The following is a 144,179-nucleotide window of genomic DNA, read 5'->3' on the forward strand; positions in this document are numbered from 1 at the left end:
TGAAGCCCAATGTCACCAATCCCATGGCAAAGAAGTGTGAAAGAAGGACCACAGTGGTTAAAGAAAGAAGGTGGTTTAAGGAAAAGAGAGAAGAGAGACCTGGGAGCAAAAAACAAGGAAGGCCCTTTGGTTTTGCCAATATCCTGCTGGCCAGCTGAGAAGCCTATCTGTGTGCTGCTTCATAGAATCACAGAATATCCCAAGTTGGAAGGGACCACAAGGATCACCCAACTCCTTCATGCACTGTCTCAGCTGCCTTTGTGCAGTGAGGCAGCTGCCTTGCTCATGGTCGGACAAAGCTGGATTCTCCAACTACAGGACCCGAAATTCACAGTCACTGAGTAATTAAAAACAGGCAAACATGTGCACGCTCGTTAAAATACAGCATTGCGCTTGTAAATGTAATTGAGCTGTGATTAATTCCTCACATTTCATTATAAACTAATACAAATCCGTTACAGGGCAATGAATGGGGCCTGCTAATAGCGAGTTCATCTCTTCTCTGTTCTGCACAATCTGCAGCCGCACACAACTTTGCAAAGGCCAAGCCAACACTAGCATGATGATTTGGTGGCACTTCCTGCCTCTCTTCCACATATGAACGGGACACAGCAAGCTGTCAGTATGTTTAGTATCAGAATATTAGCAGATCTTGAAAGTCTTGTATGTATATTTCTAAATATATCAAAGCATTCCTGCTGTTCCTGAGCTAACGAGAAACTTGTTTTCCTCTCCCTTGAAACAAACCCTGTATCATCATATCATAGTATCATAGTATCGTGCGAGTTGGAAGGGACCTTAGAGATCATCGAGTCCAACTCCCAGGTTTTGAGCCCCCTGTGTAGCGAAGCGGCACTTCTACCCCCTGCGCCACAGGGGGGATTCGAACCCGGGCCCTCAAGTGCCGCAAGCAGCAGCTTAAACCACTGCGCAGTAGGGCCAAATGGATATTATCTTATTGCCAGTGACATAAAGGCAAGATCTCAGATATGGATCACCTCAGTTATCCTTCCTGACAAATGGGTTGTGAAGCCATTATTTCATCTTTCGACAGTTTCCAGTCATACCTTAGCCAAACGAGCACCAACAAAGTCTCTGTAACACTGACCATAGGTGTGTATTTTCTTTCCCCTTTTTTATCCTTTGCATTTCAGGGTTTTTCATTATGTTGGGTGAAAGTTATATGCATACATTAAGCACATTTAGAGGGCTTTAGGAGTTCACTGTTTGGTTAGCTCAGTGACATACAGAATCACCCGCCAACTATTTCACCAGATCCACAGCCCATCTGCATGCAGCCCTGGCTAAGAAGTTCTCCAGAAATGCCCGTGCTCTGCTAAATACACTGACTCTTTGACAGTGACTTCCACCATTTGCTTCTTCCCCCCCAAATTATTGCACCCAGTTTTACTCCTCAGACGTTTGGGGAAGCAGAGAAAAGCACAAAAGGAAAATATATATATATATATTGAAGTGTATTTTTAGTTCCCTTTATTGCATTTCAGTACAATTGCTTTCTGGTTTCAAAGGAAGTATAACTGAAACTCAGTGCGGTTTTAGAATAAGGAAAATGTTAGATAAAAAATAACATTTTAAATCAGGGAAATGATCTCTGAATTAAAATACTTTCTTCTTGTGGCTTTCCAGAATCACCTTCCCTTTGCCTTTAGGGAAGTCAGAACAATTTTCATGCCAAACCAATATTTGAATTCTTGTTCTTTCCAAAGCAAACTAGTGGGTGGGTTTCTGTCTGGGAGCTAAACCAGAGAATTTCCCTAGGGTTTAGCTGAAATTCAGCTCTGGGGAGGCCAGCATCCTGTCCATCATGCTGGTTTCCATCAATAACTGCACGTAGCGTCACGTAGCAGACACGGGAGAGCTTTATGCTAAAACTGTTATGAAGACTGCTCTGAAAGCAATGCCTCCTATTTTGTATGTTAGCCCACAACACCAGAGGCTGATGTTGGTGGTGTGGTTGTAGAGACTGAACCTTCCCACTAGCATGCTGTTCCATTTTGGTTGCCGTGTGACAGATGGCAGCAGAGGGGCACTCAGACACAATGGTGACTGACATGGAAGCGTATGAAGCAAAAGTGTGTCACTGAATTCCTCCATGTGGAAGAAATGGCACCCATTGACATTCATCAGTATTTACTGAACGTTTCTGGAGACCAAGCAGTGGATGTGAGCACACTGAGGTGGTGGGTGGTACCTTTCAGCTATTTTGACAGCAACAATGGGACATCAGTGCAGACTGTTACAAGCACAGCATGCAGCCCTTGTTCATTGCAGATAATGGTGGTGACTGTGTTGACAAACAGTGTTTTCTGTCTGGGTTTTGCTCTATCAAATAGTGTTGTTATGCTCTTTGTATCTGCTGTAGTTTCCATGGAAATAAACAGGAGGCATTACTTTTGGAGCAACCTATGTACAATGCCTCCTTTCCCACTCATCACGCTAGAAATGCAGCAAATGCTGTTCTTTATTTTCAGGAGTGGTCCTGTGCTTTCGACTAACATTCAGCCATGAGCCGTGTCTTTAATCGACTGCTATTGCTAGTCCAACCCTAAAAGAAAGCATTGAGAATATTCAGGAGAAAATATCCTATAGTGAGTTCAGCTTTGCTTTTTGTTTGTTTCTTTGTTTTTGCTCTGGCACAGCTAACAAAGGGATGATTAGCAAAGATTAACAACAACATTATAGTCACTTTGGGCAGCTGAAGCTAACCACTTAAGTGCAGCATACCAAGTCAAGCAAGGAAGGGACATAAAATTTGCCCTGTGGAAAAAGAAGAGAAGAAACACCCCTCACGTGCAGGAAGAAAACTCTGACTGGATATAGCAGGGAGCTTGCATGAAAAGCAGTAAGACAAATAGAGCTGATCTCTTGGTGGCCCAGGTCAAAATTCCTCTTGATGGCTGCAAGACTGGGATCCAACCGGGATCACTCAGCTGCAGCTGCCAGGGAACACTAGTAACCTGTGCACATGAATACCTTTGTGTTTCCTTCCACTTGGTGCATCTTCCAGCAACGCACCTCTTGTTGGGGCAGGGCAGTTTTTAACTCTGACCCTGTCGGTGTGCTGTTGATTGTGCACCAACACAAACTGGGGAACCAGCTGGACACAGATCTCACCAACTCTTAGATGCATTGCAGATGGAGCACAGAGGCTCTCAGACTCTAAGATGAGATATAAATCCTGAGGCAAAAGAAGACCTGAACCCTGAAACTGGAGCTTTCACCATCTGACTGACTTCCTCTATAATCTTGCTGGATAACGATGAAAATTAAGCCTGTTTATTTCACCAATAATCTAATAACACAGAATTTGTATCATATGCATATGCACACACATGCAAAAGATAGAAATTCATTTGTATTTATTTTTTTTTAGGTAGTATTTATGACCGAATGACTTTTTATGTAATATATGCACTGTTTCTGTAAATATATATACATATGCTTTTAAAATGTGCTAGTATGACACTTGTATGACATGTCTCTCAATGAAGAACTAATATTTCTTACTATTTTTCCCCCTTCCTTTCTCATTGCAATGCACAAGAAAGCAGTTTCGACTTATTTTGGCGGACGTGCGCTTAGAAGTGTGTAGCATTTATTTGCAATACTGCTCTCACAAAATGCTGCCATGCTATGGCACTTCTTTGAAGTTCTTCTCTGAAAGGTTCTTTGCAAAGGCTGTGTAGGAGGTTTTGCAACAGGGAGGTTTGGAATTGTTTTCCTGAGAATTATGCTGAAAAGTCTGTCATTTTCAAGGTGCTGGCCAGGTGCACAGCTGTTTTCCTCTGTCCATTTTCTTTAACTCTGCAACACAGAATAATAGTCCCTATCTAAAATTTTATAGATAGAATGCATTGCAGACTCTGCCACATACTTCCCTTTTCATGATCTTCATTTAACACCAAGGCACTTTCAGTAATTCTGCCAGCCTAACTTTCAGTCTCTCAGAGATCAGCCAAACACAGGGACCAGTTCTACCACCGTTACACCATTACACTCACGGTGCTTTCTTTACATTACGTTCCCAAACATCAATGGATCTCTCATAAATTGCTATAATCTGTGTCAGGTTCGGGGACCAAGTGTCGGGTCCTGCATTTTGGTCACAACAACCCCAGGCAACCCTACAGGCTTGGGGAGGTGTGGCTGGAAAGCTGCTTGATGGAAAGGGACCTTGGTGTGCTGATGGACAGTTGGCTGAATATGAGCCAGCAGTGTGCCCAGGTGGCCAAGAAGGCCAATGGCATCCTGGCTTGTATCAGGAATGGTGTGGTGAGCAGGACTAAGGAAGTCATCCTGCCCCTGTACTCGGCATTGGTGAGGCCTCACCTCGAGTACTGTGTTCAGTTTTGGGCACCTCAGCACAGGAAAGCCATGGAGGTACTGGAGCAGGTCCAGAGAAGGGAACGAGGCTTGTGAAGGGCTTGGAGAATCAGCCCTATGAGGAGATGCTGAGGAAGCTGGGGCTGTTTAGTCTGGGGAAAAGGAGGCTGAGGGAAGACCTCATTGCTCTCTTCCAGTATCTGAAAGGTGCTTGAAGTGAGAGGGGGGAAAGTCTCTTCTCACTGGCAACAGGTGAAAAGGACAAGGGGAAATGGTCTCAAGTTGCAACAAGGTACGTTTAGGTTGGATATCAGGAAACACTTCTTTACAGAAAGGGTAGTCAAGTACTGGAATGGGCTCCTCAGGGAGGTGGTTGAGTCACCATCCCTGGATGTGTTTAAGAGCCATCTGGATGTGGTGCTCAGATATATGATTTAGCAGAGGGTTGTTAGAGTTAGGGTACTATGGTTAGACTGTGGTTGCACTTGATGATCTTCAAGATATTTTCCAACCTGGGTAATTCTATGATTCTATGATTCTATGCTCACCTTCATCATCAAACAGCCTCACAAGGAAGGTGTCTCCATGAATACTGGCCAGGCAGCAACAGCACGGCAGCCAGACCCCTGGGAAAAAGCTCCCTCCAGGTTTGACCACTGCCACAGAAAGGAGAGCCAGAGCCCCTAACGCACTCCAATGCTATTCTGCATAGGATTGCAGCTGATCACGACACAGAAGAAACAGTATAGTCTGACTTGTAACCAATGCTCTTCACTCGGTGTGGTCAAGCACATGTGTCACTGGGCTGGTAGACTGAACCTGTGTCCATAATGAAGAGCAGGAGCCAAGTAGTCCACCAGTAAAGATCCCAGCCTTCTTTAAATGCTGCTGGTTCTTTTCCTGATGGATGCCAAAGATATCCTGCACAGCGCACAGCACTGACCTGGTTAATGCAGCACACTGGGGTGGCAGTGGCACGCTTCTAAGCCTGTTCCTCTAGGAAGCTCACCAGCACCCTTGCAGGATCAGTCTGAAGCTACGCTTTGGCACCGTGCCTTTTGCATTAGAGAGGCAGCCCTAAGGTTTTTGTACACATTGATACACACATGAAAAAAAGCAGATACTTTCCGTAGTCCCAGGCACTTGCAGTAAAGATCCACAGAGAACTTGAGTAATCATAAATTCTTAAGTGTGTTAAGGAGTTCAGACTAAGGAAAGAAGGCATTTCTGAGAAACAGATTTTATAGACTGAGCTGAACAGATTTTTGGCATTATTTGTAAGCCAGTCATTGTTAAGCCTTTGTACTTAGAAGAGCAATTATGACTCCTTTGGAAACATCCTTAGTTGAACTCTTAAAATAATAAAAACACTCCTCCATAAGACCACATTAACATATGGTTTTCGTAATGACAGCACAAACAAATCACCCACTCATCAAACACATTTAGGAAGGAGACAGGAACAAACAGAACAAAATTTTTCTGAAGATTATTTATATTACAGGTCCTGATCAATCAAGAAAGAAAGTAAATAAATAAATAAATCAATAAGTGAACTAAACTGAATTCAGGACCTGCCTATGGGATAATCAATACGGATAAAATATGCAACATACAAATAACCAAAACCAAGAATACCGCTAAGCTTTGTAAGGCAAAGTTTATAGGTATTAAGCTGCAAAAAAATGTATTTCAAAAATGTCAAGCTGTGGATGCCTAGCTTTCTAGTTTACTTTTTTAACTTTGGTTATGCATCATCATAGATGGCCATCACCATGCATCATGCATCATCACCAAGAAGGCCAATGGCATCCTGGCTTGTATCAGGAATGGTGTGGTGAGCAGGACTAAGGAAGTCATCCTGCCCCTGTACTCAGCATTGGTGAGGCCTCACCTCGAGTACTGTGTCCAGTTTTGGGCACCTCAGCACAAGAAGGACATGGAGGTACTGGAGCAGGTCCAGAGAAGGGCAACGAGGCTTGTTAAGGGCTTGGAGAATCAGCCCTATGAGGAGAGACTAAGGAAGCTGGGGCTGTTTAGTCTGAGGAAGAGGAGGCTGAGGGGAGACCTTATTGCCGTCTTCCAGTACCTGAAAGGTTCTTACAGTGAGAGTGGGGCAGGTCTCTTCTCACTACTGACTTGTGACAGGACGAGGGGAAATGGCCTCAAGTTGCGCCAGGGCAAGTTTAGGTTGGATATTAGAAAGAACTTCTTTACAGAAAGGGGGGTTAGGTACTGGAATGGGCTCCCCAAGGAGGTGGTTGAATCGCCATCCCTGGATGTGTTTAAGAGTCGCTTGGATGTGGTACTCAGGGATATGATTTAGCAGAGGTTTGTTGTTGTGGTATTGTTTTGTGGTTGTTTTTTAAGAGATAGGCTACTGGTTAGGCTGCGGTTGGACTTGATGATCTTCAAGGTCTTTTCCAACCTGAGCAATTCTATGATTCTATGATTCTATGATCATTAAGCAAGAAATAGAGAAGATATGCTTGCACCAGGGACCAGCTGGAATATCTTTGCTAGACCTACTTTGCTAGGCTGGGGGGTGCCCAGTACTTTGTAGGCAAGTCCCAGCCAAACCAGAGCCTTCACTACATGCACTGCTTCACCCCCAAGAGCAGCAGCAGGAACCTGCATCCTTGAAGCACATGTGCATCTTCTTGGGGCTGAGCACTGGGAACAACAGGGCTACCAGCAGTGGCCAGCACAGCTCATCTGTGACAGCATCAGCACGATGTCAGTGCAGAGGAGAAAAGGGAGCAAACAAGATCCACATTCAAAATGGAGTTTGTAGTCTGACAGACACCCAGAAGGAGGCTTTACTGTGAAACAACTCAAAAAATGAGCATGAGCAAATTCCTCTAAAGAGTGTTTTTGCCTACATGTAGTTCAGTTGTTTTTGCTTGCTGTCTTCCAAGAGAATCTATGTCTTGTGAATAGAAGAATGGATGAGAAAACTTTGTGCACTCATTTTGATTCCAGTTGGGAAAGGGACCAAAGCAGATCTCTCACACTTGTCATTCCCCTGAAGCAGAATCACTGAACATCCCAAGCTGGAAGAGACCCACAAGGATCATCGAGTCCAACCCGTTTCCACACAGGACCACCCAAAATCAAGCCCTATGTCTGGTAGCCCTGTCCAGATGCTCCTTGAACTCTGGCACTGGGGGCCGTGCCCACAGCCCTGTGCATCCCGTTCCATGCCCACCGCCCTGTGGTGCAGCCCCTTTCCCTGCCCCCCAGCTGCCCCTCCCCTGGCACAGCTCCATGCCGTTCCCTCGGGCCCTGTCGCTGTCACACAGAGCAGAGCTCAGCGCTGCCCCTCCGCTCCCACTGAGGAGCTGCAGCCGCCATCAGGCCTCCATCAGCTCCTCTGCTCTGCGCACACCGAGGGGCCTCAGCCGCCCCTCATACACCTTGTCCTCAGAGCATTCCCCATCTCTGTAGCCCTTCTTTGGATGCTCTCTAATAGTTTTATGTGATTAGATTTTGGCACCCAAACCTGCACCCAGTGCTGGAGGTGAAGCTGCACAGCTCCGAGCAGAGGAGACACCCAGCCTTAGCTAGGCCATTTTCAGATTTAATCAAGATCAGCATTTCTGCTACTACCAATATTAAGTTCAGAATCACATCCCAATTTTCTTCAGCAGGCAACACTGCCTCTGTCTTGCCATTTGCTGAATGCACTTCACAGCAGTGCTTGGTCCCATAGCTCTCACCTTCATGTTCTGCAGAAATCACTGTAGAGTCCTTAAAAGCACCGTAAGCATTGAAGTTGATCGGTGCTGATGAGCCATGCTGGAGGGAATGCTTCCACACACACAAACAAAGAACAATAATAATGAAAATCAGAGGGAAAAGATGAACATTATCTGCCTTTGAACAGTTTCATCAGAGGCAATAGCTGCTTTCAATTCTTGTCCATCTGTGTTACCATTTTATCACATACCAACATCTGAGTATTGAAAAGTGAGAAAAATTAGCAGTGCTCCTGGAAACAATGCTGTCATACAATCTACTTCATTATTGTTGAGCTTTGAAAGGTAACTAAATGGCAGTCGATCCTGTGGGGAATAAGTTGCTGCTTGCAACACCAGAGGCCCGGGGTTCGAATCCCCCCTGTGACGTAAGTGGCAGAAATGCTGCTCTGCTACACAGAGGGCTCGAATCCCAGGAGTTGGACTCGATGATCTCTAAGGTCCCTTCCAACTCGCACGATACTGTGATACTGTGATAAAGAAATGAGTAAAGTTTTACTTGATGTTGCCATTGTGAAGTTAAGAAAAATCCTGGTGATAAAGTGCCATAGCTCTTCATGAGTGCCACAAGGAATGCATCTCTCATTTGTCAGCCTCCCTCCCCACTTGCCAGGGGCCTAGATTTTTGCAAGGAAATTGAGCTTGAAAAGCAAGGGGGATTGCAGAGCTGCTAAAGCAAGTTATTCCGTTGGCCAGAGAAATGTTATTTGGAGCTCACCATAAGGGAAGGAGGCACAGACATCCTGAGTGAGGCAGCTGGCAGTGGTCTGTGCTCCAGAAGTCCCACATTTGACTGTGCTGACCACACAGATTTTTTTCAGTTACCAGGAGGAAATTCACTTAGTGTTACTTCAGACAAGAAGAGGAACCCCAGAAGAAGCTTTAGAAGGACTCTTCAGAAACTTGAGGTGAGTGGAGGACAGCTGTGCATTTCAGTATCACCTGGGCCTAGCAGTACAGTACAGGATCACTTTTCCTTGCCTTCAAAAATGACTCACATTAATTACCTTTTCTCTCTGTATATTGTCTAGTGTTTACTTGTTACGGCTCTGTATTGTTTTTCATTTTTTGCAAGAAAATGAAAAACATCAATGCCACATTTCCCTTCAGTTTAGGATTTTTAACCTTTCCTTGGTGCAGGATTTCATTACCATAAGAGCCTGAAGTTGTCTGGGCTCTTTGCCACTCAGATGGCATTTCTGGAGAGTCCTCAACTTTTTCATTGTGTATTGTTTCTACATCTGCCCTTCCCACTCATTATCCTATTACTGTTAACTGTGTAAAAAGCTATTCAAAAGAGGGTTTTTTTTTTTTTTGTTTTGTTTTTTTTCTGAACTGTTTATGTGCACTTAAGCTACAGAAACTTAATGAGAACATCTGTTAATGGTAAGTGGTATATGTGATTGATTCATCGCTATAGCTGCTCTAACCAAGTGACTCCTTACATTCTCTTTGTGAGACAGATGGCCAGGAAGGTCCTCAGTCAGCCCACGTTCTCACTCTCCCCATTAATTGGTCAGAGTTACTTGAGTGATGGCTGGTAGGCAACTCCTCGATACCTACCAAGAGGGTCAGATATTTGTCTCTGAAGGAAAACTTCAAAATAAAAGGTATCACTGCATTCACGATCAGGGCTGAGAGCTGTTGAAATAATTTCTCTGGAATAATACCATGTTACAGTCGGCAACCTTTTCTTCACTTTTATAATATGGAATGCAACCAACCAGAGGTCACTTCCAAAAATTAGAAGCCTTTTATTTTTTACTTATAAGAAAAAGACCAATCAAGAACACAAATTTTGCATAACTCTTTTAAAAAAGGTGTCTTAAATAGGAAGGTTTTTTTGAATAAACCACAAAATTGTTAACAGGAGTATGACGACAGCTACGTCTCACTGAGACCCATGTCAGGCAAAAGACAACACTCCAGCGTCTTTGTAAGACTTACTGGAGATGGCTCTATCCCCCTTCCTGCCCTTTATTAGCCTTGTTATCACAGGAAGCCTCAAATTAGCTCAGGACTCCAATCTTTATGAAGCATTTTGACTGTGTAAGATTAACCCCTCTCAGGTCACAGCAGACGTCTACTTCTGAAGCTTGCTCCTACCGCTTCAGTACTAGCTACCTCCCATAGATACCCTAAGGCAGTAACGAGTTCAGTTTCACCAGATGCATGCTCCACTGCATAAGCTGGCTCCCATCTAGCCACATGCATATCAGATAAATAGTCCAAATACTTGGATGGGATTTACACAGTAGCAATGAAGTCACGGTCAAAGCTCTGTGTTAAGAGTACAAGCCTGATAGCAAAGATGAGATCAAAAGCTTAATGGATAATGAGATTGCCCTGTTAAGAATGCTGTAAGTAAAACAAAAGTGGAAATATCAGTCTTCTCCCTTAACTATCTATTTTTCTTCCTTAATTTTCAGGCTTAGTGTTACGGGAATGTATCCTGCTGCAGCCCTACCTGCTACTTAGTGTTGGCTTTGTTTAATAATTAAATTTCAAGCGCTGTGGATCCAGCACATGTTACTTTGGAGATGCCTCTCACTGTGCAGTGAGAAGTTTTTAAGCATTCTTTATGAGGCTTTACCTTTTCATACATTTTTGTTTGATCCTTCAGCAAGAGACAATTTAAACTGCTGCCACTTAATCTTTACAACAGCCGTGCCCTCTCCACCCTTCCCTTCTCTCCTCCAGCATGGTTTGTGGTGGTGTATGGGAGATTGGTAATCACAGCCTGAACCTCTGGTTAATCAGCTGAGGCAAGTATGGGGTCAGCTGTGGGAGCACAGGTGAGAGTGATGTAGCTGTGCTCCCGGAAGGGGTGGAGCTCGACTCCATCCCCTCTGAGACCTCATTTAAGGGCTGACTCCCACTGAGGCAGCATCTCTTGGAGATTGCTCACCAGTGAGGACTGCCCCAGCTTCTTCAGCCAAGGTGCCACCACTGGTGAGTTTTCCTTTACTTATTCCTTCTGTACATTTGCTACCATCTGTATATTAACAACCAATACAGGTGGGAACTCTAATTTCATTAGGATAACAAATTAAAATGAAAGAGACTGCTATAGGATTAGAAAATACAAAATGGAAATGCAGAATTCATATCATGATCCTAATATAGAAAAAAAAAAAATCATAAGTAAGTAACTTTTTTCAAAGTTAAGAAAAGTGACAAAGGAAGTTTGGAGACTTTCAATGCAAAAAATACTATCAAAAGTCTCACGTGGAGATGGCACTAGGCAAAAGATAGGTATTTGTTTAGAGCAATACCTACAGAGAAGAGGATTGCTATTTTATCATCTTCCTAGCGCATCACAGATTGGATTACGGCACTGCTCTGCCAAGTCATCAAGAGCTGGGATAACTCCTGATGGAAGCATTTACTTCTGCTCCAAAAACCACCTGGCTGCAGAAGAGTGATCATCCCTTCCTCCAGTGCCTGGAGCCACTGAGGTGTCCGAAGGTTGTTAGGGGCTCTCCACTATTGCAGCCGGGAATTATAGAGCAAAGAAAGATTTACTTATTTATTTATTTTCTCTTTTGATCCTCCTTATACTCCAAGGAAACTCTTTGCTTCTAAAGAGCCTTTAAAGGTGAACTCAAAATGTGGCCAGAGTTCAAACTGCTTAACGTTCTTTGAAAAATTGTTCCCTGCAGATAGCTTGAAGAAAGCACCTAGGAGCATTTAATTGGACTGGATTTTAGGGGGGAGGGGGATTATACAGCTACTGAGCTTGAATAATATGCGATCTTCTCAGGAAGGTCTAATATGATTACGCAAACATCGTGTTGGTGCTGGCCAAAAGCCCTCCCAAGCACACTGAATTGCTGAAGCCATGAGGTTTGCCTGTCTTTGCACAGATTGTGAGGTTTGCAGGAGGCAAGAGTAATCCTGATGGCATTGTCCATGCTGGCATCAAGCTGATCCCACAGGCAGTGCCAGCAGACCCTATGCAGCTGTACAGCAGGCTCAGCAGCCACCCTACAGCATCTGAGGACTTGGCAGAACCAAGCGCCCTGCTCGTGGCTGCAGGAGACATCTTGCATCCTCCACAGTTGACACCTTCTCACCACAGCTGTCAATTTGCTGTGTTGGGAATTGGGTGCATCCTGTCCCCAGAGGAGAGGTACCATAATACCCAACCTGCTGAAAAGCCTTATTCTGGCTGCTTTCCCAAATCCTTCCTTTCGACTTGTTACCCAGCCATGATGCAGCAAGAGCAGGCAAAAGGATGAAAAGCTGCCTGGTGTGCTTGTGTGGTACATGCAAGTGGGATCCAAAACAAAAGGAAGGTCGTGGAAAAAGTGCTGCTTGTGAAACAGGCAACATGAATGCACTTGATGTGATGTGTGGGTCTCCTAAGAGTACGGCACTAAAGGGCATGGCCAAGAGAAGGGAAAGTAACAAAATTGTACAAATATAAGGAAAGTTATCTGAGAGCTGCTCCTGCATGTTTATTTTAAAAAAGAAGTGAAAACAAATACTAAGAAATTGAACAACAGAAATGAGAAAAATATCTCAGCCAGCAGACTCATGCAATTCCAGCTCAATCTTCTGCTTTCCTTCCTTACCAGAAGGGCATCTGACTTGTAATTCCTGTACAGGCTTAAGATTGTCTGTCAAGCACTGGATAAGAAATGTCAAACTATGGGATGAGACACAAAAGATGGTTTAAAGCTGGGTATGATGGCCGTACTGAAAAACTCTTCTACAGCCTTGTTTACGCAATGAAAAAGGGAAACAGAAGGTTGCAGGAGCTACATAGGGTGCACTGAGGTAGAAGAGTAAATACTCATAAAAATCTTATGGGATCTCCCTGAGAGAGAGAAATGGAGCCACTGAAAGCCAGACATACAAACTGCTGTAGGGTTTGCAACTGCATCAACACCTGTGAAAGTGAAAACAACCAATAGGTCTAACTGTGTTAGTCCGAACGCCTTCTCTGTTCTCGTTCAGATCACCTGCTATGGGAATCAGCGTCATTAATCCATACACTCAGGGATTAACTCAGACCAACAAGAGTGAGGAAGACCCAAAATATCTGGGTAAAGGAAACATCTCTGCCATGTCCGGTCTTGGCTTCATGAAAGGAAACCAGAAGGCAGGTTTTTCTTTACTTTTGTTAGCATGCAGCTTTTCAATGCTAATTATAGGGACTGCACGACATACTCCAAACTCTTCTTTCAACAACCCGCTAATGTTAGATAAAATAAAATAATAATAATAAAAGGATTTTGATTCATTTAGGAATAAAAGCCAAAAAAGCTTTTCATTACTGATCAGGAATTCAATCAAATAACATCATCATCAACAAAAAAGAGTGTGTGCTTAAACCTGAACAGTCCAAAGATGTTAGTTGTCTGTCAGAACAAATTGTCTGACATATTTGTGTTCTAATGCAGAAATACACTTATTGAAAATCTTAAGTGGAATGTTTGTTTCCACCATCTACCACATAATGTTCCGTGGGGTTTTGTTCTGAGTACTGAGCAGCTGCATGAGAAACTTCTTAATTCAAAGAAAAGTGACAGCTTCTTTTTTGACTTCTGTGTAGCAGCTCTTATGAATTCCAGGAACGCTGTATAATGCCCAGCATGTCATCACCTGATCATCATGATGGCAAACATTTGTAATAAAAAACAGTTTAATACGCAAGCCACTATTTTCTATGCTATCTTCAATCCCAGAGATGGTTTAAGAAGTGCCTTCATGTACAACCTATGTTTTTCTTTTCTTTTTGTGCCTGTTAAGGCTGCTATAATTGAGAGGTTAATTAGAATCTTAAACGTTTAGTTCATGTGCTAAGAGATTTGTCTCTATTAAAACAAACAAACAAAAAACAACTTTGCAAAGGGAAAATGCAGGGTGTTTTTCTTCAATTCTAATTGGCCATTTTGAAGAAAATATCTTGTATATTGGAAGCATGAGAGCCCAAATGAGAGCCTAAATAGGAAGCCTCTGATTTTATTATCTATAACACTTGGACTCCTTTCCTTTCTAGATGTTCATATTACCACAAAGTTCCTGAAGCCACACTTATCAGGCCATCTACTTCTATGTTGTTAGCATGAAGGCTGTACAAAAAGCAGTGAAATAACACCGTGTGGCTTCTCACTCAGCAAACATCATTATTAGCACCCAACTTTGCGCTGAAGGGAGGAGTAAACTGAGGTAAACTGAGGCCAAATGATCCTCAGTTTCACTTGTGTCATTAGTGTCTCAGCTCACGTTTAGGTTGATCTTTGTTATGTAAGGAGATGGTATTTTGCATTCTTTCCCAGCTGTTATTTATTTTTATGGGATGCCTAACACCTATGTGTATTTCAGAAGCTCTGTGTTGTGTGTAGAAAGCCAGAGCTGCTTCTCATTGCCACCTGCAATGCCTCTTGCTGCTGTTTCTCAATGAGAACTCTTCACACGGCTCTCCCACTGAAGGACCCTAGGCCCAAATGGCCGCCCTCCTGGCACAACTATATCCCCCACAATTCCCCGGGCCGCGGGGACCCCTGGCTGCTTGTGACGTCATCCCACGCCCCGCTGCCCGCTGGGGGGGGGAAGAAAGGACGGACGCGCGCATGCGCGCTACCACCGCGCGGCCGCAGAGGAGGCGGCCGCCAGCAGCGCAGAGCGGCCGAGGGGGTGGAGACTGCGCGGCCCCGGGCCTGGCTTCGCTGTCAGCAGCAGCCAACATGGCGGCGCGGAGGCCCCGCAGCGCCCCAGGTCAGTCCGCTCCCGGGGACCCGGCCCCTTATGGGGAAGGGGCGGAGGCGCGAAAGCCGGCCTTGCGCTGAAGGCCGAGGGCTGCCTTCACCCCTCTGTGCCGGGAGCCTCCGTGCCCCGAGTTACCGCCGGCCCTGTGGGCGGAGCGAAAGGCGGCCCGAGAGCGGGATGTCGGGGCGAGCTCCTCGATGAGCGGGGCCGTGGGGTCCGCACGGAGTGTACCGGTGCGCTGTGGGAACGGGAGCCACGGCTTCTCCCCATCACCTGGTGCATTCGTGTACTGGGGTTGAAGTGCGTAGGTTTGAATAGCTAGGAGTTGTATGGCTGCGAAGGGTGAGCTTAATGTCACGTACAGAGAAGGTCACGTATCAGCGGGACATCATCAAACTGTGCTGTTGGCCACTGAACGCCTTATTCGTGTGAGCTGTGGCTTAATTCTGTGCCTACATTATTAATATCTAACAGCCTGAGGCTCATCATGTTATCTTCTCATGAACCATCAGCACCTGAAAGCTGGAAATAACCTTCCGTAGCAACTTTTAACATTGTGGGTCTAATTGTGTTCAAGTGATTAGGAGCATGGAGGGAAAGAATTCATGCCTGCATGTGTATTGCCTGCATTCTTTAGCACTTAGGTCACAAATAGTGGGGTTAAAAAAAGAATTGTTTACATCCCCGGTTATTAAGATTCCAGGTAGTAATGTGGCTTCTCTTATTGATGTCTCAGCGTTGTCGCTGAACTGAGTTTCACCTTAAGTATTCAGAACAGAAACAGACTTTAATTCCTGCGTGTATCCATGGAGAACTATGATATGCTTTTAAAATGTTCCTTTATGAAAGGAGACTATCTCTTCCCTTTGATGTTTGAATGTAAGTGGTATTTATGATGTTTAATTTGAAGTTGTAGGAGGCCTATTTTGGAAATGTTGACAGAATTATACAGAAATTGAAGAACTTAATTGAATTTCTAGCTTCATTTATTTCATCTGTTACGGAACAGGAACTCTAGTGCATGTTCTTAGCTAATTAGTCAAGCTGGTGTGTAGCCCTCTGTGGAGAACACAAGGCTGGGAATTCTCAGTCTTTCATAACTTTGGACCATGGAAAAGAGGAGCCTGAGCTTTCTCTTAAGTTAGATGTCTTGTGTGTGGCTAAAGATCATGACAGCAGTTATACTGTGTCAGATGAAAGCTGTGCATCTGAAAGCCATTAGCTCCAAAATGAAGTAAGAAGGAATAACAGGGTAAGCTCGTAGCAATAGTTTCTCAAAGTGTTTCTTTTGATCTTCTCCTCAGGACATCATCAGCTTTGGTTGTTGCCTTTGTCTGATAGCACTCGATTACTTTTTTGTTTGTTTGTTTCAAGCCTTTAATTTATTCTGTTGTTCCTTGAAGTCTGCAATCAGCTTTTGGTACCTGCAGCATCCTGCAGCAAGGTGTTCTGCACGTCAACCAGATCTCAAGGAGGAGCAGAGAGGACTCATTTTCTTAAGTTCAACCAGCGGCCTGCTAACTTCATCTGATGCCCCTTAGCTCCTCTACTTGAACAGAGAGGGATTCGTGTTTTTCTGCGCTAGGCATGGATTTTATGGATTATACCTTTGTTCTCTTCTTGTATCGAAGCTTATGGCATAAAATGTCAAAGTAATTTGCTCTGTTACCTCTGGACCATAGGTAGCCCTTATGCGGCATTTTATTCTATTCTGTTAGCCAACTAATACCAAATACGGTTCTGTTAATGTTTGCTTCTTTGTTGGTGGGTTATTTACTTTTTTTTTCAGTAGAATGTTAGAGCACTGTGTAATCGAGAAAATAACTTCTTTCTTTTCTTCTTTCTTTTTTAGAACACGATAGCGATGACGATTCCTATGAAGTGCTGGATCTAACAGAATATGCAAGGCGTCACCATTGGTGGAATCGTTTGTTCGGCCGGAATTCGGGACCAATTGTAGAAAAATACTCTGTCGCTACACAGATCGTGATGGGTGGAGTGACTGGCTGGTGAGGGAACATTACTTTCATAACGGCAGTAGGCCTCTTAGCTGTATTTTGAAGAGTTCTTTCCAAGGCTGTTTGAAGCATATCCATGTGTTTTCTCTAACAGACTTCCCTTTATTGCTCACTCCTCGTTCTGAGGTCTTTTTGTAATAAAACACACCAGTTACTTAAGGGAACTCATACCAGCTATTGTGAAAAGGACTTGAAGAAGTGGCAGAACTCTATAAGTTATAGGAGTAAATGGAAATTTACTGCATGTAACTTTTACCTCTGTGGAAAAGCAGATTTACTTACGTGTGTAGATTTAGAGGCCTAGTTATGATACTGTGGCTAAGATGTATTTTATTGGTGACAGAAATGAAGACAGGAATGTGTGTCAGGATATATCGTTAAGAGCCTCCCTTTAAAGAGATGTCTTTGTTACCCTAAATTAAACTGAAGTCATTTCGATCAGCTTAACAACGTCTCTTCTCTTAACGTGAGAGCGGCTGCTACAATATAGCTATGCTACAATAGTTTATGGTGACAGGTAGATAGTGTGTATGAGAATAGAAATTGGGAAATGGGGCCACAATCTTGAAGTCAAAGTATTTGTTATTTGTGAAAGGTACTTGACTCGTATTTGTTTACTGCCGTATTCCAAGAGTGTTAAGTTCAGTGGAAAACAACATTATGGTTGCACAGAAACTTTTAAAATGGAGCTAAGCAAGCTTTGGAAGGTGAGATAGGCTAAAATGAAATGATTGTGTGTATGTTTAGCACTGCTTAGGGAATGTAGGCGGAGCTTTCCATCTAGTGTTTGATTTACCTCTGAAATAACTTCTATGGATGCATATACACAAACTGTGAAATTTCTAGGAAATAATTAATGGGATCTGGCATCCATAAAAAATGGCTGATTGAAAGATGTGGAAACTGTATTTCAGTGTATGTGTATACGCATATGTGTGTGTGTGTTCATTTATATAAATATGAACTCACTGTTCATATGCAGAGTTAATAAAAATCATCCAGTGTGTGAGAATAGGAGGGGCAGAAAATACCCCAGAGGATGTACCTGATGAGATTATGGGACTGTCAGCCTTGGAAATATCCTACCTGCTGGAGTGGGACCCCAAGCAACCTTGTTCTGCTTGGAGCTTGGCTTTGCAGTTGGCCCAGTTTGGGAACAGGAGGGGATAACCTCCATAGATGCCTTACTGCTAAAACTGTTCTCTTATACCAGTATCTCTGGCAGTCCCCATTTGATGGAGGCATGTTTAGAATGAATTTCTAAATTGCTAGTTGCCTTGATCCATTAAAAATAGACCAAGGCCGTGTCTCAAGAGAGTGCCCTTCCCTGCTCCATCCTCCTATTTTTCCACCAGCTTTTAGCTCTTGTGGTAGGGATGTAACTTCTTTATAGCTGGGAATCAAGTTATAGACTGTGTAACTGAGTAAACGATAGTGTAATATATTAACCTTCCACTTGGGAATAGTTATAATGGCACATGTATATTATATTACTATGTTGTGCTTTATTAAAGTTCTGTATTCAATAGCAGCATGCAGCTTTTATGTATAAACAGGGCCTGGAGATCTCAAGCTTACCTTGAAGGGGCCATTGTGCAGCCGTAAGCTAGCAACCATTGCTCATGTTGTTTTGTGTTAGACATTAGTCACTAAACATTGTTTGTATGAAATATTCGGAAGTTTTAAAGATGCGAAATGATACATTTGCTTTGTTAAATGAAAAACCTAATAGTAATTGTCGCCGTCAGGAATGTTGGACTGCGGCATTGTTCAGCAGACTACCTCATTGGACTGGGTTTTTTGTTTTGTTCTCCTAAGGTGTGCGGGATTTTTGTTCCAGAAAGTCGGAAAGCTTGCAGCAACTGCAGTAGGTGGTGGCTTTCTTCTGCTTCAAGTATGTAGAATTTCATGCTTTATAAGTTGGCAAATGTTATTTACTTAAACAGGAGGAAAACAACTCAGCTGCTGGGTAAAATTTAATTAGGAAGGCTTCTTATCTACTTCATCTTTTTCATGTTACCGATCCAAAACTGAATTTCAGATGGAAAATTGTGTACAAAAGAAGCAAAAAAAAAAAGAAAAAAGTGCTAATTCAGAATCTACTCCATCCTTTACTGTGGTTTGTGTTAATCCAAAAGAAACCTTTGTATAGAAATAAATGCTGTATGTGATTCAATGTTTTCGGATTAGACCTGTGCTTAGAGAGATAGGGTATGTAAGCTGTATTTATTTAAAACAGATTTTAAAATTCTATCAGTGCTTTAAGAAAACTGGGCTGCGTTGGCAGTCCCCTGGAATATGTACTCTGGTCCAGTTATGAAGCCAAGCTGTTCCTTTTTCCCCCTAAGGTTTCTTCACTGGCTTTATCCACTAAACCTCTGAAGGTCTGATAGCTTCATTGCATTCCTCTGTTCATCTGAATTTCAAGTCTAAAAAATCTTAAGGTGACATCCAGTATGACCATTTACATTTTTCATCTGATGTTGTATAAAGGGAGGAAATATTGCCCCAAATCCTTTGAATAAATGAAAAGGCTTTAAGTGAAGGAGAATTTCACATATCCTTCTGTGAGACACCAAGTAACTTTTAATTCCTTTGCTAGCATTTTTCACATCTTTGTACCTGTGAGCTTGTCTTTTTTCTTTAAATGAGGAAACAGACTGGTGCCTGCTTGGGTTCATTCAAATAATACACCATTTTTTTTTGAGACAGAGCATTAAAAATAGTTTCTTTTTATTCTTGCCAACATGGCCCTGGAGGGTTTCTGAAAAACCCATCCCACTTTTATTTGCTCCCTTGGTGGCAGTGGCTATTAGATCCAGCTGTTGATCAGGACAGTTAGTGTAGGACCTGCCGTTCCTACTGTATAAAGCAGCAAGACATCACAGTTGCATGAAGTACTCGTTCATGACCATTCTTTTTTTTTTCCCCCTTGTTAAACATAAACACTGCAATCCCATTCCATATGAGAATGTGTGCTTTTCAAACTATTTGGTTTAGCTTGTTTTCATTTAAGTATAGAACGTACGTGGTTTTGAATTACTCAGGTATTTTCAATTTACACAAAAGGCAAGTATCAACAGCAATGTGAGGAGTCAGAGAAACGCTTCTGATATGAAGCTTCATGGTATTATTTGTTCTCTTTCACCATGGTGTGTGGATGACCTGTTTAAATATCCCGGAAAGCATTGTTTATTGGGCCTGTACCCAAACACAGGGGATGAATGTTACAGGTGTATCGAATCAGAAAGGATTTAGAAGCACACACGTGTAAATTTTTGTGCAAAACATGCAATGGCAGCAGATGATCCAATCTGAAAAGCCCTCAGTTCTTTAGCCCACACTGTGTAGTTCCGCATCATGAGAGAACATTTGAATTTTATATGATTTACAGATAGTCTGTGAATCCAGAAAGTACTCATCGTTCTTTTCCATCGCGTTAAATAAGCAGAATCTCTCTTCCCATATAGTGTGCTGTTGGTCTTAATTCGTTAAATGTCAGTTTTTATCTAAATATGACTGTAGAGTCTGCTGAACAGAGAAGCCTGGAATCCAGGAGCAGTTGGCAGAACATTGCCTGCAAGTCCCTGCATTAGTGCTTCTCGCTACAGGAAGCTGAAAAGTTAAAACCTGTAGATAGAGAAAAATAGAAATCGCTTGAAACTTATTACTTATGCAGTGTTTTGCTTGTTGAGCTGTGAAGCTTAGGGAGCTGTCTATACAGTGAATTGGTTTGCCATTTGTTTGAGTGTCTGATTTCATGGTTGATCTCATTTATGGTGTATCCGAAAAGGAATATTATCCAAGAGGAAAAAATAAGTTGCATATTTTAAATCAAGTTGCCTATATCTTTAATTAAGGAAGATCAGATTTTCTTGGAAGGGATTGAAATAAGTGTCTCGCTCTTTCATTTCAATTCAAAGCGTTTTGCATTTTTAAAGCTGAGTCATAAATTCTGCAGTATAATTACATTTCTGTAGCCTTTAATTTTTTCATTTAAAGATCACACATTGTGATGTTAATTTCCTTCTGAATATATGTTCAGCGCTTCCCCTAAGTGGGCAGAGGAACACTTCAGCATGTGACTAGAAACTTCCTTTTTCTCTCTGTGCTTTTCTGGAGCTGCAGATTTCGTTTAAGCTCCTGATTGCAATATTGACATCGTAATTACCTGCTCAACCAAGAACTACAGAAGGCAACATTCTATGTAAAGCCCGTTCAATAAAACGTTTCAGTCCTGAAATGCTTTTTCTCCAGCACCTGATGTCGGTATCTGAAAAAAAACTTGTATGAAACTGAAAGCAGTGCACTTGGAAGTGTCAGTCTGTACAAGAAGCAGAAAGGTTTCTCCGATTTGTGTATGTGATCCATATGTGATCCCTACGTTTTTTCAGTCTTAATAAAGATTTAAAAGTAATTTGTGGAGAATAAAAATGAGATTAAGGAATCAGCCTTATTTTTTTTTTTTGTAATTAAGATCTGTTATCGCATCTTTTTGCTGATTCTTTTTAACAGCTTAATCTGATCAATTAACTTTTTTTTTTAAGAGATGGTTCTTCATGTGTGCTGGTTATAAATCAATGTCTGTGCTCTATACTAAGGAAAACATAATTTCTCGGATACTAACCTAAGGGATTTGCCTTCTGTAACTTTTTGTTATATAGTGCACAGTTCAGTGAACTCCTGCAGAGCAGAGAAGTATGAACTCCATGTTGTTCTGCTATAATAAATTACTTAAAACAATTGTTCTTACCAAGTGCCTGATCTATGTTTCTAAATTCCTGTATCCTTAGTAATGCTTTTTGCTCTGCACTCAACATGCTGACACCTCTTCCATTTTGTGTTGGCTTACTTAATCATAAGATGATGGATTTCTGTGTGTTTTTAGTGATCTATTTTGCCTCCTTCCATCTGAATGATAAATTGACTTCAAATATATGTTAAATAATTTTTTAACTTAAGAAAAATAAGAAACAGAATAATAACACAGAAAGCAAAACAAACCCTTAGCTACCCTTGGCTATACATTGCGCAGAGAGATATTGATGCCCTGCTTTGATGATGCTGTGGGGACTGCAGTGAAGTGAGGAGAGGGCAATGTGCTTTTGGGTTGGAAACTTGATAACAGAGCTGCATTCAGTTTTGCATTTCTTGTGCCAGTTGGATGGTGGCTGAAAACGTAGCATCTGGAGTATCATTTCTCAGTCTCTCCTTATCTTTGTATATCAAAGATAGAGGCTCGTCAGGTCTATGGAAACTTGTCAAGAGCAGAGAGGGTTGCTTACTTGTATAAATACAGTAAGAAGCTGAGAACAAGGAGCTTGCAGGGAGCTTCTGGGCTTGGATAGGCTTTTTTAGTATGAGGGAAACTGCCGTCTTACTGTCCCATCTTACTATACACATTTTTTACTCTTGCACATTATTTTCTCATTACTCGTAATGATTGTTCATAATAACAAATTACTTGCATGCCTATCCTGTATCACTTCCAAAATCAGATCTTCCCTTTAGATTCTCTGCTCCCTTTGATTAGAGACACAGGTAGCTTTAATAATATTGCATTGATGCATTTTTAATCATCTTTCTAGAAAATACCTTTTTCCAGTAGTTCTGGAAGATCTTTTAACAAAAATAGTTGATTAGTATGAGTTACATATGCATGCACATATATTCTTAGTCACGCAGGTATGTAAGTGTGGAGATGATAATAGAATATTAATAGTTTATCTCCATTATCTTAGGGACTGGCTTTGAAAATAGTAGTGAACTTTATGAATTTGTATTTATATTTATATCTGTATTGTAGGAACCTTGCCTGTAAGGTAGTATTTTCTTCTATGGTGATTTAGGGTTTAAATATTAAAGTCAGTTTCACCAACATTTGGATTTATTGAGGTTGATTCTGTGGTTATACACAAAAATTTAGAGATTTAGTAGTACTGCAGCCAAAGTGGATGTGACACGGGCTCTGACTATCACTGCGATGAAGTACAGAGCTTTTTCCTTACATTTATATATTTTATATTCAAAACCCAGATTTATACATTTTTATTTCTAAAACATTTTCTTCTATTACTTATTTCATAGAATCATAGAAGAACTTGGGTTAGAAGAGACCTCAGGGATCATCGAGTTCCAACTCCCCTGCCATGGTCAGGGTTGACAGCTGCTAGATCAAGCACTAGATTAAGTTGCCCAGGGCTCTGTCCACTGCAACCTTAAACACTTCCAGGGATGGGGCATCCATAGTCTCTCTGGACAGCCTGTGCCAGCACCTCACCACTCTCTCAGTAAAAAACTTTCCCTTGATATCTAATCTAAAATCTCCCTTCTTTTAGTTTAAAACCATTCCCCCTTGCCCTATTACTATCAACCAGTTTAAAAAGTTGATTTCCCTTGTGTTTATAAACTCCCTTTAAATGTTGGAAGGCTGTAATGAGATTTCCCTGCAGCCTTCGCTTCAAGTTTAACAAGTTCAGTTCCCTCAGCCTGACTTAATAGGAGAGGTGCTCCAGCCTTTGCATCATTTTTGTGGCCCTCTTCTGCACCCTCTGCAACAGCTCCACATCTTTCCTGTGTTGGGGGCCTCAGACCTGGACACAGTACTCCAGGTGAGTCCTCCCAAGGGCAGACTTGAGGGAGACAATCAACTCCCTCACCTAGGCCACTCTTCTTCTGATGGAACCCAGGATACCATTGGCCTTACAGTCTGTAAGCATGCTGCTTGCTCATTTAAAGTTTTTCATCAGCTGGAAGCCCTAAGTCTTTCTCCACAGAGCTACTCCCAAGGAATTCTTCTCCAGTCTGTATACATAACTGGGATTACCTCAACCCAAGTACAAAACCTTGCACTTTGCTTTCTTGAACTTCATTAGGTTCACATAGGCCCACCTTTTGAGTTTATCAAGGTTCCTCTTAGTGGCACCTCTTCCTTCTGCTCTGTCAGCTGTGCCACTCAGCTCGGTGTCATCAGCAAACTTAGTGAGGATGTGCTCAGTCCTATCATCTGTGTCACTGATAAATGCGTTAAAGAGTACCAGTCCCAAGATGAACCCCTGGGGGATGCTGCTCGTTACCAGCCTCCACCTGGACATAGAGCTGTTGGCCACATAGATACATATAAAGATCATAGCAGAACTTCAGATCTCTGCTCCTACGTTCAGGGAGAGATGTAATATAACTATTGTTGTATAAACTGAAGTTCTGACTAAAATGTTAGCCCTAATTATTAGAGTGCTAAATTAAGCTTAATTAAAAACTTCTGCATCGTGCCTGTACTCTATGGAGAGGTGAGCTGATTAAGACTAGTCCTATTGATATACTGTTTCCTTTGAAGCCTTTTGTTTATATTCTGCTACTAACATATTTGCTTACATTTCTTGCATTGTGTTGAACTTTATATAAAGTCCATATACTCCCTTTCAACAATGTGGCCTCCTTCAAATTCTTATGGTAATATTGAATTCATTAAGAAAAAAACCAAAAAGCTAGATTCCACCTCAGAATTTTTTGTTATTTTTTTTTCCCCTACTTTGTCTTCCAGTGACTGAATGTGCAACACTGGTTGAAAACCTCTTTGGTGACTTCATGCTAAATAGGCAGACCTTAATTAGCTATGCAACACCAGCACCTGTGTACATTAGTGGTTTTCCATTAGACATGCAAGGCTAATGTTTTTTTTTATATTTTAAGATATACCAAGCTTAATATATTGTATATTTAAATACCTGTCCTACATAATTTCATTATATGTGAATTTTATTTACAAATTGTACCATTTGGATAGAATACTTTTACATAAATTACATGAATTTGACAAACGTGGCCTTGGGAAGTATCTGAGAAATCTCCCTCTCACTCTTTGTGAACTGGTCATTATGTAAGTCATTTACCTTTAAAGGTAGTGGTCTACGTTTATTTGCCTTAGCAGTTAAAATCATGGAATCATAGAGTTACCCAGGTTGGAAAAGACCTCCAAGATCGTTCAGACCATTTGTCCACCTACCACCAATATTATGCTACTAAACCATGTCTCAGTACAACATCTAAACATTTCATGAACTCTTCCAGGGATGGTTACTCCACCACCTACCTGGGCAGCCAGTGCCAATGCCTTTCTGCTCTGTATGTCACAATGGCACAGCTTGAGGCCATTCCTTCTCATCTTGTTTCTGTTACATGGGAGAAGAGGCCAGTCCCCACTTTGTCCCAACCTCTGTTCAGGTGGTTGTAGAGAACAATAATGTCTCCTCTGAGTTTCCTCAAAACTGAACAATCCCAGTTCCTTCAGCTGCTCCCCATTAGACTTGTACTCCAGACTCCTAACAGCTTTGTTGCCCGTCTCTGGAAACACTCCAGGGCCTCCGTGTCATTCTTGTAGTGAAGGGTTTAAAACTGAATGCGGTACTTGAGGTGAGGCCTCACCTGAGCTGTGTACAGAGGGATGATCTCTTCCCTGCTCCTTTTGGCAGCACTATTTCGGATACAAACCAGGATGCTGCTCTTCTTTCTGGCTGCCTGGGTACAATGCTGACTCATGTTTAGCCAAGTGTTGACCGATACTCCCAAGTTCCTCTCTTCCACACAGTCTTCCAGTCACTCTGCCCCAAGCCTGTAGCACTGCCTGGAGTTGTTGTGGCCAAAATGCAGGACGTGGCATTTGGTCTTGTTGAATCTCATCCCATTGGCCTCAGCCCAGTCATACAGATCCCTCTGTAGGGCCTTCTTCCCGCAGGCAGATTGACGCTTCCTCCCAACTTGGTGTCATCTGCAAACTTAGAGAGGATGCACTCAATCCCCTTGTCCAAGTCATCAGGACTGAACAGGACAGGCCCCAGCACCGACCCCTGGGGAACACCGCTCATGACTGCTCACCAGCTGGATTTAACTCCATTCACCACCACTCTCTGGGCCCAGTAATACGGCCAGTTCTTTACCCAGCAATGAGTGTGTTTGTCCAAGCCACGGGTGGCCAGCTCCTTCAGGAGAATACTGGAGGAGTAATCCTTAGTTTTGATTTTCCTGTTTTTCCAGCTGATGAGTTTTTTATTTTAACCGTAGCTAGAATATGCAGTAATTGCCTTTTTTTTTTTTTTCCTAGGCTATGTTGTTAAAAGCATTTAAATATGTATTTTGTGAATTATTTTGAGAAAATTTGTGAGGACTACCAGTGACAGCTGAGTAACAGGATGTTTCCCTGTTTTTGGGACTAAATCTGAGTAAGAGAAAGAAGGCAAAGTTAGGGATGATGATTGAATGTACTATGGAATCTCACAGCTAGCTCCTGTTGCAGCACTTGCAGTGTTTGTGTTTCAGTTTTTCTGCTTACGGTCTCTGCTTTGTAGAAGTCTGTTTTCAAATACTTATTTGTTGGACAGTTTAAATGATGTAAGATAACAGTTCCCATTATTTCTAAGTATGATTCTTATCAGCCACAAATATTCTGTCAAAAGTTAGAATTCCACAATTTTGAAAGAAACTTAAATGGAATTGCCTTTTAAAATTATTTTTTCCCTATAAATTTACTTTACTTTCCTATTCTTGCAATTAAAGTTTCAATGTGTGCTGAAGGAAAAAAAAAATCAAAGTTTTTATAAGCAAACTATAGAAAACTGGTAAAATTAACAGTCTATTGAACTTTTCAATTGCTTGTTCAATTTCAGTTGCTTTTACTGCAAGTAGATGTTAGTGCTTGGAGTGCCTGTTGTAATTTCAGGAATGTCTTTTCCTTTATCTGTAATACAAAAAAACCCAGACAATATTTAAACAATGCAAGCAAATTCTGTGAGTGCAAAGATACCATGTGCTGATTGAGAAAATGTTAACTAGAACAGTACTAACTACAGTTTATTTTCGCAGATCGCTAGTCATAGTGGATATGTACAAGTTGACTGGAAGAGAGTTGAGAAAGATGTAAACAAGGCAAAAAAACAGTTAAAAAAGCGTGCAAATAAGGCAGCGCCTGAAATCAATACTCTAATTGAAGAGGTAAGTCTGAAGTGATATGCTTTCCTGACAGCCAGATTTTCTTACCTTCCTCTGCATGTGGTGCTCAGTTGATAATAGTTCCATGGTTTTGCACCACATAGTTCTGCTTATCATGGGAAGGTACCAGGGTGTATACATTATTAAAAGTTTTTGGTGTGTGTTTTTTTATTTAATTAGGTATTTTGTTTGCTTTTATACGATTGCACGCAATGATGTGTATAAGAAATGTATTAACCTAGGTGTGGTGTAGGGACTCCTCTTGGTTTTGCCAGTTAGTCTGTGCACATTCTTGGCTTAAGATACCATAGAAAATGGGGGGTGTATGGTTAAAGCAGTAACTTCAAATACAAAAAAATTATTAAAAGACATTAGCTTAGTCAACTGGTCACAGTGTTTTGTTTAGACAAGACTGACTTCCTGGAGACAAGCAGTGTTTTGTAGCTGGTTGTACTTTTTTTTCTCAATCTCATTATTATACTTGAAGAATATCTGTCTTCCTGCTACATGCTATGTTGAAAAGAGGTGAATTCTTACTGATTGGTGTCACTGAGGCCATTTTCTTTTGTCATTTGAAGATTCTTTTTATCATTCTGTCCTTCACAAAAAAAAGAAAAAAAAGAAGAAAAACAGAGAGCACGTTTGGCATGTTCCGGCACTTTTTCAGGCGCCATATTGGTACTGCAGTTTTTTTCTCTGCAGCTGTGATTCCTGACCAGGAATGTGCTGCAGACAAGCATGAAACAGCAGCCACACTGAGCTTTGTAATTAAAGAGATTTTATGTCTCATACTTAATCGGATGGCATTACAGTTAGGTTGCTAAAAATTATCTTACATTTTAATGTGGATTTGAAGTGGAAATTCAAGAGAGATTATTTTCTGGCTTCTTCTGTACAACCAGATAGCTTGGCCTGTTCTCCATTTCACTACAGAAATGGGTGGGACATGGAGGCCTTTGTTCCCCCTTTTCAAATTGTGTTACTTTTTCTAATTGTGTACTAACTGCTAATTTGAAGTGTTCAAAGTGAAGGGTTTATGAAATGGCACCTGTTGGATATATGCTATATTCATTGATTACTTCATGAAATCTTGTATAGAGGGATTAGCATATTTGGTTTTCGTAGGATTAATTAGTAGGAAATTAGCTCACATGGAGTGAAGTGCATTGTTTTCTAATGCCTCCATCTTTGAAAAGAGCGGTAATCTTATAGTAACTTTTGGTGTGTGTGTGTGTATTAAATTGAAATGATGGTAGTGCTCATATGTTTTGGTTTTGTGTTTGTTTTTTTTTTGCCAGGTTTGTAAAACAACTCCCTGGTTTTAATTAAAAGAGGGGCATTGATGTGGAATTACTATGAGAATTGGTTAATAGTTTAACTCCCCCAAAAGCTACCTGTATTATAAACGTATTGTTAAAGTCAGTCTAAAGTCAGTTTTCACTCCATGGTTGCCAGCAGTTGCCACCTAACTGTGTGTTTTCAAACCTGTTAATAACCACCCTCTCAGTTTCAGTATGCTTGTTCCAAGCAGTTGTGATGAAAGTATGAAATGCTACAGTCGGACACAATGGACTCAATTCTTCATGCATACTGTTTTTCTTCTCAGTCAACAGAATTTATCAAACAGAACATCGTGGTTTCCAGTGGATTTGTTGGAGGCTTTCTGTTGGGCCTTGCGTCGTAAGGATCTGAATTATCTCTTCTGATGGCATTCACGTCAAAGAACAGTTGCGGTGACACACTGTCAGTAAGCAGTGTGGATCACTGGGCCCTCCAGAGCAAGATGAGAGGACTAGGTAGACAACTTGGAAGCTTTTACATTTTAGGCTTTTGCCTCTTGAAGCTTGGCAAAACTAGGATTTGCTGAAAAACTGCAGCGTGCTCATTAAAGCATTTCTGGGCAAAACTGGTTCATCGTCATCATGACTCTTTTTGTCTATGACCTTTCAAGATCTAGCATTTTTAAAATGTTACTCTTGGAAAACAGATATGTAACCATACTGTAAGAAAGAAAGCTCCATTTCTATGTTTGCAAGTAAATACTGTTTATTTTCAAAGTATTTTTCTTCATGCTGTAGTAGATAGTATCAACGACTGCATAATGTATATGATAATGTAGTTCCAGTCTCATGGCTGGCTGTGTTCTTTAAAAGTCACTGCAATAATCTTTAAATCTGTAATACTCTTTTTGTGGAGTATTAAATAACAGAGAATCATGAGCTCATTAAAGGTGAAAATTAACTTTGACTCTGGCCATTGTATACACAGAGAATGTCTCATTGCATAGCCTTTGGGCGCCTGGTACAAATATTTGCAAGTTACCTGTGATTCCAGTTCTAAGTGCATGTCTACGTTGTTTTTCAGGATGTGTAGACATGGATAAACTCATTGATAAAATCATCGTACACAGATAATTGTTGCAAGTGCGGACTCCACAGTGATCTGATACGTAATTGTTTCACACACAAGAAAACTCTGGAGGCCATTTCAGGCTTGAGTAGATGGTGAAATGAAGTGCTGAAGCTTCTGGTATGCGCACTTTGCAAGGTTTAGTACTTCGCAGGGCTTGGTAACACATCATCACGATGTACCTTGAATGAACCCAAGGCTTCTTTTGTAGTCCCTTTTAGCTGGAAATGCAATCGGAGATATTGCTTGCCTTCATATTCACCTCTATTGCCACTATGTTCTGCCCAACATAGACCTTTTTTAAAATCTGACTTCCAGTGCCTAGAGTGACAGCTATGAAAAAGCTAGGGTACAGATTGGGTTCAGTCAGCTTATTGGAAGAGAGCCTATTTCTTCTGAAGTCTGGCAAAGCAAATGGGTCTGTTGGATGTGGTTGTTCTCCATCTTTGACAGATCAAAGCGGGAAGCAGACTCTAAAGGAGATTTGAAGCATGGCTGTAGAAAGGCTGGAAAATTAATTCTGAAGCAGGGTTTTAAAGTGGTTTAGGTAATTTGTTGCAAGATTATCTTCAAGAACTTGGGAATCCAGACACGTACTTCGTACATGTTTCTGCATTTCAGGCTTGTGAACCTTTTACCCACGGCCCTGTTTTTTGTGCTTGAATATTCTACCAACAAGTTAATGTGAAACTGAGCCTGCCTTGTGCAGGTTGTGCTGGGTTCTCATTTACACGGCTGGACTATAGTGGTGATGCATTAGCATCTGATGGCTGAATGTGAACTTCTGACATGTAGGACGTGTAATGAACGTCCATCAGGTGGACTGTAAAAGAAAGGCCTTTGACGTAAGCTTAGGGCAACTGCACTTCAGAGGCCCGTACTGTAGGTCAGTTTCATATGCCTGCATCTGGCCAGGGTAAGTTTTGAAGCATGTCATGCATGCCTGCCATGCTTAAGGATTTAGTTCAGCTAAAACCTCTTGAAGACTTTGGATATTAAAAGACAAAACAAACCAACCAACCCCACAACAACAACAGCAAAAAAGACACACTGAGAAACACAAATAACCACAAATAATGTTAACATCTGAAGGTTTTTAGTTTTTAGAAGGTGAATTTCTACAGCTGTGTAAAAATTGTTGTGGTTCACTGGAAGTGAGAAGCCCAGAGGCCAGCTCATCTGAATAATAGTACAGTGTGAAAGTTTCTTTTCCCTAGTATTCAATCCAAGCAATGTATTGTTTTATGCTGATAAAGTTAATGGATTTTGGCATGCCAAGAGCTACCTGAAGCCACCTGGTGCACATCACACAGACTGGATGGGGGGTCTTGGATGTTCTGAAGGGATCTGAGAATGAAGTGACCACCCCTATAATATATACTCGTAGACGAGCAATTAAAAAGCATTCTATTCCACTGAAGGATTTCTAGGGAGTGTATTGTAGAGTCCTTTCTAAAAAGGCTGCTGTGACCAAGGAATGTGTTTCATAGTTAAAAGTAGAATTTAGAATAACTTTCATAGCCCAATTTCTTCAGAGGAATGTTTTGCTATCCTATTGCTGTTATCTGAGATTCTCAGACAGTGAATAAAGAACTACATGATTGAACTAAATTTATATAGTTTTTTTTATTTATTGTATTTTTTTCAAAGCCTTCGGAATAAAAAGCATGATACTGTGGTAGATGTAAAACTGGCTGAGAGACAAAATAAGGAGAAATGGTGTAGCTGCAAATGTGAACGCTGGTGGTTTGTACGGGAATTGGTCTTACGTAATGCGTTAATGGCTTGAGGGAATACTGCTGGCACTGCAGTATTTGCAAAGTTCTTTGCTGTTCCCTGGGTCTGGATTGGTGATGGGGAGTATCACAACTGCCAGTAGAGCGGGTGATGGAGTGGCGATAAACATGAAGAAATAAGACGTAAAAGAAGCCTTGCTTGTGTGTCAGCTCAGACTCAGGACTTGTGTGTCTCTGTACCCAACTGAATGCTCCGTAATGTCACGGCCAAAAATAGGTGATTGCACCATCGAAAATGGAGTGGAGCATAATAGCAGGATGATGTTCTGGCGGTACAGTCCACCTTGGAATGATTTCAGAGTTGCTATTATCCTCCCTGACAAAACCTGGTGAGGGTGAAGAAGATTCAGAAGAGAGTGAAATAAAGACTGAAGAAAAAATATAAGACCATTTTAGAAGGAAAAGCGAACATTCGTTTCAGGAAGCAGACAATTAGGAAGGATTGTTTTAGGAAAAACGTAGATTAATGAAAGGGTGGGCCAGCATTTTTGTGCTTCTGGTTGTGCAATTGGAGAACTATAGGAAAAGTCAGAGGGATAGACGTGAACCCGGCAAAGAGAGACGCGTTAACAAAGGAATGGAACATGCTGGCACTGTGTGCTGCTGAAACGAAGAAGCAGGCTCCATTCAAAGAAAGATGGAGTGATGTTCATGTACATCACCAGAGCGCTGTTACGTTTAAAGAGGAAAAAGCAAAATCTTGTTTCTCTGGCCACAGCTAATACTGCTTGGTGAAATTCAAGATAAAATCATTCTAGTGGTTTTGCTGCCTTCACTTTTGCAGTTTGTATATCTTTCTGCCTCAAACAGTTGTTATCAGTCACTTCAGAACTGAACACGGAGTGAAATGATTCACCAAGGCATGCCACATATCCTTCTGATGCAGTGAACATCTGTTGAAAGTTTACTGAATAATGGCTTTTGGGAGAGCTCGATTATAAATCAGCTATTCATTTTACGTTATCTTAATGACATGCATAATCTAATTTTAAAATGTTAAAATGTCCAATGTTAAAGCAACATCAGGTTTTAATTTAAAGTAAGATGACTGCTTGGTCAAAATCATTGTGATTTTATTACTGAACTTGAAGTGGACAGAATTTGGCTAAGTCCTTGAAGGCTGTTTTTGTTTTATCAGCTGAAACAGCTGCATTCTAGGTTCATTTGTCAGGAGGTCTTAAAAAGGGGGATGTATACAGAATAAGCTGCAGAAGTCAATGCTGTAATTCAGAATTGGTGCTTGTGCATGCTTCATAACACACATAGCATGGAGTGTGGGAAAAAGCACCAGTTGAGGAATAAACCCTGCAACTGACGCAGCTGCTGGACTGACAGCTGACAGCTCTGGGTTAGAGTTCCAGGAAAGTTCCTCCTTCCATCTCCTTTGAGCAGTGCCCAGCTCACCAAGCCAGGTGTTGTGGCACAAGGTCCTGGTCTCCTCTGTTGGTGCATTCAGGGGAAATTAGAGTTGGATATTAGGAACAATTTCTTCTCAGCAAGAGCAGTGCTGCAGTGGCACAGGCTGACAAGGAAGGTGGTGCAGTCACTGTCCCTGTAGGTGTTCCAGAGCCGTGTGGATGTGGCACTGAGGGACGTGGGCAGTGGGCATGGTGGGATGGGCTGATGGTTGGACTGGGTGATCTTAGAGGTCTTTTCTAGTCTTAATGATTCTGTGACTATGTCCTGTGGATGTTCCTCAGCTTTTGTAAGAGTGTGGGCAGACACCGGGTTCTCATCTCAAAGTTTGCCTTAAATTGTTGCTGAGTAGTTAAATATGCTACTGTCAGCAGAAATGCTCCAGCTGGAAGGAAGGAAAAAAGGAAGGGATGAAAAGGAAGGCTCACTCAGCTTTAAGCTAAAGGTAAAGGAAAACTTTTCTGCGTATACATTCTGCATATTGTAAAAATTCTTCATAGACTATGTCAGCATCCACAAAGAAATTAATAAGTACTGAGCCGTACAATTCCTGTTTAACATAAACACTTCGGACTTTCATCACTTCAAGAGGTTATCTACATACACTTACCCATGTACGGTCATGGGATGCAGAGAATTAAGAGCTGATATATCTAGTATGATTTTTAATGGAATGGCTTGCTTCCTCCAAGTAAAGTTTAGGCTGTTTTCTCATGTATTTGACTGTCAACAAACTCACACTGCAGCCCAATACACATCTTTATTTTCAGACTTCAAACCCTCTCCAGTGAACCAATCAGAATGCCGTGATGCTGCTCAGACAGGAATAAAAACCAGAGTCCACCTGAACAAATGTAAGAAAGATCAACTTAATGTAAGAAAGACCAACAGAGGCATGAGAGGAATGTACAAAAGCCAAGTGTTAGGATTGTTCCCAAAACGACTTGGGAAAAAAAAGAGAACTGAATCTTAGCAGCAATAAGAGTCCATATTCTTGATGTTCCTTAACAGTTTGTGATTGTTAAGATTGAAAAATACTGAGAGAATTTGTTTCTAAAACATTACTAACAATTGGGTTCTGGTGAGATTCAGCATGACTAAGTGCAGTGTTGTACTTGGGTCAGTACAATTGCAGGTATGTGTACAGACTGAGAAAAGAACTCACTGAGAGCAGCCCTGTCGAGAAGTACCTTAGGGTACTGGTGGATGAAAAGCTTAGCGTGAGCCAGCGGCGTGCGCTTGCAGGCCTGAAGGCCAACTGTATGCTGGGCTGCACCAAAAGAGGGGCAGCCAGCAGGGCATGACAGGGGATTGTCCCCCTCTGCTCTGCCCTTGTGAGGCCTCATCTGGATTACTGGGGCCCTTATCATAGGAAAGACATGGAGCTATTGAGGTGGGTCCAGAGCAGGGCACAAAGATCCTCAGAAGGCTTGAGCACCCCTCCTGTGCTTGTTCAGCCTGGAGAAGAGAAGGCTGCGGGGAGACCTCATTGTGGTTTTCCAGCACTTAAGGTGAATTTGTTAACAGGAGGGGGAATTACTCTTTACATGGGTAGATAGTGATAGGACAAGGGGGAATGGCTTTAAACTATAAGAGATGCAGTTTAGGTTAGGTGTTAGGCAGAAATAATTACTTCCCCAGAGGGTGGTGATGCACTGGCACAGCTGCCCAGAGAAACTGTGGTGCCCAACAGGGACAGGGGTGGGTGGGCTTTGAGGTCCCTTCCATGATTCTATGATTCGATGATTCTTTAATATTTGTTTTCCAAACGTAAAAGCTTCTTGTGCCAGATAGATAAACTGCATGTTGGCTCCTGTTGGAGCTTTGTTTTAAGACTGCTTGTGCAAGTAAAGCCATACATACGTTTGCCTGCCTATCCAGGTTGTATATGAATGAAAGCAAAGGTAGAACAAACACTGGGAGTGATAACACCATGCCAAGATTAACAGGTAGGGCATCAGGTACTGGTTCTGTACAAATGCTATTCCATGTCTTCAGTGTACCTCTCAATAGAACTGTGGATAATACTGAATTAGGAGAGAGATTTAGAGTGCCAAACGTGGAGCTGTAAAGCTTAAATCCAAAGGCAGACTTGAGAAAGCTTAACATTGCACCAAGAGAAATGATACAGAGCTGAAGGAGAAGCAGTTATGGATAGTAATGAACTTTCCTGTCTGTGCTCAGCATTGGTGACACCACACCTGGAAATAATGTCCATTTTTTTACCTCCCAGTTCAAGGATGCAAAGAAATGGGTTGTCCAGAGAAAAACACCTGTGCTGGCCAGGAGCCTAAAGGAAAGGACCCACAACGAGGATGCAGGTTATTTAGCCTGGAGAAGGAGAGGCCATGGGGCACTCCAAAGCTGCCTCCAACCACTTGGAAGGGAAGTAACAAAGGTGATGGAGACACGAAGCCAAATCCTCACAGACAAGAAGCCACAAGTGGTGGCTTGGGAGGTTCACCATGGATATTAGGAAAAATGCTTTCAAGAGAATGTTGGTGCAGCACTGAACAGGTCACACAGGGATACTGTGGGCTCTCTGTCCTCAGGGATCTTGCAGGAGATGGCTGAGCAGAGCTACAGGTGACTTGGCCTAGTGGTGGTGACCATCTTGGTGCAAGCAGAAGGCTCCAGTAGTTCCATCAATGGGAACTACTATTAGGGTTCAAATGTGGAACAACCAGAAAAGCGCATCACATTTTTTTTTCCTTCTGTTAATAGGCACTCCTGCAGTAATATAGTTAACTGAAGCAACGTATGACAGAGCCTGATGTGATAAAGCACACTGATAGAAAATAGAGAACGGAATATGTGATGAACATTGAGCTAACAAAAAAAGGAAAATAATAATAATAATAATAATAATAATAATAATAATAATAATAATAATAATAATAATAATAATAATAATAATAATAATAATAAAAGGGAAATAATGAATGGTGCAAAGCAACGAGGGAGTGCTGAGAGCCAGGAATGGGAAGCTGGTGACAGATGAGGCTGATAAGGCAGACAGCCTAAAGGAATTCTTCGCCCCAGTAATCACAGAGGCAGCAGAAGGTAATGTCCCAGGACTTGGGATTTGTTTTCCTCAGGGAAGGAAGTAAAATGTCAGAAGGTTTTACTCTTTCACTGGAGTGGATAATAAGGCAATTAGTACTCTTAAAAGTCGTCAGAGCACCCAGACTGCAATGATAAATCACATCCTGCCATGGGAGTGGGAGACTGTCAGAAAGCTTTTATGGAGTGGTTGTGGTCACCTACCACGGGTGGGATTACTGAGGGCACATGAGTGCTCTGTGGAGTTTGCACTGAAAACCAAGGAGGAGCACGAGTACAGCATCTATAGGTTTGTGAGCTCAGCTTCTCTTCTGCAGGAGAAACCAAACACTGGTGAGTCCTGACTATGCGCATCTGTAAGTGTCTACATGAACACATTATTAAAAATACATTATTCTAACAGACGTGCCACAGGACAAGTGTAGCTAATATAAATGGTTCGGAGTATGTTGCACAAAAGATTTAGGTAAATAATCTCCATTAATAGGATTGATCAGTGTGAATCCTTTCTTGTCCATATGAGAAGAGTTCAAGGCAATGTTATGCTTATGGTTTGCCTTTCCAAAGAGTTTCAGATGTCCCTACAGTTTCAAATGCTTTTTCCCCCCTATGTTAATATATTATACAGGAGGTAACTGTTAATCTTTCACAGAACTCTGTAAATATGTGAACTATGCACAGTTTATCATCTGCAGGTTTAATAAGAACAGACAAGAAGACAAATTCTCAGGATGTTATATCTCCACACACCTTCCTGGCCTGATCACCACACCTTTGTATTATTTGATTCATTTTAGGCAGGAATGTAAATCCTTAATGAAACTGTTTGACTGATAACAATCCCCATGGGATTACAGTTGACATTAACACAAAGAAATACTATGGCAGCAAGTGGTATTTCTCTTCTCATACAGAAGAAATACTCCGAGATATGCTGGAGTAGTGTTCCCTGCATAGTCAAGTCTGCACCATTTGTTAAGAAGATCAATGTAATTTAAACCATTATGGCATTAGGTAATTTAAGAACTACCTCTAGAGCTGTTGCATTTCTCCAAGGCTTGATGTGGCGCAGGTTTCTGCAGTGCCCAGCACCAGCTCTGTCTGGGCTGGCTGAGCAAAACCGATGAATCAAGAGCTGTGGGAGCAAGGCATGATGTTAGCGTAACCCTCACCACTGGGAAAACAAGGGAAGAGTTTGGGACACTACAGCATCCTTCACGTCCTCCACATCTACAGCATCCACCATGACCAGCACACTTATATAGCATCTGCCATGAATGGCTCCTGCTTCAGGACTTGAGCAGACCCAAACCCTGCACTGCATTTAGTCTATGGTACTAAATGTTGCACAGGAATTCGTCCAGGCAGGTCCTGAATGTCTCCAGCACCTCTCTGAGCAGCCTGTTCCAGTGCTCTGTCAGCCTCCAATGGACTCTCTCTAGAAGTTCTTGCTTTCTTGAACCGAGGAGCCCAGACCTGGACAGTGTACTTTAGATGTGGCCTCACCAGGCCTCACCTCTCTTGGCCTACTAGCCTTGCTCTTTTTAATACACTCCTCAGATCACAGAACTGGTGGACATTACCCTCAGGTCCAATGGATCTGGGGGGTTAAAATGGGCTGAACAATCAGAGCTGAAGTGGCAGTATTGGTAAGAAGATACTCCAGAGAGACTTGTCAAATTGACATACTTGGATTGTGTTGATCATCTACAATGTCTATCCTAATCTCCAGCTTTGTAAGAAGTGGGAAGTCTGTTGTGTTAATATCCAGATTACCTAATATAGCTTCCCTTGGCTCAGCAACCAGTCGCATAGGCCACCGCAAGTTCAATGAGGGATCAGAGGCACCAGTCAGTTAAATTCTCCAAACATTTTTGTTGGAACCAAACTGTAAATGTTTGTCTTGCTAGAAGGATTTACAGATTACACGTGGCACCAATAAATGGAATATCAGTTTAATGTCTGACAGGTCGCCTCTCGGAGGACTAAAACCTGTGTTTGCAGAGGGAGAGAGATGGTTATCAAATGATCTTGTCTGTCTTTCTCTTTTATGAAAACCACTCATTCTGTGGCCAAGTGGAACAAAAGCAAAATTATTTGGAAGAGTTATTTTTGAGTTCAAAAACAAGTTCACAGAAAAGCTGTCTCCTAGACTTCCAGTATGTACGAGGTTGTAATAAAGAGGATTATGATCAACTGCTCATCATGTCCACCAAAGGAAGGACAAGAAGAAATCAGCTTAAACTGAAGTAAAGAAGATTTAGGCTAGGCAATAGAGAAAACATCCTAATTAATGATAGGAGCCATACAACACTCGGAGACATAAAATAAGGAAGTTGTTTCCTTTTCAAAGAGATTAGGCAAACATCTAGCAGTGATGGTTTTGAAATGCTCAGTTCTGTCTCAATGCAAAAGGCCATACAGGCTGGGAGGGTGTACTGTAAATCTGAGATGTGCTAATCTAAACAGGTTTTGTAGGTAGCCTACTGCTGCTGAAGGATTCACTGAAGAGTAACAAAGTCCTTCAAGGATTTTGCCCTATTAAGCCTCCTAAGTTTACAGCTGTTAGACATCTTCTGTAAATAGTGCCTTCCTTGCATGTACACATTTATTTGTACAGGATACTGTAGATCTGGGTGTCATCTAATCTCTGGTGGGGCAACAGAAGAAGTGGACTCGGGTGCCTGAACAAGGGGCCACTGCCCTTGGGATATCCCAGGCTATCTAGACTATCGGTATAATGCTTTGTATCATCTCTACCAGTCTTCTATATGGGTAGTTCAGATACTGTAGAGTTTTTCACATTGGCTTAGGAGCTTCTCTTTGTACAACTGAAGCACAGCCCTTGGAATTCCTCACCAGCCGGGAGTCTCACCCTCACCTCTGCACAGCTCCTTTTGAAAGCATGCTACAAACACCCAAACTGTCTTCTTCCCCTGATGCAAAGCTGCTGAGCTGGATATGATTTTTAAAAAGTGGGTTGGGTTGTTTTTCCAAGTATTGTCATAGTTACTCAAACCTCCCATAAGAAAATCAGCAGCGAAATAGCACAAACATTGCACCCCAAGGAGTCCCTCAGTTGGGAGAGAAATCATGGCCAGAATCACTGCGCTCCAAATGAAATGATGCCACTTCCCCTTCCCAGGACCTTAAATTGATTTGATCTGATCTGAAAGGCAGGGTTTTCTGTGCCCAGCTTACTCTGGCAGCTTGACTCTACAGAAATCTTGCTTTAAACTACCTGTGCCACCATAGCAATCCTCACTGCGAAAATATAGAAAACATAGAAAAACACGTTCAGCAATAGCACAGGACAGAATGTAGTATGCTTTTTGTAATGGACAGACTTGCTCTGTACGATCTGTCACTTGATACACAGGCTGAAATGTTGTCATCGAAGTTATATAAAAACCACTTCCCCCCACCTTCATGCTTTTACTTAGGAGACAAACATGACAACAATGACAAAATGTGATTGTACAGCTATGTCAGTTAAGCAGAGGGATAGCAGGATCTGCTAGTTACTGGATTTATTTAGAATGATTTTTTTTTTAACTGCCTGATTTGGGTTTGATGGGCCTCTTTGAGAACTAAGCAGGTCATGCAGCTAAACTGAGTGAGAGCTCATCTTCTTTACAAACTGCTTGTGAGTCATGTTCATCCTCAAAGGGAATAGTGTCATGCATTAATTGAGTCTCGCTGGTTTAATTTTTGATTGACAAGTAAATAGGTCTGGTTCTTTACAAATTATGCAACAGAAAAAACTCCCAGTAATACTCTGATGACAGTCTTCCCAGGTACATCTTTGTTTGGGTTTTTTTCCGGATCAGCATAAATTGTAAATGCGGCTGACATTGCATCATTTTGTTTCAATAGCTGTTATTACAGTTCATTGTACTAATTTGATTATACAGAATTTTGGCTCTTATTTACAGTTAAATTGATTTAACTTATTTAGTACAGCTGCATGTTTAACACTTAATAAAACTGCTAATCATTTCAGCGAACCTAATTTTGCTCTAAAAGCAAAACAAGAATAGAATCGAATAGCTTCAGTTGGAAGAGGCCTACAAAGATCAACGAGTCCAAAATCCATTAAATCTGTCAAACTGCTGGATCCAAAAAAAGGCAGGAGGGACATAATTTAAAAGTCAGTCTTTCTTAGTTGTTTACGCACATAGAAGAGAATTCAGGATGTTAAGTAGGGAAGAAGAAAGTGGGAGTGCTTACTTTCCTGATTGTCAAGATTGCAGAGAAATCCTCCTCTCTTTTTGCTAGTTTTAAGGTTGTCCTAGAGTGAAGGAGCCCTGATGGGGAAAGAGTGGAGGTAAAAGGGAACTGTGGTTAGGATCATAAGGGTAGAGATGCCAACTCATCGCCCAGGCTGGACGGTGCTCAAGACACTTCTTCCTCAGCTGCATACTTGCTTCTTAAGAGGAGGCTAACCAGCACAGGGGAAAGGCATTAGATGACAGAATCCTGAAAACAGAACTTTATTGGAAGCCTGGTAAGAAGGGAACTTAAGAAAGAAGGATAAGTACAGAGAGAAGGGATCTCTGTTGTGTTGTTCAACTCTGGAGGCATATAAGCTGCCTACCATAGCCGAGAGAAGACCAATTGGTAGAGGTGGACATGTCAGTACCTGGAATTCTCAGGACTCTGTACAAATAAACCCCTTGTTAGCAAATGGAAGGTTCTACCTGTTGATTTACCCAACTGGCTGTTACTTAATTTCTACAGACCTTCCAAGGCCTTCTCCAAACTGGGCTATCCTGTTACTTTAACACTTGCTGTTGGCAGTGGATCCCTCACAAGATATGAAAGGGGAAAAGCCTACAACAGGCTAAATATGAGCCTTACCAGTTCAACACTGCAACAACTCCCCTTGTTGGAGAAACACACGAATCTGGATCTTCTTGTGTGTTATACACCATACCATGGTGCACATTTTGTGGCTGGTAATTCCCTTGTGTCACTGAAGTTACACTGCCCAGTATATACTGCAAAAACAGCAGTCAGCATAGCAAAATGCTTTTGATTAAGGATATTATTAATTTATTTTGGAGTAACAACAGAAGTCTTGATGCCATTTAGGACTGCATAACATTCATCTCAAACTGACAATGATTTCATATCTCATTTTCCTTGAGCAGAAGATGATTGATTGAAAAACAATTCTTTAATGAGAAATCACACAAAAGTGTTGGGGAAGTGAGATATGAAGGTAACACAGAGTTATTTAGGTTAAGCAGAGCCTACAAGGAGTTAATAATTCCCAAGCATTCTCTCCAGCCCAGTGCATGGACAGACTGTAAAGCTAATGCAGATGCTCACAAATGCAAAATCACATCCAGCGCATTGACCAGACTGAAGCTCTCTCTACAGTGCTCGATCCTGAGCAGGCACCAAGTCATGACAAGTTCATTCTAGGGACAGAACATGGCTCCTCTATGAGGACAGGCTGAGAGAGCTGGGGCTGTTCAGCCCAGGGAAGAGAAGGCTCAGGGGATACTGAGAGCGGCCTATTGGTACCTAAAGGGGGCTGTAAGAAGGAAGGGGAAATACTCCTTACCAGAGTCTGTTCTGATTGATAGGACAAGGATAACTGGTTTTGAGATAAAAGAAGAAAGAAGAAGTCATTGAAAAAATAAGACCAGAGAAGAAGAACTAGTTAAATAAACTTGTCTTTCAGATATATGGCAGAAGATGCTAGCACTTGCACACACATCTTGTTTGTTGGACAGAACAAAGAGTGGTAGACATTACAGGATACAAAGACATTTGTAGTTGGGCAAAACAGCAAACTCTGAATCCAGATTACAAAGTATGTATAAACAAAGGAAACGAAGGAGTGTACCTACTGGGGTTGAATGCAGCAAACTGAGAAGTATGTGAACCCTGAGTACCTTAGACAATGGGGAATGTAGGAAGGGCTTACTAGCACCAAGGTACACAGATAAAAGAGGGGCTCTGTCCCTCAATACTTTGAGAGATCCTATAGGGATATGCCTCTAGCTGACTCTGCCTTTATTTGAATAAAGAAAGCATTTGCCTCTTTTTGGAATAAAAGTAATTGAGCAAGCCTATCAGAACAGAAATTTTCCCAACAGTTTCAAACTAAAAGAGGGGAGATTTAGGCTGGATATAAGGAAGAAGTTTTTTACAACAAGGGTGGTGAGGCACTGGCACAGGCTGCCCAGAGAGTTGGTGGATGCCCCATCCCTGGAGACATCCAAGGTTAGGCTGGATGGGGCTCTGAACAACCTGATTGTAGCTGTAGGTGCTCCTTTTCATTGCAGGGAGATTGGACTAAATGGCCTCTAAGGGTCCCTTACTACTCAAATGTTTTCATGATTCTGTGATAATAATGGGACACTCACCCAGAAGCTCAGTGTACAGCAACAGTCCCCCCACAACCAATATATCTTATGCTGAGGTACCAGCATATATACCCAAAATTATGATATTACAGGGCTACTATGATGCAGTGGTGATTCACTGGTAATATTGCATTAGTTTCTGGTCAGTGTAACATTGTAGAGATCTATTCAGAAGAGCTAATTTTGTTTAAGAAGATTACCCTCTCTAGAATACCTCCACAGACTCTTTAGAAGGCATTTCAGGCATCTAATTGACAGCTGCGCATCTCAACCACGTGTCAAATGATCTGTTTCTCTCCATAAATCAGAGGCCAGTGTTAGCCCTATCTCTATAAAGACACACAGAAATGTAAAGCACAGTGAATGAAAATTGTTAGGGAAGCTGGTAAAAAAAAAACAACAGAGTCAACAAAAACAAACAAACAAAAAAAACCTAATTAAATTTGAGGAAGTTGTTTGATTTACATAGGGAACAATCAAAAGTATACGTGTTAAGGGACTCAAGAGCAGGTAGGCCTAGCACTTTTGGCATTGTCTTAGTATGATGGCAAAGCCCATCAGTGGCACTGGAAGCCAGAGGTTGAGAGAGGAAAGCTGCTCCACCCAGCGTGGGGGTGAAGCTTCATTGCCTCGGGAGTCTTGCAGATAAGCATCATAGCACCCTGGGTGAAAACCAGGCTATTCAAATGCATTCACAACATCCCTCCAACCTGGGAGTGGATCAGGTATACCTAAGCCATAACCTAGCATAAATCTGTCTAACCTGTTGCTACAAGCTCTGGAATATGAGAGGTGTGTGCCACTGTCCTCATTACTAAAGCATTTTTCTAAGCTAACTGGATTACCTCTCATCCACCATGACCACAAAACATAAGGAATCATGGCTCCAGAGAGGGAACCTTGGGATTTCTTACATGCAGCACTTTTCCCCTATTTAGTGCTCTCCTTCAGGCACTGCCATAAGCATCCAGGATGCACAATCACAGAGAGATGCTGTCAGCCCTAGGAAGGTTTGACTTCCTTTTGTCTGCAAGGCTTTTGGATCTTTTCTTGCCATTCAGCTCAGAAGGTGAGGATGCTCAAAGCCTCACAGCAAATGACCCCACCAGCCAGCAAGTGCTCCCTGCATCCTCCTCTCCTTGCTGTGCACCTCCTTTTTAAAATGTACCACAGTTGCTCTCAGCTGCAGAGTGCACCCACCACTCACTTCTCTTTCTCCTTGCTCCCTTCAGTTCTGGTGCTCCCAGCTCGTTACAGCTTACAGACCATGCAGTTTTGTGACCAGGCAGCTTCATGGTAGCAGGAGACAGAAGGGGTCTCACATTTTGCCTCCGGGTCAATTTAGGGTGGCTCTTCCCAGCACCCATGTCTAATTCCCTGTATCCACAGTTCCCTGCCCCTACTTTTAATGGAAGTACTGAATTTGTGTTCTTCCACTCTTCTTCACAAAAAGTATGGGGCACTCTGAGCTTCTCAGCATCATATGCCCGTTCTCCTACCCATGCAGAAATTTTCTCCTCAGTTTCCCTTATTATCACAAATGCCCTTAAAATGACTTATTAGTATAAGCAAAGAATAGGCAAAGTATTTTATTTTGTGCCTCAGACTTTCTGATTTAGTCCCTGTGTGCTCAGACTGAGGTTTTTTTTAACATTCATTTCCAGATATTTAACCTAATTTCTGTGTTCTGTGCACTCCCTCCTTGCACTTGAGATCATTGAAGAACTTGTGATTTCACAGCAATTTCTCACTGCATTTTCCACCCTTTCTATACACTTTTTTTTTGTGTGTGTGTGTGTATTTGTAATTTTGCTCCTAGAGATTGTTTTCATTTTTAAAGGAATCATCAACTCTTTCTGTAACTCTTTTCTCCCACAGGTTGGATTCCCAGTGAATTTACCTGCCAGTATCCTCTGAGTTCACTGAAGTCTGCTGCCTTCAAGTCCTCTGCCTCCAGCTGTGTGTTTTCCTTCCTTCACTCATTCTGGCATAGGAATCCTTAAAGTCTCCCATGGACTCTGTCCTCCCCTCTGCACTCAGCAGAGGTCCCCCTCTCTTGTTTGGAGCCAACTCTGGAAATGCTGCATGACAAAATGTCTGATGCACCAAGCAGGCTGTGCCCATGACAGCCTGGTTTATCATTTTCTTCACAACTGTTGCAGCAGTTAAAGATCCCCAAACCAGTGAACCGCGTTGCTTAAAATCATTCTGCTGGCTGCTCAAAAAAGAGTTTCTTTCTCAGGGGAGAGGAGATGAGTGTAATGGATGTAATTTTTAACTGTATTATTTCCTGATGCTATGTAGGAATTGGGTCTTTCTTGTTCTACGTTCTGTAAGAACACACGTATCTGTTTTTCTCTCATCAGTTCATATTTCTCCAGTTCACTGCTTCCTGTTTCTTTTTCCTATGCAGAGCATCCTAATAGGAGGGAGAATAATGCTTGGGAGGCATTCCACCTTCTCTGTTGTGAGATGTGAGAATCCCCAAGAGAAGCACCTCTTCACGGACACCTTGAAGGCATCTTCCTTCACCCTTCCAAAAAAGTCAAGCTACATAAATCAGGCAGTAAGACTTTGCCCAACCAAGCAGCCATAATTTGACTACCAAGACTACTTTATTCCCTGTGTCTTTAATAGGCAGCTCTTCTTCTTCGTGCGGACAGCTTAAAACGTGGTACCAAGACCATGCTGGATCACTAAGTTTAGTCTGATGATTTGATCTTGTCATCTTCATTATGAATTAACACGAGAATCTGAAACAGAAACAACATAGCTACATCAAATATCAATAAAATGCTGTGCAGATACAAAGATTAATTCATTCTAACTTGACTTTTCACTGTGTGATCCTGCCCTCCTTGACAACATAAAAACTGTTCAGCTGCAAAGGGCCCTTGAGCATAACATGACATTTACAGCATCTATGAGTATTTCTTGTTTATTTCTCATAAATTTCCTTTGGTAATAACTTAGTCACTCGGCAACACTACAGGATACACATGTATCACATGATTATCTCATATTTTATACAACACATGTTAAAGTAATTAATTTTCCCAGGCAAATGTCAGACCATTTAGTTCATCGTTACAAGCCAAATATTTGTGCAACGATTTGTTACAAATATATGCATAACCACAGAACACTTGGGCTCCATAGTATCTAATAACTGTAATTTAAAGGGACACTGTCAGAGCTGTTAAAGTCTCTGCTTCTACATTAGTCTTTGTTCCACATGCAGTTCCCTGTAGGATCCAAACTCAACCCATTTATTTTCTAGAAATTATCCTTCTTACAATACTTAGCTCGCAAAAATAACCGTGGTCTTCCTTTGGTGTGGAACACACCAGCAACCAGATGATTTCATGCCTGAAGATGACCAAAGGCTTCCATCTTTCATTTGAACATTCTTTATCCTTTTCATTGACAAGATCTCTTCATGGTAGAACCAGAGAAAACATACTGTGTGTCTTCTTCATGAAAAGAACTGAGTTTAATCAGGAACTTCAAATTAAGGAAGGACACCCTGCTAACGTAGGTTACCTCCAAACAAACATACAGACAAAGCCCCAGGACAGATGTCTCCCTGGGACGGCACCTGTAATTTCAAGGCGTGGAAAAGAAATTAGCCGTGTGGCATCAGGGTTGGTCACCTTGGAAAATAAAACAAGAAACGTATTGAAGGCACAAAACCACTTCTAACAGAGTGAATTCTTCTTCTCCCATCCCCTAAATCAGGTCTTCCCCATACTCAAGGCACAGTGATAAAAAAGTAGTCCTTTAGTGCACGTTTGGGGAAAGGGACAACAGCAACAGAACCACACAGAAATTGTGCTCGCGGGCTCAAAAGACTGATGCAGACGGCTCCATTCAAGCTAACAGCCCAATAAATCCTGCTCCCTGTGGACCACTTATTCTTCAGCACGTTCAATCAACAAGTTTGGAAAGGGGAGCCTGACACATTTCTCACTTATTTTGGCCTTCGATGAGAAAAGCAGCAGTGAAGAAAAGAAGCAGAACCAAAAGCAGTACGAGTGGAAATGAGAAGTGGTAGGAGGATGTGCAAAACCAAGGAAATAGAGAGATGGGAGAAAGACATACAGAGAAGATACAACAGAGATAGAACAGAGATGTGAGTGAATAGAACTGTACGTCACCTTGGTGAGGCTTCTTTTAGATTACTGTGAATAGTCGACTTTATTCAAGACAGACGCACTCAGACTGGAACAGGAAGAGAGAAAAGCAGACCAGGTTGTGCAGGAGAAAGATGAACTATCATGCAAATGGAGTGCCAAAAAGTCTGCTTTGCTAAACTTAGCAAAAAGCTGAAAGGAAATGTGATTGCTATCTATAATTACATAAGGCTCAGGCATTGAATGGAAAAAAAAAAAAGAGGCTGTATTTAAAGGACAGTGTTCATGGAAGTATTCTAACTTCTTAAGTCTTAATCAGCAAAGGAATTAAGGTTGGTGTAAAGCTCAATTCCTATCTTAATTCCTAATTGACAAATTTCAATCAGTTCTGAGAAGCTGGTACTGACCGAGACTTTTGATCCACACAGATAACCTCACTATCATTAAGACAGAGCTTGATTAGTTTAAGCAGCAATTTCTGGTATGGTTCCTGCAGCCTCCGATGCACTGGGCTCTGTGTCTGAGGGGATCACTGTCACCCCAGGTCTGTTGTTATCCTGACAGACTTCACTAGTTTTAAGCCCGCTGCTTGGAAACCCAAAATGTACTTCTGGCTTTGATATCTTACAGGGCCTTCATTTTTCTATGGACAATGTGCTATCATATTTGAAGCAGAATGGATGAGTTCTCAAAGAAGCTTTGATCTGTACTAGATCCTCAAAGCAGTCTGCTAGAATAACTTGAAAGCCTTTTATTTAAAATGAGTTGCATTTCTTCCCCCTCCTTTTAATTGGAATGGATGCTGAATGTAGGACAAATTGTATTTAAAGCTTGACTGCAGAAAGCAAGTGTGCTTTTGAAACAACCCAGATCAATAGCAGCTTTTTGTAGTTGACTGTAATCTATCTGTTTATTGCCACAGAAATTTTTAAAAAGATGGGGTTTATATATTTATTGTTCGGTTTTATCCACCAGCTGAAAAGATTAAGCTGGAAAATGGAGAACGGGAGGAGATGGAGGAATTGATCAGTCATGCAGCCTCAGCTGATGGTGTATCCTCAAGGCAACCTGCAAGACTTGGAGATGTGCCGACATGATTTTCCTAAGCAGAAGGAAGCAGGCTGATCTTGCTGAGCAGAGTCAGTACCGAAGCTTGTGAGTGTCTTGCAGTGCCTTCTTGGCTCAGAGACCTTTTACAATAGATAGTGATATGCAAGCCAGTGATACCTCAGATATAATGATAAAATACTGGATATTAGGAAAAACTTACTTTTAGAAAGAGCAGTGCTGCAGTGGCACAGGCTGCCCAGGGAGGTGGTGCAGTCACTGTCCCTGGAGGTGTTCAAGAGCCATGTGGATGTGGCACTGAGGGACAGGGGCAGTGGGCATGGTGGGGATGGGCTGGTGGCTAGAATAGATGGCCTTAGTGGTCTTTTCCAATCTTAATGATTCTATGATTCTGTGAGAGATGTGCATTGGAACTCCTACTGAGACAAACCTCTCATTTTTGTCAGCAAAAAAAGGAAAGCCAGGAAGTGGTTGTAATGTGAACATCTCCAGTCCCATTCACATCACAAATAATTGGTCAGAAATTAAGGGAAGGAAAACCAAAGAACATCAGGTGAGAAACAGCTGCATTTCTTCTTTATTGCGGCCTTGAGCGTGGCCCTCAGTTCTTCAGTGCCTGATCCTGTCATCAGATTTCTGGGTGCTGCATTTCCCAGCCTCTTGCAGGGCTGTCTGGGGATGGCTGCCACTTCAGGCTTCCTGTGTTAGAGCCACAGGTCCCCTCTGGCATTTTGCATTTCTAGGTGATTTGTCCTCATGGAGATAGCTGTTAGCTAGAGGGAAGAAAGCATGCTTGGCTTTTTGTGCAGGTGACAACGTGACAAAAGGCCACATTACTGCTAAGTTCCACACTCCTACTTCCCCCTCCAGTCTGGCAGGCCTCTGACACAGCACTGGGCTTTCTTACCCCAGAGGTTGCTGTGTGCTGCACTAAATGCGTGTCTGCAGTATAATTGCCAAAATCTGCATTGCACTGCTGAATGTAATTGGAAGCTTTTCTGCCAGGTTCATTTTACTAGCATGGCTGCATCTCAAATCACCCCACGCAATGAGAGGAATGGAAGAGCTGAAATCTATGGCAAATCTCACTGAATGTATGCAGCAGGGGCAGCTCCAACATGTAATTCCAGAGCTCAGAGTTATTCTGAGTCTCTCTCATCTGCTTCTGGCTTCAGAAGTGTGACTTAAGAAATTCTCCCTGACTCCAGCAACAAGGAAGTCAGGCTGATAGGAGACAACTCAGGGAAGCTGGCACCTTAGGTAAAAGAGCTGGATATCAGACGACTAAGAACTTTCAAAGTGCTTTCGACAGGCATGGCCAAGAGAAACATGGCAACTAAACTTATTCTGTGAGACAGCAAACTGTTTCCATCAAGTTTTCAGAGGAGAAAGTATTTGTGAGGTGATCTGATGGGGTGGGAAGAGAAAGGGAGGAAAAACTGCCTTTAGCAGGGAGGTTACAGTGGACAGGTATAGGAAGGGTACAGTTCCCACCCTTCTCTGCCCTGTACTTTGCTTCCCCTCACACACCTGAACAAAGTGACTTGTTTAAATGTGCCTTACTTCAAAATGCACAACTGGAGAAAACAAAACGAATGAGGTCATGTAAGGTGTGAGGAAATGATTCTTTGTAAGGATCTGCCGTTGACTGTGATGGTGCTGTGTTTCAGTTGTGTAACAGGATGGTACCAGTTGGCCCATGTTGCACTACAGTGCACAGCCAATTCAAAATTGCCCTTTTTTTCCCCTCGGTTATCTACATGCAGGGACGACTGTTGTTCTGTGCATATGTGTGCTTAAATCTTGTATTCCTCTGTGTGATTTCTGTGGTGACTGTAACAGTATTTGATATTATTCTAAGACAGACCTAAGGAAGTCAGTACTCATAAGCAATAATTCTTCATTTCTAAGTTTTTGTTGACTAATTAAGTGTATGTGATAGGTCTTAGTGTGCTTGCATGATGATCCACATAGAGCCACAATTCACTTTAAACCAGGCAGTCTGGGAACAATCTAATTTTGGACATCCCAGCCTTAGCAAGGCTTGTGAAACCACTCCCAGAAACAGGATGAAGTAGTGCATATGGCGGAAACACAGACATATCTTTACAATGAAGTGACATCAGGTTATGCCAATTTAAGTCATACATTCCTTGTGAATTCTGAACTGACGCAGGTTCTATAAAAGCAAGGCGTCCCTCTCACACCTCTGAATGTTGTCTGCCTGCTTCCTCTCGTGAGCACAGACAGAAGACAGAACAAACCAGGAGTCAGATTTTCCTAGGCTGGAAAACAAAGTGCTAAACACATCTCCATTCAATATATGACTGGAATGGAGGTTCCAGTTCTCTGAAAGCTTTGCAAAAGAGACTGAAAGAGAGATGAAATGCACAGGTTGGATGTGGCCTTCCATCCAAAAGGACCCTGGAGTTAATGCTATTTTGTCAGATTTAAAGCAACATAAAAAAAAATGAGGCCTTTTTCTGGAAAATTTTGGTTTGCTCATGTTACAGTATGTTTACTCATTTCAGGTTTACCATTAAAACTCAATCCCCAATAAAAACAGATCAGAATCTCTGTCTTTTTATGACCAATATAGTTCTCATGTTTTCCCCAGCTTTTACTTCCCCCTCCTGCTTTCTTTCTCCCTTAAACTGTACAACTAATGCTGTCTAATGTGCATACACCACTGTTATCCTTAGAGTACAGTCAGAACGTAGTTAATTTACTACTGCCTGCTGCTGCCTTTGTTGTCATTAACAATCTTCGTTTAATAAAAAGCATTTTTCAACAAAGGTTTTCCTGTAGTACTTTTATTTTTCCCAGAAAAGGCATTCAAATTAATTTGTTTTCACTCAGTCTGACTTCTTGAGTGAATACAGCAAGGAGCAAAAAAGAATAAACATGTGAGAGAAACCCCAAAGAGAAGGTAATGTAGGAAAAAACAACTCTGTTTTAGGTAGGATACACTCCTTGTCTTTTTTTGTTTTTTTTTTACTCTTTTTTTCCAGATTTGAAAGCAAAAAGTGATTGAAGACTGGCAGAAAACATCACTCTGCAATTGTGCTTTCAGTGTACTGGGAAGATGCTTGCTTCCTTTCCCTGCTGCTCCCTGCAGCTTCTTTATGGGATGAGGCTGAAGGTAATCCTATGCAGACAGATTTGACCCAAAGGTCAGGAAGGATTTTCTGCTGGAAATGGATTGTACTCTTTGCTGATGCCGTACATTTCACTATCCCTCTTATGTGTTGCTGTTTCCCTTGCACATTTCTCACAGGTAGTCAATGTCTGTGCCATCTGAGGACTTAAAGCGACACATCATTACCGATACTGAAAGTACTGCCCTATTACATATCAATTGCCCCATTTCGAAATGGGCCAACAAGAACTGAAGAGAAAAACAAAATTTTCCAGAGAAAGAATGAAATGAAGGAGACACTAATTCTTCACTGCTTGCCATTGCAAAAGAGAAACTGTGCCACTCATTGCACCGGACTTATGGGAATAAGTTTTGATATCAATAATAACTGATACAAAGCAGCAGCAGCTATGCTGGTTCGATCATTTCAGAAGGACGTATCAGCACATAAGTGTTCTAAAATGCTTTGGATGCCCTTTCTGACGATCCTCTCTAATGCAAGCTGTGAAAACCGAAAGGTACGTTCTATGAGTACACCAGCTGTCTCCTGAGCAATGTTTGTCAGAGACATAAAGGCTTATTACAAGGAGAGTAGGGGATCAACAGCAGGCAGTGCCGAAGAGCTGACGCTCAGCAAAGTTTTGCATGCCTGGCAATAACCCTTTCAGATTTGCAAAACTTCCTCCTCCTCCTTTCCCTTTTCAAACTTCTGGAAGCAATTACAAATGGAACATTCTCCGTGATACTGTGAGTTTTTGAAACGAGAATGTTTTGATGCTGAGGGACATGGTTTAGTTGGCATGCTGGCCATGGGTTGGTGGTTGGACTAGATGATTTTAGTGGTCTTTTCCAATCTTAATGATTCCGTGGTTCTAAAATTCCATGATAATAACAGATCTGACAAGCGAATGCCGCAGAAGTGTTCTATAGGGAGCTGCAGAGGGAGTGCTCCCTCTCATTTCGACTAGATCCATTGCCTTTCCACAAGATCTTTCTTTTAGGGAGGAGAGATGATGTGTGATGGGAATTTCATGGTCTGCTGCACCACAGAGTATGAAATACGGCAGGGGAGATCCGCTCTGTCTACGAGAATAAGGATACAAGGCCACTCAACTGCAGCTCCATTGAGACAGCGGAATAGCGTGACAGAATTTAAGTATTGGGGTTCCAGCTATTTTACCCATAAGCTTATTATTATTATTATATTTTTGCACTGCAAGAAAAGTCCTATTCAAATAAAAAGCCCCGATGAAGAGTCTTATGTAAAATGGAGGAACACAACGTAGCACGGCTGCTGCTCTCTGGAATGGGCCATGGAAGCGATCTGGAGGGCATCTTCCCTTATTTACAAGGGAAATGTGAGTTCCATCCCAGAAAGGCACAACCCATCCTCCTCCCAGATCCACCCGTGAGAACCTCACTCTATCTATCCTCCGTTTGAAGTTGAAATCTGAGCTTAATACCGCCCACCATACGAAACGAATGCGATTCAAACGACGGTACCTTTCATTTCCAATTGTAATACATGCGAAGCGTTCCCTTCCCGCACCGCATGCAAACACGGCCGCATAATGCGGAGCTGGGAAACCGGAACGTGCAAACCCACTGACCCAGTTCCACCCTCACCGTGGACTGAAATGCATTAAAAAATAAGCCCCAAAGAACAAGAAGATGTAAAAACTTCTCCCCTCGCTCCCTCTTCTCACCTCACCCAGGGCAGCAAAGTAAAACGAGATGAATAAAAAAGTGGCAAAATGAAAAGCGTTAAAATCTAACTCCTCCGGGCTCTCTAACCCCGCTAGGGGGCGCCGCGCTCGGCCGCGCTCGGCTCCGCTCGGCTCCGCTCGGCCTCACTCGGTCCCACTCGGCTCCTCTCGTCCCCGCTGTTCTTCGCCCCTCCCCTCTTGTGACGTCACTCTTCGGTTTCCAGGCAACGGCCCCACACCGCAGCGGGCCGGGCTGGCGTTGGGGGTCTGGTCATGGCTCTGCCGGTGCTGCCCGGCTTTTCCGTCGGCCGGAACGTGAGTGGCACGGACGAGACGTCCCTTCCTTTCCCTCTAGCCCCGTTCCCCATGGCGAGAGCGAGGGAAAGAGGCGCTTAGACTGTCGGCAGGGCCGGCAGCAGGGCGCGAGGAGAGGGCGTTGTGGAGCTGAACGCATCACTGCTTCCAGGGATAATTTGCTGAGTACTGTAGCGTGATGTGGGAAAGAAGGGTTTGGGAATGGCTCTGGAGACGTTGCCTTTAAGAAGCAGACACAGCAGTGTGGGCTTTCTTAATAAGTGTAAAATAACTGGAGGGGAATTTGGTATTCACACTACGAACTGAAAGAGAAGGGGCAGGCTCTTTAGCAGGTTCTGTGGTGATGGAACAAGGGAAATGGTTTTCAAGCTCAAAGAGGGCAGATTTAGGTTGGATATAAAGAAAAAGTCTTTTCCAGTGAGGGTAGTGACACACTGGAACAGGTTGCCCAGAGATGCTGTGGATGCCTCGTCTCTGGAGACTTTCAAGGTGAGGCCAGATCAGGCCCTGATCTATCTGTGGTGTCCCTGTTCATTGCAGAGAAGTTAGGCTTGATGGCCTTTAATGGTCCCTTCCAAAACTAAGGATTCGATGAAATAACCAGCAAAGCCCTGGTTTCTGCAGCACTTGGCTGGCTCCAGAGCCTAACTCCTTCTGTGAGGGGTAGTACAGAAGGTGTAGGGAGGGAGGGTTTCCAAATCGTTTCTTAAGCCATGTGCACTAATGCCAGCAATACCATGAGCCTCAGCACCTCTTCAAGTTGTTTGCTCCATGTCCTGTTTGCATGTCTGGGAGCACACTTTATGAGCAGTAAATCAGCCTGCATGAAGTGCAGCCCAGTGGAAAATCTCTCTCTAAAGAACAAGGACAGGTAGAAGGAAGGGTAGCTGCCTAGGTAGTTATATAAGGAGCATAAAATTATGTAGAAATATGTGGGCTTCCCAGCCTCATTGGTGTGTGAGCATTGCATGAGTACCCGCCAACACATCACCTCTTGCAGGACCTCTTACAAGCAGCAAGGATATTTCATGTGACTTCTTCCCCATGATCAGCAGGCTGGTACTGTTCTTTTAGAAGGGAAAGGTTGGTGGTGGTCTTCTGAATTCAGCTTTGTATTGTAAGGAGTCGGTTGTGTACATACCTTTTCTGATAGCTGCTAAGTGGGCACAGCAGATCAGTGAAGTAGGTGTGTACCATTCCTATCTGCTAGATGGAGGTAGAATTACTAAGTGTTATGCAGGAGCTGCTTGTTCTGTTAAATTAAATCAGTCGATGGAGGTTATTGAAGAGGGATGAGCATGGGGTAGGGAACTGCAGGTCCTGTCAGCCCTTTGTTTATAATTATGCGTATTAATCCCACTCTTGTTCTTATCACCGTTCAAGCTACTGCTGCAATACTCTGTTCTCCGCCCTTAGTGCTACCTGCTGCATATAGAGGCCTTCAAAAAGTCGAAAAGGTATACATATCCATTTGGATGTTTTTAATGAGGAGGCTGAGCTCCCACAGAAAACCAGGGCTTAAAGGTGGTTAGAGAACACCAGTAACTCCAGGGCAGCAGGGATTGCTGCTGGCAAAGAGGAATTAAGAAATCCTTATACAGTGCTTGCATCTTTGTGTCTAAGGGTCACTGGCTCTTGCAGTGCAGCTCCTCTATGATTATTATTAGTCTCTGACAGCTCTACCAAGAACGTTTGCTTCCTCTCCAGCCTGCGAGCAGAAAAGCTTCATCTCAACTTGCGTGCATCTTCCCTTTGCTGCTGAAGACCACAAACTGCGTGGCCCAGTGCTGCAAAAAGGCAGCAGCCTGTGTGTGATGTCTATTTTTTTTGTTTTTCCCCTTAACTGTAACTGACTGGTGCCTCTTTCCAATTCATGCCCCAGAGCAATGCTGCCACTGTAGTTCTGTTTAGCTGAGACAAAACCTAGCTGCTCGGGCACCGCAGCTAATTAGAGCTGAGGGTAATACACCAAGGTGATAGACAGTTTCAAAATAGCCGGAGTGGTTCCTATGGTAACATAACACAGCTTTTCCTCAGCTCTAAGAGAAGAGTGAGGCTGAAGGTGCCATGCATATGAGGGTTGGTTTCCCCTGCCCTGACAGCACTGGGGAAAGGCCTTACCCTGCCTGGCGGGGCATGGGGATCAACAGTGGTGCACCGCACTGTTGAATTAAAGAACGTGGTCATTTATTTTTGTAAATACATAAAAGCTTTGTTCCTGTCACCAAAGCCAACAAAGAACAGCCAAAGGCAGACCAAACAGTACTGTATCTTCTACCTGCAAAGCCTGACTGATGCTAAAATTGTGCAATAGAAAGGTCTTCAGCTTTGCCAGTACAAGTTATATATGTGCTAAGGCAAAAATACCCACATACCTCAGTAATCATGTTTAATGCTGCACATGGTAAAAACACTGTGTGCAATAGGTTTGCTCTGTTACTGCAAGAGTGTGAGTGTGCTCGGAGTCTGCGTTGTGGCAGGAATGGCTCTGGTGACGGTGCAGCCATGTTGTGTCTTCCTCTGCTAGTGTTACTGATCCACCTCCTGCTGTGAAGAGCACCTTCTGATAGCAGGCTGCTGTTCTTGCCTTGTATCGGCAGGTGATGGAGAAGACTATTCCTATGGGTTGGATTAAGTGTGTTCTCTCTGACCAGGGCATTTTTGTGCCTAAGGTTTGGAATCCTCCTCAGAGAGAGTTCTTTCCAATTTATTGGAGACTCAGACAATGACTTTATAGATCTTGGGGGATAAAAGTACATACTTGAGAGTACCCATTTCTGCTGCAAATTTTGTTGGCATAGAGCAAATTCCCCCTCTTTCATGTTTATTGTAGTAGCTTGGAATTACCTCAGTTGTGCTACTATTGCTGTCTCTAGATTCTTCCTGGTTAAACTGTTTTCTGCTGCTCTGTAATCATTGGTGTCAAAAAGGGACATTTGTTTTCGTTGCCAAGGTGCTTTCCAAGCTCTTTATGCTGTGCCTTTCCCTGCTCCAGGTTCTGGCCTTCGTTTCTGAGCCCCTTCCATTCTTTGCTGCCCCTCAGCCTCACTCCCCAGGTCTGTCTGCTCACATCCCCCAGCTCAAATCTTTCTTAGCTTCCCATCAGGGCTGCATTTTTTATGCCTTCCTTTATATTGGTCTGTTGTCTCCTCTCAGGCTGGCCCAGCTCTGGAAGTGAGAGCAAGCTTGTCGTTCTGCTCCAGGCTGCTGATGGTGCATCTCCTTCTGGGACATGTTCAGTGGGGCACCACTGCAGCTGTGAACAATGTCTTAGGGCAATCCTCCTTTTACACCAGCACTCATCCCCAAGTATGCTGAAACCTCTGAAGCTGTGTGAGGATAATACATGTGGCTGAAATGTGGCTTCTCAGTAGGAAATGGCTTTAAACTGAGACAGGGAGGTTTAGGTTAGATATTAGGAGGAGGTTTTTCACACAGAGGGTGGTGACGCACTGGAACAGGTTGCCCAAGGAGGTTGTGGATGCTCCATCCCTGGAGGCATTCAAGGCCAGGCTGGATGTGGCTCTGGGCAGCTTGGTCTGATGGTTGTCGACCCTGCATACAGCACGGGGGTTGGAACTAGATGATGATTGTGGTCCTTTCAATCCAGGCCATTCTATGATTCTCTGAAATGAGTGCTTGCTTGGTGAGAGATGCTACTTGTAAGTGTTGTGAGAACTTGTGCTATTTATTTCTGTCTCTTGTGTGACCTGTGCTTTCAAGAGGGCAGGAGGCTGCATGGAGTTCATTTGCATAGCATGCAGTGTTTACGTGTATTTCCATTCTTTAGCTGAAACAACTAGGATACAATATGAACAGTCTAAAGTAGTTCAGAAATGTCACTGTTCATCCTGGTACAGAATTTGAGCCAGGACTCCACAGTGCAGCTGCAATTAAAAATGAACAAGGGGGGAAGAGTAACACAGTACTGCCAGTGGCTTTTGCCCTAACTCCCTGTGGCATTTGCTTAACAAGACATGGCCCATGGGACAGTGGCTGTGGTGACAAATTTCCACTCGTGTTTGGTTCAGCTGAAGGGTGCAGCTTCCTGTTGTGGATGTACCCGAGTACTAAAAAGCGAGATGCTGAGAGCACGGGGCAGCGCTCCCCTGAGACTGCAGTGCGTAAATCCACAAAGCTGCAGAGAATCCCAACCTTCACATTTGTCATTATTGAATGTATCCCCAATATTTATTGCAGGCTCACCGCACAGAAAACAGCCAACTTTATTCAGCGGATCTGCAGCCGGTATTAGCACAGCTGACACAGTAAAGCTCTTTCCCTGCACTGTCACAGATCTCTTTTAGAAGTTGCTTAATACTTCTGTGAATGTAACGTGATTTTCTGTCACTGTTTTCGGCTGGATGCTGTCTGGGTTTGTTAGCTGAAGTTTCTCAAATGTCATTTTTCTCTTTTGCGATCTTCCATTATAATAACTCCTTTGCTTAAAAAGGAATAACCTGCTCATGTTTCTAGAGGAGACTTGGGTGATCTTCACAGAGGAGCTTATAAGTAGTACTGTGATTATTGATCTAAAATGATCTTTCTGTCAAGCCCTAAAATGCTACAGGGACTCCACAGAAGATTCTTAATGGAATTACAGCTGTTGGACCGCTTGTTTTTCAAATCAAGTCTTGAACTCTGTTGTGATTTTGGCCCTAAGAAAATTTCCAGCAGGAGCAAACGTGGATTTCTTTGGCAAACAGTTTCTCATGCAGTAACTCACTGAAGCCAAGTAAAGGAGGGACTGAAAATGCTTCTTGAAGAAGCTTTGGGGACATGAGGGGACTTTCCTTTGCTCAGGATAGCTGCCACTTTTACTGTGCTTTAAAAACTGTGCTTTTCTCCCTAACTCATGCTTTGGTAATAGGCAGAGAAGAAGTACTTGCTGTGTCAAAATGGATCTGCTTGTGGATGGAGCCTTCAGTGTAAATCAGATGTTTTTGCCCACAGATTTCCTTTGTAAAACTCACCTTGACTCTAGCTATTCCACATTAGACCTAATAAACGCAGAAAGCTCCCTCCCATTCTGTCTTCTCTCCAGCTCTTTATCAGTTTACCAGGGAATAAAAGCAATGATAAAAAAAAGGGAACAGAACAAGAAAGAGCAGCTTGCTAGTGTCCAAATAAGAGGGAGAAAACCACCCCTATTGGAAACCTTGCAGTGTCTGCTTTGAAGGATGCTGCTTAGCCCAGCCTTTGTTAACCTGAGTAGGGTACGGCCATTGATTTTTATGACATTAAAAATAATCAGTTATAAAAATAATAAGTCATGTGTTTTTTTGCATACCACTGCCTTTGCATTATAAGCAAAATCTAAACTAAGGTGGGGATAGAGCTGTTCGTTCAGGAGCAGCTCTCCTTCCTGTGTCATTGGGCTTAGAGCACCGTTGAGATTTCCACCTTCAGTGCGCAGTAGTTTGTGTATATGAGCAGTGAATGTTATGAGCCAAAGGTTAGCTGCCTTTCAGATTCCTCACTCAATTTCATATTGGCAGAGTAAAATAACTAGTCAGCCCCTTTCAGGTTTTGCTGCTCCACTGCTTTCACATTTCCCAGAATATTGAATGTGTATTATATTATTCTGGAGCACTTGAACGTTGCTGTGATGAACAACATTTCTCTTGGCCAATTTTTATTCATGATGGTAATGCAGTGTCGTCCACACTTTTTTTGGGAAGTACTGATTTAAATGTGGGTGTTCTAATTAATGTTGTTTTGTCTTCAAGGAATCATTAAGACTAGAAAAGACCTCTAAGATCACGCAGTCCAACCAGCAGCCCACCCCCCCCCATGCCCACTGCCCACGTCCCTCAGTGCCACATCCACACGGCTCTGGAACACCTCCAGGGACAGTGACTGCACCACCTCCCTGGGCAGCCTGTGCCACTGCAGCACTGCTCTTACTGAGAGGAAATTGTCCTTAATATCCAATCCAAACTTTCCAAATGCAGTGCTACATTACTGATATATCTGCTCCAGTGATGCTTGGAGAATTATACTGTCTATCCTTTCCATTGCCCAGGTCCTTCCTGTTTTTTTCCTAGCATCAGTTCTTTCCCCTTCAGCCTCAGCTTTCCTCATGGTCCCCCAGCCCCAGGCTGAAGACTGGGGGCACAACTCAGTTGCTCTGAAGCGTTTCAAGGATTTGAGGAAGTGAGGAAGGGAGCAGAGTAAGAGGAGCTAATGGGTCAATATTGCTGCTCATGGAAGAAAGGGTTTGTGGTGCTGTCTCCTGTTTTAGCTCTTCCTGTTTGTCTGATCTGTGTGGAGCTGCTGCCTCTGCGTGAGGGAGCACGCCAGTAGTGCAGGTTGCCCACTGGAAGGAGCATTCCCACAGGCAGGACTGATGCTCACTGGAGACTTTTCTGCATCACTTCAAGGCAGGCTCCAGTACTAGTCAAGAAATGCGAGCAGGCAGGATGGCTTTCTTTGCAGTTGGTTGTCTTTAAGCACTCCATCTGTAACTGCCTGAAAAACAGTAATAATGTAAAATAAATAAATAAATAGCTCCAAAGGCTGTCTTTTGAAATAAGGCCAGATAGAATGAATTTTCTGTCTTTTGATTCAGCTGAAGATTCCCCAAACTGAAGTGTATTCAGGAGTATGTATTTTGCACTCTGCAATGCAAATATAAATAAGGTCTTCAACATAGGTTATGACAGCAGCCTGTTTTCTAGATACTCCTGAAGTGGTTCCTTTTGACCTCTCGGGTTCTATAGAGGAAGCTTTTCCCCCTCTACCTTTTGCATTGTTCTCGTGGATGACTTGCTTCCTTCTTCCATAGTCCTTATTGTAGGGAAGAAAAAGGGGAACAACAGCTGGTATCATCCTGTTTCTCAGCCTGGCTATGTTACCAGAATGCCTTTCCATATTGATCCATAAGACACAAAACTGACTGCTGAGATAAGGTCACTTCACATGCCGTGCTCAAATTGTTACAGGTTTACAGATAGTATTAAAAGTACTTATAGAAAAACTTCTGTGCGATTTATCCCCCTTGCCTAGCTAGATAACTCTTATGAAGTTAAAACCACACATTAAAATGTCTTTTTCTCTCTTTCCTTCCAAACCTTTGATAGTTAGGGAAAGAAAAGTTCCACAAATCGCAGCACTGGGGCTACTGCAATAATGTTGCTATGCTGGTTGCGGAAGATAAACCTGGAATAGGAGGTGAACCACTACCTGGACAGAATCTGAAACCTAAAACCAGCGTGTTTCCTGCAGAGCTGGGATGTGGTTCTCCTGCCTGGATAGCATTTGACAAACAGGTATGTAGAAATCAGAATCTGTATGGTTTTTTATGAACAGATACCATAATACAGAGGTGAAATTCAGATGGTCAGATTAGTTTTTGCATGGAGAAATGTTCTTGGGTAAACAAAAAGGGTGGCAACTTCTGTTTTTCCTTAATATTTGTATATTGTATAATTAAGGTAAACATAAGTTATACAGCAAAATATACAAATATTTCTGTATTGGGATATGTCTCCTACAGGATATAATACAAATAAGGAGGTAGTTAATACCTCCTTAAAACCATTTAAAATAGTGATAGCAAATAATTGTTTTGCAACATATTCAGAATGAATGTACTTCTCCATTTCTTTGTTTTTCAAATGATCAAACAAGGAAATGTGTAGTTAAAGGAATGTAGGGAAGGCCTCATTCCAGGAGAAAATCTGCATGACCACTAACCACAGTGCAGTTCTGAGGATTAGAATTCCCCTATCTAGTCTTGTTTGCTTGCTCAAAGTCCTGTTGACTTTGTTCATGTGCGGGGAAATAGATAGTGTCTGTTAAAGATGCTGGAATTTAAAATTAATACATATATTTATTTGTTTCGTAGGAGTGTAATGGCACCTTTAAAGCTAGAGAGTTATCAAATAACTGTTATCTAGGATGGTGTGTATTTTGTAGCATGCTGTCATTACTTTCCCTTTTAGAATTTACTATAAATGCTACTTGGCGATGGTTTATTTCTAGAGCAATAAGCCTATAATCAGAGAAGGAAAATGATCCGGGAAAAGAAATCATTCAGCAAATTGCAGAAATGTTGCATGACAAAATTATTAGGATATTTAAATACTGAGAAGAATGACATAATTTTTGGTTTAAAGTAAAAGTCATGCAGATAATTTCAGTATAATTGTCTATTTGTCTCCTTGGCAGACCAGAACTACTGCGAGAAAATGTAAAGCTTGAATAGACAGATACACATTATATCTGAACTCCCTTGTATTGCTCGTCTGCTTTTCACCAATGTGAATTGGTATAATGTGCCTAAGTGTTAGGGCCAGTCCTGCACATGCTCTATCTGCACCCCTTTTTTGATACGAAAATGTGCATTGATTTCTTGGGGTCATACATGTTTCCAGGATTTGGACCCAAGTTTATGAAATAAATGAGTTAGGTAGAAAGTGAGGGGACCTGCTGGTGAAATGAGTTAGCTGGCTACTCTCTTTGTCTCACCGGTATATTCCCGCACAAGGGCAATCAATGCAGGACAGGAGTTTATGGGTTTAGAATTAGACTCTGGAGGGCTCATGTCTTTTGTTTTTAATTGTAGACAGTTAAAGAGTACTACCCAATTAATTTAACCTCCAGGTAAGAGCCTGAAATAGCACTATGCCTGCCAGTGCTGCAGTTTGTGATGCAGCTAAGTGGACTTCATGAAAAATGAACAGGTGTTTATGTTTTTAAATGTACTCTGCTTTCTTATCCATTTTTCTTTCTAGCTCTAGAGGACAGGCGTAATACTTCATATTAAGTAGGTTAAGAAATAGTTTTTGTAACTTTATATGCCCAATAGGAAGCAGGTGTAAATTTAATTTCTCCTGTTATTAAATACATACACAAGGCTTCCTGAGCTTGAAAAGATGTTTATAATTTGACTGCCACAGGCACTAAGGAAACCTCATGCCAGCTTTACAGCGTGCCACAGGGTTTGTTCAACATTTGTTGCTTTCGATTTTCGTACCCAACTTCTAATTTCTAAAAAAGGGACTACTGTACACAGCAATGCAGCAATGTACTACAGATGACACACGAATTAGGAAATGTTGAATTTTGACTATTTCTAAAAGTAAGTTTGCTTTAAAATGTAAAACAAGTCATCATCTTTTATGTTCCTTCCCCACTTCACCCTTTCTGAATTATGTTTCAATCTGCAAAACTGCAGTTGGCTGCTGAGCGTGTTTCAGTCTTACACTAGTTTGCTCATAAAGAAAGGTACAAAGTGAATAAAGTTGCAAAAGACTTTCCACGACGTTATCTGATGAAGTAAACCAGGGCATGCTTAGTGAAAGGAATAAATACAGTCTATTTAGGACTCAGCTCTTGTTTGAAAATCTATGCAAATAGACCCTTTCACCTGGCTGGTGTTTCATGAGAAAACTGGTCTCAGAAATGAGCACTGACAGAATTAAAGACAGTTAATAATGAAACAGTACAGTTGAACAATGTGCTTGTCAGACATTCATACTCTAGTGTGCCTAGCAGAATAGGAGGAAGAGAGTACATGCATCCTGTGGTTGCTAGGCTTATCACCAGTTGGGCACAAGGTGTGAAGTTAAACTCCGTGTTGGCTGAGCCTTAGGAATTTCAGACATACAGGTTTCAAGCATTTTTAAGCCCAGCTCTGCCAGATGCTCACTGAAATGAAACAATTAAGTTCCTGTTTTTCCACTGTGTCATTTTGCCTAATGAACTGAGAATTATGGTTGTTGAATTTATTAATCATTACAAAAATGAAGTATGAATTAGCACATTGGTCTGACCCAAATGTTTGGTTGGAGGTGCTGGTGGTGGAAACCTAGTTTTTAGTAATGCTGTCTTGCACACTCTTACCACAACAAGCATCTTGGTAGATACTACACTACAAAATATATATTTCTTGAACATTCCCTTAAACATGGTCTTGGTGATTAAAGAACACGAACGATACCAAGAAGTATAAAACTGGTTGGCAAAATTTAATCTGAGATCTCCTGACATTAACAGCATTAATGTAAACCACTGAATGCTTCACCTGTGGAGGTTTTTTTCTTCCATTATTTCTCTCCCAAGAGAACACAGAGAGGCCAGTAGGTATGTTCTCTGAGATTTCCCTTTTTGCTGAATTGCAGATTCACGTAAGTTTTGAAATGACAGTACTGCACAGCTGTAAGAGACTCCAGAAAAAATATAGTTTATCTTGTAGTCTTCCACACCACTCATTAGAGAGCTTGCAAGACCTGCTTAAAAAGGACTCTCCTTTCCACTTAGCTCAATGGTAAAGCCATTACTGTCATTTCATTATTTTCCAGGAATTCATTGGATAGAAGTCTAAAAGTTTCTTCACGACTTAGGTAGTTCATTGTGCTGTCAAAAATGCTTTGTTTGGAAGAATTTTCAAGCAGCCTGCTGATAGTTTTATACTTGATTTATTTCTTTACTGTAGAGTTCCATCTCTGCTTTAGATGTTGTGATAATAAAGATGTCAACCAAAGAATATTAAATTTATGTGATTGAATGTGGATTTCCATTCTTGCATTTCTGAGAAATAAATCTACCTCCTGAAATCCATACATTTAATTAGCTTATAATGTGCACAAGTTTATTTTATTGATGCATTATGCAAAGGCATTGAAGACTTTGCTGCTTTATATGTATTTATTGTTTTTAATAGGTATTGTCTTTTGATGCCTATTTTGAGGAAGAAGTGCCTGATAAAAATCAAGAACCGTATAGAATAAGACATTGTAAAATATACTTCTACCTTGAAGATGATACAATTCAAGTGCTTGAACCCCAAGTGAAAAATAGTGGCATAAAACAAGGTATGTATTTTTCATAGCATTCTATTTTTTTTTTGTTTTTGCTGAATGTGTAAATACTTTCAGCAAAGCCTTGGTCTGTTTTAAGGAATATATGACATGAATTCTTAATACTTAAAATGGACGGTGAGTGAATAGCTGTAATCATCTTAATATGGGTCACAGTGAGGACTTTTTTATTGCCTTACTTTTTGAAGCTGTAGGTTTAGTAAGGCAGAATCCATTCACACACACACACACACACATATTTCCTTAATGTGATTCTTGGTCTTTTTTTGGTTTTGTATCACTTCTGGAAAAGCAACTTGCATTCTGGATTTCCATTCCTGGTTCTGCTTCCTTCCTATGATAATAAATTCTCTAGCTGGATCTTTCTTATTGTTTATTAGAAGCTGCAGATATCTTTGCATTTACTGAAGGAACTTTAGTGCCTCTGGCTGTTGGTTATGATGAAAATGCCCTCAACTGAGTAGTTTTTCTGTGACACTTCTAAGCTGCCTTTCCTCAGAGTCATATTATTACACTTGGGCCAGCCTGAGGACTTGTGGAAGAAGGTTTAGTAAACTGATTTACCGGAGTATTAACGAACTTGGTTTACATTAAGGAAATGTGATCTGGCAGTCAACATCCTATTGCAGAAGGGGAGTGCAGCTGCTGCTTCTTGATGTTTACAGGTCACTGCCAAAATCCAAAAGAAAAAGAAATTGCAAGAGATGTAGTCCAGATAAGTGGGAATGTCTTGGGATGAGTATCTTGGGATGACTGCGCCTCCCAGTCCCAGAAGATAGTTTGTATGTTCTGATGAATCTTTGCACAGCGTTTTATTATTATTATTTTTTAAATTAACCTTTTAGCAGTGATATTCTTTTCCAAGATGATCAGATGCTATCAGTTTATTTGTCTACAGAACAGGATAATATTTTAAAGTGTTAAGTGCTTCATTTCTGTTATACCTGGGATAAAATTGCCTGGGAATCTTATTTTAGAGTAGTACTTTGAACTCTGCTTTCCCTGTGTTGAATAGTTCTTATGAGAAGTTTTGCTGGCTGTTCAGCAGGAACTGATTTTGAATTCAGAGGAACCTCATCCTACTCCTACCAGAGCAATTGATTTTTCATGACCTAAAGATAAGCATATTGGATCATTTTGCCTGGGAATTTATAAGGCACCCTCTCTCCAGCTATCTGTGCGAGGCTGGAAACATCCTCAGGTGAAGTTTTTCCTTGACTTACATGTCACAGCAGTGGGAGCAGATGTTTCTAGATTACATGGCTTGGAACAAATGACTATCAATAAAGGAAATACAATTAAACTAAGAAGCAGAGGTGATGTCTCTGAGAGGGAAGCTAGAAACCAGGTTTGTTAAAGCAGGAAAGTGTAGCAGAAATGCGAAGTCATGGCCTAAAAAAGTGATTGAGCACTGCCTACCTGAGGCCTTCCAAAGGTTAGCGGATTTTTGTTTGTTTGTGTGCTCATGGCTGCTGCACTGGGACTTGTTCTCATTTGCTGCAGCCTAGGATTGTGCCACCCTGCTGTTGCTGCTGTACTTTCCATCATATTATAGCACTACATTATTATAGAAAGCAAATTCAAGGCTGTTTGCTTTGTATCTAGCTGTAAGAATGAGTCTTTTGCATTGTCATTGTTGTATGAGATATGCAGCCTGGTGTTCCTAGCAGTCTAGAGATGACCCTGAGGTGACAGGAAGCCTTTCTTCCTATTTCCTTGGTTGGATCTTGTGTTAATGGTTGTTGACGTTATCTTTGGTACAAGATCTAAAATTATCTGCATAGTATTAGAGAGGAACAAGGATTTTCTCAGTCTTCTATACAAGGATGTTTCGAAGGCCTCTGCAGCTTTGTAAGAGCACTTCTCAATATGGGATGACTATGTAGAAAATGCTAATTATATGGATTAAAAAGAAGTGTTCCAGTATCTTAAAAGAGCAGTTCATTTATTTGTTGCTGGTACCTGGGTTGGTATGGAATCTCAGTGTATTGATTGCATCAAGAAAGAAAGAGATGCTGTAGATTGAAAGATTCCCAAACTAGCTGGTGAGTGTTTAGGCTTCACAGCTAATGAGATGACCTTGGGCCTTATCTTTATCATAAGCATTTACATAAAGATTCTTCTTAAACTGGAGATTAAACTTATGTAGAAGAGAGAAGAAAAAAAAAGATGCAGATGCTTGTCAGAGAGTTTTTGCTCCCATGCGCTTGGGCAATGACTTCATGCTCTATAAATGAGTAAAAGCTATGAAACAGTTACCTCAGGGACAATAAGTTTGTTCTTGAATACATGTAAAAGCAGTCTTAAACTGCTTATTTTTATATGAATATGTATATAAAGTGCATAAACCATAAATGCTTGTATGTGTATACATATTTATAATCTGCTTAAACCATTACTTTTGCTCAGCTTTCAATTAAAAATCAACCTATTGCCTCTTTTATCTCTTCTATTGTTCATATTCCCTGTTCTGATTGAAAAGAAGACTGAAAGGAACAGAAGCATATCTGTCTGCATTGTGTAGCTGTTAGGTTGAAGCACAAAGAAACGAAATTCTTGCCCATGATCATATAAGAAAAGTTGTAACAGGAAGAGAAGCTGAACTGAGCTGAAGTTCAGGGTCTTAACCACAATGCTGTCCTCTGTACCTACGCTAAAATCGAATATTTCAGTTAATTAAAACGCCTGGGTTCTGTAGGGGAGAGTTCAACTGTAGGAGAACTTGGCTTGTTGAAATAAGGGCAAATTGTACTGAACAAAAGAACACAGATGTGGGGATGTAGATGGAAAAATGTGTGGGAATTTAAAGAACAGCATAGGCTTAGTCTGTATGGACAGTTACAGAGGGGTTGTGTAAAGGAGGAAAAGAAGCAAGCACTGGTGGAAAAGGTGCTGAATAGCTAAACTTTTGGATTAATCTTTAGAATACAGAAAGTAGTGGGGACCCTGATTTGCATGCATACCAGGTGGAAGAGATGTAACAGACACAGCTGTTCCTAGGAGTCCTCTTAAAAAGTAGTTATTACAGTGATGGTACAGATCAAAGGCTGATGGTTGAATAGATCAAAGGTAGATCTTTGCTTGTATGGTTAGTGCCTTGGGGCTACTGGATTACCAGTGCTTATGCCATATCCCACAAATGAGAGCTTGATGGTCTGAATGGGTCTCCCTGGGCATGGGGGGATTAAGGAAATGTAGTCGTTTCCCTCTGTGCTCCGCCTTCTGTGGTTAGTGCTTGTTGCTTTGTGGGGAAAAAACTTGGAGAGGCTTATAGACTGCAGAAAGATTTTGTGAAGGAACACGTGGTAAATAAGTTAGAATTGCTAGAATTAATTATGGTTTTACAAGACTAAAACAGATTGGCTTTAAAAAAGCCAGGGAATGTGCTTTTACCAGTGATCAAAATCTCAGAGTGACAAAGTAAGTGATCTGTGGGAAATGTATTCTAGTGACTTTAAAAAGTGCTTTGTGGAATTGGCTGCTATGCTTAGACACGAATTTGGACAGTTTAAGTTACTACTCAATGACTGAAATTTAAAGTACATTTTATTTTGGAAACTGCCTTGCTGTAGATTGAAAAATATTGTGGAAATTCTTAGGAATACTAGAGGAAATCTATAGAAACAATCTACATAAGTGCCCAACACAAAAGAATGCAGAGGCCAACCTGAACTTGAGAAACCAGAATGAAAGCAAAAAATACCAGTGCAATCACAATGCTCAAGAACTAATTGAAGAGAAGGAACGAAGGGGAGAACAGTAAATTTTGCCACATAAACTCCACAATGTTCTTCCTGAGCCAGGGAACTAATTATTCTCCCTGTGTAAAAGTAAGTTCTTCCCTTAGAAAGCCAGTCTAGATGGGACGATGCTAGTGTTTTGTAGTTCTGATTTTCAGTTTGAAGGACTGGCTGGCTGATGCTGCCTTATCAAAAGGTTATTTATGTCCCATGGGGTTAAGAGGAGCTTCCAGAGCAATCCAGGCCTTGAGAGCCAGAGCACAATGGAGCAGTTGGCTGGTTTTCCCCAAGGTCAGCCAGCTGAGGAAGAAAGTGAAGCTGACTGCTGGCAAGGTTCCCAAGGCTGACTGGCTGAAGTGAAAAGTGCAGTTGGGAAAGTGAAGTTGCAGGCAGCTCCTCCAATATAACAGATTATCTAAAAGTTTAAGACCACCTCGGAGCCCTTGATAACTGTGATCTTGTCATATTTAATGGTGGCCAGAACAGGACCTGGCTATATTTGGAGGTGGGTGACTAAGTGAATGTAAGAAGCTCCCTTGTTTCTTGGGATGAACTCTTTGTGTTGCAGAAATTGTGGTACTTCTTTTTGTGTAAGCAGTCAGAGTGTGCAAAGTCCAAGTGTTACCCATTCCACTCCTTTCTAATACAGTCCTGAGTAGTGCAGAGGGAGTAAGCAAGCTGTGCTGGAGAAATTCTTGATACCTCTTTGTCTTTTTGTAGAGCAGTGTAGCAGCAGAGACCAAATCATATGTAGCCCAACTGCATGCACTGACCAGAAATCCTTCGTTGTTTTTAAGTTCTCCTTAAGCTGCTGCTATAGCTGCCAAATAATCAGAAACCCTGAAAGAAGAAAGAATCTGCTACAAATTGTGATGTGGGAACTTGATGCCACCGCTATTGTCAGAGAGAAGCAGCACACCCACGTCCTTTACAAGATCGCAGTATAGAAGAGCTGTAGGCTGACCAGATACAAATATTTAGGATCCTGATTAGTACTGTAGTTGGATAGCCTGCTCAATAAACTGACAGAACACGTTCATCCCTGACAATGAGATTGCTGCATGTGCACAGATCCCCCTACAATGATTTGTAACACGTTTCTAGAAGTAAAAATAGAATTATTTTCCAGATGAAAGGTCCCAGCATTTTAAAAATTGTCCTAACCTGAGTTCATCACATTTTATTAAATTTCAAGTTCAACATTATAAAATATTTTCTCCATCTGTGTAGATCAAGCACAATGATATCTAGTAAAAATGAAGGCATGCTAGACTTGATATTATCTGTACGAGACATTTTCCATTAGGAAAGAAGTTCTTATCCCATCAGAAGAAAATGGGTATATATACTGTACTTTGAAAAGAGATGACAGGAAAAAATAGCTGCATGTTTATTTACTGGTTCTTAGGTGAATATAACTTCAGAAAGCATGTCAGAAAATTGTTAACAAATATATTTTAACTGAAATTATAATCAACATTTGCATTAATATGGGGATCTGTTCTGGTCAGTTTATTATTTCTTTTTTGTTGTTGTTGTTGTTGTTGGAGAAACTCAAGGATTAAGCAAAATTAGGTAACATTTTGGAAGTATGTGTTTTTGTTAATGGCAGTGTTATGGGGTATTACATCGTGTTAAAATGTGTTCATTGCCATGTTTTCTAACTAATATTTCTGTGAAGATACCTCTTCAGTATGTGTGTGTTTAAGCGGATAGAACTTCAAATTTATTTCATAGTCAAAGGTCAGTAACCAGAGTGTCAGATTTGGTACATGTGAAACATCAGAATGCTGAAAATCTCTAAAATAATTTATTTAATGTGAATATAGAGTAGAATCGCTTTGCTGCTTTATTCCCCTGAAAATTTATGGGAGTTGAACTAATTATGAGAGTTATATTGTAAGAGTAACTCATTATAGGAGTTAGAATTTAACAAACAACTTTGATAATGTAGTAGTGGAAGGTATTTCATACAGATTGGTCCCTTGTGAAATAAACTGAACAGTGAAGAATTTCCATGGAGTAATTCAGAAATGAGGCCAGTAAAACACTAAACATAAATACACAGCAATAAATTTCTCCCACCTCCTCTGTCTCTCTTCATCTTCCCTCCTACCCCCAAACCAAAAGAAAAAAAAAGAAAAAAAAAAGACAATGCTGGAAAACCATCAAAAGGAATTTAGAGGGAAACACTACCAGATGCACAGCTGAAGGACCCTGGAAAGAGATGCTGTTTGTTATTGAGAGATAATGAGATATACTTTCTAGATAACTGTGTCTAATTGTCTACTATTGTTGTAGTAGTAGGTTAGTACTTGAACATATCTTTAGCGTTGGAATTTTTGTGTTTACTGTAGTTGTTTTCAAGTTGCACCTTTTGTTGTAATCATATGGACTGGTGATTTCTGCCTCGTCTTAGGCAGTGGGTATCTGCGTTATGAAGCTGTTGTTACAGGGACATCTGAGTTAGTAAGCACAACAAAGATGCTGAGATTGAGGACTGGACCATCTTTGTATTCTCTATGTGTTATTTTCACACAGTGATGCCTTTATATTGATGTGGCAAAACTTGCATTGCTATTCTTTCTGTTCTCTTGTAATGTTGAAAACAAGGACTGAGTCCCAGCTTTGCTTATCTGACATTCTTTGGGAACTCAAACTTTACTCATGATAAATCATAGCTTGTCATACGTGCAGCTACATAGCTTTAATTTAAGTCTTACTGATTTGTTTAACCTGCTGAGGCTGTTGCTTATAGAGTATTTTTTTTTAATACTCATGGTACCTCAGAATCCCAGAATGGTTGAAGCTGGAAGGAATCTCTTAAGATAATCTGGTCCAACTCCTCTGCTCGAAGCAAGATCACCTAGAGCAGGATTTCCAGGGCCATGGCCAGCAGGGTTTTCAGTATCTCCAAGGATGAAGATTCTACAACGTCTCTGGGAAACCTCTTGTAGTATTTGCTACCATCACAGTAAAAGAGGTGTTTCCTTGTGTTTGGATTTTATTTATTTATTTATTTTAATTTGTACCCGTAGCCTCTTCTCTTGTCCCTGGGCACCACCTGGCTTTGTCTTCTTTATTCCTCCCCATCATATATATATTTAGTGGTGTTGTTATTAAAATAGGATCCTCTTATAGTTCCTTGCTGAGTGAAGGATGGCTTGTTTTTGTCCCATATAGTTTCATCTGCTTTGGCTGTATCAGTGTAGGAAACTAGCATGTCTGTGAAGTGATCCTCGGAGCAAAGGATGTTCACTCCTTGAATTTATTCTTTTACAGGGACTATTGTGCGACGTCATCGGATTCCACTTCCATCTCCTAATGAAGACGAGTTCTATACTGTAGATCATTTCAATATCGACACAGAAGTAATCTTTTACTCTCGAAGATATAAGATTATAGATTGTGACCAGTTCACAAAACATTTCCTGAGGAAGATGGGAGTTAAATTAAATCCGCCAGGAAATCGTCCAGATGACCCATATACCAAAGAGCGGCAAAAGGTCAGATGAAGCAGTAAAAGTGAATACATGATTTTAATAAAAGTGCAATTTCTGTTAGAAATATCTATGATATAAAATATTTCTCTGAGTGAAAAAACGTACTTATTTCAATGTAATGAATCACAGGAGAGAACTTGCTTTTTAAAATTTGACTATACGGCTCATTGTGCTAACATAGTTTTCTCCTGATGTGTTCACATACCTTTTGAAAAAGAAAAGAAATGTGATAAAATCTTTGCCTTTTGTATGTGTGTGTATTATTTTGATAAAACTGATGTAGTTTTACTTACCTATTAAGGCAAAAAAAAGAACACCACAAAAACAAATATGTCGAATGAAAATTCTCCTTACCTTGTGTGCAGAGTAGCTAAGGAATGTCAAATTTATCCTCTATGTAACATATTTTCAACCTTATGTATATAAATCAGGTTTGTTATAATCAATGTTGCTGTCTAGTTTTTCATATGTCCTCAAACTTTAACCATCGGTATTGATTAGGGCTAGCACTGCCATGGATTTTCATGTCGTACTTGATGTCTAGTATATATAAATGACTTCTCTGTAAATGTTGGTTGGTGGATTGGTGAAAATAAATGCTATGTATTAAAGCAAAAGAATCCCAACATTGTTCTTTGAGCTGGAATAACAATATTTATTCTCACAATGTCTGTTGAAAATAAAAATTGCAGTAGTATGTTTTCTGTGCATATAATTGTTATTTCCATAAGCTCATCAGACTCTGTGATCTCTTTTGGACAAACTCCTCGGGAGTGCTCATTGCATAATTAAAGATTTAGGGTGGGAATGGTGTTCTCTAGCCACTTGAAAACAGGGAGCTACGAGCACAGTTATTGCTGAACTAACGTTTAGTTAGGATGTTAAATTAAATGAGTAGATGTTTGCTCCTTTTTGACTGCATTTGTCAGTGTCAGCTGCTGGAAGTACAAACACTATTAAACCAAAAAAAAAAAACAACCCCCCCCCCCAAAAAAAAACAAAAAAAAACAAAAAAAAAACAACCCCCCCAAAAAAACAACCACAAGCCATTACATGTTCTACTTAAATTTTGCTGGAGTTGACTGAACGGCAGCACTTATAAAGTATTTAAAGGAAGATGTAGTTGGAATTGCGATTCAAGCACATCTTTGGCTTCCTGCAGACTCACTTTATTGGTCTCTTCGTATGTCATCTTTTTTGAATGTGTGAAGCAAATTCTTCTGCCACATAGAATCCAGCACTCTGCAGCTTTACTGCTTGTGAGCCTCTATTTGAATGCTGTTATTTTTTTTTTATTTCCTGAGTGTGTGTAGCATCCTCCAAAAATCTCAGGTTTTCAGCTCCTAAGTGTCACATGAATTCCTCTTTGCAGGGCTTGGGGTCTTTTCTCTGGGCATAGTAGTGGGAGTGTTGTTTCCATTAGGAGATAATGACAGTGCCTTTCACAGATGGCACAGATTTTTCTCCTGACTTGTTAGGACTGTTGGCCCATGATAGGTAGCATGCTGTGGTAAATCCACCCTAGTGCTCTGAAGGCAACAGATACTCTGTACTGTAAATTATTTATCACTTTCTTCATCTGAAGAACCTTTCTGAAAGAGAAACAAAGGTCAAAAGAAGTTTGAATTTTCTCTCGTTTGTTTTCTGAAGGCACTTTTCTCTTAATACTTTTTTTTGGGTAATGTTGTAAATAGTGTTCCATTTACTGAAATTGAAAGTCCAAGAATCATGTTCTAATGTTAGATGGTACCATGAGGTTTGGTATTCTATCTAAAGAGGAAGTCATTAAAAAGGTGCTTTTCTTAATTTCTCCTTCATATACAGATCCTAGATAGCATCAGCCCATTGCGTCCTTATGAGCGTTTTGACACATTGAAACAATTTCTGGAGCATGATGGCCACGTTCTACGCTTTTACTGTGTGTGGGATGACCCAGAATCCCTGTTTCACGACCCACGGGAGCTCGTTCTGCACTATTATTTGTCTGATGATACTATTGATATAAAAGAAGTTGTACCAGTAAACTCAGGCCGAGATGCAGTTCCACTTTTTCTCAGAAGAGATAAGCTTCCCAAGGTAAGGAATGGAAAATTCATTCTATTTGGAATTCTTTTGCTAATAAGGAAATATTACATGCATTGTTTTGCAGGGAGTCTGGTTTTGGGGGGGAAGGGGATCAGGCTAGATAATTTCAGAATCCTGTCTATCCCCTACAACTCTATGATGCTGTGAAAATCTTGCCTTGCAACTGTAATGATATTTAGAACATATTATCGGAGCCTAAAGCATAATTGCATGAATTAGTTTTTTTGAATACAGATTCATACAACTTCAAGAGACTGAAAAATTTTCAGCTTGCCATGCTTAAGTTAAAAGTAGGAAAGTAAAGGAAATTCAGAAAATTAATTGATATTGGTAGATGAACTAACACTGAGGTGAATTCAAATTTGATCCATATGGATTATATTTGGAACCTTTGAAAAAATCCTTTTCTGGTACTCAGTAATATTACATCTCTGTAGCATATCTAGAGTGATTTCTAAGTTTGAATTCATAGATTTGAATCCTTAGAAAAAGCTAGTTAAAATCAATCAGGATCCATGAAAAAACATAGGCGTTAATCATGTGTTTATTAAAGGAAATTCATCTCAGATAAATCTCCAAGGATTTGAGTCCTGTGTAACCTATTATGATGATAAAGTTGACAATCTGGGTACACCTCTGTGTCACTCCAGACAGATCCTGGTGGTAGAACAAAGTCAGCCTACAGATGAAGTAAGACACTGAGGCATCTCTTCCGTCCTGTCCTAATACTATTAAATTATCTGTTGCACCATAGTTTTACAAGAGATTTTTGCAGTAAAATCCTAACAGCAAAATACTTGCTGTTCTCACCTAGAGCATCCTGCATTCTGAGCTGCTGATTTAGCAGTGACTCTATGCTGACAGACCCCTTCTACTAGTGAAGTGTGTGTCAATGTTAAAGGCTGGCTTCTTCCTCTAATTTAAGTAACAATTTGGAGAAGAGCAGCAGTCAAAAGTGGGGATATCAGGGAACTTAAGTTACCCTGCATCAACATTTCACTGATCTGTGTATTAAGTTTGATATTACTTATTATTAATTATTATTTTGGCATTGAAACTTGCAATATAACTCTCCTCTTCATTGTAGAGAAGTTAGACTAGATTACTTTCAAAGGTCCCTTCCAACTCAAATTAGTCTATGATTCTATGATATAAACAAAAATAATATTTCTCCCAATAGAAACATACTGACTTGTATCCCCTGTTTTTGTGCAGTGCTCAACTCAGTAGGACCAACCCTGAGTGGTTCTTCTGCATGCTTTTTTTTTTTTTTTTTAAATTATTATTACTGCTCAAAATAATAGCCTTTAGAGCAGATGTTGACAAGGATATGCTGCTTATCTTTGCTTTCCCTGTGCTTCCAAGAAAAAAAAAAGGCTTCACTCTTGGATGCACAGTAAGACTCTGAATGCTTCTTCTGACGTAGACATTGAGTCCAGTGGCATAAAATTACCTTAGAATTTACTTAAAATTCTCCCAAGACAGCACCGTTAGAACAGTCAGTCTGTAAAAATAAATAAATAAATATTCGTTTACTTCTAAGGTAAGAGTTGTCTTTCTTCTTTGTTAACTGTATTTCTTAACAGCTTGTGTCTTTTCTCGCAGTATGCTCCAACTGGTTTGTATCAGCCAGGCACGATCACCAGGAGCACTGTTCTCAACGTATTTGGAAATTTAGTAGGAAATAAAGGCCGTTACATTCTGGACAATCGTAAGGTCAGATATTACTGCTGGACGTCCTTATAGTAATTTTTGTAATTTCTTTGATTATATTCTACAGTGAGAGAAGTTATTTGTAAAATTGTATTGCAGGTGGAGAATAGCTCGTATCAAAACTACCGAAATTTACTGTGCTGTGTTTGTAAAAGTGAGGTAGCATAGCATGGGCTGGAAACTACTTGCAAATGAAGTATGAAGATTGTATTTTAAGTCATGCATACTTAATGACCTACTTTGTAAGAAAGGCTGTATGACTTTGAGATTTATAGAGCTACTATATAAATGTTCCCTATTTTATTAGACAGGAGCAGTGCATCAGGAATTTTACAAAGACAGCGACCTGAAAATAGGGGCAGTAATTAATGTTTGGGGAAGGCAGATAATGCTCTGTGATTGTGATGAATTCACTAAAGATTATTACAGGACAAAGTACGGAATTGGTAAGTAGTGATAATTATCATTTCCTTACGAGCATTTTTATACCTCTGAGCATGACAGAGCTGTCTTCAAATTTTATTACCGACAAAACATGTTCATTAAAGCCTTTTGCAATAACAATCTATTGTAGGCTGTTAACAGTGAAGCAGTAACTTTACAGGTGACCCAGAAGGGTATTTTTGTGTGTTACTCCACTGAAAAACAGCACATAATGTCCATGATCGGTTTCTAACTGCCTTCATTTTTAAACTAGAATGACTAGATAGTCATATGGATAGACTGTCATTTAATCTTCTCTACTTCTCCCTCCCATTCCAATAGCCGTGTTTGCAGTCAGAAGATAATAAAGGGCATGCAGTATGTAGAGTAGGCTCAATTATTCCTCATTACACTGTGTTTCACTTTGTATGGATGTCAGAATCCTCATATAATAAGATTTTCTGACACAACAGTCGTCTATCACATTATTGCTTTTTGCAGTGTAGTTTTGCGTATTCCGAATCGTAAGAGTATTTATCCTGTGAGATTTCATTACTGAATTCTGGAAACATTTAGCAACTATGCTCACAATAGAAAAGCATTTTAGGCATGTGTAACAACAGAGTGTTTCATTTATCTGTCTGAATTCTCTCAGTCTGACTTACTAGTGGTTCTATTATAGCCATCACCCTGCAAAAATAACTTAGTTGATTTCTGGCAGTTGATTTCATTCAAGAAAAACAGCTAAGTGTCTTGACTGTTCAGATATGATTGAAAGAATCCTACTGTGGCCTTTCTTACACGGACAAATGAAATAGCTGGGCAGACTTTTTTACCTTGTCTTGTAATCAGAATGCAGTGTTTAGATCAAAACCTGTTTGCTGCATTGAGGGAATTAAATCATGTACTGCTGCCATTACAATGATAAATTTCTTAGTTGGCAAAACATGCCTCATTAGAACTTATAATATAATAGCTTGGAATATCTGTGCCAAAATAAATCTTTTCTTATACTGGCCAATGTGTAAGGAAGCCATATTCAATAACCATGCTATTATTTATAATAACAGTGAGTATAGCTCCAGAGATACAAAATGGGGTATTTCCCTCATAATTTTTTCAGCCAAGACGGCTGCCACTGTTTGGCAGCAGTGTCCTCTCTGAGCAAGATATCTTGGAACAGTGAAAGGGGATTTCTTATTCACAGACAAGAGGTAAATGAAATGCAGCTGTCCATTCTGAAGCAACCAAGCAGTGCTACCAAGTGTTATGTAAGGGCAAAGTCTCTTCCTATAATGCTGGCTCAGTAATTACTGATTATGTTTCTGGATGTTAAAGTTAGTTACTATAGAAGTTAAATGAAGTTGTAAGTTAATGATGTGAAGAGATGCAGAAAATTGAGGGTATAGGTGATCTAGTCCATTCCCTTTGTGCTGAGTGTATATAGGTAGACTGTCACTGCCTGATGCTTGTATAGCCTTTCAATAGCATCCTTCAGAAGAAATTTATCTGTGTCTTAAGGAATCTTGTTGTAAATTCATCATTAGAAATGCTGTTTAACAGCTACTCTGAAGCTGGTTTGTGTAAACTGAGAGTGACCTTTTTGCCTTACCTTTGTTTTCAATCCTTGATGATGTCAGCAGAGGGTGAGCAAACCTGCTATCTTTGACTTTTGGAGGGCAGACTTTGAACTGTTCAGCATGCTGAATCCCTTGGGATTCAGTCCTGAAGGGTAAAGAGGCCCATGAAGCTGATTGCTTCTCAAGAAGAAAGTCTTAGAGGCACAGGAGCAGGTCCCTCTGTGCCTCTTGATAAGCCAGTGGGGAAGAAGACCAATGTAGATGAACTGGGAGCTTTTTCTGAGACTCCAGGAGAAAAAGCAAATCTTCCTCCTGTGGAAGAAAGTATGAACAACTCACAGAGAGTACAAAGAAGTTGTTAAGATGTACAGGGAGAAAATCTGAAAGTCAAAAGCCCATCTTGAACTCACCTGTTAGGGTAAAAGAGAAAATCTTTTTTACAAATATATTAAGAGTAGGGCTAAGGAGAATTTCCATTCTTTACTGGATGCAGTGGGGAACGTGACTACTGAGGATAAGGGAAAAGCTGAGTTTCCCAATGCTTTCTTTATGTCTGTCTTTAAAAGTCAGACCAGTTATCCTCAAAGTACTCTACTCCCTGACCTGAAAGTCTTGAATGGAGAGCAGAAGGAACCACTAACAGTTCAGGTAGAAACAACTAGAGACCTACTGCTCCACCTGGACTACCACAAATCTGTGCGGCAGGATGGGATTTACCCAGGGGTATTGAGGCAACTGGCAGAGATGATAGCCAAACTGTTTTCCATCATCTATCAGTGTTCCTGGTCACCTGGAGAGATCCTAGAGGACTGGAGGCTTGCCAGTGTGGCTCCCATATACAAGGAGGGTCATAAGGAGGATCCAGGGAACTACAGGCCTGTCATCCTGATCTCAGTGCCAGGGAAGATTATGGAGCAGATCATCTTGTGGGAGATCCCAACATGTGTGTGAGATGACCAAGGGATCAGGGCCAGCTAGCAGCTAGCAGGTGCTCATGAAAGGCAGGTACTGCTTGACCAACCTGATCTCCTTCTATGTTTAAGTGACCTGCCTGGTGGAGGAGGGAAAGGCTGTTGATGTAATCTACCTAGACTTCAGCAAAGCCTTATGACACTGTCTACCACAGTATTCTCCTGAATTAGCTGGCAGCCCATGGCTTGGACTCTTTGCTGGGTAAAGAATTTGTTGGGTGGCTGGGCCCAAAGTGTGGTGGTGAATGGAGTTAAACCCAGCTGGAAACCAGTCACAAGTGGTGTTCCCCAGGGATTGGTACTGGGACTTGTCCTGGTGAGAGGTGACCTTATCGCTCTCTACAACTACCTGAAGGGCAGTTGTGATTAGATGGGGGTCAACTTCTTCTACCATGTAACTAGAGATAGGATGAGAGGGAATGGCTTCAAGTTGTGTCAAGGGAGATTCAGGTTGGATGTTAAGAAATACTTCTCCAAGAGACCGGTCAGGCACTGGAACAGGCTGCCTGGGTTCTTGGTGGAGTCACCAACCCTGGAGGTGTTAAGAAATGTTAAGATGTTGTACTGAGGGACACAGTTTAGTGAGAAATATTGTTGATAGGTGGGTGGTTGGATTGAATGATCTTAGAGGTATTTTCTGACCTTGGTGACCCTATGATTCTAAGGTTAGAAAAAGCATACATATGATTTTTTAGCTAGAAGGGACTAAGATTAGACTTGGGGTAGTTTGTTGGTTTAGAAACAGTTATGTTTTGAGGGAGAAAGGTCTCATCTTTTATTCTTCATGTGTTGTCAATTTTGTTTTTGTGAACATACAAGATGATCTCAAAGGTCTTTGTCTCACAAAGTGCCCAGCATTCTGCCCCAATCCATTTGAACACCGAAATGTGTTTAATTATAGTTTGAATCCAGGGAGACCATTTAGTTGAATGAGAGTAAGCAAGTGGAGAAATGAGTTCTTACATCAAGGCACAGTTCTCAGCACCTCACGGCATGAATCCAGCTGTTTGTTATTGTGTTTTTACATTACTCCCCTTTTATTTATACTCTTCTGCCAAAGCCATGAAAGAAGCCAACATTTATTTTTGAATCTGCAGTTTCAACATCAGTTATTTTCCAATGGAATTTGCCCGTTAGGAGAATTAAGGGTAGTTTAGATTTGCTTGGAAGTACATGGTTATGATATCTGATGTATTTCCAATGTTGCTTCTGTCTGTTTTACTCTTCATACCATTTGTGGAAAGTGAAGGAGAGCTTTTCCATGGGTAAACAATAGCTAATGCTCTTCAGTAGGAAGCTAATGACATCATTGCCATGTAACAGTGCTGTGAATTTAAGAAGAATAAAAACCTTTAGTGTGATTTATCTGTCTTTCTTTGCTAGTGAAGCTGCAGAGGAGGAAAATATTCTACGCCATGTGTTACAGCAACATTTAGGTGGCTGAAATGTGAAAGATACTGATGTACGGTGGTAGGAAGATGGTGTTTGTTCTTCTTATTAAATACAGTATCTCAGCACAGAGTTGAGTATAAGGTGTGGATTTCAGTATGAATTGTCCTTTCTTAAATAACAGATTGTTCCTGAAGGAACAAAACCAGTAAAATCTGGTTTCCTCCTGATTTTTATCCAGTGCCCCAGCACCTCCCAAGCCTGTCTGTTATGCCTTTTGCAGCACCTCGTGATCCCTCTCATGTCCCAGCTTTCCTCGCCCTCCCACCCCCTCATTTCTCAGGCTCCCTCTCTGACCTGCTGCCTGGGCAGAGCAGTGTGTAGCGTAGTTGGCTGGCCAGTACATGTGTGCTTTTGGCCAGGCAGCTGCTTTTGGATAACAGCTGACTTCTTGCTTTTCCCTCAGTGGGGGCATTAAAGCCTACTGCCAATTTTCACTGAATTCATTGGAGATCAAAATCTCTCTGGCGTCTAACCTCCCCATTAAATGTGGTTGAGGCTGAGCAGCGGGATCTAAATATGCACAAAGAGGACTACATGCATTTGCAGATGCGTTTTTTTTCCCTCAGGTAGCTGGAATAATCATAAAGTAGGACTCTCTGAAAGGAGATTTTATTGGAATCAAAACACTTCTGAGTTTTAGCTGCACAGCTGATTTTGGGAAGACTGGATTTGCTTTAATTGCTGCATATAAAAGTTAGGAAGATGGTGGTATTACTTTCTTATTGTACCTTTTAAAGCCAAGTCTCAGCTATATGTAAGGTAGAACTCATGTATAAGGAACGTCATGTTAGCAGCGCTATCCCTCCAGATTAACTCCAACCCCTCTGTTACCCAAGGCTCATGGGATTTCTCTCTTTTATTCTTGGCTGTTCTTGCTCAGAGGTGTACGTCCTGTTGCTCTGAAGGTAGAATTTCTTGCCTGCCTGCTACATTACTGATATTCATTATGCTTATTGCTCTAATCCAGAGTATAAATTATTTGACTTTTCCTTGAAATATGCTTTTTGTCCCATGTGTGACAATTTTCCTACAGTTCATCAGCTGAGGACTGGAGGTAGTTTCAGAATGTATATCATGGTCTCACAGTGTCTTTTGAAACTGAAAGCAGGCAGATTCTCATTCAAGCAAGCTTAATGCTGCCTTTGGCAACAGATCATTTTTGAGATTTTTTTCTCTGACTCAGAAGGTTCTGTCATCTTCAAATTGTCTGTAAGCTAAAGATGTGGCTGGATTTGTTTTTATTTCTTGCTGTTCCCAGTGCTTGTTCCAATCTCACTCAAGTTTTGAGGTAATGAGAAAACTTTTCTAGTACGTGGCAAATGTTTGATGTGCCAGGTGGAATAAACACCGTGATGGCATCCCATCTCCTGCTGGGTATCAACTGATGTACTACAAAGAGGCGAAACTGTCCATGAAGAAAATATTTCTACTACTCTTTCTGGATCTAGAAATTTGTAACCTGTGACTTTCAGCTTACTTACTACCTACTGTAAATTCACATTGAATTTTCACAGAGAAGAAGAAAAAAATAGTGATTCTTTTCTAGAATGAACATTAGTATTTTTCTTAAGAAACAGTGATAGCTTTGAATCATAGAATCAACAAGGTTGGAAAAGACCCACAGGATCACCCAGTCCAACCATCCACCCATCACCAATAGTTCTCACTGAACCCCGTCCCTCAACACAACGTCCAAACGTTCCTTGAACACCTCCAGGGTTGGTGACTCCACCACCTCCCTGGGCAGCACATTCCACTGCCTGACCACTCTTTCAGAGTAGTATTTCCCTTGAAAGGAATGTGTTTGATGTGCAAGTGCAAATTGTCTGTCTGTTGCTACCCTAACGATGCATGGTAGAGGAAAGATGAAAACAGTTTGGAACTCAGGCATAGCTGTTAGTTCAGTGCACTTACCTGGCTGCTCAAAAGTTGAAGGCACAATTTTTTAAGTAGTTTTCAAATTAGTGTTTCTCTATGTAAAATTCTTTATGAATTTTCTCATTTGATAGAGAGAATCTGAATGCATAATCCTTTAAAATCATGCATACTGTAGTTGGCACAAGATTGGTTGTTTGTGCTGTTCTCTTTAGTGAATCTGAATTAAGGGAAGACATTTTACATTGGGATAATGATGAGAAACAAAGCACCAGATTTCTCTTTGGACTTAGTTAACCCCAAGCTTGAGTTGCAAGATCATAGAATCACAGAATGGCCTGGGTTGAAAAGGACCACATCATTTAGTTTCAGCCCCCTTGCTATGTGCAGGGTTGCCAACCACCAGACCAGGCTGCCCAGAGCCTGAGGTATGTAACATACTCTCTGGGACTAACACTAATTCTTCTTAAGTGTATGTTCCTTTCAGTTTATAAATCTAATTTTCACTGAGTTGTGCTAAAATGCATGTAAGTGGAAATGCTTTAGCATTCCTTGATGGATACCTTATGCAGTGTTAACGTGTGTGTACTGTGACCTGAATGAAAATGCATTAGTTTGTATTTTGAGCTTACAGTTTCTGTCCTGGCTTTCCAAACTCCTTTGGCAGGAAGTGTGTTATGTAAAGCTGTGCAGAGGGGAAGGTGTTTCCATCCCCCCTCCCCCTCCTAAAATACATTGTTTAAAAACATTTACCCTTTAAGGAGGAAAGTAGTACTAAAGTTGAACACAGTGCATAACAAAAAATATTGTTAAGATTTCTAAGTAGTGGTACAATCCTGGTTAGAATAGCCTAACTAACAGGCTGTGCAGGAGAGCAAGTTGTACCACTGTGTGATGAGACATGGGAAGTGATAAAGGGTCGGCTCCACTCCGGCACACAGCTGAAAGCCATCGCCTTTTGTTTGCATCATAACTTACTAAAATTGCCGTAGTGCCTATGGATTTCAGCAGCGACTGCTGCCTTAATGTCATACGAGCAGAGAGGGGAGTGACATTGTGTGGCTCTGTGTCCCATCTGCCGCACACGCACTAGGTGGCACTGTTGGAGTGCAGGAACGATCTTAATTGAGGATTCGAGTTTTTGTACCCGCTCTTCAAAGCAGAAGAAAAAGCTGTATTATGAAAGCAACATTTCTTTCTCTGTTGGCAACTAAAGGGGTAGTCACGTAGTAACTCAACATGCACCAGCAGAGAATACAGAATCAATACCTCTGGGTATTTTTGTATCAATACATGTTGATTTACCTACATAGTGTTTATTGTAACATATATATATGCAGCTCCTGTTAACAATAAACACAGCATAGGCATATATATATATATATATATATATATACACACACACACATATAAAACATGACACATTGAATATGTCTAGAGAAGCAGTTAAGTCACTTAGAAAAAAAACATTTTGGAGGCATGTTGACACATACACTTACTTATTCTTTGCCTGTGAAGGTAGCTTTGAAAACTTCTGAGTGGGCTTTCTTTTGCTTGTAGGCTTGACTTTTGTATTTCTGAAGTATGGAGAGGGCACATGGTTTTTATTGGGGAAAAAAAAAGATGTTGGCATGGTTTTGCAACTTTCTTTTTGAGAGAAGGGAAAGGTACTGGTGCTTTCAGTTAGAACATATCCTTGTAAGAGATAAAGGCCAAAGGAAATAGCGTAATATTTTCAAGGTAAAGAAGAACTCTGGCATCTGAATTCTTTCTGTGTTTTTCAACTCCATACTGTTGTTAGGCAAGTTAGACTTTAAGAGGGTAAGTTGCTTTGATCTTCTGATATACTGCTGTTGAAAACATTTTAATAACAAACCACTTCAGAAAAATGTTCCAGGTGACACCAGTATTATTGTTACCCTCTATTTGTGCTGAAAAATAAGGTACAAGTGCAGATGATTCATCTCTCTTCAGTTCTGGGCAGAGAAGTTAAGTTTTAGAAAGACAGACTTTGTTTGGTGAAGTCTTATACACTGGTCACTTACATAACTCTTCACTTCCTGTAAATTGGCTGTGAACTGTGATGCATCTTCCTGTCTTGTCTGCCTCATGTGTTGTCCTACACTTGGAGGCCTGGCCAGCTCTAGATTCCCTGGGACATGTCTCTGGCCAGCCAAGGTGTGGAAATGGCACAACTCCACCTGGGCTGTGCTGAGCTGGCTGGGCTGCAGCAAGCTTTTGACCTTCCCATTTTGCTCATGCTGGAGGGGGGAATACCCTTTGAGTTGCTGTGGGCAGCAGGCTAGGCACAAGGCCATAGATGCAGCGTCCAACCACAGCCTGGGTGGTATGAAAAAAGCTACCTGAACATCAGGAGGAATGACTGTTCCCCCTCTGCTCATCATGCTATGGGCCTTGTTGAGATACTATGTTCTTATTTGGGTTGTCCAATACAGGAAAGACATGGTCTGGTCAAGGCAGTGGTTGGCATGGAGGAAGAGCCAGGGGATCAGGATTGCTCAGCCTAGGGAACAGGTGGCTTCTGGGCACGGACTGACACTTGCACCTACCTGGTGAGGCCAAGCAGCCTGGTATGCCAGTATGTGGCAGGAGAACACGAGTTAGTGGAAATAAATGAAAAACAGAGTGGTCAGAGTGAATACTGGGAAAAACTTTCCCTCCTGAGGTGAGCGGGACCCAGCGCAGGCTGCACAGGATCCATCCTGAGATGTTTCATGTCCCAGCTGGACACAGCCAGGGACATGAGGGGGAAAAGGAGAAAAACGTTCTGAAGCTCTGGATGAAGTTGAGATACAGACTGAAGCTATTGGTATCAGTGTACCAAAAGGCACATAAACTTTTGCAATTTTTCTCATATATGACATATATAAATGCATGAAATTTTATTTATTCTTTATTTATTTTCTCCTTGGGAGAAACAGTGGTCATGCAAGTATTAATTATTGATGTGGTCTCACAGGATAAAACTGAAATTTTAGCTTAAAATTTATTACATTTATTATACTATTCCACTTGGGAAACTATATTTGTCATTTCTGTTGCCTGTGTATCTTACTGATTTTTGTAAAACGTTTTAGGATCATAGACAAAATGATGCTGTCCTTGATGAAACAGTAACTTCACTGGTGGCTTCAATGGTATATTTTTCTACTCTTTAACTGTAGGAGGGATCCTATTTCAGTTTGATTATTGATCTGCTAGAGGAAAAGACTGATTCGTATTCATATTGAAATTTTAAATCCTCAGTAGAGTGGCTTCATCAGAACAAGAACAAATAAGTCTTACTGTCTTTATTACAGAGGATTTCACTCCAATTCCATATAAAGCTCCACCACCTCCAAAAGCAGAAAAACCTATTCCACTATACACTGGATTTGGTTCTGAAGAGGATTCGCTGTGCTCCTGTATGGGTTTGCTTCTCAAGCCTCCCCAAAAAGATTTCAAGAAATTCATGGAAAAAGACAGGTACTTTGGTGAAAAATAATTACAACCTTTTTGCTTGTTTGTTTGTTGTTGTTGCTATTTCTTCTGTGAAGGCAATGGATGTTGAACGGGAATGTAATTTTTTGGCAAAATATGCAGTTCAGCCAGCTTTTAGGGCAATGGTTTACTGACACGGAACTCCAGTTTTCTCTGAACTCAGCAAAATTTCTGCCCCTGCCATCCTTCTCCCTCATTCCCTTCTGCTGCTTTCAGTGTCAGTGTGATGGAAGTCATAGACCAGGAACTAGTCAGGAATTCTGAATGCTTCACAAGTCCAACACTGATTTGTTTTTCTGTTTGACTTTCCAACATTTTCTTTTTTGTCTGCTGATTTTCACACAGCTTGCTACTGCAGTTAAAGCATTAATCCTTTCCATTATGAAATACCTTGTCAGACAGTGGTTGTAGAGACCTTAGTGAGAAGCAGGGTGACACACTGGAGAACCAGTAACCACCTGTAAAACATAACAGAAAAGAAGAAAACTACTAGAAAAGACTTGGTAGTGCAGATAATGGTACTGTAAATCATGTAAAACATAATGACTTAATATCAAACTAGAAAGATCATTTGGTAGGCCTGATTTCATGGAAATGATGTCCGTGTGTCTTACCATTCAGAATTTGATTTGAAAATATACACATTAAATCCATTTTCTATCTTTAAATGCTCTGGAAAGAAATTTGGGCCTTCATTTGCAACTAAATTTGAATACAAATTCATTTCAGAGCTTTGGCAGAGAAGTAATTTTCCCTGAAGATAATTCCTTTCTATCTGAGTCTCGTTGGTTAAGTTAATTTAAGCTGAAAATGAATTTTTTTTAGAGAAGTAGGGAACCTTATGGCCTTTCCCTTCTTGATCCTGGAATAACACAATTAATGTACTTTACAAAACATAGGAGAATGCATCTCTAAGTGATTAAGACTTTTCTCCTGCTCAGATTTTCATTTTTTTTTACCCATTTTTTTTTACTTTTTCAGATGTGGTCTTGACAGTAACACACTGCGCTTTCTTGCAAAGCTTGTTACTGATAGTCCTATTGACAAGGATCGGAAATTCATTATTTGTTACTTCCTGAGTGATGATACTATTTCTGTCTATGAACATACACAGCGAAACACAGGTAAGATGAAGCAATGTTTTGCAATCAGTCCCAGTCAGTCTACTCATTTGATTTCAGTTAGCAGTAAATGTTATGGCCAGACTCAGCACTAGCAGAAGCAGGGATGGGGCTTTTTAAGTGTAATGGGAATTACATCAGTAGATATAGTGTTATGTTATATAGCTGTTTGTCATAATAACTTATGATTTTCATCATTCAGAATAACGCTGTTCATTGTATGGCAGCACTTCACAATATCCTTTGGGAACTGGAAATTTAATGCATTTGAACTTTTGTTACATTTTAATTTGCAAATTTGCCCTTTAAGTGTATGCTTTTGTTGTAGATAACATACAGGAATTGAACTGTAATTGCTGGCAAAAGGAGGCAGGAATTTTAAGACACTGAGAATGAAAGAGTAAATCCTTCATTTTGCAAGAAGTTATGGTGTTGTTATAACTACATAATATCCATTTTAACAAAACAGCAAATGAAGGCAAAACAATTTGTGATGGCTTTTAATATTATTAATCATGTCATGCTGAACATCTGAAGAGTGAAGGTTTCCCTGTGCTTCTAGTACATCACATGTGTGCATGTGTATGTATGCATGCGGCACAGTACCAAGGAGGACTGCAGGAAATCATCCTGTAACTCAGCAGGACAGAGGAGCTTTGGCTAAGTGGATTCCTGTTAGAGAGATTAGTGGTTGGTTGGGAAGACTACAGAACATCTGTAGCAATGACATCCTATTTGTTAACATCCTGAAGTACCCTGGCACCTACCAAGAGGTGCAGTTGAAGGACTTATTTTTTAAGACCTGCTGTCTTCAATGGAAACCTGCTCTGGGAGAAAAGAAGTCAGAAGATCACATTGTCTCAAAGAAGAGAGTAAAATAGTTACAGAAGTTTTTCTTAGTTATCTTGTGAGGCTCTTGTAAAACCTTGTGACTAGCTCTTTTGATGCCGTTTGAATTGTCCTATACCAGCTTCTTGACACAAAGAGCCTTACTACAGTATCCCAGGTACACTCTGCAGTGGTGACCATCTCACTCAGTACTGACCTACTTGGTACCCTGAGTGGTAAAGCTACCTGTCTGCAGGAAAGACTTTCCCAGGGAGGACTGCTCATTCTTGCAAACTTACTTGTAAGCCTTCAGTGAAAATTAATTTTTATATTAATTCACATCAGAATTGTGATGAACATCACATCCATGAAGAATGAAGGTATGAATATCTAAATCCTTCTGTATTTCTAGGGAACTCTTTCTGTGGCAGTGGTGCTACTAAGTCATTTATAGTGCCTTTCATCTGAGTAGGGCACTCCAGATGACTTAGGGAAGATGTGAGCCTTCTCATTGCAAAGAACTAATGGCATCTGTGCCTATATCAAACTGTATTATGAATGCAGAAATAGAGAAGCAATCCTCCACTTGAATACAAGCAATTTTCTGAGGGATATTTTGTAAATATGGACAGCTCCTGCCTTGTCTTCAGTAATCTTTCTCAGGTTGCCCTGCATAAGTGCAGCAAAAACATCTTAATGGCAACAGTGTCCTGTCAGTATTTACAAGTTTTCTGCCATCCAGTGTCTATAATGTATGCAACTTCTTTTATACAGCTGAATATACAGATATACATGCATTTGTTATGTAATGCTGCTGTGATGCTTGAGCAGCTCAGTCCTGTACTAGAGAATGACATGTCTGATTGGCTTCCTTATGTCTGGAGGCACAAAGGATAAGTATGTAACTGCACTGTTAAATTAATGAAGTCTGTTCAAGAGATTGAATCTTTGTTCCCCATCATTTGTATTGCCTGGTTCTCCTTTGCACTATTCCAACTAGATTTGGCTCCAGAGAGCTCAGGGCCCCTTCTGGAGGATGCTTAACTCCAGAAAATCCTCCTTGAAGGCACTAAGAACAAGGCTGCATCAGGTATGGCTTTCTCTTTCCTTATCAATCATCTAATACTTTCCCAGGAAGTTTTAACACTTCAAAAACCTTCCCAGGCTATCTACCCCACATGTGATTTTATGCTGTAAGTCCCTTTTTGGGACTACAGTACAGCCCCCCACACAGTCCTGATCTTTAGTTTTACAGACATTATATATTGCTAGTCAAACGGAATGTAAAACAATAAATGATCAATTCTGCATTCCAACAGTTTAAGGCACCTATAGAAGGCAAGTATCAGCAAATAAGCTTTTAATGAGACAGTGGAAAGATGAAGTGGGAGGATGTGGCCAAGATCTCTGACCACTAGAGAGTTTGGTGAGAGTGGGATAAGAAGTAGAGATTAAAGGGACAGGGCAGGATTTGGTAAGATGGCTGGGACTGCAGAAGTTTATTTGTTTCCACTTCCTTTATACCTTCTACCTTTCTGTTCTCTCCCTCTGTCCCTCCCACATTTTAGTCATGTCTGAAGGAAAAGAGACCAGGTTTCCTTGAGGTTAAGAATGAGAAGGCTTTGCAGAGGTCAGTTGTGAGATGCAAGGCAAAAGGGTAAGGCATGCAAAATGGGTGCGAGATGAACATTCTTGTGTGAGGAGGAAAAGTGTTGTTGAAGTGAATGGGGTGTGAGTAGAATAAGGCTGAGCACATCTTAGAGATAGGAGGAGTTAAAATGGTAAATGGTTCCCAGAACAACAGTTTGACCACGTCCCCCGAGCATAGGTTCAAAGGGCATATTTTCCTGTTTTATTTGCATGAATTAGTATAAGTTGGCAAACAAAAATGTTTCAAACCTCAGTCCTAAGACCAAAGTATTAAAGTTACTTGTCTAAGTTCAGAGATCTGAAGGTTGCAAAGAAGTACTTCATCCTATTCGGTAACAGTGTGAAACTGTATTTGAAATACACAGGGCTGGACATCTTGAAGCACTTTTTGAGATGGGGGTCAAAACATAAAAACTTTGGCTCCCTGTGCAGGAGATCACAACCTCTTTTTTTGCTCTAGACCCTGCTAGCAGCTGTACAAACACCTACAAAGCCTGATCTGATCTTAATGGAAGAGGATCTTTGGTTGTGCTGTTTATTTTGTGCTTTGAGCCTGATTTTTGTAGATTTCCATCAAAATTTCACATCAAGTTTCAGTATAAAATCTCTCGCCTAATTAAGTATTTTTAGTTGTTTATCTTTACACCATATGGAGTGTACTAAACTGTAACACTTAAAAAACAGTTATTGAACAGAGGTATTGAGGTAAGTGTCCAATCTAGATGCATGATTACATGAGAATACAAAGGCAAGAGTAAAATTTCATTCCTACAGTGATCAGTTTTGTTTGAATATTATCAACAGTTGCCAGGCTTATATAACATAACATTTCATATTTGTTTTAATAGCTAGGTGGAATGGAATCTGTTAAGATTAGAGTTACGTTAGTAATTAGAATCTTTTATTTATTTATTTATTAAGTTTAAAGTAGAGCTGACCATTACATTAGTGCATTTTTTTTTGTCTTTTGCTTTAATGGTATGAGTAAAGCAATTAAGTAAGACATCTGATCTGACCTCCGGTTTAATAAGTAGTTTGTATTTCACATTCATTTATAATTTTGACTATAAATGGCATTTTATTACACTGTTCATCAGCCTTTTATTGAACTTGCATCACTACCTAACATATAAAGCATCATTAAATGTTACTGAAGTACGCTTTTCGGCTTTTGGCTTAGAAGCTGAGATATAAACAGCAAACAAACCTGGGCCACTCCAGGATTGTTGTAAGGCACAAACCCTGACAAAACTAAATGTGACAGGCTGTTTTATTGGTAAACGTGATGTAATCTTGTGGTGCACTAGAGGGTACTAAGAGAAAGAAAAATATTCCTTTTAATCCCTTACATGCCCCTGAGCAACATAGGTAGTGCCCAGTGGCATGAGTAAAATCATTATAATGTGAAAAGAAATAATGTGACATAGCTAGCTCAGAAAGGAGATAACTGATCACAGTTAAGTTGCATTGACAGAACAGCATGTGGAAGATTGTCACTTCATTCCTGCTTTTTTTCATATTCAAGTGCCCTTAAAAGCGAGTTAGAATTGCAATGCAGCAGACTTTGTGATCTCAGTAGGACTGATTTGTCCCAAGTTGTGGATTTTTCTTTCTTTTTTTTTTTTTTTTCTTTTTTTTTTTTTCTTTTTTTCTTTTTCACTTTAACAATTCAAGGATAATTGCCTGCATCTTGCATTTCGCATCTTACATTTCTCACGGTCAGTCCCAAGGCTGGCAACAGGGTTATGGGAACCATCTGAAGAGGGAAATTTCTCTCACATTTTAGAAAAAAGAAAAAAGCGAAGGTGTTTGGCAGGCATTCAGATGGGACATATCACAGAGTAAGCACAATGTAACTGTTACTGTGGACACTAGCAGAGATCTTTGCTTTAGAAAAGAGAGGGAGGGGGATGAGTATAATTGGAGGCAAGAAACTCACGGATGAAAACTAATATTAAAATATAAACTGTCTGGTCTGGAGAGGTTTTTTGGTTCCTTTTTGTGTTTTTGATTTTTGTTTTCATGTTTATTTTTTCTTCCTCCAATGCAAAGTCACAATTAATTATTTACAATTTTATTCCCATAGGGATACTTGGTGGGAAGTTCTTGGAAAAAAGTCGCATTAAGAAGCCTGGGCAGGAGCTCTTTAAGAGTGAACCATCTGAATACTTCAAGGCTCAGGATCTGTTTATTGGAGCCAGAGTTTGTTTCCATGGCCACAACTTTCTTTTGGTGGATGCTGATGAGTACACTATCAACTATATGGAGAAGCATGCAAATGAGGTGAAGCAGGTTCTTGTTATTTTCTGCTGGCTGTATCTTATCTATATTATATTTTTCAGAACAAGTTATGCCTGATTTCTCCACCTAAAGTTCAGAACCCAGTGCTCTATTTCTACCATTGAATTTAGGAGATGCTAGCTAGGGGCAGCATGCAAGCCCCTTCTACATTTTCACCACCCGCACTTACACTTTAAAGCCACCCTTAATACAGTATCCCTGCATATTTCTTCTTGATACTGTTCATGGACCTTTTACCCTTGAGTTGGTCTAACTCCTTTTGAACCTACAGATATTATTTGCTTCCACAGCTTTGTGTGGCAGTAAGTTAAAATATTCATTGTCTTTTGTTAAAAGAAATAAGCATCTTGTATTTGTTATAAACTAACCTGCTACTACATTCAATGCAAGTCCTGGTGTTTTGGGATTTGGTGAAGATTCCCTTCCCCTTATGTACCAACTCATGTTGTTGTAAATCTGAGACTTTCTTTCTACTAAACTTGATTCTGTCCAAACAAGAGTCTCATCCAAATAAGGGTTCCATTGCTCTTAGTGTGCCCTTGCCAGGCAACTGTGAGATGCAGGGAGAAGGACTGTACACAGCACTCAAGATGTGGCCATATCTAGCTTAGAATCTGACTGGTGAGGCTATTTCATTGCCCGATTGGATTTATTTGAGTTCATACATATTTGTTTCACAAAATACATCCATTTTAATATTAGCAATTCATGTCACAGTAAGGATTTGGGACTTACAGTTTGTACTGTGTGTCACTACCTTTTGATGTTGCCTTCAGAGGGGACAGCAGTAATAAGTAGAGAACTGGAGAGCCTCTGTTTATGTATACTTTATGCTAGCAGTCATTACACAAATGACTAGTAAAGAAACCTTCATTCAGCAAAGCCAAAAACATATCCAGTAGGAATAAAAATGGATTGTCCTCTAACAATTGTCACTGAGGTAAAACAAAACAAAACAAAAAACAATACAGGGGTGGAAAATCACAAGAAAAAAGAGTCATGGTGAGTTTTGTGTAGTTTTATTTTCATCTGGTTGAAAAACAACAACAACAATAACAACAACAAAGATGAACTTGTGCTAAAATACGTGGAAAAAAAAGCCAACTTTGATTTACTTGGGAATTCCTACTGTGAGCAGTTCTAAACCAGATAATCTTGACAATGCATGAGATTGGAAGGCAAGACATTTCTGCATCCCCACCCCTTTTCAGGATTGTTGCTTCATCTCTATGTAATCTTGAGTGTTGCCCTTTGGACAAGGCAGTGCTGTGAGGCCTTGGGGTTGTATCTTTGCTTCATAGGCGATGGTGGGGTCACAGTGTGAATAGTGCCTATAGCAAAATTCCAGAAGTGCCTGTTACTTAGTCTTGCTGAGAGCATGTCTGGGGAGAATATCCAGGAGGGCTTATCAAGCTGTGAGACACTGCTCTCTGCCTTTTGGTCCAGACCCTTTCTGAGTGAGGGTGGGAGAGGGCTCTTAGTGCAGAGTTTAGTTGTTCCCTGTCTGCTGGCTCACCACAGTTGAGTGAACCTGCAAGGCTCTCAAGATGTAAATAGCCCTAGCATAGTCTTGGGGACTGAGAGGTTCAACCTTGGTATCCTTCTGCTGTGGAGGTACAGATAGATGCAATCTGACCCTGTACTGCCTTTAGGCCACGTGTGCTGTTCTTCTCGATTGAAAATAGCAGAACGGTGTGGTTTCTTTGCAATGCGGAATTAGCACCACCTGCCTTCCCTAGAGTAATGAGGAATGTCTGCAAATGCTTGTTGATGTAAAATGTTATGACTGCTAAATGCTTTAAGCAATAAAATACAAAGCTATATACATTGTGTTTTCTTACTGCTGGACTGTTTGTTCTCTTAGTAGAATAAAAATCAAAGCCGTTCTCCAAAATGCAGCATGCATCATTAGGTTGTAAATGTTCTTTGGAACTGCTGTTTGCATTGATTATCTTGAAACAAATACATGCAATCTTAGTTTTCCAGACTGAATGATTTTACATCATCAAAATAAAATCTACTAAATGGGAAGAGACAGCACTAAAAGCACTCCTTTGAAGTAAATTTTAAAATGTTCTTTGCAAGGTGAAGATGGTAGGAAAAAAGGAATGGTTATTCTTCAGGGATAGATGCTTTATTCAGCTCCTTTGGTGGGAGATCTAGAAGTAAGGATACACTTTGTTTACCTTGGTTGATGAAGGGACTGTATATTCAAACCACGAGACTTTCAGCAGTTATTAGAGAGGAGGGAGAAGATGATAAGAAGTAGGGGGAATATTTTTAAGATTAATGTGGGAATACAAGAAAAGCTGTTCAGAGCAGCAGCTGTGGAACAAGATAAACAGCATGAGAACCAAGGACACCTCTAGAAGGAGAAGAAGGGTCTCACAGCTCTGATTGGATATGTGCCTGCATGGACAGTTGAAAAGTGTTTTGTAGAATGCTTTGTTGACATGTAAAGGTGGTTGGGAAAGTTGTAAGAGCGGATGGGAAAGTTAGAAAACAAAAACTTGTGAAGGTCTTTAAGGGATGTGAGAACTTGTAATAAACAATTTGGATCGTTCACATCCGAGTCTGTGCCTCAAATGCTACAGATTAATATTTATCAATTGTTTCTAAAGTTAGAAAGCCTTTTTCCTTCTTTATAAAGAGAGCTTTCTTCTCAGCACAACACTTTGGTGCCTTCTCTGAAAACTAGTGAAACAAATCAGGGTAGAATGTTTGTCTTTCGGAAAATGCCATTGATTTTCCGTTTCAAAATGGTATTTATCGTATTTAAAGGAAAGGGTGAAAAAAAATCAATGAATCTTTTCACTGTGATTGTAGTCAATAATAAAAGTAACTTCAAGGATCTAATTTTAAAAACATTTTAATGCATTCGGTTTGTTTTCCAGTTTGAGAAAGAAAAATGTATTTAGAGTAATCTTACTTCCAAATGAAACATTTGTGTATTGCTCAATCGTTGACTGGTACTATCCAGATTTGAAGAGGTTTCTTTCAAGCAGGGCATTGCTGTTTCTTCTTAGAAATTGGTTCAGAAACTCTGAACAGTCTCAATTGTTTCAACTTTGTAGTTAATGCAAACATGAAGGTTGATTTTACTTCCATTGAATTCAACATAATAAACTCTGACTTGGGCATTAGCATGCAACAAAATGATGTTGTGACTACTAGAATGTCAGCAATTGAATGAGGAGTTGGGAAAGTGGATAAAGAGTACCAGGCTGCTCACATACAGATGTTTACATTGGTATTTGCAGTACATATTTTAGGAAGAAGATGTAAAAACAACTGCTTTCTCTGTGTAGAGATAGCACTTTTTAAGCAGACAGGAAACTTTACCAATCTTTAAATACTCTACTGATTGAATCCATTGACTCAGTGCCAGATTAATGACTAAATACATAGACATCAGTGGTACATATGAGCATAGCAAATAAAACTTTGGCAGAGCTCTAACACAGCAGTCTGAATACAGGATAGAAGCCTAAATGCTCCAGTGCTGTTCATCTGAATTCATTTTTATTTTAATCACTTATTTAGGAAGAAATAAGCATTCTTGTTATGTGATAGGAAAAGTTGTTTCCTAGCCAATTTCCAGTTTCGTAATTCTGAGTATGTAAAGCATAGTAAATCTAATATGAATGAGAATTATCTGTTGGAACAGTAGTTTGAAGGCAACGACGAAAAGCTTAGCTTTGAATTTGGTGAAGTTTATTAATAGGAAATTAAGTGAAATGCACCAGCAGAAAATGAGGACAAAGATGTTACAGCTGTACTTTGAATGTTTCTGCTTCTCTTATAACAACCCAATGCTTGAAGCAAAAGTGGATGTCATTTCATGTATCTGGAAAAAGCTTTCTGACAGTTCATGAGCAGATGAAAGTAGGTAGTGATTTATTTCTTTCTTTATTTATTTTGGTAGCAAGCTTCCCACCAAACCTTTCAGATTTACTCAGTCGAAATGAAACAATGAAGAAACTAGTGGATCAGAATTGTTCTGCATCCTCACAACTCTTGCTTGTACATGAGTTGCATGTATGCATTCTAATGTATGTTTTGCTTTCCTTTGTTAAGTTCCCTGTGGCTGATAGTGGTTTCATCTTCAAGAAACTGAAAGACATAGCTGAACCTCGTTCTCGAGAAATCAGACAGGTGTTTGCAGCTGCTGACCCTCAGCATACCAAGGTGATGGAGTATGACCCTTTCAGGTAAGACAATAGGTTTTGGTTTTTAATATTCAATGAAAATATACAGAACACTACAATTTCTTGACATTTTCTGCACATGTTAGCTGACAAATGGTGTATGTTTCTTCACGTTTACTTCGAGAGTTTGTGGGGAAAAAGGATAGTGAATCTATGCCTTGGAAAAAGAGAAATGAGATAACTTGAAGTAAGCTGAAAAGCACTACTAAATTCTGCTGCTTTTTATGGACCTGGCTATTATGAATAAGAGTGAGAAAGCAGTAAAATAGCAGTAATATATTTACTGAAAAATAAACCCAACCTGAGATAGTCAAACAAATTAATAAGTAATTCATAAATTCAGTAATTTATGCCTTCTGAAAATGGTGTTATTGAGGTTTTGAATTATTGATGAAGAGGATAGTCTACACAGAACCAATGTGTACTAAAGTGAAAAGCATCTTTCAAACACTGGAAAGCTGTGATGAGAGCAACGCTTAATGCTTGCATAGTGATTTCAGCAATATCAACAGTATCAGAGTGAGTGGAAATTTGAACTCTGGTAATGATCAGGACGTAGCAATGGGCAAGCATATAGTTACTTTGAAGAGGAAATAATGTTCAAATGCAAGCTGATTTTAGTTTATCCCACGTAACACATGAGTTCATGAAATATATTGCAAATCTGTAAAGTTAGTTATGTGGAACAGAGGAGAATATTTTACCTAGAAGCATTTTGGTTTTCACAGTGATAATATATATTTAGGGATGATCATAATAACTAAAGCATGTGAGAAAATGTATATTGCATGGAATGTCATCGCTATAGAAATGGTAACTGAGGCTGAAAATTTCTTGTGAAATAAGTCAGACAACATTTGGAAATGGAGAAGCTTCTTCCAGTAATTCAAAATGAAAGCAGTGAGAAATGATAACAAGCTGGTATTTGGAAATTCAAAACTGAGTGGTTAAAAGCAGGATTCAAACTAAGGGTATCCAGAACTATAGGCAGTTTTTCATCAAAAAATTTCTAGACTCCAAGGTATTTTACTCAACAGAGACTTTAAATTGCTAACTGAATTTAAAAGGAAAATGTTATTACTGAGTAAGAAAGAGAGAAAATTGAAAGTTAATTTGCATCTGGATAAACTTTATGGCACTTGAAAAAGGATTTTCATTTGTATGCTCAATAACTTTTAAATAAAAAATGCCTGTAATTCAATTTATGAAATAATTATTTGTAAAACTGTCTTCTTACATGTACTATGAGCAGGTCAAACTTTCAGAACATTTGCATGACGAGATTGGTGGAGCACACTTTTAGAAGGGGTGATTTTGCTTTTAAGCAGCAGGGAGTTATTTTTATTTTATCAAGCAGATAAGTAAAGTAAATTTAATTACAGCCTGGCTGTTTGATTTAGGTTGGTGCTGTTCTGTGCCATGGAGCAAGTCAAATTACATTGTACTGAGGCACTTGGTTTCAGCAATAGAAGTGCAATATCTTCCCCCCCACATGACAAAAGAAAAAAGGGGAATCCACATAATGTTCCTTTAGCCTCACTGCCCACACAGGCTAGTCTGAACACCTGCTAATGGTCTGGATCCCTCCTGCTAAGGTCCTACCAGTCCCAGACAGACAGCATTCAGGTTGCCAGGGGAAGGATTTCCATCTAAAGAGCATTTGACTTATATGCCTTATAGTAATGTATAGTGTATATACATGGACATGGATATACTACTATGCAATAGTTTTTAAATCTGTTTTAGGAAAGAAACCTTTTTTAATGCCTAAGGCAAGAGAGAGCTTTTTTTCTTTTTGCATCTATGAGTGATATATATTTTTCTATGAAAAGAGTATTTATTTCTCTTTCAATTTTCTGTTTTCTTGTATGCATCACTGCTTATTTTAAATCTGTCATGGCATTTCATGACTAAAACTAACTACAAATGATTATTTTTAATACAAGCAATTATTTGGATGACAGCTTCAACCAGCATAATAATCCCCTTATCTTAAATACAGATAAAGCATTGCTGTGCATGGAATTTTGTTGTTCAGATTTCCACCCGCATAAATTTTTCTATAAGCTGCATTTAAAACTACACATTTAAAACTATGATGTAGTGAAGCAGAATTGTAATTATACAATTTACCTTATTCTCAGTACCCAAACCTATGGCACACCAGGAAATAAATACATGTCACATACTGAACTGCTGCCTAGGCTGATGTTAGAAATGTCTAAAACTTTGTTAGAGTGAGAGGAAAAGAAAATAACAAAAAATTGGAAGCCTGTGTACCACACTGACCTAAACAGACCACTTTTTCTCAGAAGCTGCTGGCAAGATAGTTCATGGTTAGCAACAGAGAACCATGTGGGTTTAGCAAAGATGTCTATCTTTAATACAGCATGAGAAACAGCTCTCTTAAGCAGTTAATTATTATTTCTTCTTTCTCTACCAAATTCAGATTGCAATCCGTCTTATTCTTCTAGAATAAAAAGAAGTGAAAGAGAAGACAATGAAGCTGTGGGAGCAATTGTTGCAGCTTCTTTCTTTCCGACAGGGAGAGTTTAGATGTAATTCTGTATGTGAATTTAGGGTCTCACATGTTAGCAATCATTAATTAAATGTAGTTCTAGTTACATCAGCCATTATTGTAATGTTTCGTCCTAGTGAAGTTTTTGCAGAAACACCATGAATAGGTAATTAATTTGACTGAAATACATAAATCTACATTGACGCTTGATGTTAAGAAAATCATACTGAATGTGAGTTCACTGGAGACAGACATTTGGAACCGTAATGCCAAAGTATAAGTACACTAATCCAGGTTTGTGGGACAAGAAGCCTTACAACTACAGAGGTAAATGACAGTCCTGAAGTATCCTGGATTTCCTTACTACCAGTGTTTTTCTTCCTTCACATTGAGTCAACATCCAGGACACATTAAAAACTCTGTAATCACTGAAGGCAGCACAGTCCCAGCTGCAAAGCTTTCATCATTGTCAAAAGCAGTCCTTCACCACCACTCCCCCAACAATATAAACTAGAAGGTTTTATGGATAAATCTATATGTATAAAAGCACATACCAATGTATGTAGAACTTCTACATATAACGAAGCTAACTTAGTCTCAGATTTTGTGGCCATTTGCTGATAAGTGCCTTCAGGAGCTTACCCCAAAATCACTCTCGTGCTATTATCAGCAACAAATCCATGGTATCAGCAGGAGTGATTAGTCATTCATTGCCATCACTGACCTATCAGATGGATCTCAGGAACACTTCTTCATTGGGTTGGGTTGATTCTTCTGAGCAGCACAAGTAACCTTGTGAGAGGGCATTTGAAGCTCTGGCAGTGTCCAAGCATCAGCTGGTCTTGCTACTGCCCCCTGTATTCCTTTCTTACCAGGAGATTGTGATTAGAAGCTGGCTATAATTTTCTGCTCTTTATCTGTGTCGAGTTTCTGTTCCTGTTCCCCCAGCTTTCCCATGAACACAACCCAATGGGACCAGCTTTCACAGTGCTTTGTGGAAAGTGGCTTAACACTTGATTAATGTTCTGTTCTTTGTTGGTGTCTTCTGACTCACTTCTGTTGTTATTAATTCTCTGTTTTATGCAACTCTTATTGTACATGTTCGTATTTACAGATAATTAATCATATACTTTGGCATGCAGAATACAATTAGAAAGAAAACAGTGCCTAGTATAATTTACCACATTTTTGAGCAAATGCAGTGACAAAGATAATCTCTGCTAATGTTCTACACTAGTACAGCATTGTCAGGTAAAAGGCTTCAGTCAGATTTTGTTGGACAACAACAAAGGAAGCATAGACATCTTCCAAAAGTGAAGTGTCAAGTGCTTCCCAAAAAACTTTCTTGAACAGGCCTGGATTTCAAATTTAGAGATTTTAAATAAATACAGCATTTTATGATGAGTGTCCTTTAATAGTAGTTTTCATAGGAATTTAGTGATTATTAACTTTTTAATTACTACACTTAATGTAGGCTACTGTTTATTTAAACAGAAATTTAATAGTCAGTATCACAGATGGAGCGTTTTCAGAGCATGAGATTATGACTCTTGCGCGTCATTACGGAGAGAAAGAAGAATATGAAATAGACCACCACTTCCTCCTTGCAAAGGCTCAAGAACAACTAAAGAAAAACAGCTTTGAGAATTTTGAACAATTGTCTACAATACTTATGTACAATGACCGTGAAAAGTAAGTTTCCTCTATTATCCTTTGCTGTTATTTGGAAAACTCTGTTTGGAAACCTACTTACTTTCTGTTTGTTGCTAAGCAAATGATAGATTGCAGCTGAAGAATACTTTTTCTGATGTTAAGCCTTTCTCAGCACTTGACTGTGAACAAGGAAAGGATAGCCTTTTTTTTTTTTTTGCTCTTTATTTTGTTCGTGGACTTTTTGTTACATCTACTGCACAAAGGTGACCTAATCATAAGGCTGTTCACAGGCAAAGCAGTATGTTAAATTAAAGTGGAAAATAGGGAATTAACAACAACTACAAAAAAGACTTGTAGTCAATCCCTTATGTGAATCACTTGCCCTTTTTGTTCTGTGATATCACAGATAAAGAATAACAGAGAATCACTGGGTGCCTTGGAGGGAGAGGGGGGGCTGACAGGCTACCATGCTCACTTCAAGTTTTTCAGATGTATAACAGTGAAATTTTATAAAACACATTTTTATTGTCTCTGCCCCAACGTTCCTACACATTTCCCTGTTCACACTGATATTAACTTGAAATAAACCTAGCAAATACCTTACCTAATGCACAAGTCTCCCTGTCTGTTTCTGTTTGTGTAGATGCGGAGTGCTGCCCTATGAGACCTGCAGGACTATTTTCAAGTCCTTCAAGTTACCATTGTCTGATGATCTTTTACAAACTATACTGACCATGTAAGTTAAAAGCAGATAGTACGATCTCCATGGGTACAAATCAATCTCATATATCTACTTCAGACACCTTTCTTATTAGATTATCATTTATGTAAACTGTGTCATTACAATGTGCTGATTTTTCCCCCCATATACGTGTAGATTTTCCTATTCATAGAATATTTATAATCAACTGTAATATAACTATCTGAACAACATCTTTGTTTTTATCTGGCATGGTAGATCATCTGGATTCTTGGCAAAATTCTGTGATATTCATATTGTGGTAGTCAACTACTGGATCTTACCATTGTCAATAAGACTTCATTTTTTCTGCATTGGTGTCTCTTTCATATATGTAAGGTAAAAACAGTAATTTCATGGAAGCACACTGTGTGAGTTCTAAGAAAAACACCAAGATGAATACAATGTCCTTGAGTCAAGGACGTTGATTTTCACTGATTCTGTATCAATGAATCAAGTAGGCTTGACCAGTAGTAAATAAAAGTGCTTTGTTTCTCTTACTAATCTCATCTGAAACATTTATTTTAGTGTAATTGTTAAATAGCAGTATTGCTGGATTTTGGTATTCTTCCATAGCACATTTAACTATTTTGAAACAAATTGCTTGACTAGCTGTATTCATGGGAATAGAAAAGAACTAGTATTCAGTGCAGTTGTTTAAAGGCTAGAGTTCAGAGTAACTCATAGTATTTTGAATACTTATGTCCTGGTGAGTTTGGTTTTCATTGATTTTTTCAGCTTTACTAGAAACAGGTAAAATACATGTTCACTGGTCTTTTCTTTCCCTCATGGGAAACCACTGAATATTTTATCTGTGCCTTTATTCTATGTAAAATGCAGAAGCAGATCTTGGTACATTTAGATGTTTTCAGGTAGATATGCTTCTTGATTTCAGGACTGATTTCAAACTTAACATCTAGGCTTATGAAATAATGAATACACTCTTGTCAAGCAGAAAGTTGAAATCCATTTTATTACAACATTTACTTACTGCAACCAAGGCTTCCCACTTCAATCAGTATCAACAAGATTGCTTTAAGAAGCCTAAGGGACTATTTTCTACAAAGCCCTTTCCCCCCTAGAGCAAAAACTTTCAGAATAGTTCTCTTCAATAGCCACATAAACATCTTTGACAGTTGGTTGGCTGTTCATCACATCTGACAATTGAGTTACAAGCCTTACACATCAGAAACATGCCTTAATTTTACCATTAGACTAAAGCTCAATTTTAGAATTCCCACTAAGCTGCCCAACACAAAAAGTGTCGGAGGACAGTTGGCATTGTCTGCTAAACAAGGAGTTCTCATAGATTCACTTCATAAAGGCTGCAATTGAAAAGATACAGAGACAAGGGACTGGAGATTTTCCTTTATGTACTAATTCAACACTGATGAAAAACAGACAGGCTTACCACGTCACAGGCTCCAGAGACGTGTTTATTGTTTGTGAATTTATACTAGGAAAAGCTTTTGTGAGATGAATCTCTTCTGTTAAAGACTCTTAATGTAGGAAGATAAAAAGAAAAAGACCAGTACACTACAATAAAAATAAGAGATAAGCTTAAAAGACAAGGAGGAAGTCTGGATTTCACCTAACTCTAGGCAGGTATTCATGACAGCTGAACCGGGACTCAGCCACTGTAGGTTCTTTCTGTAGGAGACATAGGAGAGAGAGTCATTTCAGCCTGTGTTAGAGCTGGATTTTCAAACTGCCACCTAAGGGGCCGTGGCCAGCTAGTATGCCAGATTTCTGTGTGAGAAAGTTACATAGTGTGAAGCTGGGTCTCAGAAAACTGTAGAAGTAGTATTCCATAAGACATTATGATGCATAATGCTGATTCTGAATTACAATAGTAGCAGTTCTGAAAAATGTCAATTTCTGTGGTGAGTCACTGCAATGTTGATAAGGAAGAATGTTGCATCCTTAATATTGGGTGCAGTTGGCACTGCCTGCTAAGTGTTTTGTTTCAAGAGAGTGCAGAGTCAGGGAAAGATTTTGTGAACTGTACATCACAGAATTTATTTTCCAGTAACCTGGAAACTGAAGAGTGGAGTCAGCTGAATAGGATATAGAATTGTCTTTTTGTCTTGCTTTTTCTAGTACTCTTTGAGAATGAAGAATCATGAAACAGACAGGTTTATTGTTAACACAGAAAAGTCTGGCTTCTGGGAAGTATGCAGTTCAATGGGGGCAGAGATTGTAAACAATATCAACAATATTTCATGGCCCTGCCGGGCAGGGGGGTTGGAACTTCATGATCCTTGAGGTCCCTTCCAACCCAGGCCATTCTGTGATTCTATGTAATTCTGTGTAATATTATTTCTCTGTTGTTTTTTGATTGTTTTTGTTGCTGTTGTTTATTTTCTGATGAGGATATATGCAATTTATTTTTTTTTTTTTCATCTGTGTTTCTGAAGTAAGTAGCAGTAGTGTTCCTAATGTGTATATCTGAACTTATGAGAGAAGAAAATGGTACAATAAAACTTGTTGGACTGATTCCCACAAAATCAGTATGTATAGCTAATGCACTAGCTGGACCCTATTCAGCTATAAAATGATCATAGACAATGTGATCAGATAATAGTTGAAGACTGAAGCTGTATGTTTATTCAGAGTTTCTCTCTGAGATTAGGTGACAAAGACTTTCTGAAGGACTTAATGGTTTTATTTTTTCCATTTTCCATTTTAAAAGGTAATACCCCTAAAATATTTATTATTTACACTTGTAAATTACACCACACTGATCTAACACTTCTTAAAATCAAGGGATGGAACTAGAAATTACTGTCTAATTTTATGATCACCTCCAGATGATGCAAAACTTTGTTTACTTTGCCTCAAGAACATTCAGTCCCCACAAAGTACAGGAAGAATTAGCACAAAGACTGTGAGGTATCAAAAGACCCTTTTAAATTGTCAGTCTGAAGTAAATTTATATTTTCAGTTGTTGTGGGATGGTAAAATAGTAGGATTTGGGTACCCAGCTATTAATTTCTCTAATTCTAATGCAGAGTTTCAGAGGTTGGAAGGGACCTCAAAAGATCGAGTTCAGCTCCCTGCTAAAGCAGATTCCCTACGATAGGTTGCACAGACAGGCATCCAGACAGGTCTTAAATATCTCCATAGAAGGAGACTCCACAGCTTCTCTGGGCAACCTCTGACTTATTAAAAGAGATCTTTCCTTTCTCCATCAGCATTGTTTCACTTAGATCTTTGATTACAAGACAATATAGATTTTTATTTTTTTTTAAACACAATTCACTTTTGTTTCTTCCAGTAAACTGCTAGTTTATTATAAGCATTTCCTTAAGTTTATGCAAGGATAATTAACAATTGTTATTTGTTTCATGAATAAATGCTCTTGGGCTGAAGGAATGAATTCTGATCTTTTTTCCCTAATATTTAATTTGTGCAATGTTAAGTGTAAGCTAACAAGGAGTTAGAATGATTCTGTCCTTCCCCAGAGGGTATATAATTAGCTGTCAGATCACAAAAGAAAAAATGGTGGGAAAAAGAAGTGGATGACATATTTACTTGTCAATGATCTTGTATTGGATTAGTTAAGCATATGTCCCTGTTTTTAGAATATCTTTTAATTTTGCTTAAAACTGGCAGTTTTCCTTTCCACGGTACTAGTCTATTGGACTCCAGAGGAACATTTGTGGATTTTAAGCTGTGGAAGCACAAGCAAAGGGGAAGAAGTAAAGTATATGTGTATATATATATATATATTTAAAATAAGATAGATTAATCTTTAGTGCCTCAGGTAGCAGTGCTACTTGATGCTACTTACAATGGGTCTCCTATATGATCATCCCAGTTCTCATGTCACTAATAGGCCAGGCCTCTTCTGTCTGCCCAGCTTTTCCCTGGTTTGTGCAATATCTGTTTTTTTATAAATATAATGATCTCCTCCAATAGCTCATTTACAGTTGGCCTGTTTCTCAAAGAAAGCTAACCAACTCTCTTTTCTTGCTGTGAGAAGTGTCCTGGTGGCATCAGTATGTTTGGAAATGGTTGTGAAATCATTCTCCTGCACTCTGTATCTGCTTGTTACCTTTAATGCCTAAAACTCACTTGGCCATTTACTGTGAAAAGACTCCAGCATGAATATAAGATAAATTATTTCTGTTATTTATTATCATGAAGAACTCATGGTTCAATTTATCGTCGTTGAAGACGGGAATAAATGTGTACCCAAGATAGCAGCCATCACTTAGCTAATACTGATCAGCTGCATCTGTGCTTACTACCTTAAATCTTTTTGTATAAGCAATTTCTGAAAATTCAGGTGTATATTTGTGTTACACGGGGGTTGTCAAGCAGCTGAAGAATCACAGCTTTTTTTTTTTTTTAAAGCTTAAAGCAGCATAATACTTTTTCTCTGCTAATATCAGATAAACTACTTAATACATGCTATTAAAAACAAAAGAATACAAAATCTTTACATGTACATTAGCATTTATTATGAAGTTTTGGTTGCAGATTTCTTGATGGGAAGGAAAAAATACTCATTAGTAGCCTTTACTCACCAGATGTAATTCAACTAGATTTTTGACACTGCTGGAGTTTTTTGTTATAAATATACTTTCATAAGCAGTAATATGTGATTATTTCTGTGATGTGAAAGAGAGTAGCTAGCAGTAGGACAAGAGGGAATGGCCTCATTTTGTGCCTGGGGAGGTTCAGGTTGTATATTTGGAAAAAAAACTTCTCTAAAGAAGCAGTGAGGCATTGGAACAGGCTGCCCAGGGAGGTGATGAAGGTGTTCAAGTAACATGTTGATATGGCTGTGAGAGACATAGTTCAGTGGGCAGTGCTGGTCATAGATGAACTGTTAGACTAGATGATCTTAGAGGTCTTTTCCAACCTTCATGATTCTATGATTCTGTTCTATGATTGTGTTTGAGGGAAAAATAACTGCAGACAGTGTTGGGGTTGGGGAAGTGACTTACACAATCTAAAATCACATGGATTGTTGAAGTCACAGGGCAAAAACAGAGAGAAACAGATTCAAGAGATCTTTATTGTATCTTCTTGATAAGATAAATCCAATTTCCTCACTGAAGAGCACTGTCAGTTTCAGTCATATTAATTCCAGGCTCTGAAATGTATGGCATCTCTGTCCTAATAATGCAGAACTTGATAACATCTCTTCATTCCATCTGGATGCTCTGTGCTGAATTACAAGTATGTGCATTTAGTAGATTGGTGCAATAAGTCACAGCAGTAAAAAGACCTAAGAAGTAGATTATTTCCTCTAAATTAGTCCAGAGTGATATTTGAAGCTGCTTTCTGCAGCTTTTAAAATATGGGATTTAGTAGTCCCGTTTCCCATGCCCACCTTCAAACTGTAGTTAACTTCATGTGTGTGTTGTTGCCTCAACTTGCTCATGTTGTCAGTTCAAAGGACTTCTTTTTAATGCTTGTTGAAAGCAGAAGCAATGTTTTTCCTTGATTTCATTGCATCAACATAAATTTGATGCTGAAGAAATTATACTCCCTCTCTTAATCTTCACTTAAAACTCCTACTTGTGCAGCTCTGCATCTTGATAGTAAGCTTATATTTTGAATTTTGAGAAATAGAACTAGCTTAATGCAATTATACTAGTCCATATGATAGTAATAAATAAATAAAATGTAATGGTTGTTATGAGATTCAAAATGTGTTTGGAAATAAGTTTTATTTCCAAGAGCTTTTTTATCTTGTTACTCTCAATGCAAAACTCATTTCTTTCCCCAATTACCATCTGCAAAAATACCCAGCCTAAACCAAACCAAAGCTGTAATAGGGAGGGTTCTCCTGGCAATGTTTCAGGCTCATCTTTAATGCTAGTAACAGTAGCATTCTTCTTTGACTTTGCTTTCATCTTCAGTGTAACTCACTGTACATTGCATTTCAATTTATCACTAGAATCTCTGTTCATGGCTTTCAGTATATTTTATATTATCTCATCTTCTGACTATTAAATGAAAGCCATGGGGGGAGGAGAGGAAGAGGATGAGCTGCAGTTTATTGCAGTTTATTTTTGTCACTAGATTTATTGTATTGTTTTCCCAGCTTATGTTGTAAAGTCATCCTTCAGGTACCTTCAGTCTTGATTTTTACCAGGGCCCTTTCTGGTGATTTGAGGAACTGAAGTGTTTTGAGGCCCATGTTTTGTGCAATGCTATTTCTTTAAGAACAAAATAAAATGGTTGTCTAAAGAAATTGTTTCCTGGAGATGACAGTGTGTCATCTTTCTCCTACACATACAGTAGTATTTGTTTCACCGTGTTACATGGTAGAATTAACCTGATGTTTCCCACCAAAAATTGCTTATTGAGTCTAACTAGTCATATGTATTTCTCCATGGACACTAGAAAGCACAGATGCTTTCAGGATGTGCTTAGTTGCCTAAACCAGATTCCTTTTACATAGAAATAGTGTTAGGTGAGACAGATGCCATTCACATCCTAGTGTACAGCAGTTCATTTCAAAAGCAATCTGCATGTATAGCATCAATTCTGCAATGAGCTTCAGCCTGCACTACCTTTCAAGCATTTGGCTGGACCCACTGAAACAATTGGATTTCTCTATGCCTTAAGTACCTGGATGTTTTGCTGAATTGAGTACTTTTTTTCTGAAGCTACTTCATTCAAATCAGTGGCATAGCTTTCAGATCTACTGCTAGTGAGTCTGTGTTACACATGTAGTAGTAGTTGTAGAATTTAACTGGTGGGGTTTGTATCTCCATGTAACAGATGCTAAATATTACAAATATTTACTTCATGGAAATAAAACATCTACCAAATGAAAAGAGTTGAAATTTTATAATCTAGTTATTAAATGGTAGGCTAGGGACCTGCATGTTTGTTAACTGGAAATGGATTCCAAGGTTAATGCAAATATTTTTAAGGGATTTCTTGTTTTCAGGAAGTGGCTGAGAAACTGTATAAAGCCGGTCAGTTGTTTTACAGCACAATTCTCTTGTATCATGGAATCATAGAATGTTTTGAGTGGGAAGGGACCTTTAAGATCACCCAGTTCCAACCCCCTGCTATAGGCAGGAACACTTCCCACTAGACCAGGTTGCTTAAAGCCCCATCCAGCCTGGCCTTGAGTGCTTCTAGGGAGGGGGCATCTACAGCCTCACTGGGCAACCTGTTCCAGTGTCTCACCACCCTTACAGTAAATTTCTTCCTAATATCTAGTCTAAATCTACCCTCTTCCAGTTTAAAGCTAGGGTCTCACAAGAAGAGAGTAGAGGTGCAGAATCACCTCCCTTGGCCTGCTAGTCATACTTCTCTTGATGCAATCCAGTCTACAGTTGGCCTTCTGGGCTGCAAGTGCACATTGCCAACTCAGCTTGAGTCTTAATCAACAGACACCCCCAAATCCTTCTCCTTAGGACTGCCTTCTCAAACCATTCTTCACCCAGCCTATATTTTCCAATATCCACTCCTATTGGACATATTTTCCAACATATCTTTCTACCTGTTTCTTTTGTCTACAAAAAACAAACAAACAAACAAACAAAAAAAACCAACCACATACACTGATGTCCCAACTCTAATTATTACCAATTGTGAAATCCCAGTGTTGGGAGAAGTTGGACAATGGTTAAAAAGCAAAATAAAATTACTTGGAATCTAATGAACCTTAAAGAAATTGTATGGGAGACACTGATGTGCACTAAGTATATGGAATGTAATGTGTGATATAGAAGTTATGCAGCGTTTTTCTATACTCTTACCATTTTTTTGTTCTAAAGGACTGAAAAGCAGTTATCCAGAAAATAGTGCTTTAGCATGATGTAGTTAAAATGATATACCTGTTAAAATTTTCGTTCAGTCATGAGGCCTCTTATGGATATCCTGCTTAGGTTTGAAGACAGCTATAAGCAAGTGGAATACAAAAAGTTTGTGGATGCGGTCAACTGGAGAGAGAATCAAATCCCTGCTTTCCAGACAATAAGGCTTCCTCCTAAGGTAAAACCACTATATTTGAGCAAAAGAATAGTTAAAACTCAGCACCTGAGACACTTCTGTAATTTGGGCAAGTGTAACATGAGTACCTCATCCAACAAAGACTACAACAGTTTTCAACTTTTCATGTTTTTTGTTGGGTTTTTTTTTTTTTTCCCCAAGAGGTTTAGAATTAACCAAAAGGAGTTACACAGGGAAGAGAAAGCTTATAGCGCACTCTTGCCTAGGGGGTGCCACTTCTCTGTGACATTTCTTTGGGAGAAAAAAACGAAGAGAGGGGGAAACAAGTGTGTTTGTCCTTGAACAATGGGTGTGAATACCACTCCACCCACAAATATTGTTGCCACATGTCAAATGATCTGTTCGGCTGCTGGGATAGCCAGGAAATTCTTCAAACTCCACTGTCACTACAGAAAATAGCTATATATGTTCTATTACTCCATGGAAACTTGTATGTAACAGCATGTCACTTGTAGGCATATGGCAGAACCTGTATAGGATAATCAACTTTGTATATCTCCACCAGCCTGCTCCTTGGGGTAAATAAAAATGTGGCATCAAAAAACTGCAGAAATTAATCTGATTTTGCCATCTTGTGCTGGATGGAACATTTTAATATAGATGGTACATAAGGCAATTATACTGACTTTTTAAATATTCTTGTAACAGATAAATACGAAGCCCTTCTGCCAAAATGTAGTTTTTCTATTCTGGCCTAGCCCATGTGTTGCTACAGAATGTACAGAATGTGTTTGATTTTATTCAGACCACTTAGTAACACAGCATTCCCTTAAATTTCAGTTCAATGCTGACATATTTTAAATCAGTGTTCCTCAAGTACTGTGCTATTAACCTGGCTTCTCTCTCTTCCTTGGCTTACAAGCTCTTCCTTCCTTCTGTAGCATCTCAAACTCTGTGTTGTCTAACCAGCACCCTGTGATGCTGCTTTGCTCTGCTTTCCATTGCGGTCTGTTTTTCACTTTCTGATTGGGAAGTATTTTTCTTTCTTGTAGAGATAAAATCAAAGTTTTTCCATGTGTTTTATACAGCAACCATTTGCCTCCTATGGAGTTGGTTGTATTCAGTGGGTACATTTTGTTTTCACAGAATAATCATGTTTTTGAGCTGTAATGATGTGATATTTAAATAGTGCTCGCTTTCAGGAGAGTCTGCCAGGGTAAGGGGACTCATGGGCCTTGGTACTGTGCTAATGGAAGAAGGTCAGAGCCTGTGCCAGGAGGATTTTTGCCTTGAAGGTGGTGCTAAGCTTCATAAAAAAATCAAGACTGAAATAAGCAGACACACAGATACACTTTCTAATGTGTTTGACTGTTTCTTCCTCACAAATGTGTGGCTTATCTATCCATTGAGCAAGACTTGTTTTCTAGCAGGCATGGGAAAGAGAGGGCTCCTATGGGGTGAGGGTGGTGTGCAAGCAGTGGTGATATCATGAATAATATTCTAATGCAAAGGTAATAAAACAGATCAGGAAATGATTAGTGAAAGAAAGGATTTAAGTGTTAATTTTTTCGACTCTGGAATCCGTTAGACACTCTTTTCATTACTTACTTTGGATTTAAGTTGATATTTTCAGGTTATAATATATGTATTTCGCAGATAGATTTCAGCAGCAATATTGTGGGTTTTTTCTTCATTTCATTTCTCTTTGATGTGGTTTTTAGTATTGAATTGTGAATGACTTGTAAGGTTTTCAAGTATAAGCTTCTTAATGAAGAACATACGGCATTGTTTAATTTGAAATATCTGCAAAAGGCCAATTGACAGAAAACATACATGTAATGAAATATTCTGCAAGATTGTTAAAAATGTTCATGTAATGATGTTTTAAGAGGATGTGCTACATAAAGGTCCACATGTTTACAGAATATTTGTATGAGAAAGTGAAACAGCGCATACAATCGTAGTTGGCCAGCTTTTAATTATTGCTGTTTCCAACATTATATTCTAAGATATTCTTTGGGTTGTTAATTTCAGGATGAAGATGACTGGAGCGGACAGCAACCATTCCTTCCTGTGAAAAGAATCAAATACTTTCCTCTTCTGGATGACCTGTTTGGCAAAGAAGAATGATCCAAACTGCGAAAGTCACTGCTTTTGGATTAGTGTTTCTGCTCCAAGACTTACTTAGATATTGAAGACATTTCATGTAAAACAAAAACAGGACAGATGCAGGCTTTATTACATTTCTTACTTAAACATATATACGTACTTTGTGTGTTTTTTAACTCCTAAACCAACAGCACTCTTTAATGGTTATGCAAGCATAATTAAAACTATAATCTTAGTGTCTGGTTAGATAGAGAATGTACAAACAGAAGCAATTACTTGAGTCAAATACAGCAAAATCTGACTGACCCTACTTTGTTCTGCTAGCAGAGGAGGTTGTTGGACAACCTCTTGTAGTATTAAGCCAGATAGAATTAGCACAGTAAGATAATTCTCTTCATACTTCCTTTGTTGCTTTTTATCTTCTGTCTGTCTTTTTGATATACCCATACAGCAATACTCCAGTACTATATGTGTCTAAGTTTGTTATTTTACAGAGGAAGTAGCTGGAAGATTTTAGAACAGTGTCAGGCTGCTCTGGTATCAGAGATAATTATAACTTAGCAACATAGAAGTAAATTTCTTCTATGTACGAAAGCTATCAACTCTTGATTTTTGTTTTAGATGCAACTCAGATTGGCAACTGCTCAGTTTTACTCAGGTGAGCCATGAATGAAGGAAGGGTACCCTGGTTCCATCTTTGTGAGATTCTTATGGTGGCACTGAACTTGCCCTTTGAAAATAGATACCTTTCTCTTTGCTCACACTGGTGATGACTAAGTGGAGCTCCTGTTAGCATTTTTGTATTTTTTTAAAGCTTGAGTCATCTCAAAGCCCTGGTTAGATCTCAGTTTTCTGCATGAGTTTGTGAGAGAAGGAATTACTTCTATTTAAAGGATGCAAGAGTTGTGGTGAAGGGAGGAGCTGACTCATCCACAGGGACTCCATGGTGAAGGGGATGTGGTATAAGCCTGCTGCTGGGAAGCTCACACACTCAGTAGACTGAGAACCCTGTGCGTTCTGTAATCCAAAATTGCAATCTGATGAGAAAGCTTGATGCAAGAGGATGAAAATTAAGCATTTTAAAATCCCCAAACTGAGAGAAAAACAGTAGTTCAAAGAATAATTTGAGTTTTTTGAAACTTATTAAAATACTCCAAACTGTAGACAAGACTATGTACTGCTTTTTGGTCCAAAAGAAGAAAATAGTTTCTTATATGACAAGAAAATTACCTGATTGTAGGCATAGTGTCAGAAGTCAAAACAGTAACAGCTTGTATTTGGAGTCAGTTTGAGGAAAGCTGAAGGTTTTTTTAAAACATGGCAGCAAAACTGAGTTTGACACTTTAAATGAATACAGTTGCCCTCATAACTTCTCAATGTGCCCAGACTTCATCAACATATCTTTCAGTTGTTGACATCTTGTACAGATGACAGTTTTGAAGGAAGGGAGTTTCTGAGGATTGAATCTGAATGTATAAAACTTCCCAAGTAGCTTTTAGAGACAGAAAAATTCATTTATATGAGTAGGACAAGGGTTTTAAAAATAAACGAAAACAAAAGCACCAACATAAGAAATGTCATATTATCTTGTGTACAATCCCATTTGTATAGGTCTGATCAATCATAGTCTGGTCTGGTCGTGATCAAGAATGGTGATTGCAAACTGGATCCAGAGCAGAGAAGAGCTAGAAAAGTGGCCAAGAGAACAGAAATGAAGAATACAAAGAAGTGTGGCTTATTTAGGGAAACAAAATGAAGGTCGAAATGTATTACAAGCAAGGAAAATAATCTTTCAGTTCAGGACATAGGTTGCCTAAGAAAAAGAAGGTATGGTTAGCCATAAATTTGAACTTGACAGCAAAAGAAGGTTTCTAACCTTTTAAAACAAAGAGGGTCCCTAGCAGGCTTCCTAGAGCAAAGAACCCAATTAATTTTTCCAATGAAGATGGATCACTTGATAAGAATAATTTTAGGATATATCGCCTGTGATACTGAGGCTTGTATGTGGTACTGAATGATTCCTTCTATTCAGAGCCCATGGGATGAGGATTTTTTTTTTCTTCAAATAATATGGAATTATCTGATTTCTGATGTTTCAGTGTTTCTGATTGATATTCTCTGTACTGTGTTTACACCATTCTGAAGTTTTTCTTCCCACTTCTTTTTCTCCTTTTTTCCCATGTATCTCTCAAAACTCCCATGAGCACAAAAGGATCTCTGAGGAGCAGAGCAGACAGGGCCTGAAAAATATTTTCAGTGCTTGTCACTGTGCTCACAATGTGTCATATGCTGTGGTCTGGTGTGTTGTAAACACATTTCAACAGGTTTTCTTTTTTACAAGCAGCAGCGCTTCCAGAAGGAAAAGCTCCAGCCAATGAGCAGTCCAAGAATACTCTTTGTATAATGTGACTTGCAGCATATGCTGCCCAGGATATTTCAACCTCTCCTCTAATCCTGCCACCAGCTTCTTCTCTCTTTTCACATTGCTGATGAGGGGCCTGAATGAAGACAATACCACAAGATAATGTTTCAAGATGGCAGGAGGCCATATCTTTAAAGCATGCATTGCATAAAGGGAAAGCAGCCCTCATAGTTGCCATTAATCTCAGCTCTCTATCTCTGTAGGGGAGCCAAAGATATCTTCTTTCCACAAGTATCAGTGCCTTCCATGGCAGGAGCGAAGAGATTCACATTACGGTACTGCCTCCCCATCTCCCTACTGGGGTCTGCTGTGCATTCAGTGTTAATTTTCATTTCCTGAACCTGGCATTTGAGAATAGAAGGCTTAAAGTTGTCTGCAATAGCTACTGCAGCAAGAAAAGAACAGCAGTGAGAGCCTGTCCTTGTGTGCCGACGGTGCACTGCTTAGCTTGAAGCTTTGCATCCATTTCTGCTTGTGTCCAGTTAAGTACCTGCTCTGCTAACCTGCAGGTGGGCTCCTGCAGACATGGTGGGTCCAAGCAGTCACAGACAATTAAACTTACTGCAGAGAAAAACAGAGTTCCCCCAGGCAATATTTTTCTGCCTTTGCTGTATTTTTCCTAGATCGAGCCAGTTGTACCAGTGTCAGACAGACCAGGTCCATTTCATTTACATGAATGGGAAGATGCTGAAAGCTTCCTTCTGCATTCATTCCTCGTGTTGATGGGATTTAATCCTACTTCACAGCAGGAAAGCTCTTCACGAAAAAATATTAGGCCCTGTTGAATCCCAAGTCTGCTCTCTGTGCCTTAGCACAGGATACACTTCTGTTGTTCATTTTCCACAGGCAAACTGCAGGGATCCTAATTCCACAAAAACAAAACAAAATAAATAACAGAAGTTTTCAGTCACTTGGCAGCTTTCAGAGAACAGCAATTCTTATACTGCTAACAATAACTTGCTGCCTCTTGTTTGCTGGACCCTTCTGCATGTTCCCATGGTTTGAGACCAGCAATTAACAATTAGAAAAAATGACCAGAGTTTCAACATCTTATACTCAGGTACAAGTTATTCTGTGATGTGGAGAGATGCGTTAGTTGTTTAAGCAGTAATGTCCGGTACCCTCCTCAGTAATGTATCCATTACATACACATTTCTTCGTCTTCAGATGGCTTAGCTCTTCACTTCTGGCTCAACCACAAGTACAGAAAGCCCAAGTGCGATGAGAAAGGAAAAGCAGTAACATGTTTAGGAAGAAGTTACAAGTACCAGGAGGAAGAAAAGACTACACTCTGAGCTCAGTCTGATCTTAAAAAATCATTTTTAGGTTTTGGAGGTCAGAATGGATAACATTTTAGAGAGAACTATCTTGGAAAACAAACAAACAAACAAAAAGACCCCAAAACTTTCCTGAATTACTATTTTCTCGGAATTAATTTCTTAATGTTGTTTGTATCAGTTGGTTACTAATGTCCAGGTAGAAGTAGCACTTTTTTTTCTAGGCAATGACCAAAGAACCCAGAATGGGCTGTGGGGGCATGTCCCTGCCCCTACCAGTTTCCAAGGTAAAGTTTAAATCCAGTGAGGGAGTATAATCAAGAAAGAGGAAGTTAATACAGGTACAGTATATTAAGGATATAGATTTGTTGTATAAACTCTTTCTCTGCACATTTGGGTGTTTCTGAATCATCTGGAAGGTTTTCCTGGCATGTACCGTGCATAAGTAAGCTAGTTGGCCTGGTCTGCCCTTCAGCCAGTCCATCTATCCTCTTTGCTCTCTTCCTCCAACAGACTAGTTTTGTATTAAGACCTACAATCAAAGAGAAATGAAGAAGCTGATTCAACTTATCCGATGCTGCTCCCAGACGAGTAGCATGGGAGGATGATTTTTAACAGCATAAATTAATTGTATAGCTTAATAGTTCTTGAGGGAGCTCCCACTTTCAAAGATGAATCAGTTGGAAGAAGGTTGTTGTCCTGAAAACCAAAAGGAAGACCATTAGCAGAGTGGCTACAGCAGGTGGGATGCAGCCTCCTCTGTATTAGTGTGGAGCTTACCTTCTTCTGATGTCTCCAGTGCCAATGTGTCCTCTATCTCTCTTGATTTCTTACTTGCCAGTGGAAGGACAGGAGACACTTTTGGGAGTGACTTGCCCATAGGGGTGTCCACTGGAAGTATTTTATCTAAACACTCCCTTCTTTCTGCACTGACAGCTAGATGCATATGGCTGCATTGCTGTTGGGTGAGATGAATTCCTTCCTTGGGTACATCAACACTGTAAGAGGAGTGCTGCCACCAGGCATCGTAAATACTGGGCTGTGGCCTTTGGCCACAATGCAGTGACAGTGGTACATGTGGGAGGGCTGAGGATGGTCCAGGTTGAGCTGAGCAGGCCATGAACCCATTATATGTGCTTAATACACATGTGATCCAACCCTTGGGCTGTTCTGGATTTTAGACTGATGGCCATGCCTCACCTGCTGACTTGGCTGTCCACAGCTTGGCTCAGGCTTGTGATGGTGGGTTTTGGTCAAATTCCAGTTCAGTAAGCATAAAAACTTGGTTGGATATAAATGGAACCCAAATTTCTCTTATTAGAGCTCTCTGAGAATCTACTTTAGCAAAGTATTTAAGTGTATATGTAAGTCTGTCCCTTTTGTATAAAGCTATTGAAGTGTGTGCAGAAGGCTTGCTAAAATCAGTCAAATGAAGCACTGGTGGGAATGCTTCCTGACAAAGAGACTTTCCTAATTTGGGGCAGTTAGGAATTAAAGCACTTTAATAAAAACAAAAAACAACACAAACCCAACAGATGAGAAGGTAGCAGTGAAAGGAGGCAATGTAGAATTGTCTGGACATGTTTATGTAGGCTATATATTGTCTGTTGTTATTGTAGTTCTTTTGCAATATAAGCTAGCAATTAGCAATTAAATTCCCATTATGGGACTATGTTGGTGATTGAGATAAACTGTAAGTACGTAACTGTTTTAAACCTTTCTTTTAACTAACCTAAATACTATAGTACTTATATAATTTAGAGATAATATCCCCATTAGTAGAGTTTATGACTCAATAAACAGCTCCCACAAGTTAATAAAAATCAAAACTGTAAACACCAGGACTATTAATGCAATAGAATTTCTGTGCCTCCCTCTTCTCTTGGTGGTCTAGATAGAGCAAAGGGAAATGCTATCTCAGAAAAAAAACAACATTTATTCTGGCTGTATAAATATAACTGAATTGTCTTAAAACCCATCTGGAAATTTCCTATCCTCCCCATGTCCCAGGTGGTCTGGCAAGAGCGATGCATTCTGCTTTTGTCTGCAGGCAAGAGAAAGAGCTCCCATTGGAAATAATTTACATGAAAGGATTACGCATAAAAGTGCTGGTGGTAGCCTCACCCCACCTCTCCCTTCTGGAGATATCTTCTGTGGAGTTAGCTTTCACTCTACATTTATACTAGCATTATTATTTTGTTTTTAAAGGGAAAGCACCCTCAAACTGCTTGGACTCCACCATTTTTAACTTCTCTTCTGGCATTCTTTTCCCCCATTTTGACAGCTAAATGAATTCTAGGAGAGGACGCTTTTGTGCCTGGAGGTTAGTACAAGCAGAGCTCTTGTAGCTCAAGGCTCTTTCCATCATGAGCTGAGGAAAATGATTAATTAAGCTGTTTGCAACAAAAAACAATGATTCCCTTTGTCTAACAGAACTTTATTTTGCAGCGCGGTAGGGTGCCGTTCTGCTTGGCAAGCAGTTACACAATGAACCACCTCTATCTGTTCACTGATTTTCCTGCTGAAGGACATTTCTTCCAGTGATACTGAAATCATATTGTCTGAATGCACCAAAATAAAGCTTTTGCCCTCTCTAGCATGTTCCAGTGGACACGAAATGCCAGAGATATGCAGTACAGCAACTGGTCTTGCATTCAATAATACATTGTTGGGAGACCTTATTGCTCTCTTCAAATACCTGAAAGGTGCTTACAGTGAGAGCAGGGCAGGTTTCTTCTTACTGGTGACAGGTGACAGGATGAGGGCAAATGGCCTCAAGTTGCACCAGGGTAGTTTAGGTTGGATATCAGGGAACACTTCTTTACAGAAAGGGTTGTTAAGCACTGGAATAGGCTCCCCAGGGACGTGGATGAGTCACCATCCCTGGATGTGTTTAAAAACCGTTTGGATGTGGTGCTCAGGGACATGTTAGTGGAGGGTTCTTAGATTTAGGGTAGTATGGTTCAGACTTGATGATGTTTAAGATCTTTTTCAGTCTGAGCAATTCTATGATTCTGTGATTCTATCATGAGGATGAAATATGTTTGCATTTGTTTCACCATTGCGTTATTTCTTCTGTTTTGCCACTTGTGTGGGAGCCTATTTCCAGAGGAAACAACTCAGGCGGTTGTTGAGATTCACACCTTTCCTCTCTAAGTGGTTGGCTCCATAACTCTCATGCCTACAAAAGGCTTGGCCTTTAGGATCCTAGGAAATCTCTTTTTCTTTGTTGTTCTGCAAACGTGTGATCAGTAGTGAGCAATGCTCTCCAATGGGCTTCAGGCTGTTTGCGTTTCACAAGCCTTCCTAATTCACCTTGAAGTTTGGAGTTTTAATAAGAGCTGTGCTGCAGAAGGGTGTACTCCTTGAGAACATGCCTATGCAATCATTCTCTGCTCACATGTTATGCTCTGCAGAGTTCTATGGCCTCTGTAGGTTTGGGGACGCCCCTTTTGGTGCCTAATGGCAACCACATTCTGAAGACATCTCAACACCTGAAGGAAATGAAAAGCTTGATATCTTAATGAAGCAAAACTCCTTTTAAGAGGAAAATGACCACAAAGCACCTGAACCAGCATTGCTGTGGTTGCAGCAGCTTCACCGCTGGTTTCTGTGGGAGCAGGGTTTAGTTTTACTTTAAGGGAAAGGGAAATTGTTTTTCTGTTTTCCTACCATTGCATGCAAAATCCTCAGTGCCCCATGTGCCACAGCTGCAGCAGCCAAGCCCTTAAACTGAACCAGCACCTGCCAGATCCATGTTCAAAATGTAGTGTTGCAGATATGCACATATGTGGCTGCAGTGTTAGCTCTGGCTTCACCCCTTGGTGGGTACAGAGCCAAGAGGAGCAGTGCCCTGGCTCTCAGCAAGGGAAGGGGTTGAAAGAAACCCCCATACAGGCTGGAAGGAATGATCTTGATTGTGGTGCCTGTTCCAGCTTGGAATAGAGGAGGTTGTGCATGTAACACAAATGGCATCCCCTCAGCCCTGCTCTGCAAAGCCCTGCCTGAACTTTTATTATATACATGGTTCAAAGGAATGAGTATTAGCACCCAACCAGCAGAGCAGGAGCTGCACTGCCAGTGTGTGACTACTGAGGGATGCTTCCCTCCTCCGCATTGTTTTCAAAAAAATATCCCTTTTGGCATTTGAGGTATCTCTGCTTCAGTGTGCCAAAGGCCTCTCGTATTGCAGGAGGTAAACTGTAAATCACAGTGTGAGATGCATCCTTGAGGGAAATTGTTACTGCCCTTCTGGCAGATAACAGCGTAGGGTTCAGGAAAAATTGTTGGCTTTGTGCAGTAGATTGGACTACATTGGTTAAAAGAGTGGTGGTAAATGGGTTTGTTAGGTTAGTAATGGGACTGTCACCTCTTTCTCCATCCTGTTAACATCAATCATTGTAACTGCCTTGGTAGTATGTAAGAGAGAAAAGTTTGCCTTGGAGTCCTGCCAAGAGCAAATGTGGGCTACACCAGGGCATGGTGCTTCTGAGAGTGGGGCTGTTTTAGGAAGGAAAAGAACAACTAGGAAAGACATTGAGATCATTACACTTACTTCAGTGAGTAAGCCCCCATTTACCCACTGAAAGCTCATGGAGTCTTTTTCAAGACAGCCTGTCAATGTCAGATGCTGGAAGGCAACTCACTGAACAGCAAATGCTAAAACTGTACGAGTTCTGTCCTCCAGATGGGGGAAAGTGGATGGTCAGCACTGATATTCTTTTAACAATCATGAAATCAAACTTATTTGAATTTTATTTCTGGTGCTATCTCTTTATGTTGATAATCTCTCAGTAAGGACTATCCATTGCTGTTCCTCACCCAGAGTGACAGCAGTGGTCTTCCACACAAGGAGAATGCTCATGTTGTTTGCAAGGCACTAATTGTGTCTCTGCCAGACAGCACTCGCTATTCAACTGTAAAGATTACAGTGTGTTTTTTTTCTTCTTGATTCAAAGCCTGTTGCTGTAAGTTGGACTGACGGTAACAGTTGTCTCTAGTTGCTACAGAAACATCTTCAAGTTCATTTTCCTTCAAGTTTTGTCATTCAAGTCACAGCAGGGCTGTAATTGTTCTCTTAAGAGTGGGATGTGTGACCCATGAAGGGATGCCAGTCACTGATGTAAGAGCTGGCAGTGACCAAACACTCTGACTTGAATCTCACCAGTTGTTTTAAGGTAGCACAGAGGTTTCTGCAGGTGCTGGTGCTGCAAAATTGAAACAGCTTCAATATGGATTTAAATAATGTTCAGAGAAACCTCTTTGCTTAAACTTCTAGCAATGATTTAATGCCCTTTCCTACTGGGAGAGATATCCCTTGTTTGTTCTGCTCTGTTTTGTTTTAATGTATCTGCTAGTAGTACATTGATAGGCTCTGTAATGAAACAAAATGATAGAAATATTGACCCAATACTCAAAACTGATTAAAAAAAAACAACAACAAAAACTCCTCTAAAAAGGAAATGAAATGACAAGTGTTTGGGTATCCTTCAGCCTTGAGAGTCGTTGAAATCATTCCTTGTTAGCATGGTAAACAGGCAAGAAGAGATGTTGTAAATGTTAACCTGTGTGGAAGATGAGGCATCTTGGAATAGGTGCATCTCTCACATATATGTATGCCTAAATGCTCCCCAAAGAAGTAATCAGGCACAAAATCACTCAGCTCTCTTTGGGGACTGAGCTGAGGACTAGCTTTCTAATGGACAATTCCAGTAATTATTCTGTGAGCAGAAGCAAAGCAGATATTTTGGAAAGACAGCTGCAGTTTTGTCACTGTCCCTGTGTAATGCTTGTATTTCAGCAAGGTTTTGAGTAGAGCCTTGTGGTCTCGTTACAGAAACACAGCAGGAGACCATTCATGACCCACAGATACTACCCTTGAAGTAGATCAGATAAAAATTGGAAAGGCGTTCCAAGAAGTGAAGTGGAGTGACACATCTGGAACTAGTATAGAAGAGCCAAAGCAAAACCCTGCCTTTCCAAAATCCCAAATAGCACCTTCTCCAATGGGCTTCATCTTTTCCTTTTTTCATTTCAATTTTTGGGTCTGCAGCACATGTAACTTTTTTGGAGAGTAGGTTGCCTTTGTCCAGAAGTTGTGAGCTTGGACAAGGGTGGTGTCCTTTACAGGGTCTGCCTTTGTGGGGGCTCATTGCGTTGCCCAGTGCCCATCCTTGAATCATGCAGATGTGAGGGAGGTCCTGAAGAGCTTGGGGCTGTGCATGAGAGTGACCACTCTGGACTGTAGGATGTTCCAGTCATGCTTCACCACTTCTCCTGCTTGTGTCCTTGGTCTCCTTCAGAGGCAGAGCTTGCCAAGTGTGGGGAGGCTTTTCTTGGAGTGAGGTGGGATGCTGGGCCTCAAGAGAGAAGAAGAATGATCCCATACTGGCTCTCTTGATGGCCCCCCACCCCTGACAGAAAGTTGGGTTATGTTGTTTTTGTTCCTGCTTCTTTTTCCTTGCCAAAGAAATCACTGTGACTAACTCCTCATCATATGTGTTTGACAGTGTTTCTGGGATCAGGTCCTTCTCATGAAAACAAAAATAATCCCTGTTGTCTCCCCTCCCAGCTATCCCTTAACATACGTAAGTGTTCAACTAAGCCAGGAATGTATTTTAATTCAGATCATTATTAATAAGTTCAGGAGCTATGAGTTTTCCCCTTTTCACTCAAAATAAATTATGTTCTGGAGAGAAATATATCCATCTTATGAAGTTTTACTCCAATGGGACGCCTCTTAATTAAATTAACCAGTGAAAAGGAAATACTTGTAATAAGGGTGCAAGATAAATATTTGTACCATGCACATTCTAATTTATCACAGCCTTTAAGGAGTCCATAAGGTTTGTTTTCCTTCACTGAAATGTGACATATTCAGCTATCAGTCTCATTTATAAAGTAGTGCGTGCCACAAGGGATACCCCCCTATGTGCTAAGGGTGTTGGCCTGCGAATGATATACTGCAGTCGAGAGGTCTGCAAGGTGAAGATGAGTAGCTTTGAAATTAAAACCCTAAATTTAACATTGTCCAGAGGCAAACACAGCCCTGTTCTGACTCGAGGGTGGAGGCACTGCTGCACAGCCATGTGGGAATGCGTGTGGCAGTATTGCTGCTAATTCTGAGGGAAAGAAGTGAAAGCACCTGCTGTCCATCCATCAGTCTGCTTTGGTTTGCCTAAGTGGTACCATGATGATGCACAGAGATACCACGAGTGGGCAAAATTTTTAAGTGCAAACCTATTTATAAAGCACCTGATAGACTGCATTGATTTCACAGTCCTTTTCATGCTTGCAGTTATGTTCATGATTAAATATGTGACAGGCTACCTTCATTGCTACCATGACAATAGGTAACTTCTATCTCTTTTTGGTTCTGATTTAGCATTTCTTGGATCAAAAACACAGTTCCCACACACGTACATTGTTTCACTCATTTACCTTCTCTAATGCATGTAGTGCTATGCACATACATGCGGATGTAGAAGATAGGTAAGCCAAATATTAAGTGACATGGCTTTATACTATACATTTAATGACATTTTAAAAAGTATTGAAATGCATGTTTCTGCTTCACAAAACTGGAGGTAATCATTCTGAAGGAATAAAAGCTAAAATAAAAACAAAGAAGTGCAATTATTCCAAGAAATAGTCTGCAGAGATAAAGATGTAGCATTAGAGCTGAAATTAATAAGGCAAAATCATACCATTGTGTTTCCCATTGCAGAAAAGCTTTAATTAATTGTGAACTCAGATTGCAGCATTAATTTCACATGCCAAACTGTATGATGACTTCTGGGTCTTTAGCTGATGCACTGTATTATGTTTGACTCACAGGAGACTATAGGAACAAAATCTTGAAAACAAAAAATTGAGTTCACGGGGAAAGATTCTGCCAATGCTTTTTGCCATGTAAAAGCTGAACTGACACTTTATTAAAGGAACCAGAGCAACTTGGAAAATCACATTCAGAATCTTTTAGTGGTGGGCATAGTTTGGACCAGTTTGTTGACTAAATTAATGCTTTTAACATGATAATTAGCCTGGATAGCTGAACTTGTCTATCAGTGATGTTTTTTGTCCCTCTAATTATTAATTAAATCTCATATGTGAAGGTTTTATTCCAGATATATGAACTATAGGTAGAAATAATTCAAAAACGAATCCAAGAACTACAAACTAACATGCTGGTCTTCCATGCCTGGCAAAGTACTGAGTATTATTTCATAAACTAGAATTGATAGGTATGGATCGATCCCATAAGCATAAGATAGTAGGAGGGAAATGTTGCTTCTGCAGGGGAGTCTTGCTTTGCAAATATGTTGGCAGCCTTTGCAGAAGTCATTAAGTGTGTGACTAACTGAGGCGTCACCCATTAAAAGCAGATCCAGCTTTCCAAAAACGGTACTTCACTCACTGGAAAGACAAGCAGTGCAGAGAGAAAGGCCCAATTCCTTTTGCGGTGCTCCTCTAGTCTAGAGATTGTAATTTGTATAATCCAGTGCATTCATCAAAGGTTTGGAAGAGGGGATAAAGAGTGGGTTAACTGAATTTGCAGATGGTATGGAATTATTCAGAAGAGCTGATATCAAGCAGTCGCAGGAGCATCTCACACAACTGAGTGGTTGGGAGAAAAAACATCAGGAGAGATCCAGCACCACTAAGACCAAGGTGATGAAACAAAGAGAAAGTAGCAAATCTATCAGTGCTCACCCAACAACTGCCTCTTGGCGAGCTACTGTGTTTCAGGAAGAGGTCTGGAATAATGGTAGAAAATTCTCTTTAAATATCATCCCTGGTACTCAGCAAAGGCAGATTGTAGCATCACAGAATGGTTGGAGTTGGAAGGGACCCTTCAAGACCATTTGGTCCAACTCCCCTACAGTGAACAGGGACACCTACAGCTACATCAGGTTGCTCAGAGCCCCATCCAGCCTGACCTTGAGTGTCTGCAGGGATGGGGCATCCACCTCTCTGGACAGATACTACTGGGAATGGAAGTTATTGTAAATCATAAATCTATGATCTGCCATGCTTTCCCCCTCTCCTAACATGGATCCAGGAGAGCCAGGGGTACGGAGATTAGAAAAGAATGATGAGAGCTATGACCAGGCTTGTGCAAGAGAAGTGATGAAACTGAGTGTATAAAAAGACACAAATGCCATCAGTGGTCTGGAACCAAGGAAAACTTGCTCAGTGTTCCTCATAATACAAAAACTAAGAGCCTGCCAGGGACACTGACAATTTTAAAGCAAGGGCAAGGAAGTATTGATTTCACACACAGCATAGCTGTCTTGTGAAGGTCCTTGCCACCGGGAGCTATGAAGTCCAGAAGAATAGAGAGGCACAAAAGGGGATTAGGTGAATTCAGAGAGGATTTGGCCATCAGTGGCTGTTAAACACTGTGGTCCAGCTGCAGCTCCAGCTCAGGAAGTCCTTGAACCACAGAGCTTGGGGTTTTTGGCACAGTGGGAGAGGCCTTCTGGCATCGGTCCTCCTCTGAGCATCTGCTACCGGCCGCTGTCAGAGGCAGGATATAGGGTTGGATGGACCTCCGAGCTGACCTAGGAGAGTTGTGCTCGTGTTCCTCTGTCTCACTGAGAGCTACAGATGTGCTGCGCTGACATCTAACTAAAATAAATTCTAACTTTAAATAAACTGAATGTTCCCCTTGAACTGAAAAAAAAAAAAAAAATTAAAAAAAAAATTAAAGGAAAACAACAGAAAAAAATAAAAATAAAACCAAGATAGTGTTTACACTGGGAAACGTGCATTTTTTTCCTCCTGGATAATTCCTAAACAGCTGTAGGGGTTTTGCTCAGACTCCCCCCAGCTCCAGAGTTCACTTTTAGGTTGAGACAAATGCTATCAGTGCCAAAGAAGACATTTGAAAAAGGCAGTAAATGAGAGAAAGCAGAGTTAAGATGCAAACTATGTTTTGCTGCAACCTTAACCAGTAATCTCATGATGTACAGTGATTTTGCTAGCTTTAGCTTGTCTTTAAGGAGAGAATAGTTCTGGTTTAGCAGAAGACTAAGCAAAAGTCTTACAGAGTAATCAAGATTTCCCAGTGTTGCCTCCTGAAGATTTTAGGAAAACAGAATAAAATGAGGCCCTCGATACTGAGGCTGAGAGATTTGCAAGAGTGCGTTGGACCTGGCTGTGCTTAGCATTTCCTTGCATGGATCCTCTGCATGCCATAGAACCCAAGGAAGTCTGGAATTAATCTTGGTGGTGGCACAGGGGAAATTTGCCTTCAGCAAAGATGGGATTGCCCAACACTTCCCATTAGAAGCTGTTGCTTATGCTTTCTCATAACATTGGCAAACTTCAGCTGTTTGGGCTACAACCGTGCTTATAGGATATCTCCCTCTAGCTTACAAATTTGGGAAAACATCAAAGCAAATGGAAGCGTGAACTTGAGAAGACAGTGGAGACAGAAATGGGGAGTTGAACTCATCTTCCAGCTCACTCTGTTGAAGGTTGCTAAACCCTATTGGAGGTGTGGTGGAGCTTTGAAAGATTGCAAAGGGAAGGAGAGTCCAGGAAGTGCTTTTTATTGCTGTCACCACAGAAGTTAATACATACAATGCTCTCAAGTATAATTTTTACATGCTCAGAGATTAGCAGAGACTGCCAAAGTGCCAGCACTACTGGATATCCTCCTATTCTGCAGTGTAGGCACAGCCCTAGACAAAGTGTTACTTAGTTTTGGAGAGGGCAGAAGAATCACGCAGTCTAGTGTTTTCTTCCCCTTGCAGGTAGGACAAGAGGTAATGACCTCAAGTTGTGTCAGGGAAGGTCCAGTTTGGATATTAGGAAACATTTCTCAGTAAGAGCAGTGGTGCAGTGGCACAGGCTGCCCAGGGAGGTCGTGGAGTCACCATCCCTGGAGGTGTTCAAGAGCCGTGTGGATGTGGCACTGAGGGACATGGGCAGTGGGTGTGGTGGGGAAGGGCAGGTGGTTGGACTGGGTGATCTTGCTGTTTTTTTTTCACTCTTAATGATTCTATCATTCCAATATTCTGTGAGGAACTGTTTTCAGAATAACACCGGCAGCAGGACTACAGGCACTGCCAACTTGGGAAATGCTGGAACAGAGGGCATAGGCTTGGCAGGTGTGGATGTCAGGGACAAGACATCCCAGAGGCCTCCTGTCCTCCAGGAGGGCCAGGCTGGTGCTCCAGCAGTGGCCTCTGAGACAAGATTGTGTCTTAGCAGCAGTGGTTCAAGAGATCTGACAGGGGAGTGAGAAATGACTAAGAGTGGTAAGTACCAAAAAGCTGTTGACACACATTCAAGTCTCTGGGAAAGAACATAGGAAATTTGAGTTTCCTGTTCTGCCAAAGGCTCATTTGATGAAACTACCATAATATGCATGTGCGGAAGGTTTGAATGAAGGGTCATTATACATTCAATTAACTGCATTGCAAGAGCATTAAAGAAAACAACAGGAGAAACCCTTCAGTCCACGAGAGGATTTGTTGGATGCTTCAGAAAAATAGATCTTCATGTTAACAGGAGGCCCATCATTCTTGTGGGTTCATTGGAAGAGACTCAAGGCTTTTGCACTCTGTGCATGTGCAGTGTAAAATAGCTTTGCATTTGCTTGATCATTTTCACTATATTATACAACCTTGAAGAAAGAAAAGCAAGCTTCACATCTGTGATTTATGGCTTGATATTTACTTGCCATATCCGGGTTCGAGACCTAGTCCAAGAAACTAAGAGACTGCGAGCCCAGAACAAAAGCTACACGCTTAAGGACTAAATATATTTTTCTTGGAGCTCTGTGACCACCAGTTCTGCTTGGAGAGCTGACCGCCTGCTCACCCTTTGAGGGTTTCCAGGCTCGTGTACTTCCATACTGGAGTCTCTCTCCAACTCTCTTTCTCTCTTTCAATGCTCTTCACACTTGGCTCGGAGCAATCCCCCCATCCCCAGTGCTCCTTGCAGAGGAGATTCCTGCACCCTGAGGCTGTGCCGAGAAAACCCTTCTTTAATAAATTAACACGGTGCAATGGGACGTGGGAGCATCTGGAGCTCCCAGTTCTGATTTATTTCTGCGGCAACACACAAAACATTGGGTGATAAATTATTCAAAATCAATGGCCCCCCGGAGAATGGGGCCGTGATGAATAGCAAGCAGTTGGCATCCCACATAACAGCGTGTCTCGGAGGGCTACCTAGGGAGACGGTGAACGGAAAGAAAAGGCCAAAGCCTTTGAAGGATACAGCTGTTTGGAATGTCTTCCTTTCAATGGGGAAGTGTGTTGATTCTTAACGCCTTATTTCAGCAGTGGGAAATGGGATTAGTGGTCAGCTGACAATAAATAGCAACCACTAAACTCACATTCACCTGTAGCCTGGTCTGACACAGGACGGCAGTGCAGCAGAATATCGATTTCCCTTAAATGATATATTTTTTAAGGACACCAGAGGCTCCCCTAAAACATACAGCTGATACCAGGACTGTTTTTTTTTGTTTCCAAGGCAGGGTAATTCTCAATTGGTGCCTTGCCTGTAAAGAAGCTACAATGTGCTTGGCTGGTACAGAAACAGGAAATATGTTGGAGGCAGTGTTTAAGGGCACTGGAATAAAGGCCACATGACATATACACTTCTCACTTCCCTTGATTGTGTAGGGCTTTCACTATATATGGAGAAACCACTGGTAAAAACCTTTCTGTAGTGATCCCAGAGCTTGTGGCTGTGGGGAAAAATCTCCATGTGCTGGCATGTGGTAAGCAGGGTCAAGGCAGGGGCTGCTCTTGCAGCTGGCAGAAAAACTTCTGCCTGCAGTTTGGATCATTACAGCTGCCTTTTCCAGACCTGTACTTACAGTGAACTTCACTGCATCCTCTGAGGTAATACATGCCTTCATTCTCCATTCATGACTGGCAGTTACAATGAGGTGAAAACTTGGAGCTGGAATGAGAGCAAGGGAGGACAGTGCTCAGGCCCTGCCTTCTTCATGCCTGTGGAACTTCCATGCAGAAAGACCAGGCTGCCAATGCAGGTATCTCTGAATGGACATCTAGAACATTCTTGTGCAAATGCCTTGAAAATCTTGAACTGGTTCTGCAGCCTGCTGTGCTTTCTGAATGATATGACTGTTTGTCTGTATTGCAGCTGGCAGGCAGTGCCAATCCCACAGTCTTACCTGGGAGCACAGCCGTTTGCATAGATTGTATGTATGCAGCTTCACTTTGGCTCTAGATTCTCATTTCAGTTGCCACAGAAGCCATCTAAAGCTGCATCTTCCCCACTGATCCGGTTTCATGCAGCTGTGCTTTCAGGCACAGGTTTGAGGGAGGTGTTCATGTGGGTATTTAGCTCAATGAGAAAAAAATCTGCATGACGTTTTCAGGTTTGTTTTCTCTTGCTTGTGTCTGCCTCCATCTTCTCACACAACGGCTATTTGTATTTATTTGCTGTAATTCAGGATTAGGGGAATTCCTCTCTGGTTGTGGTTATTTCTGTTTTGCTTCTGGCTGAACTACATGTTTTGGAAGTCCCTACAAATTGCTGGGAAGATAATTCCCATAAACCGCTATGAGTTAGTCTAAACAGAGAGGCAGAAACACCAGTGTAACATGTAATTGCTTGCTGGAAGCCTTCACAACCTTCATATGAGTTTTTGTTGCAACTGAAAATTGCTCAATGGGCCATTTCAGCTGTTTGTTTTAAAATAGCATGGATGGTTGCAAAACTGCAGGTGTGGAGTGGGCCTGGTGCCCAAACGGATGGGGCGGTCACGTAGGTCTGCACCATAATGATGTAGGAGCCAGTAGGCATGGCATGGAGCTGTGAGCACATGGATTCTTCATGCTGCTCTGGGGCAGGAAAGAGACCAAGGTCTAAGGCAAGAAAGTCCAATCTTTGGCCACACTGAATGAAGAGAAATTGTCATGGAATGCATATGAAATATATAATGTAGCTAATGTGTACAAGAAACTCTAGGGCTGCGTATAAAATATATAATGTAATTACTGTGTTTAAGTAACAAAACTTATTTTTTAAATATTTTTTCATTGAAACAAAAAGGAAAAAGAGCAACAAAAGCATAAAACTAGTGGGATATGTGATCTTGTTATTGTGAAATAAATGCATCAGTGCCTGGTTCAATGGCAATGGGTCCAATTCTCAGTGAGCTCTCAAGGTGTTCATCAGAGATATTTGATGCAATTTCACTCCTCCTGCGCTTCATCCTTGAAAACAGTTTTTCACAAATGTGCATACTGCCAAAAAGCAGTGACATGAGGAGGGAACAACTGTGAAGTGAGTATTCCTCTCCAGTCAGAAAGGGCTCATGAGTGTCTGGTGAAGAAACATGATTGAAGGTTTCTTTGAGTTCAGTGTCTGATTGCAACTTGATACATTTCATTTGAAAATTCACAGATGATAAACGTAGGTCACTCCAAAAGTAATGTCTTCCATTTGTTTCCATGGAAACTACACTGGCCACAGAAAGCAAAAACACTACTTGATAGAGCAAATTCTATTCTACAAAACACCATTTTTCAACGCAATCATTACCATTAGCTACGCATTTTCGTTAGCAATGAACAAGGGCCTGCATGCTCTGCTTATGAACATCTACACCGGCACCGAGATGCCCCACTGTTGCTATCACCACTGCTGAAATAGACCACGCACCACCTCACTGTGCTCACATCCACTGCTTGGCCCCCATCAACATTCAGCAAGCGTCAGTGAATGTCAGTGGGTGCCACTTTTTCTTCATGGAGGAATTCAATGATGCCTTTGTTTCATACACGCTTCCATGTCAGACGCCATTGTGTCAGGCTGCTCTTCTGCTGCCATCTGTCACATGGCAACAAAATGGAAAGGGATATTGGTGGGAAGGTTCAACCTCTACTGCCCTCCCACCAACATCTGCCTCTGATGTCATGGGCCAACATCATAAAAGAAGAGGCATTATTTCAGAACCCAGTTGTATTTATATCTGAAAATTGAGTCACAAAAATATATTAAAAAAAAAAATGCTTTTTTGTCAATCTTGAAACCTATTCTAAATTCCTGTATCAAAATGGAAAGCACAGATTCATGTATTTTTTCACTGTTCACAGGCCTCTGTCTAGCAAATGTATCGAAATTCATGAAATTATTTGCCGTAACTTGAGCTTGCCATCATTCAAATTTCATTTTGAATGCTGTTATGGTTTGAAATGAGACACAGATCAGTTGATTTTCACCTTGAAAATGCATGCTTAACTCATTTAAATGAGAGGTCAAATCCACCAAAAATGTTAAATCTGTGAGCCATTTTTCATTTCCAAGTTCTGGTACAAATTTTCCTTTTCATTCCGTAAATGAGTTGATTTCATTTCAGAAATCATAAAATATTTTTAATATTTTACCCCAACTTAGCCACCTCACTTAAGAAAAATAAATAACAACACCATAATCCACATCCATACTTTTAAGGAACTCCTGGGACTGGTGATGATTCAATCCCTTGGACTTAATGAAATTCACAGCTTTGATGACATCTTACATGACTTCACTAATTCCTAAAGCCTTTGTGTGTAAATTTTCTTCAAGTGTGATTCACTGATATTTCATCCAATGAGTTGCTGGCTGCAATTAAATCATCTATTAATTGTATAAGTTCTTTTTTTCACTGGAGCACCATCAGTAGCTATAACAGATACGCTGACAAAGGTTAAAGAAAGCTGCTTTAATGTAATTTTTACTGCTTAATACAAATCAAGAGATCTAGTTGTGTCTTTTAATGGAACCAAAGAAGTAATTTCCTCAGTGTCATTTAAAATGCTTTTTAAAATCATTTCCACCCCTGTGTTATATCTGTGACTCCAAGCTAAATACTGAGTTATTCCATCTCTTGCCTGGCAGGGTCATTTTAATGCATCAAAACCCTCTTGACTTACATCTGCTTTGCAGATCATTGCTGGCATACTTTAAAAATTGTTATATGTCTATGATGATGCCTTCCTCCCCTCCCCCAGTGCTCCAGTAATATCAGGATTTATTGAATCTGAAGGTCCAGTTGTGACCTTGGCTCTCACTCGCTAAATCCCAATCTCTGGGGTCCGTAAATCTTTGTGTGCTGCTCAATTTATAGAAGTGAACATCTGCTTATCATGCAATATTTAAGTTGCAGGTGTATTCTACTACTAAAATAAACACACGAGTTCACAGTTGCTTATGCTATAGAACATTAGACAGATGACGAGAAGACTGAGATTGTTTTGTCTGTTGGGAACATCCATTGAACTGAACTGCTGAATGGCTCTCAGAGTTCTTTGTTACTGAGAAATGAGGATGACAATGGGTTTACCCAAAAATCTCAGCCTGATCACCCTACCAGAGTGGTGTATGGCTGAGATGTATGCAAATGATATAAGGAAAAATTCTTATCTTTGTGCCTCATGGAAGTACTGGAGCAGGTCCAGAGAAGGGCAACGAGGCCAGTGCTATGAGGAGAGGCTGAGGGAGCTGGCGCTGTTTAGTCTGGGGAAAAGGAGGCTGAGGGGAGACCTTACTGCTCTCTTCCAGTATCCGAAAGGTGCTTACAGTGAGAGCAGGGCAAGTCTCTTCTCACTGGTGACAAGTGACAGGATGAGGGGAAATGGCCTCAAGTTGCGCCAAGGTAAGTTTTGGTTGGACATTAGGAAACACTTCTTTACAGAAAGGGTTGTTAAGCACTGGAATAGAAAGAGAGAGAAAGAGAATATAAAAAGACAAGCTGCTGTGTGAAGCAAAGAGGAAGGAAGAGATGGCCAAGCAAAAATAATCAGAGCCAGTGATGTGTAAGTTAGGTAAAAGAAGGGCAGCACTAAGAGAGGATAACTTAGTGTAACCCAGAGGAGACAATCAGAACAAAGGAATTTTGAGAATATTTCTGGAGGCAGCCTGGGGACACAGTAGTTTCATAACAAAAGAAGGAGGAGAGAACACAGATGACTAAAATTACTAAAAACCTCCATACTTTAGAAGGAAAGAGTCGAGCTTTAAATACTGCTAATTTTGTAAGCCTGTGTCTGTCTCACACCAAATCTCCTGGGTCCAACAGAGCATCCCAACAAGATCCTAATTCCTTGCAGGGACCTCCTTACCCTCTGGAATGGAAATGTAGCCACCAGGCCAATAGTGAGCCATGGTGTGCCTAGAATGTGAATCTCACCTCCTGGGATGCCCACCCTGCTGTCCTGCAGAGATGAAGGAGGCTGATAAAGCCAACCAGAACAGTGGGATTACTTCATCTCGACTCATCTGCTCTCCCTGGAGCTTGGAGCCAATCAGCACATTCAAGAAGTACCACTCAAAACAGTATCTATAGATTAACCAAGTTCTGAGCTGTAGGAGCATGCATAGAGGCTGCAGGGGCATTTCTGGTTGTCCTTCATCCCTACAGCTGGCAGGGTTTGAGCCTTTCTCTCTGCCTCAACCAGGAGATTCCTTGTAAAGGTCGTTGGTTCAGTACCAACTGAAGTGTCAACTGCAAACAGGTATCAAAAGTGCCTTTGAACATGATCCACTTTCATATACATTTAAACTCCTTTCTGGGATAAAAGCCTCTCTGCAGTAAGCCCAGTTCCCACACAGAGTCCACAGTGTAGGACTTTGATCTCGCGGTAAGTGGCGTATGACACCACTGAAGCTCCTTTGCACAGCACTGCACTAAACAAAGGAATTCACTGAGTGGAACGGTTGAACATGGCAGGAAGATTTGCACCAGTGCAAACTGTATTCCACTTCCCTTTTATTCCTCAACTTCTATGCAGAAGACAGAGCTCTGCAGCTAAGACCTACCCCCATCAACCTGTCGCAAACATTTTGGTGAATTGCCCTGCTTAGTTTAGTAAGTGGCCCATGAAGGAGGGCACCTAGATAGTATAACAAAGCACTTGGAGAAAAAAAAATGATCATGAAATATTTTAGCCCTACCTCTATCAAAACATCTAGTAATATATTTCAAGAAGACCTTCCATACCTCTTTTCTTCTCCCTCCAGGCTAGGCTAAGCCCAGCCATAATTTAGCGTGAGGCATGAATATCTTCACTTATTTTAACCATAAAAGAAGAAAATTGGGAATTTGTTTAGACTGCCAGGAATCTGGAATTTGTTGATGAATGGACATTTGGCTGAACATAGTGAATTCCCAGCTAATTGAAAGCAGATAACAAAAGTAATGCATTTACCTTGAAAAACATAATTTTCTTAATAAATAATTGAAATAGTAATCCTCTGACAGATGAAATAAGAAAAACATGCTAAATAAATTCAGTATTAATTCCTGTCCTATATATTAGTGTACTTAACAGTCATACCTCATGGGGAGATTAAAAACTATAAATCTTTCTTTTTTTCTTTTTCAGCATTGTCCCTGAGATTGCTTTGGTCTGGAAAGTACAGGGGCCATCCTGTTCAAGGGATTGTGGTTTCAGTCATCAGCTCATGTTTCTATCTCCCGATACCCTACCTATGGAAAGGAATGCAGAAGGCAGGGAAGAAACCAACCTCTGGGATGCATAAGTATCCCAGGTAGCTGATGCAGTGACAAACAATTGAGTCAGCGTCTTCTTAGGTGTTCACCCTTCTCATCTCCTTCCTCCTCATGAAGGTAGGCCAGTGGACCTGTTTCACAGTGAAGTGGTAGGTTGCCGTGACTAGGCATGACACATCAGTCAAGGGGCAATGATTTTCATCTAAAGAGGGGTAGCATATGAAAAATTATTGGCATAAAACGCTTGCAGATGACCTGAGAATACCTTCCATTTTAAGTAAAATTAGCAGTGGATCCAAACAAAAGCATATGGGTCCAACTATCCCAATCTGGGTAGGGCTACGACTTGGAAACTGTTCTGGATCTAGAAGCAGGTTCCTCCCCTCCTTGGACATCAAGACAAAATTAAACTGCACATCTGAACTCCAACAAAATGTAGAGTTTTCAAAATGCAAAGGTAGATTTTATTTTTTAAAGACTTTAACTTGGCGGTAATAATACGTTGTTGGACTGTGATTTGAGTGGAACAAAATGTTCACAAAGAGACATGAAATGTGACAATTTTTAATCTGTTGAACTGAAAAACTTGGCCATATTAATTGGAAATGTTATTAATTTAGGTTAAGTTTGTAATTACTTTTGAACGAATTTGCAGCGAGTTGTGGTTTTTGGCAAGAGCCATGGAAAGATCGGTAGTTTCACACATTTTTGATGGGAAAAGGGAGTAAACCATGGTGATTTTGCTTAAATTCTGATTTAAAACTTTGGAAGTGGTCAAACTGATGGCTGCAAGGCCATGTGAACTAAAGGAACAGGTCCTGCAAATAGGAACTTTCCCACTGAGCATAACAAATCTGCAGACAGAAGTACATCAGATCAGATTATCAGCTGATAAACAAGAGATGTACCTAGCTTCTTTGTAAAATCAGTTTGCAGGAAATTCTACAATGCAACAAAAGGAACAGAAGAGTATGAAGAAAAGGGATAAACAATTTTGAGCCTCTGGTTTCCTTAATATTAAATAAGCGTGCAGCTATTTGAAGATCTGTGTAAATCCTATACTCCCGGGACACACTTAAAAGAACAACAGAAAAGCTTTAGAGTGACTAAAAATGGTGACTGGACTAACCAAGCTGTCTTTTTTTGTGTATTTGTAAGAACATGTAGCTAGTAGAAATAAACAGCAACTTTGAGAATGTTTGAATGCTCTATTGTGTAGAGGTTTTCCCAGGTGTCTTGATGATAAGATGGTCTCCTGGACAAAAGAGTCACTCAAAGCATAAGATATCACTATCCACACATTTTCTCAGATTTTTAAGGTTAGAATTGACCTTAGAATTACCTTTGACAGTAAAACTGCAAATGGGACTGCCTGACTTTCTTCCTGAGTAAAATTCCTTTCTTTCACTGTTTTACAAATCTTTCCTCCCTCCCAAACCCCTCCCCCTTCCCTTCCCTTCCCTTCCCTTCCCTTCCCTTCCCTTCCCTTCCCTTCCCTTCCCTTCCCTTCCCTTCCCTTCCCTTCCCTTCCCTTCCCTTCCCTTCCCTTCCCTTCCCTTCCCTTCCCTTCCCTTCCCTTCCCTTCCCTTCCCTTCCCTTCCCTTCCTTCCTCCATTTAGTCATTGAAAGCTATGAGGATCTCAGATTTGGCTGACTTTCTGTAAGTATCTGGAAGTCTCTTTGAAATCACTCATATCCTTACTTGTTATATCTTGCCTGCTTTGCAGTCCCTAATTTGTGTTGTGTCACAGTTATAAAGCAAACTGGACTGGTCTTTCAGATTAGCTGTTAGATCTTCACCATTCACCAGAGCCATCCACTTTGAGTGGTTGTTAAGGACAAAAGGGCAAAGAACATTAACCATGGGATGATTGGCAGATTCCCCAAAGTTAGTCTTATTTGAGGACATTTCAGTTGGTGAAATAGATTATTTCAATTCTGAATAACTGACTTTTTAAGAATTGAATAACGATGACTCAAACTCACAAACTTTAGATCAGTCGTATTCTTTACATCACCATTATTACCTTTACTGACTAAACTTGTACGTGCTCCAACACTGTAAAATTATTTGGACAGGTTCTATTTAAATAAGTTCAATTTCAGATTAATTTTGTTGTTTCCCATTAATTCTTAACAGTGTCCCTAAATAATAATTCTGTCATTTTGTTCCAATTAATGTCAGGCTGACAGGCTATATTTATTCATGTCATACTAGTTACTCTCTGCTGGCACAACAGTATCTCTCCTTCACATCTCTAACATCGCTGGTGTTCCAAGACTTACTCAAAATCAGCAGCAGGGGTCCAATGAACAATTTTGCCTGTTGGACATAAGTTATCCAGGAAATTCCAATTAAAATCTTCTAACTTTAGAAATCCTTGTTATAGAATCATAAAATCTTCTGAGTTGGAAGAGACTTTAAAAGGTCAAATATTCCAACCCACCTTTAATGAACAGGAATACCTACAGCAAGATCAGGTTGCTCAGAGCCCTATCCAGCCTGACCTTGGTTATCTCCTGAGACAGGGTGTCCATCACCTCTCCAGGTGCAACCACTTCCAGTGCCTTACTACTCTTATTATAAAAAGCTTTGTCCTTATATCCAGTCTAAATACCCCTTCTTTTAGCTTGAAACCATTTCCCTTTGTCCTACCACAGCAAATCTTGCTAAAGAGTCTGTCCCCTTCTTTCTTACAGGCCCCCTTAGAAGTTGAAAAGTTGCTCTCAGGTCTCCCAGAGTCTTCTCTTCTCCAGGCTGAATAGCCCCAGCTCTCTCAACCTGATCCCACAGGGGAGGTGTTCCGTCCCTTGAATCATTTTTTGTGGCCCTCCTCCGGATGCACTCAACAGCTCCACATCTCTCCTGTTCTGAGGACTCCCCATCATTACTCCAGGTGAGGTCTCACCAACGCAGAGCAGAGGGGCAGCATCACCTCCCTTGCCCTGCTGACCATGCTTCCTTTGAGGCAGCCCAGCACATGGTTGTCACATGGTTTCTGGGCTGTGAGGGCACATTGCTGGTTCATGTCCAGCTTGCCATCCACCTCTATCTCCAAGTTCTTTTTGTCAGGGCTGTGCCCCACCCTTTCATCCCTCAGCTTGTATTGTATATTTCCAGTTTGGAGAGAATAATATCATGGGTGGCTGTGTCAAAGGCCTTATGAAAGTCCAGATAGGTGGTATCAGTGACTCTTCTCTAACACAGTCACACCATCATAAAAAGTGATCAACTTGGTCAAACAGGGCCTGCCCTTGGTGAAGCCATGCTGGTTATCCCATACCACTCTTGTCTTTTTGGTGTGCAGCTTCCAGGAGGATCTGCTCCATCATCTTTTCCAGCACAGGGGTGACATGAAGATGTTATAAAAGAAAGGGATGCTTTTCTTTCACAAGATGCCATATATTATCTGGAATTTTCCTAAATATAAGTAAGTCCAAAATATTCACTTGACTTTTCTACTTCTTTTGGATAATTATTGGCAGTCTTACAGTGTCCATTTACTATCTATGTGGTACTTTTATGATGATCTCATACTTTTAAAACTCCTGCTGACTATAGATTTCTACTTCCTTACCATACAACTACAATTTACAGCCCGTAATTCTTACTCAACATCAATTTACTCTTATTCAAGTAATGACTTCTCTGGATGAAAGTGTTTAGTATGGGATCACTGAGGATTGACCCCAGAGAGAGCCTGTATAAGTAGCCAGCAATGTCCTAAAGTCTGACCAAACTCAGAACTTATTTGATATAGAGTCACTTGGTAGTGAAAAACATTCCTCAGTAACCAGGATTCATTAATCCTGCTTATCACTGTTCTTTTGCCATAAGAAATTGCCAGTCATTCACATTTCCGTGTTTGAATTCTTCCTTCTGATATTTTCAGCTTTCTGAAGCCAGACTTTTCAAAACAACCAGTCCTGGCTGGGGATACATGATGATGATCCCAACAAACATTGTCCAGCTGTGATAGCTAATATCTACACAGCTACTGCTTTGCACTATCTAACCAGCTGGTAACTTGTAGATAGAAATATCTAGCAGATATTACATTACACACCAGATGTTATGCACTGCATATTACACATTGCATTCATTGAAGCTGTGCACTGGGATGCACTGGGAGGTAGATGCACTGCACATGTTGCAGCACCCATGACATGCAATTTTTTGTCCCAAGACTTCATAATCCAGTGAATTAAATTCAGTCTTCCTGTTGCCTTTAGTGTTGATATTTATTGTGCTAATCTCAGACACCATTCCTGAGGACGCTAATTCAGAACACTATGAGAACATTCACTCCTAAGTTGCTAATAACTTTGAAGCAGGACAAACGATTTTCACAGGCAGTGCAAGTCCTTCATTTTTGCTCAGTTGATCCCCCTGAAATACACAGAAATGATTGATTTAAACATTCCAGCCCTCGGAGTCTTCCCAGCAGATTTCAGTGGCAACGATTAAGACAAGTTTGTTTCTAAAGCAAAAAAAATTGTTCCTAATTCAATACACAAACAATTACACAATTTCTTCTCATGGTATATAAGCATGGTTTTCCTGAACTTTCTTATTTTATGCTAAAGATGTCAGACCTTCTCTTGCTTGTCATCTCTTTGCTCCAGCATGTCAGGAGAGTTGGATAGCAGAGCCAGCTGAACCACAGTCTAATGATAGCTGCTCTTGGCATTGCAAATGGCCAGTTGTAATTTTGCTTATGAAATAAAATTTCTAGCTGTTCCTCACGTAGCACAGGAGACAGCCTGTCTCAGTGCAGATTGAATTATTATAATGAAGCAATCCTCCTTTTCCTGCCAATCTACCCATACCCTGATGAGGTTGTGCCAAGTGATAAACACAGACAATGGCAGTGAAGCTAAGATATTGACTGACTCCTTCCAAAAAGTCCCCTCAGGTCTTTATAGAGGCATGGAAAGAGAGTCCAGGTTGGGCAAATGTTCTGTGATTATTAGGATGAGGATAAAGTAGCGAAACATGAGCTCATTCTTCCTTTGAATGCCTAATTGATTCATTACCTTTATTATGATAGTCTGGCTGGTTTTCATATTGATTTAATGGAAATGTGTTACTTCTTCAGCATTCCATCTTTATTTTCTTGTTGATAGTTGGTTTTGGTTGAAAAAGCTCAGAAAGAATAAGTTAACTAGAAACAAAATGACTGTCTAATAACAGAGGATGATTTGGACTTTTGTATGTGTTTATTGGGTGATTGTGAGGCTGAGGTCATCCCTCTTAAAAATAATTCTCCAAAGCAAAACCAAGAGATATTTGGGTCTTATGGCTTGCGTAAATTGAGAACTACCTGAAGCAAACGATCACCAAAGGCTCTCATAAACCCAGGGCAATATTAATCTCACCTGTCTTAAACTAGCTAGGATGCAAGTCTGCGAAATTGTTGTGTATGCAGGCTACTCTTTTCAGTGGAGAAGAGCAGGTTTGTCTCAGGCCTCTGTCTTAACTTCCTAAATTAGGTATTTAAGTAATCCAGACTGGCTGTGCCTTGCTAGCACCATCTTTCTTTTCTTGAGTATAAAGGGAATTGAGATGAACAGCTCAGATCAGGACATCTCACAAAGGCTGCAAGAAATTAATCCCAGTCTGAGTTTTTCATTCCCTTACCAGGACAGTAGAACAGGCTGTGTCCATTTGATTTATCCATGATGAGCTAACATTATCCCATTGATTGCTAGGGTAATACTCTAAGTCCTTTAAAAGTGTATCTGTCCTTTTCATTATTATTAATTTTTTAATAGTATTTGAATTCTCATTTGGGGTAACAGGTTTCACATAATTTCTATATCCCTGAAGAAATCTTTAGTCACTATTAGCTTAATGAAGGGCTTGTATAAGCAAGAGGATATTGATAAGCAGATCAACAGAAGGCCAGGAAGATGCAAGAGACTCCAAAAAGGGACTTGGGTGTTGCTTAATGAAACCTAAAACTCCCGTTGGAGAAAAGCCTGCTTGTAGAAGATGCTAGATGGACAACTGTGCCACAGCACTGGAAATCTAATTACTCCACAGTCTGTCTTGACTTGTACCTGTGAGATCAGAGCTTGGGATGACAAATGGGGCCTGGTGGTACTTTTCCCACAGTCTCTTAATAGTGCCAGTTTATTTTTCCAGAAGACTGACAATGAATGCTGGAAGATGCTGGTGGGTTGCTGGTTAAATAAAAGACTACCTAAACATCATTGAACTGCTTTGGTCCTCTACATACAGTCTTCATCTTTTATGAACTGCATTTGCTTGTTCTCATCAGCATCAAACTCAGTAGGCAGCAGTTTCACTCAGCAAGACTGCCCCAGGAATGAAGTCCTACCCATACTATGTGAAACTGACAGAATGCAGATCCATAATTTTTCTCTGAATGTGCAGTAATTCGATCAACTTATTTAGATTTCTGATTTGAGAGAGAACAATACAATTCTTGCAGCGCTTCCCTTACGACTGTTCTGCCAGACCGGAATGCTCTTTGGCCATTTGGGAAGACATTAGATTTGCAAATCCATTTATTACTTTGACTTTGACTTTGGCATTCTCGTTAGAGCCCTGGCTGCAAATCTGAACCATTATCCCAGCTCAGTTTACCTTCTTGTAAACTTTGCTGATACGTGAAGTGTTGGATGGGTACTGAGTAAAGCATATTGTCCTATTAAAACACATTTAAATAGTCTTGTAAACCCTGGAGATTAACCCTAATGTTTATGGAGAGTTATAGATGCTAATTCTTGCATACTTGCCATTCCAGAGCATGGCCTGGTGGCAAACATTCTTTCTACCCCACAACATTTACGTCAATGGGATTTGTCCACAATCTGATTCCTTAGGACAGAGAAATTAAATGGTGGGAAAGTGAGGAACATGGGCATTTACCATCCTGGACTATATTAGCTGGTCATAAAATCCTATAGATATAACAGGAGACCTCAAACTCAGAAATGGAAAGACATTCCCTTGAGGACAGTTTTGCTTAAAAGCTTATTGATGAGAAGTTATCTCATTCAGGTGAAAGAATAATTTTCTCTTTCAGTTTTTGTTAATGCCTCTGTGATAGGGAACATCTGTGTATGTCCTGCAAACACAATGAATGTCAGCAGCCTCCCCACAGACCTTCATCTTTCTCATAAACTGTGAGACTGATGCTCAGCACCCAGTAGTTTATTCTTGCCTGGGATTAGTTGATTTTTAAATGCCCAAAGTCTTCTATCTGGTGGTAAAATAGTGAAGAAAAATGCGATAAACTCATCTATTCGCTGTATATGAATGCATCTGTAGGAAAATATGTGTTTGTACAAATACGTGTATATATTGCTTCTGTGCATTTGTGTGTGAATTTGCATGTGTGTATATTTGCATGCAGTTTGGTGCATATTTATTTGGGCAAAGTAAATCTGAGCAAATTCAATCTGCTCAAGCTGACATCTAACCACATCACTACATTTCTTGATGTCTTGGATAAAAAATTTTGTAGTTCTCCATAAAGCCAATCCTGTCAACCTCTTGGTGAAATGGCAAGATGCGTTTTGTATGGTATCACTTCTTCAGGGTGAAATGAATATATCAATTATGACACCCTGTCAAGAATATGAAATTTATGCATAGATGGCCTGTTTTGGCAGTTAGTTAGGAGAAAATGAGGATGGAATCATAGAGGAGATAATGGAAAGGCAGTGAAGCTCTTATGAAGAGTTTGGGGAACAGCAGCTGGCCAGAAAGGTTTTGAAGGATACCTGCAAGGATCTCCTTTCCTAGTGTTGACTTCAACAGAACAGGTCTTTATGCTCCACTGCTCACACACCCCTGCACCAGTTTGACAAAACACAATATAATCGATCAATAAATGGGGTTTATTATTCTCTTAATTTGAAACAGTCTACCAGAGCCCAAATTTTGACTGACAGCTGTGATCAAGAAATTGAGGTAGGTGGTAATTAGTCACCTTTAGTCTAATCAACTCAAAACCAATATTATTATTATTATTATTATTTTTATAGAAAAGGATTCCTGGAACTTTACATGAAGAGAAAAAGTGCTCCTCAGAGCTGGGAAAACAAGAGACAATAACAGGACAATTAAAGGAAAGCAGATTACACATTCCTTTTTAGTTAGGCTGTTACTTGACAATGCTAAGCTAATAATTTGTCAGCAAAAATCAATCTGATTAATTTCATCTCTATTTTCCTTTTTAACATGTTTCCAAAGCTCATTATTTTGAATACACTCATTAATCAACAATACTTTCTGCATAACATTTGAAAAATACTTAGCCTCTTGGCCTAGAGCAGGTCATAATGAATAATGGATATTTATGATGCTTTGATTGCTTCCTTAGCCATTCAGCTTGCTTCTGCTATTTGAGCCTAAGGAAGTGCAACCTAAAGAAAGAGTTTTTTGGTAACTATATGTATTATTCATCTGTATCTATAATGTGGCATAGAGGAAGGTACACTCACCTGAATAAGAACATCTAATGCACAACATATATGATAAAAAATATGTCCCTATTGGCTTTTGGAACATACTGGAACTACTTATTTCTAGTAAAAGTTCGATTTTGGGAAGCTCTTTCGCTTAGTTTCCTTGTTGTTGTCATTGTCTATAGACAGATATAGTTAAGGGAGCTGTGTGAAATCAGCTCTGCTTCCAAGATGACTTGTCTACATTCCTCAAACATTTGATTGTGCTCAAAAACTAAAAACTGAAAGGAAGCCCTTGTAAAGAGGCAGAGGTATCCAACTCCAAGCAGTGATGAACATAGGCATTTAGCACAGATGCATCTTTCAGCTAGTGTTTTCCTTTTGTCTTCTATTTCAGTCAGAAATACTCAATAGCTTACGATTATCTGGTACTTCTGAAGGCAAGCTTTGCTTTGCATTGTGGATTAAAAAATAAAGAACTAAAGATGTGAATATCGTGCCATCAAAAGTTCACTTTTTACTATTTAAAACTACATTGAAAATGTATTTCCCTCTGGAGTGACTTTTGGGACACTCTTGGGAAAACTGTCTCCTGGCTGTGGTACTAACCCTCAGGCACACCCTCACATTTGAGGCTCTTGTAACTCCTTTGAGGAAATGTGGATGTGCATGGTGTTTCAGACCCATGGTATTCACAGTGAAGTCTCTGAGCAACCATACAAAACCAAGCACTCCTTGTCATAAGGATTTTTTGTTATCTTCTGTAATAATTACATCCTTCTATGAACAGTCATGTGAGCACTTCACAGAATTGATACCGATAATGGTCAAATTTCATCTCTCGCCCTTCCAAAAAATCTTTGAGTTGCTTATTTCTCACTGCTCACTGTTTCATACTGGAGGGATTCTCATTAAATAAAACTTGAACTAATATAGGAGCAAATTCTATGTTTTTGCTGATCCAAATGCACAGATTACAGTGAAAATGAAGTCATGACACCAGCAAAGAGCTAAAGATAGTTTTGCCTTTGGATGACTAAGAAATCTGAGTTTGTTATCTCAAACAGCTAAAATAAAGGGAGCCAAAATTACTTTGTGTTGGAACAGTGCAGAGTTGGATGAAGACAGCTCCTCCATAGAGGGAGAAGAGGAAAAGCTCCCTTTCCAAATCATTTGTTAATTTCTTGCCTAACATAGAGTGGCTGATAATTTTAAATAACAAATTCATTTGTTTCATTTGCTGGTGGGAGCTGGTTGTAAGAACTTGCAACATTGCGGAGGCCAAAGCATTGTGTGCTTTTCCCATGGCCTCTGAGCACCAGGGCAGGGGCAGAGCTTGGTTCTTGTGGCTCTCAAAACAGCGGAGATTCGTATGGGCTGAGTACACTGTAAATAGTCTCTCAAAACCGTGAAAATGCTGTAACTGGTAAAGGGTTCAGTGACAAAAAGCTGGCAAGCTCATATTCTGGGAGCCATAGTGATCCCCCAGGAGAGGTCTCACCACTGTTTTTCACCCAGTGGAGTCATCGCAAGCAGTTTCTTCAGGATTTCCACATCACAGTGAAATATACCTTGACTGGATCTGGTTTATGTTTTCCTCAATGAAGGAAAGGAACGATGCTGCTGATTGAATACATAAAGAAGATAAGTAAGGAGGAAACCATCAGGACTGAGCAGCCTGCAAGCTAAAGCAGCAAACAACTATTGAGTTTGGTCTGGTGGAATGGTTGCCTGATGGTGCAGTTACTGAAAAACATGTGGTTTGAGTGGTTCCACTGGTAGTGCAAGTGTTTTGCCATAAAACCTTGGGAGACATTGGTTTCCTGCTGGCTGTTGGCTCTTTACACTCATGGGTGAGCAAGAAGCCTGAGGGGAGGCCTGTGGGAAAGTGAGGAAGACAGGGATGGAAAGTTTGGTCACTGCCAGCTGCATGGGCACGGTGGACAAGTGTTGCTGGAGTGGCTGCATGCTGGTGAAGGGGTGGAGGTTACGGTTTGCAGTGTCTACCACAGGGACAGAAGCCAGTCACTCATTGTTTGGGAGGAAGGTCCCATGCTACTGCTTGTTGCAATTAATTTGTGGTTTACTGACTGGCTAAAAAATAAAATAAAATAAAATAAAATAAAATCTGTTCTAAAAAAAAGACTCTTGCTCTCATAATTGAGCTTGTGCTGGGCCATTGATGGCTTAGCATAGCAGAGGCAGGCCACTAGTAGATTTACTTCACTATGGCCTTCACACCAGCTCCAGCCTGTGTGGGCCTCACTGCCTTGGTGCTGCATGGAGATGCTTGGGTCAACTCGTCTGGTCCCACCTCCAGCGGTGTTTTCCTGTTTGGATGAGCACAATAGAAGAAAAAGGGTGCAGATCATGGGAAAAGAGCACAAGTCTCCCAGGAGAAGCCTATTACTCAGACTTTCCCCTCTGATGGTGTCAGGTGCCTCTTTTAAGAACCCAAACTCGCACTGCTTGGAGTTTAATTTTAGGCTCATGCTTCCCACATATGGCTTTTGTACTGTGGGAAGCCTTCAGACATATCACACTTAATCTGTTTATCCTTACTCATTTTCTTGCCATGCTCAATATTTGTTTTTAATCAAGAACAACTTTTCTGTCTTGCGCATTTGTCCGGCTGGAGGGTAACACACAGCTCTGCTCCAAGGAGTCACCCTGTACTGGTTATGTCAGGTCAGAGTCACGCCTGCAGAACTGAGTGCCCACACAGTGCTATCATCTGCCATTCCTGAGCAGCCAGCTCAAAGCTGAGGCAGTGAAATGAGTTATATTTTAGTTTGTGCCTCATGACAAATAAGGTCCCTATCTTCAGCCAGCTGTGTAGCACTTTGGGGGCACTCAGAGGACTTTTCCGAGGAGAGGATTTAGTTTGAGTGATGCTGCCAATCTGCTCATTAGAAAAACCACAGTAAGGAAAGACTGGTCCCTCAGAAGACAGAAAGAGCTTTGCAGCTGAGTGTTGTACAACCAGGATTAAACTCACCCAATTTAAACACAAATTAGGGGAATATTTCACACAACACATTTTCTATCATTTTCAGTAGTAGCTGAAAAGTGTTCTTGGATCTGAAATACAGTAAACTCAGAGCCACAACCATGTTTTGCTGGAGAGGCTGTGCTCTCACGCAGCAGTTGACGTTGCCAAGGCAGGAGTACTTGGAAGACAGATGCAGAAGATTTAGTTTTGTAAACCTCAGAGTCAAACCAGAGGAAGAACTGGATTAAAACAAAGTACACTCTTGTTTCCCTTATAATCACTGAAGCTGAGATGGAGAGAAAGGAAAATGTATGAATGCCTACAGTACGAGTCTGCTAGATATTAGCATAAATAACTTATATGACAGTGTCTTTGTGAAATAGTAAGGAAAAAAAGTGCATTGGTATGTATATATGTATATGCATATACATATGTATATATATATCTCACTTAAATGCGATGGCTGGAGAAAACATATATACACAGGTTGTGCTGAGAGTAATGCCTCCTATTTATTTCCACGGAAACTACAACAGTTACAAAGAGCAGAATAATACTACTTGATAGAGCAAATTCTCAGCTACAAAACATTATTTTTCAACTGCTCACCACTACTAGTTCTGCATTTTCACCAGTAATGAACATAAGTCTGCATGCCACATCTGCACCAGCAGAGGTGACCCACTGTTGCTGTCACCACAGCTGAAACGCACCACCCACCACCTCACTGTGCTCTCATCACTGTTTGGTCTCCATCAACATTCAACATCAGTGAATGTCAATGGGTGCCATTTTTTCCTCATGGAGGAATTCAGTGACACATATCTTTCACATGGAAACAAAATGTAATGCAATGCTGGTGGAAAGGTTCAGCCTCTACTTTCATACCACCAAAATATTCCTCTGATGTCAGACATCATCATAAAATATGCAGCATTACTTTTGGAGCAACTTGTGTGTATGTGCATGTGTGTTAGTGTGTATATAAAAATCACATTTTCATCTATTATTTTTCTTGAGTTAGCTATTTCATGTCACATGTGGTATGCTAGGAAATATCTTACACACATACTGGATAATTTCTATGTCAGAATCACTGTTGAGGAAATATCCCTATGTTTTTCAGCACTTCTTTTTAACAGTTAGTGAAAAGAGCTGAATGAATGAATCCATGCTCCCAGCAGAGCTGCTTGGGTGGGATGGATGTCACACACAGCCTCCCCTTGGATGCTGCCAGGCACCAGAGCTTTAGAACTGTTTATCTTTTACTTTCCAAGAGATACTGACTCTTACTGCAAACAAGATATCCTGCATAAAGAACATGGCCTGGATAGGTCAAGGCTTATGTGAGGTATAACTGTACCTAATTTCTTTTTTAACCTCTCCTGCTCACAGAAACTATCCTCCGAGGCTCTTTTAATGCCATCCCTGCTTTGGTTTGTACAGCATACTCCTTGTGTGGCCATGTTTTACAGTGCCCTACCCTAATGTCAGATTGCTCATTCTCTGTTCCTTGGAGCACCAGCTCAGATGTGGGTAATTGAGAGGGGTGGAAGCGTAGAGCTGTGCTGTGACAGTGATG

The 144,179-nt window shown here is 40.5% G+C and overlaps 2 protein-coding genes across 2 annotated transcripts; both read left to right on the top strand.

Moving 5' to 3' along the window:
• The first annotated feature begins 14,671 nt into the window (after positions 1-14,671).
• Positions 14,672-30,908, top strand: FUNDC1 (FUN14 domain containing 1). Its single transcript, XM_072339092.1, has 5 exons — positions 14,672-14,828; positions 16,672-16,828; positions 18,656-18,731; positions 26,696-26,824; positions 28,428-30,908. The coding sequence occupies exons 1-5, from the start codon at positions 14,684-14,686 to the stop codon at positions 28,503-28,505; spliced, it is 585 nt and encodes a 194-aa protein (XP_072195193.1). The 5' UTR covers positions 14,672-14,683; the 3' UTR covers positions 28,506-30,908.
• Positions 30,909-52,145: 21,237 nt separating this feature from the next.
• EFHC2 (EF-hand domain containing 2) lies at positions 52,146-110,510 on the top strand. Its single transcript, XM_072339102.1, has 15 exons — positions 52,146-52,246; positions 59,329-59,517; positions 62,916-63,066; positions 70,095-70,318; positions 72,140-72,391; positions 74,006-74,116; positions 74,421-74,559; positions 83,735-83,900; positions 84,897-85,039; positions 89,601-89,797; positions 93,893-94,026; positions 98,036-98,233; positions 98,838-98,930; positions 106,799-106,904; positions 108,897-110,510. The coding sequence occupies exons 1-15, from the start codon at positions 52,205-52,207 to the stop codon at positions 108,990-108,992; spliced, it is 2,241 nt and encodes a 746-aa protein (XP_072195203.1). The 5' UTR covers positions 52,146-52,204; the 3' UTR covers positions 108,993-110,510.
• The last annotated feature ends 33,669 nt before the right edge of the window (positions 110,511-144,179 follow it).

Source organism: Excalfactoria chinensis, chromosome 1 (genome assembly GCF_039878825.1).
Source record: "Excalfactoria chinensis isolate bCotChi1 chromosome 1, bCotChi1.hap2, whole genome shotgun sequence".
Taxonomy (NCBI): Eukaryota; Metazoa; Chordata; class Aves; order Galliformes; family Phasianidae; genus Excalfactoria; species Excalfactoria chinensis.

Excerpts from the sequence above, each read along its gene's own strand:
- FUNDC1 (XM_072339092.1), top strand. The coding sequence starts at position 14,684 with ATGCGCGCTACCACCGCGCGGCCGCAGAGGAGGCGGCCGCCAGCAGCG. Across the intron at positions 16,829-18,655 it reads ATGGGTGGAGTGACTGGCTG|GTGTGCGGGATTTTTGTTCC; the intron begins GTGAGGGAACAT and ends TGTTCTCCTAAG. Across the intron at positions 18,732-26,695 it reads GTGGCTTTCTTCTGCTTCAA|ATCGCTAGTCATAGTGGATA; the intron begins GTATGTAGAATT and ends TTATTTTCGCAG.
- EFHC2 (XM_072339102.1), top strand. The coding sequence starts at position 52,205 with ATGGCTCTGCCGGTGCTGCCCGGCTTTTCCGTCGGCCGGAAC. Across the intron at positions 74,117-74,420 it reads ACATTCTGGACAATCGTAAG|ACAGGAGCAGTGCATCAGGA; the intron begins GTCAGATATTAC and ends CTATTTTATTAG. Across the intron at positions 83,901-84,896 it reads AAATTCATGGAAAAAGACAG|ATGTGGTCTTGACAGTAACA; the intron begins GTACTTTGGTGA and ends TTACTTTTTCAG.